Here is a 126,528-nt window from a genome sequence, read left to right on the forward strand (position 1 = left end):
CTTACTCTCGCTTCCTTTATGCAAATCGAAAGATACATGAGACAAAAAGATTCCCTGTGTGAGTAATTCAAACCTAGTTTACGGTAAGGGACGCTGAAAGCAACTTGTCCCATGTAGGCAGAAAACTAGTCTTTGCAAGAACTGTTTGATCTCGCTTGGGAATTGGGAGTGTGGCAGGTGGGAGGATGGAGAGGGGGAGAGATTTCCGTCATTTCCTCCACTGCTTGTGTAAGCTCACCCCCAAACTCTGGTTTGTTTCTTAAAGAGATAAAGGCATTCAAAGGATGGACCCCACAGTGAAGTGGGGCGTTTGTAAGTGGCAACCTGGGGAAAGGGAGGAGGAAGTCCCATCGTCCTAAACTTTACCAGCCAGCAGTTTTAAGATCTGCCATGCTTGGTGGAAATCCGAGCTTTTGCAAACTACAAAACACTTCCAAGGTTGCAAAAAACTAAATGTGCGCCTCCATCAAACAGGCCAATAAGGACTGGGAATCCTCAGGGAACAGGAAATGTTGAGTGCCTGATGGAAAAGAACAGAAAGGGAAGAGGGGGTGGAATAAACTGCCTGGTTGGCTGGCAGGGCCCAAATGTCAGCTTGTAACATGGCACCGCTCCCTATTTATTTTATTTATTGAAGTTATATACCGCCCTATGGACTATATGGAGCTCGCAGAACTGACCGGGAAGCTCCGAGACCAGAGGGACGACGCGGTGGAGAGAGACTGGAAGAAATTTAAAGAATATTTAAAAATTCATGTTAAGATCAGCATTTAAGAAGAGAGCAGGCAGACTAGATAGGCTACAGATTTGAAATTAATACAGTGGTGCCCCGCTAGACGAATGCCTCGCTAGACGAAAAACTCGCTAGACGAAGGCATTCGTCTAGCGGAAGGCTGCCCCGCTAGACGAAAAAGTCTATGGGGCTGCCTTGCAAGACGAAAAATTTTCGTCTTTTTTTTCTTTTTCGTTTTGCGGAGCACGGCTGTCATTGCAGCTCCGCAAGACGAAAAACCCGCTAGACGAAAATTTTCGCAGAACGAATTATTTTCGTCTAGCGGGGCACCACTGTATAAGGTATAGAAGCAGACAGAAGTTGTGATAAGGAAAATAGAGTTAGATATAGATTAGTTAGTGAAGATGAGTTTAAAATGTTAAGAACTTACTAAGGATGATATTCAGTGAACGCAGAAGGTGAGGATGTGAGGAAGTCAACAAATGATGTTAAGGAAATTTGATGTTTAATATCATCTTTGCATTTTTTCTCTCTGTTTTTTTCGTATTGTGTTTTTGTATTTTTTGTTATTGTTTGTAGTGTTTAAAGGTTGGTGTTTGTCTTGTTTTTAAAACTAAATAAAAATTCGTGGTGCAGAGGTAAAAAAAAAAGAAAAAAGAATTTATATACCGCCCTATACCCGGTGGTCTCAGGGCGGTTCACAGAACAAGTTCAACGCATGCATCCCATGATTCCATCCTACAATACCATCTCACGAATCATGAGAGAAAACTTTCCGTTTCGATAATGCAATCATATTTTACACATTTCTGAAATCACACCGTGGTCCTCCATATTGGGCTTTTCTACGATGCCCCAAATACCTCCCCACTCTGGTTTGGCTGAAGAAGAAGCCTAGTTTCATACAAACAAGCAAAAGTAGGAACTGCTGAAGAGAGAGCGGTCACTTTGCGATTCTTCCGGCTGTGCTGAGCACTCCTGACATTTTTCGTTGCAAAATCACCCCCCCCCCATGTCTATTTCTCTGTCGAGGTCAACAGAAAAACAAACAAACAGGTAGACCGCTTAACTGTTCTTTGAAAAACCGGAGACCTGTTTAATATCTCTTAGTTCCTGTTGCATAACCTCGTTGAGTTTCTGGCGGACTGATTTGTACTGATAGCTGGACATGGCAGTGCTTGTGTGTGTGTGCAGCCACCAAAAAGCAGCACTGGCATTCAGTGTCCCTGGGATCAGGGCCCTTTTAGGGTGCTTTGTACCCCGCCTCTCTCCTCATGCCTTTGCACAAGTTTCTCCAGTACTAGTAGTTCTCGAGAGAACATGTCACCTAGGGAATCACACCTCTCTGTCTCTGAAGCAACAAATCCTAGATTATCTGCACAAGCACACACTGTACGTTCCAGGAAAGGACCTGGGCCGTCAACTCACTGTTCAGAAGTCAGAGCACGTTCTGCTCTAACACTAGCTTCCGACTCCAGCAAACCTCACAAGGTCTTTGCAATACAAATATAAATGCAGGGAAGTTTTCACGGATATCTTAAAGTATGAGCTACATTACAACCAGCTCGTTCCCCAGCCCAATGGTTTTACTCTTATTCCACATCCGTCTCCCAACAATCACTCTTGGTGACTTGCAGATTGCACCCCCAGAATGACATAAATAATAGTGGGGGAGCAGTGCAAGCTCCAGGATTTGGGGTGCCCTCGGTCATGGTACCCTTGTCCTCCCTAACCAGGAGAGGTTAGACCAGTGGTTCCCAACCTTTTTTGACCATGCCCCACCTAAGCATCTCTAAAATCCTGATGCTTCCTACCATGACATAGAATTCTGATTATTCAAAAAGCGAACTATTCACATGGGGGAAACCTAAAAGGCCATTCACTGTTAATAATCATCATCATCTTTATTGTGGTCCAACGACCCATAACATGGGTCCATAACATGGTTTCAGAATGCAGATCCATACAGAACGCCGCCCCCAGGGAAGGGAGACCGAAGCGTTATTTGTTACCGTATATACGCGAGTATAAGCCGACGCAAATATAAGCCGAGGCACCTAATTTGACCACAAAAAACTGGGAAAACTTATTGACTTGCGCATAAGCCGAGGGTGGGAAATGCAGCAACTACTGGTAAATTTCAAAACTAAAAATAAATAAAATTACATTAATTGAGACATCAGTAGATTAAATGTTTTTGAATATTTATTTCAAAGAAAAACAGGGGCAAGGAGTTCCATAGGCTTGACTCTGCACCACAGGAATAAGCGCTTTCTTTTATTTGCCCCCTCCCCTCTTCCAACAGTTAGGCTTTCCTTTTTATTTCTTTGGTGTATTTTATGTCCAATATTTCCATCCCCCTACAACCTCTATCAATAAATGGGACTGATTCCTGAGTGTGAGGGGGTTTATTTTCAGGCCCTTTTCTTCCCTCCCCAAAGAACCCTCCCTTCCCAAACAGCCAAGCTGTGAATGGATCCAAAGGAAGATAAGAGTTGCAGAGCCCCTGTGACCTTGCCTCCTCCTGGGCTTTGCAGAGAGGAGGGGGGCAAGAGCCTCTGTTCCTTGACTTGGGGGTCCTCCCTGCACCCTCCCCTTCATCCCAGGGACCCCCTCTTCTCCCCAATGGACCCTTTGCAAGATGAGCAGAGACTCACTGGATTCAGGAGGCGCCAGGGATGCAGCACATGCAGAAGAGAGAGACAAAGGCCCCCTCCTCCTTTTGTAGGTGGGCTTGGTATTTCCTGACCTCTCTAGGAATCCCACTCAATCCTTTTTAACCCTTGGCAAGCCAATGCCCCCAGCTTCTCTGATCCTGTCCTGTGCCTTTTGCAGGAAAGAGCTTCTCTCCGCTTCTCTCCCCCCCCCAACTGACAGAGGGGGAAGCATTGTGCAGTGCTTCTCCGATCCTCCATTCTGTGCCTTTCTGCTGGTGAGTGGAGGCAGAGGCGTCTTTACCCTTCTAGCTTGTGTCTGGAGGCGCTAGGACCTCGCAGACAGCTGCAAACGCACGGGATGGGATCCTGCCATCCCTGCGGGATCGGAGAAGACGCTCTCAGATCTCCATCCTGCGCATTTCCTGGTGGGGTGGGGGGGGAGGGAAGCGGAGAGAAACTCTTTCTCTCTGCTTTTCCTACCCAAGGAAAGCGGAGAGAAGCTCTTTCTCTCTGCTTTTCCTTCCCCACCGCCCGCCTCACTTGCGCATAAGCCGAGGGCGACTTTTTCAGCCCAAAAAATGGGCTGAAAAAGTCGGCTTATGCGCAAGTATATACGGTAAGTCATGGGTATGTTGATCTTTGATTCCTATGACTACTGAAAGAAACTAACTTTGCCATGGCCACTGTGATATCATTGGACTTGTCATCCAGAAGATATTTGGTATAGTAGGCTTCAGATTGACCCGGCCGATTTGCCAATACTGGTTTAATCAACAGTTCACTAGCATGATCATATTGTCCGTAATGCAATAAATGCAATGCACTCACTGCTAATAACTCATTCTTGAATTGCCCCCCCCCTTAAAAATCAAATTGTCGCCCCCGTGGGACATGTGCCCCACATTCGGGACCACGGGGTTAGACATACAAACCGACAATTCTATTTAGCTGCACACTGCTCTTCTTGGGGTTTTCTGCAGAATGTGGCAACGGTAGCGCCGTTACGTTAGGGCAGGGGGGCTTCTGCTGGTTTGCAGACACTGGCAAATGCCCACACATGCCATCCTCTGGAGCTGGAGGAGAGCAAACGTTCCTGCCTCCCATGGGGACATGGTTGGCAGCTGGATGAATTTTGTTGGAACTGTATGACATGGGCTATGAAAGAACCTGGTGCCAAGCATGAAGTTCAATACCTATTATTATTATTATTATTATTATTATTATTATTATTATTATTTAATTAATATACTGCCCTATACCCGGGGGTCTCAGGGCAGTTTTACTAGAATGCTGGACCTAGAAAGGCAAGAGGTGGACGTTGTCTGCATAATGGCAGTATCCTTCCCTTTCAAAAATTGCAAATCAAAAGCAGAGTTGTTTATAGTAATCAGGCCTGCTTTAAATGCATCAACACTTAAAAATAGAGAAGCCAGCAGTAAGAGTTTGCACGTCCCTTCCCCCATCTGCTGATTTTGTTTTTATTTAGTAGGATTATTTGACATCATACTGCTTGCTGCCAGATGGTACAGTATGCTTTTCGAAGTGACCAAGCGAATATTTGTTAGGATGTTCCAGCATGCCTTTTTTTCTCCATTCAAACCCACCAACCCAACACGGTTCCAAAAATAGAGGCAACACTTTTTCCACTTGGACAAATAAAAAATGTTATTTGTGGCAACTTGTTTGGTTCTAATTTTTGCTTTTTTTAAAAAAAGGATATTGTGAGAAAATAATTTCTGTTCTTATTTAGAGCTGCACTAAGGAAGCTTAATGACTTGGTCATGCCCCACGGGATTTAAAAAAAAATCTCTCTCCCCTCTTAAACAACAGGTCCCTGTACATTTTTGATCATCACCTTTATTTTATTTTTTTTAAAAAATGCGGTTGACATATGGAACAGGGAGCCATTAAGCGTTCCACCTACAAAGCCCTCTTGGGTTTTGATTCAGCTGTAGGAGTGCAGATATTTAAGTCTGTGGCTGCTGGTTAACCTCTGCTCTGGTTCCGTTTAAAGATAGTTTGGCCAACAAACAATGCATATATTTCTCTATCAAAAGTCTGTTCAACAATTAAGGGTTATGTTCCCAGACTTCTACTTTTCCTGCAATATCATGGATGTCATTTAGGTATTTTAATTCTAGACTAAACAAAATAAAATAAAAAATTCCTTCCAGTAGCACCTTAGAGACCAACTAAGTTTATTCTTGGTATGAGCTTTCGTGTGCATGCACACTTCTTCAGATACACTGAAACAGAAGTCACCAGACCCTTAAATATAGTGAGGGAGTGGGGAGGGGTATTAATTAATTAATATTAATTAATTCTAGACTTTACAACTGCAGCCTTCAACTAGTGAATCGTGTTTTCGAAATCTAGGTTTCGGGTATGGTGATAATTATCTGAGGAAATTAACATAATATATGGGATTACTACTTCAGATGCCATCTTCAACCATACAGCATTACTGAATTCAAAATGGCTAATTTAAAAGCCTATAAGGAACACACACACACACACACACAAAAAAAATTTATTCTTAATTTCTAGTAAGGAAACCATCCGTATTGGCCTCCAAAGAAATTGATAACAGCAGCAACCAGAAGAGATGTCATTTTATTGACAAAATATAGCCATCAAACATAAACAACATCAGGAAAAGCTAGATGTTTGCATCATGAATTAGGCCTGAAAAGAGATTTGGAGCCGTGTACAAAACTCCAGCTCCACTTGCTCAACATAACTCCATGCCCTTGACGGAAATTCCTTTCTCTCCTGTTCCCTGCAGCCCACCATGTGTGGGACCCTCCAGAGCAGATTGGGAGGGGTGCACACAGAAGGGGGAGGAGAGGAAGTGGAGGTCCTATTGCGCCCGTTAAATTATGCATAGTTGGATACCGCCTTTTGCGTCTTTCGACAATTTTAGCAGAATCGAAGCATCCCCTTACTAATATTGGCTTTATAGATTCACCCGATGTTTCGAGGTGCCTTGCGATACAGGAATTCTACAGCTGACATTGCATGCGACATACGGTTCATTTCGTAACCTGCTTTTAATACATGACTAACCCATCGGATGTTTTTAAGCTGTTATTTTATCAGCCAAGTAAGGTAACCAACCTCCATTAACTGCCACCGTTGCAACGCTGCATTCTGGCCCATCAGTCTGTAATACTTCCCAGAGAAAGGTTTTATTACAATGTATTTATTAAATAAGGATTTATTTATTTTTTCAAAAGGAAAAAATACGTGTTTTGATTTGTTCCAATTTTTGCAGCCGTCTGTTCCCATTTTTTAAAGCAACCACCCCAAGCATGGAGGCAGGGATCCAAAGGAGATCTTGCGCATGTGCAAAGAGCCTTCAGGTGTGCGGGAGGAGCTGATGTGCTTTTCCTACTGCAGCTCCTTGTGCAAAGTCGACTGCTTCCTCCAGACAGGTTTTTCGGTGGGTGCAAGGAGATGGGATGGGATGGGGGGGCACTTAATGCCAGCACACATATGGAACACAGAAACGCTCGCAAACGAAACCTAATTACGATCTTCCACGATATAGGACAGATCTAAAAGCAGACTGGCCATCTCGACGGCGACTTGTAGGCCATTCCTTTTCGCCGCAAAGCAGTCCAGAACGGGATTGTCGGTGGAGGTTACGGAAGACTCGCCAACACAACTTTGCGGGGGGAAAGGACAAGAGCGGCACTGCAGAATCTTCCAATCGAGGCCTTGCTGAGGGTCACAAAGGCCACAGCCGCACCTCTGAACTACGTCACACCAATCGGACCCACTAGGAACATCAGGTGGGACACTCCAAAAATGTCCCCATTTCGTATCGGTGAGAACGCCGCCGCCGTCATGCTCTAGGCAGCGAGACACAGATTCTAGCGAGCCGCAAAAGGAATCGGCCACCAACTGGAACTCTGCCCAGGAGCAGCACAAATTTTCCAAGGTGCTGCATGTCACAGCGCAACTCTAAAAATAGGAAGGGGGTGGGGTTAAGAATACTATTGTTACTCCATGGTCTAGCATGCTATGATTAAGATATAAAACAAAGATATTCAACGTGCAGAGCAATCCTATGCGTTGTTTCCTTAAGAGGCAAGTCTCGCTGTATTATTCCCAGGAAACTGAGCAGAGGATTACAGCCTCTGCATAGGGTTAGAGCCAGAGAAAGCAAAGCAACAATAGCATTATTTTTAGAATGCAAGTGTCTTAAATTAATATTTTGCCTGGAAAACAATGTTAATTACAATTCCACTCACTTTTATTTATTAGTAAATGTCACTGGGGTGGTTCCAGACTTAGTCATATTCAAAGTAAATCAATGGGAACGAAGTCCGTCATGAATGAGTTTAATGATTATTTATTCTTCCTCTTTCTGTACTATTTTAAATTCACAATAAAAAAATAGTCACAAGGACTGACAAAAGTACTCTTATTTTAATAGGTTTACTCAAGAGTATGATTAAGTCTGGATCCAAACTATTAAGGACTGTGTACTCAGCAGCAGGAGACTCAGGTGATTTGCAATCTAACAGAACTACCTTCACCATTGGGAATGGCCACCGGGACCATATAACCCTGGTCCTAAAGGACCTTCATTGGCTCCCAGTGCATTTCCAAGCAAAATTCAAAGTGTTAGTGCTGACCTTTAAAGCTCTAAGCGGCCTCGGCCCAGTATACCTGAAGGAGCGTCTCCACCCCCATCATTCAGCCCAGACACTGAGGTCCTCCTCTGAGGGTCTTCTGGTGGTTCCCTCACTGCGAGAAGCGAAGTTACAGGGAACCAGGCAGATGGCCTTCTCGGTAGTGACGCCCTCCCTGTGGAATGCCCTCCCATCAGATCTCAAGGAAATAAAGAACTATCTGACTTTTAGAAGACATCTGAAGGCAGCCCTGTATCGGGAAGTTTTGAATGTTTGATGGTATGTTTCAATATATGCTGTGAGCTGCCCAGAGTGGTTGGGGAAACCCAGCCAGATGGGCAGGATAATAATAATAATAATAATAATAATAATAATAATAATAATAATAATAATAACAACAACAACAACAACAACAACAACAACAACAACTCAGGGTTCATTCTGCAATATTATTATTAATGATGATAATAATACAAGTAATTGATTAATTTTATTATTCAGACACTACACTACACATCAGATAAGTGATGAAGAAACATCTCGTCTTTATGAAGGCAAAATCATTCCACACAGTTTCAATTTACAGCAGGAAAAGAATTTTTCAAACAGCCATTTACGTAATACCGAAGAATGAACAAAACAGATAGGACAGTAAATGAGGCTGAGGCCTTTCACTAGACTGCGCTGATCGGATAAGATTTTAAGAAGTGCTTGTGCGTTTACTTTTTTTTTTTTAAAGAGCAATACAGGCAGGAGGAAGATATGGCTCAGACTACTCAGTAACACACGGATATCTGTGTTGCTTTGTAGTCCAGTCATGCTCATCGGAGAAGATATCTGCAAGGTGGGGGAGACCCTGCTTTTTTCTCTTGTCATTTTCCAGACCAAAAATTACCTTCCCAAGCAGGGCAGAGGTGGAAGATAGGGGGAAGTTGTATACCTTCCTCTCCCCTGCCTCTGAACGGGGGTGAAAAGAACATGGGAAGGTTTTTGTGCTGGAGTTTTCTCTGTGTGGGAGGCAATTTTGAACTGACAAGGGAATAAAGAAGGAAGGAGCGAGCATCTTCCTTCGCTTTACCCTTCCTGGCAGCCCGCCCATGCTGTTTTGGATTTAAACAACATCATCAGCAGCAACAAAATCCCCAAACCGTACAGGGTTTTAAGAATCGCAGACGTTTAGAGCCTCGGTAAGGTGTTTCACCTCCGCCAATAAACCAATAACCCTCAATGCTCTGAGCGGATTTAAGTGCATTAAACAGCTTTAAAAAGCCACGCGGATCTCAGCATACCTTGTGCCTTATGTAGGAGGACAAATGAGTTTCTGTACAGCCGCCACCTAACAGTACCCAGGGGTTGGAGACAGTTAATTGCAAAACATGCTCCGCCGTTTGACAAGCCAGCTAGGAAAGAAGCAAAGGACCTGTTGTTATTTACTTTATAAGCCGAGGGAGAAAAATCCAGGTGAAATAAATGAAATGGTTTTAAAGTGGAGATCTCCTTATGCAACCCATCTCAAACAAAAAGCCATGCGCTCATTGTGTTTGCATCCACCACATTCCCTCAAGGAGCTCTGTGTAGCAGGCATAAGGCATATCCCATTCTGTCCACAACAACCTTCCATATTTTATATTTTTATGGGCTTATAGCCGCAATAAATTTGAATTTGAATTTGAACCTTGTGAGCTGATTGAGCCTGCGAAGTCCTGACTCGCTCGCGTCACCCGGATACCTTCACAGCTAAGCAGAGACTTGAACCCAAGACCAACCACAACCGGGAGGCAACACATTACGGAAGGCTGATTTAGGCGAAAAGTCTTGCTCAGCTGCAGCTGATTTTGCTACCTATGCAAATTTGCTCAAGAGACCCCAATCGTAAACGCAATGTTGTGACTCCCGAGAGCATAAGGCCATTACTGCTCGAAAACGGCCTCCTTTGTTATCGTAAGCACTGGTGGACTGGAAGATTCCCCCAAACTTTTAATGATGCGCCCCCTCGAATGCTTCTCCAAGAATAGGCATTGCAGCCGATATTTAAAGAGGTCACACCTACCCTCAGCTCCTCCCATGCAGTTTCGTTCCTGCTACAGAGCACCAAGCTGCAGACAACCGGGTCGTCAGGGATCAGATGCAAGAACCGCTTTGACGCAAACGACTCGGCCCGCAAGTCCTTCAGGCGGCCGTAGCAAGCAGGGGCCAGAAATTGCAAAGACGGCATTGGCTGAGCACCTGTTCAAACGAGAGGAAGTGACGGCATGGGCATTATCTCACAAATATTGCGCGTAGCACTGCATGGAACCCAAGTGAATTGAGCAAGTTTCATAGGCAAAAGTATGAACGGGCCTTTTCTGCAGTGGCACCCTGTTTGGAGAATGCTCTCCCCGGGTAGGTTTGGCTGGCGCCTTCATTAGACACCTTGAGGCGCCGGGCAAAAACTTATTTCAAAATGTAAGGGTTGGCTCATATCATATTGTATATGGTTCTCTTAATTCTTATTCTTCTTCCCCTGGGTTCCAGCCCAGGGATGAGGAACTTCAGGCCGGGGGAATGTGGCCCCCCGCCTCTCTTATCTGGCCCTCAGGAATTTACCATAGAGGTCATGCCCCCTTCCGCCTCACTCTCCCCAGGCCACCCCCCTCATTTGTCCTGCTTGGAGCCCTCCTTCAGTGTTTTTGCCTAGCTGGGATACGTTTCTCTTCCCTCTTGGTTTTAATGCATCTAAGTGGGGTTTATTGTCTGGGGTGTTTTTTTTTGTCTGGTTGTAAGTTGCTTTGAGTCGCCCTGGGCTAAAGCGACTTAAAAAGTGAAGAGTTAGAGGAGAAATGAAGCAGAAAACTTTAGGCGAATGGAAAATATTTAAAGAATACATAAGAATATACTGTAATAATAAGGCCATATTAGCAGAACTAGAGTGATACTTGTAATTAAATAAATATTGGATACTACTGAAGATAAATGAATGAGAAATAAAGATCAAAACTGTGCAGATAAATAATGATGTACAGTGGTGCCTCGCTAGACGAAAATAATTCGTTCTGCGAGTATTTTCGCCTAGCGATTTTTTCGTCTAGCGAAGCACCAATGCAAACAGCGGTTTTCGCTAGACGGAAAAAAAAATCGTCTTGCGAGGCAGCCCCATTGACTTTTTCGTCTTGCGGGGCAGCTTCCGCTAGACGAATGCCATTCGTCTAGCGAGTTTTTCGTCTAGCGAGGCATTCGTCTAGCGGGGCACCACTGTAATGAAAGTACATTAAGAAAGATTGGAAGACTTGTATGTGAGAAGTTTGGTTACGTAAACCAATTTTAACCTTTTTTTTCTTTTTCTTTGTATTGTTGAGACTGTAAATATTTTTTAATATGTGTAACTAAAATCAATAAAGATTAATTTAAAAATTTATCATAATAAAAAATAATAAATCCTTGAATTCCAGTAAGGGCTCTTGCTTGCCTGCATGGAAAAGGAGTTTTTAGAAACTAGCCTGCTGTACGAAAGGTAACATACACATTAGTTCCTCTGCCCACAAGTTTGCCCAGAGAGGGCTGGGCCGAAAAATGTTGCCGTCAGTTATATGCACCACCACGTGCCCTCTTAAGGGGCTAGTGTCTAGACCAGTGGTTCCCAACTTTTTTTTGGCCAGGCCCTAGCTAAGCATCTCTAAAATCCTGATGCCCGCCCGTGATATATAATTCTTATTCAAAAAGTGAACTCCTTTTCATGTGGAGGAAGCCTAAAAGGCCCTTACCTTGGCCTAAACAAGCTTCCGGTCTAGACCTAGGTTTGCTACGTCTGTGAAAACTACCCCGCTGCCGAGTTCAGGTACAAAAGGGAAATGGGAGCATGCAAGCAAGTTCTCTCAGAGGCTGAACGCCTGCTCACCTTTGATAGCCTAGCCAAATTCTACAAAAACTGGGTTGCATCATCACTGTTTATTCTTATTGCCGTCTACTAAATTTACAGGTGAAACTCGAAAAATTAGAGTATCGCGGAAAGGTTCATTTCTTTCAGTAATTCAACTTAAAAGGTGAAACTAATACATGAGGTAGACTCATGACATGCAAAGCGAGATATGTCAAGCCTTAATTTGTTATAATTGTGATTATTATGGCGTACAGCTGATGAGAGCCCCAAATTAACAATTTAAACTTTGGGGTTTTCATCAGCTGTATGCCATAATCATCACAATTATGACAAATAAAGGCTTGACATATCTTGCTTTGCATGTCATGAGTCTCTCTCATATATTAAACTCCAGTAGCTAATGAAAACATAAATGGACTTTTCCATGATATTCTAATTTTTTGAGTTTTGAGTATACACCGTTGTAGTTGGGCTGCATCAGCAGAGCCAATGAAGAGCCATGTGCACCATTAGCTACATGCCATATAATTGAATGGTGCACCCTCATTAACAAACCAACACATGGGGATGGAATGCAATGCATCGGAGGAATTGTCACGAGCAAGAATTCTGCTTATAGCATTACTCTTCCCCGAGATGCACATCATGAACCTCTCAAGATCGAAAACTCCTTTTAAAAAGTCTTTATTTTGGCATTTTCACATGCTTAGAAAAGAACAAAAACCTGCTTGTTACCTGTCATTTGCTTCAGCGGCTCCATCACTGCCACCCCAACTCTTTCTACAGCCAGAACACGTTTCTCCCTCAGGTACTGCTTCAAGGCTGGGTGGATAACTTTTTGGCACACCACAAGGCTCACACCATCGTCTACCATTTGCCTGCCTAAATTAAGCAACTGGCCTAAGACTTCTTCTTCCAGAAACACTCTTCGGTGAACAAAGATGGTTCCTTCTCCCGTGTCGGACAAGTCTCCTGACAGGGACAGAGAGAAAAGCGCCATCTTGATTGCGCACGAAGGAGCTGTTCTGATGGGAAGCTCTGTGGTCAGATTCAAGTCGGGTGTTTCAATCAGAAGTCCAGGGTAGACCGCAGAATCCATAGCTCTCCTATCTTTCACAGGTATATAAAGACATTTCCCGAACGCAACGCTGGTCTCCGTGTTTTGTGGGCTGATGGTCAGCACAAAGGCCTTCAGCACCAGAGTGCTGATATGATCCGCCTCGCTCCTGCTAAGCATGCAGGCACGTTTGCTGGTCAGCACACTGCGCACCAAACCGAGAGGGATCTTGGAGCTGCCGAAATCCACCGGCACTCTACAGCCGCATGCTTCGGATGAGAGGTAGTCGATGCACAGGCTCAAAAGGTGCTGGCAGATTTTAATGGAAGTGAACGGAGCAACATCCAAGGCTCGGATTTTTTCAAGCAGGCTGCAGCAGAGAATGGCCGTGAATAAGCCGCAGTCGCCGAAACGCGAGAGGTGGCTCTGCACGGAGGCTGTCAGAAGTTTGAGCACCGGGTGGGTGATGCAGAGGCCAGCGAGCAACGCAGATGACTGCGATGTGGTGCGGACATATCCTCCCGTACCATTGTGGAGCTGTTTAAACCTACCTGTGGGGCCATAGCAAGACTTGACAATTTCACTGAACACAGACAGAATGCAGCTAATGGCTTCCTTAGTCAAAGGTTCGCTGGTGCACAACGAGGGCTTTTTAGCATCGAGGCGAGACATTTTTCTCCTCCCCCCCCCCCCAGGTAAGATTCCAGTCAGGACTTACTACACCCTGTATAGTTGTCTCTTCTTCTCGGTACTTATGGAAATGTTAAAAAGGAAAAGAAGAAAAAGAAAAAAGGATATGCTTCCGTTTCCACAAAGCACATTTAATCAACTATGGAGTCAATGACAAAACAAATGCACACTTGCTATGCTAGCTACCAATGTGATGGTGCAGAGATTGCTTCATTAGTCAAGACCCTTTGATTTAATTTCCAAGCCTGATTTAGCAGAGGACTTTGCGGCTCGTTGAATGAAATAGGTCCCAAGATGGACACCGACAAATGACAGTCCAGCCACAAGGAGCCAGTTTTTCCGAATCCAGCTGATCTTCTTCATCTCTTTTGTTCACGGCCCAAAACTCAAATGAACAAAGTGAAGTGTACCTACAGTTTTAGAAAAAGAGACGGGTGGTGAATGAGGCTGTCATTAGAGGCACAGTTACATATTTGTTGTAGATACAATATATTTCAATGAGACTTGTGGGCAAACAGCAGGCCAGCTCAGCAGAATATGTGATTATAGCATAATGTGCATTCAAACTGGTTAAAAGGCCCTCACAAGTCCTTCCCTGTATAATCAGTTACGCAAGCACAATGCAAAAATCCCGTGTTCTTTTAAAATGCTGGGAGGGAGAAACAGTAACCAAAGTAACCAGCCAAGGAAACACCCTAATTTGTATGGCTTCATTTCACCTATATTTTGGTGTACGAAGCAGAAATGTGACTGAAATAATCACACATTTTCTCAGCTCACATTTTAGCAAGACAATTCACGCCAAACACATCACTCCGCTTATCTTTTTAACACTGCTTGGGCTCATTTAAAGTCCTATCATAAATTTGACAGGAGGCACATCATGTGATCTGGTATCCAATAACTCTGGCTGCACGAGCAAGGTGTGTGAAATATTGGAAACATCCTGTTTATGCTAGGGAACTGCTAAAAAAAACCCCAAAAACTAGTGTGAATCCTTAGACACAACATATCCCAGCGACAAGATGTTAGGGGGCACAGCTGAATGGTACTGTATAGACTTTAACTGTCTTTTCAGGAGCCTGATAGGTCATTTTCATTTTCTTTTAAATGAAACAGAAAGCCTCTTGACCTCTTGAATTTGAGGGGAATTATCAGTTAAATACAGAGCTCGAAGAGGAAACTAGGAAAAGCGGAATTCTTCACTGTGTTGCATCCCTTCTTGGCCAACCAATTCTTTGTCTGCTCCCATATCCTACCCACATTGCTCTCCAACAGGTGCCCCATGAGTCCTTGGCAATAAAATTCTAAATTGGGGGGGGGGGGGAGAGCCAGAAGAAAGGAAGCCACAATCCACAACTTCCCACTATAGCCGAAACCCACACAGCCAACCTTCAGACCAAGAACCAACATCAGAATGCAACAGTAGACTGTGCAATGCAGCAGATGGTTCCAGAAATCAACCCATGCGCCCAAGTAGTACTGCCAGCATGGCCACAAAGTTCGGACAATGCAACCCCTGCCTATGTTAAATGTATGTTTATGAGCCCATTCTTCATCACAACCAATCTCGGAGCATGACACAATTATGGGAGTCCACAGGAGGAGAGGAAGAGGGCAATGGGATCTTATAAGCCTCAGCTTTCAGCTTTCTTGTTGGAAAAAGTTTTTTTTTATTGCATTTGCAGAGATATGAGGCAAAACACACATGCAATATTCTCATATTGCCAGCTCCCCCTTTTAGTGTTCGACTCTCTATTCCAGGCATAGGCAAATTTGGCCGTCCAGATGTTTTGGGACTACGACTCCCATCATCCCTAGCTAACAGGACCAGTGGTCAGGGATGATGGAAGTTGTATTCCCAAAACATCTGGAGGGCCAAGTTTGCCTATGCCTGCTCTATTCTCATCCCCATCCCAATTCCTGCAGATATTATTACAATGCAATTAAAAGAAATACAATTGAAGAGCCTAATGAAGATCTACAGATTTAAAACCAAGCCCTAAGACAATGTTTTAAGACACACTTGTGCATAAAGGCTGCATTTACGTTGATGTGCTATAATGTGCCGGTATAAATTAGCCGAAACAGCTGGAAGGACTGCACTTATATTTGAAAATATTGATGGCAAACCTCTTTCCCCCCCTATGTTTAAAGAAACAACTTTTTTATTTTTATTTTTATTAAAAAACAACCTTCAGTAATAATTATTGAAGCTTGCAGACAGGCGGGTTCAGAAAAATTAGGTTAGGCATGTGCTTCTATGCATTATGCATGGAGAACAGTCTTTGCAGCAGCTCTGCAAAGGCAGCTGATGAACCGCAGCTGGGATGCTTCACATTCATTACAGATCTGATCAGTGCCCGCATCACGTTTTGCCACCCTGTATGAAAATGTAAACTGATGAAAAATGTCACAGCGGATGAATTCAAGCAACCAGGAAAGCACATGTAAAAAAAGATAAACAGGCGGTGGTGGTGTTGGGGGAATGGCTGCACCTTAAGTTTAAAGCAGGAAATCCCGTATTCAGACATACCCCCTACAACCAAGATGAAATAAAAGCAAAAATGAAAGCTGGGATTCTTAAAGAACCCAGTTGCCCACCGCTGATTTAAGTGTCGCTAATCCCGGTGCATTTTCCTGGGTCACGCAGCTGCCTGGTTTTCAGTTAGCAGGAAGAAAAATCAAACCAGGTTTTTATTGGGTATTTTCCGTGAAAACGATTTTAGTCACGGAGCTGTACACAACGACGACGTGACTTAGCATTTATAGACGGCTGTCGGGTTTTCAAAGCGCGTCACATTTCTGCTCTTTACAACAACCCTGCAAGGTAGGGCCTGTGTAATTCTCTCAAGCCCCGGGGAGAACGCCTTTCCTAGGAAAACTTAGTGAGCTCAGGGCAGAGGTTAAATCTCAACCAAGGACTTCCCGGTTTGTAACTCAGCCTCGTAGTAACTACAGGGTATGCTATTACGGGAAGTGGAGCAGATTTGCTTCCAAATATGCTTTCTAAACCCACCTCTCTTATTGACTGACTTTCAGAGATTGCTAGCGTAAAATCTGTGCCTGTCCTTGACAGGCAGAGGCAAGGACTGGGTATTATGGACCACTGCTGTTCTGGGCACGGGAAGAGGCTCTGGATTGTAGAGCTGCAGGAAAAGGGAACAATTTCTACAATTCTGATGCAATACAATATTCTCTTTTATTTGCATTCCCTTAATGGTTTTGTTCTTGCTGCAGCAGGAACTTACCTTTCGATTTTTCTGCAGCACCGTAATTGGCTATTTTCCTTTAATTTTGCTGTCCTGTTGCAGTACGTATGTCACAAGGCCGGGGTCAGGGACAGTGTCCTCACTCTTTGGCTGGAACACAGGATTGGATTTGATGTTATACCAGCCCCAGTGTATCAACACAAGGCTAGGTACCATAACAATCAAAACTCTGTAGTTCTTCCAAATGCTTTTAATGCCCATAGCGTGTCTGGCTGCTACCTACGTAAAGAATAGGAAAATTTGAATAACGTTCTACTAAACACAACTTAAACACACATGCACCCTCATACCCCAACAGTAATAATTGTGCAATCAAGCAAAGACTGACTGAACATTTGCATTTGAGTAGCATGATCCTGATGATATTTTCTCAAAAATAAGCCCCACAAATTTAAGGAATACAGCCGTACTTTGGTTGTCGAACGGAATCCGTTCCGGAAGTCCGTTCGACTTCCGAAAACATTCGACAACCAAGACGTGGCTTCCGATTGGCTGCAGGAGCTTCCTGCACGCAATCGGAAGCCGCGTTGGACGTTCGGCTTCCAGGTTTGCAGCATTCAGGAGCCAAAAGGTTAGACTCTGAAGGCGTTCAGCTTCCAAGGTACGACTGTACTTGCTTCCAAGGACATGCCATCTAGCTGTTTTCTTATAGCAATTTTATTTCCAATTCATGTTTGGATAAAACCTGTGCTCTTTCGCCCACAATTCCCTCCCTATTTCCACAGGGATGTCTCCCCCTATGTTCTGTGCTCATTAAATAATGAAATCCATAACTACAGTGGTGCCCCGCAAGACGAAAATAATTCGTTCTATGAATTTTTTCGTATTGCGGTTTTTTCGTCTAGCGAAGCGGCAATGACAGCCGCGCTCCGCTAAACGGGGGGGGGGGGACGAAAATTTTCCGTCTTGCGAAGCAGCCCCATAGACTTTTTCGTCTTGCGGGGCATTCGTCTAGTGGGGCACCACTGTACTTACAGTACAAGATCAGAGTCTGCACTCTGAAATCAGTCAGCCTGGATAGCTGGGTTGGTTAGATCATGGTGCTGATAATTCCAAGGTTGCAGGTTTGATCCCCGTATGGGAGAGCTGCAGATTCCTGAATTCTAGGGGGTTGGACTAGATGATGCTCAGGGTCCCTTCCAACTCCACAATTATATGATTCTATGTGGGGATGCACTCTTAAAAATCCTGCACTTACCAACTGTGTGATATTCAGCAATATGTGAGAAGCTTTCTCAACAAGAGAACTGTGATTATGGAATCTAGCTGGCCTTGGCCCTGGTAGGTTTTGGAGGTGTGTTTGGAACAGGGCTGGATTAAGCATTAAGCAAAATAATCACATGCTTACGGCATAAAGGGAAGGGGGGCATCACAAAAAAAAATCCATTGCTGGATTTACCATGGACCATATGATGCAGCTGAACAAAAATAAACATTATTTATATGGAAAAATAAACATCATTTTCCATCTTACTGTAGGTTGTTACATTTCGAAAAACAAATTTTTATTTTATGGTTTATATTTCGAATTAGATATATATGGCGGGGGGGGGGAACCCAAATCTTTTAAGTGCTTAGGGCCTCTAAAGGTCTTAACCCAACCATGCATATGAAGGCATTTTCGCATTTAGCCGATTTAAAGTCAATTTGTTTTGTGACTTGATTTGTATTTTTTGTTTGTTTCAAAATGGTACAATGACATTTTGGTTAGGTTTATTAAATGTATATATTGCTTTCCACAACAACAACAAAAAATAAAAAATAATGCTGTGAAGTGTTTTGAAAACAAATTAAATATACAAAAAAGAAACCACATAAGCATGTTAAAAACAGAGTCGGAATAGAATAAAATGCTTCGTCCCCACCAATCCAAAGCTGAACACCAAAACATTGCAAACACGCATATGCTCTGGCATGTTTTGTAAGTGCCCCAGATAAATAATCTCTTCTGAAGACCTAGCTATATCAATTTTCCTTTTTATTGGAGGAATTGGGTTCATATGCTGCTCTTTCTTTAAACTGATACGCAGGTAACTGATACGCAGCTTATTCCCACATTCATTTTATTTTATTTTCCTTGCTGAAATTAAGAGTCTGTGTTTCTAAAAGTTCCAAGTTCATTTGTTCGCAGATACTTAATTTATTAAGAACTGTTTTAAGAGGCTCTTTTTCTTGGTTATTCACCTCCAGTACAAATTCGTTTTTCTGTTTTGCCTGTTCTTTTTCACGATAAGCACTGAGTGGGTTCAGAATACCTCTTAGAAATGCTCTGCTAGCATCCCACACTTGATGTCTCTTGGAGCATTAGTAACGGGGGGGGGGGGGGGAATGCAATTCTTCACATTTCCTGATTATTTCTGGGTTTGAGAGCAAGAGCACATTTGACTTCTGGGGGCAGGCAGTTCTTGCTCTAGTTGCAATAATTGCATGGAACTATGACTGTGCTCTACATAGGGTGATGTTTCATGAAACCTCCAGAGCAAATTACAGGGTGGGTGGGGGGCAGAGTGGTGGAGGAGGAAGGGGGGGTGACCAGGATCCCCATAGCGCAAATGGAGTTTTGATGCACAAGCAGGCAGACGTCATTGGATTCTGCCTACAACCTCTGTTACAAGAATTCCAAGGTCTCAAATATGGAATAAATGTTCATAAATGTACAAAGGCAAACACAAACCTAAGTACAGTATATAAACCAGGATCCTCAACCTCGGCTCGCCTCCAGATGTTTTGAGACTACAATTCCCATTATCCCTGACCACTGGTCCTGCTAGCTAGGGATCATGGGAGTTGTAGGCCAAAAAACATCCGGAGGGTTGAGGAAGCCTGATATATACCATGTGTCTGAAATAGTACAGGAGAACAATCCTGAAGCCATTTTGACTCTCCCAAATATTTCTCTGCAAGGAGGAAGGAAATGGGAAAAGCTTTCCAATTGTCTGTTGACTGTAGGGGCTTATATACCTCCCTTATCTGTTAAAGTGAGCAAACTATTTATTTTTATTGTTTGGCCTTCCAGAGTGTGTATTTTCGCCCTTAGAACTATCCTTGGCAGGACTCAATGCCCCATTCATATCTACTGCTATCAGTATTTCCTAGTCTGAAAAATTAGATAGTCATAAAATTTAGGTTGGCCATCATTTGAGCACGTTTCCCTAGTGATCTGTTTACATTTAATAAAATAAACTGCCTTTCAGGGTCTACCATTTGATTTTCCGCAGTCTGTTCCCGATTCTACAAGTAAATTTCTGCAGGGCTGATTGTTCTGCAGGCTGCATATTCTCCTAGGCGTTAATTTTTAACAATTCTTCATTTCCTTATACAGGTGTGTGCGTGCTTCTTGAAAGCTTTCATATTAGCTTTCACAATGTATTTCTCTTTCTTCAGATTCGAAAACATTCCTCCCTTTTAATTAAAATGGTAATGCCAGGTGTCAGGGAATTGTCCCTGATGCAGCGCAAGGTGGTGGAAGGTCTCTCCGGATGCTACAGAGAGCCCCAGTCCCACCTTGCCAGCAGCTCCTCCTCTGGTAGCTAAAGGAGCGGTGAGACGTCCAGCGAGGAGGGGGAAAGTTCACAGGGGAAAGGGAGTAGAGGCTCTGGGGATGCAAGAGAGACCCAGCACTCCCACAGTCCCGAGGGCGATAAAGGGGGAACGCAATTTCCGTCGCCCCAAAGATGTCGTGGGGTGAAAAGAAAGGATGGAAGGCGGGGTTTTCGTATACCGAAACTCTTTTGTTGGGGTCAGAACCGGAAGGGGCCATTCCCGGATTCTGACACCGCTTGATACAGACATGAACTTTTTAGCTCTGCACTGTACATAGTTTGCACAATAAAATCTTTAAAGGAAACAGCGGAGTCCTGGCTGCTTACTCATGAGCAACTAACTGAGAACCTTATACCAGGGTTACACAATGTGCTAAGAGGAAGGCACGCTAGGCAAACCCTCACCGCGATCAACTCCCGCCCGGAAACCTATGTCCCCGCTGTGGAAGGACGCGTGGATCCAGAATTGGCCTCCACAGTCACTTACGGACTCACTGTTAAAACCGTGTTTATTGAAGGTAATCTTCCTTGGCTACGAGTGATCGCCGAAGAAGCAGCCAACTTTTGAATTCCACTGGAGGCTTCCACGATCACAGAGCTGCAGAGTTGGAAGCGACCCCAAGGGTAATCTAGAAACTAATTTCTTAAAAAACAACTAATAGATCTCTACACATAGAAAAGCAGTGCACCAGGGGAAAGATGAGGCTAGAATCTTTCCCTCGATGTCTAGTCTTCTATGCTAAGGGAATATTTTTTGTAGGAGCCTCATACATATGAGTATGCTAAATTGGTAAAGCTCAGGCACATCGTTATAATCTGCAGACCCACCTCCCACATGTTAAAGAGCATATATAGATTCAGTTTTTAACTGGACTAGTCATTTGCTCCCAATAAATGACCAGTCAGAGACATCTGTCCCAATTCAGTTCGAGCTGCAGGCAGGGTGAACAAAAAACCATAAATGATTTTTACAATTTCACATCTTTTTTTTTCTTTTAAAATAAGCAAAATCTTCTTTTTTAAAAAAACAAAACAAAACAAAACCCCACATTATTTTGGTTTAAAATTAAGCCGGCTTTTAATACAAGCCAACACGTTTTAAATGACACTGAAAATAAATCCGCACTCCTCTGCCAAACACACTTTTGCTTTTCTACGTAGAAGAACAAACTGGAGGTGGGAGGGAGAATCTGAATTTAGGTCATATGACTGTCAAACAAATGGCACGGACATTTAGGGCACAATCCACCTAGAGTTAAGACATTTTAAAGCCATTTGACTTCAAATGAAGGTTTAGGTTTGTGCTCCTGTCCTAGATTGCGTAAATGCTCTGCTTCGCAGCAAACAAACATCATCATCGTTACAGCAAAGAGTAACATGTGTTATCTTGTTCAGAAAATATATGAATTAAATAGTTGAATTAAAGTCAGTATTCTGGATTGGATGGGTTATATAATCCATCCTAGTGACATAAAAAGGAACAACGACATTTACTGCTTGCACAGTCATGTAGATGGGGTAAAGGTTCAGTTCTGCCCTACTGAAAGCAATGCAGTACAGATAGTACAGCTCTGCATCTGAAGCTACGGCCGATTTATGACGGTGGTTCCTGTCCCAGCAAGTGACGTGCATGTGGAAGCCTTGCTCCCGAGGGTGGACCCCATTACCTGCACTGGGGTGACAGTGTTTTGCACATGGCAAACTTTCCTGCCCAAGCAAAATGGCAAGCTGTTAGTCAAAATGGGCATGTGCAGCTGCTCTTGGTCAAAATAATCCCCTTTATGGCCAAAATCAATTGGCAAGTGCTGACAGGGTTGTATCTGGGGTCAGAATGGAGTACCTTGGAAAACAACATGGCTGTCTGGTTGGCTGGCTGGGTGGAACCCTGATCAGAAGCATTTTATATTGCAAGCTTAAGAACACCGAACGCAGAAAAACAGTGCTTGCAATACAGGTGCCTGCATGATCATTAACTGCACCCAAGTCTACATGAATTTAAAGACAAAACAAGAGCCTTCTGGATCAGGCCAAAGGACCATTTAGTTCAACTTATTATTCTCAGAGTGATCAACCAGATGTTTGCAGGAAGCCCCAAAGCCTAATGCCTAATGGAAATGCAAAACAAATCAATTCTGGGTTTTGTTGTGACTGGTCATAGGTTATGAATTGTAAGGGGCAGAGAGACAATGACAGGTTTTTAAATTTAAGTCACACTAGCAAACTTCCAGTTCGATAAATTAGTTCATTTCCTAGACTTGTAGAATTAGAAGGGACCATGATCTAGTCATCTAGTCCAACCCATTGCAAAGCAGGAATCTATCTGCCCAACGTGGGGCTTGAACCCATGACCCTCAGCTTAAGAGTCTCATGCTCTACCAACTGAGCATATTTGGATAGTTAAAATTCAGTATTTGGGGTCCAATATTCAAGATCACAATGACGATGACCCAACTTTTTACACTATGCAACAAGCTTCCCAGTTCTAAATGAGACGTTAAACTGGTTTCTGGGCTACACAACACTCCAGATGGCATGTGGATGGACTTATTTCTGCAGACAAAATAACTTCTTGTTTAGAAACTAGTTTCTTACACAAGAAAGCTCCTCTCTGGCACGATCCTTTTCTTACATTTGTGAAACAATAGCACTATAGCCAACAGGTGGTGGTAGTATGTCCTTTCCTCTGGTCTTGCAACACCACGAAACCCCAAAATAAAGAAGACTTTCGTTACTCTCTCAATGCACACATGGATAAATGGGGATTCTGCTGTGTAAGTCTAAGGACTTGAAGGCCGTTGTGTTATGGTGGTTGAAGTGCTGAACAGAAACTGTCAAGACATGGGTTCGAATCCCTACTTGGTCATGAGGGTCGCTGGATGACCTTGGGCCAATCACATCCTTACCTATTTTTAAATCAGAGCCAGTGAAGGTGGTGAATGTCTTGTGTGAATGTCTGGAGGCGGTTGGAGGATGGATGTCGGGTAACAGATTAGGGTTGAATCCTGACAAGGCAGAAGTACTATTTTTGTGGGACAGGGGGCGGGCGGGGGTGGGGGACTTCCTGGTCCTGAATGGGGTAGCTGTGCACCTGAAGGACCAGGTGTGCAGCCTGGGAGTCATTTTGGACTCTCAGCTGTCCATGGAGGTGCAGGTCAATTCTGTGTCCAGGGCAGCCGTCTCCCAGCTCCATCTGGTACGCTGGCTGAGACCCTACCTGCCCGCAGATTGTCTCACCAAACTGGTGCATGCTCTAGTTGTCTTTGGCTTGGACTACTGCAATATGCTCTACGTGGGGCTACCTTTGAAGGTGACCCAGAAACTACAACTAATCCAGAATGCGGCAACTAGACTGGTGACTGGGAGTGGCCGCCGAAACCATATAACACTGGTCCTGAAAGACCTACATTGGCTCCCAGTAGGTTTCCGAGCACAATTCAAAGTGTTGGTGCTGAGGCCCAGTATACCCAAAGGAGCGTCTCCACCCCCTACGTTCAGCCCAGACACTGAGATCCAGCTCCAAGGGCCTTCTGCGAGAAGTGAGGTTACAGGGAACCAGGCAGAGGGCCTTCTCGGTGGTGGCGCCCTCCCATCAGATGTCAAGGAAACAAACAACTATCAATTTTGGGGTCTTCCAAAAAAAATCTCAACAACTTTGCAGGTGTCAGGAATTTGAAATTAATTTTACTTGCTTTCCAATTGCCCTTCTCCTTCTAATTTTTTAAAAAGGGGAGGTAGGGAAGAGTAAAAGTAGCCAAGTCTCTTATCTTCCTCTGCTGCTGAGATAAGGTTAAATCTCCACAATTCAATGTCCCCCCAGCGTGCAAGTAGTAGTAGTAGCAGCAGTAAAAATAAAATAAAATAAAATAACAGAGGGTTTCCTTCCCCTGCTGCTCCAATACCTTTCTCTCTCTTGGACGGGCCAGCAAATACTCCGCAAACCTCTCAGGCTCCGCAGCTCTCCTGAAATGCACTTCAAGGAGAAATGAGACTACATATCCCAGGATGCACCACGAACGCGAAGAGTTAGGCCGTCCACGGTACGGGGCCCTCTGTGCATTCTGGGAGCTGTAGTGCGCTTATTGGAAGCCGACTAGGCCTCTCTCAGGCCAATTGCCGGAGCATGGGCTGTGACGAGCTATTGGCTGCCGCCCGTCACGTGGCGCCGTACGCGCCCCTACGTAGAAAAGCCCGTACGCGGGTGGGAGGGGGGAAGCGGAAGTAATTGGTGGACATCTTTGAATGGGCCGGAAGACGTCGAGCCGAGAGCAACCTTCCTCGTTTCCTATTCGCGAATCGGCCCTTTTGAACCGGGCGGAGGATCCCAAGGGCCGAGCTCTTCTGCTCGCGCGCCAGATTTCCGAGTCGTTTTCGAAGCGAGAGAGTGGCAAGGCTGACAAACGGCGCGTTACAGAGAAGCAACAGAAAAGCCGATTGCAAATGTTTTGGGGCTGGAAGCAAAGGGCGAGGCACGAGTGGAGCTGAGAAAGAGCGCTTTGCAGTGTAGTCCGTCCCATTCCTACCCACCCACTCCGAACACAGCCGGAAGTCTCGTGAGCTAGCCTCGCCTCCCTTTCCCTCTAAGTAAAAAAAAAAGGCGCCGGGGGAGAAGAATTCAAGGTTGCCGCGGTGAGTTACTGCGGGAAAAAAGCAGAGAGGGTTGCTGCTGCCCGGAATCAGGGGCTCAGCTGCGGGTTTGGACCTGTCATAGTGGAATTTCTTCTTGTTTCCCCATGGTGCCTCTTATTTTGGAGACTTTTGCACCAAGGTATGCCGCTTTATGCCCCTTTCCCACTCCTGGGTTAGATTCCTAGAATTGCAGAGTTGGGAACCCGAGGGTCATCTAGTCCAACCCCCTCTGCCAGGCCGGATTTTTTTTTTTTTGCTCGAACCCATTACAATACCCTGAAATGAAGAGTCTCCCAGGCTTTGATCGACCGAGCCACCCTGCTGCCTTCATTTCTACACCACACGAACTTTAAGCATTTGTGTGCGTTTATAAATTTTATTATCAGATTAAAAGTTTTACAATCACATATCCAACATACATCATAAAAGCAAGATTCCGAGGAATCTCTTGGACTTTCCTCCTCCCCCTTGTGGGTCCTATTGTTAATCATTTCCTCCTGCATCTTTTGTAGTAATCCAAATCTTTTACCTCTCCATTGTATCCAAAATTCACCATTAAACTACAAGTGCTATTCCAATCCTACTAACGATTTTAACTGTTTACAATGGTTTTTAAGATAAGTTATAATTTTCCCCCATTTGGTGAATTGCAACTCATTACCAAACTCAAAACCATGGATAGACCTGGACTGAACAAAGACATTGGATTCTTATCTCATTATACATGACAAAGCTATCTTTAGCCATCTCACCCCTTGCTTTTTCCTTTAGGACTAATTGCAGCCGTTAACAGTCATCAACAGGTTTCCCACACCTATCAGCCAATCACCCATTCCCACCACCCTTCTGAGTTATACCCCTCCTCACTTGTGGACTTGTAAAAGTGGACTTGTAAAAGAGTATTGGGAAATGATTCATAATGAATTGAAAAAAAATGTTTAAAAGTGCTCCCACCCCCCCCCCCACCCCCAAAAAAACCCCAGAGTCCTTTCTGCTGGGGATAATTCATACAGAAATTCCCAGGTGTCAGAAAAGGTTATTTATGTATGCAACAACTGCGGCCCGTTTTTTGTTAGCCCCAAAATGGAAAACGAGCGAGGTCCCAACTAAAGAAAGAGTGGCACCTTAAACTGTTGGTATATGTGCAGCTTGCAAACCTAACATACAGAATAAGAGAACAAGAAGAACATACGTTTAAAGAAGATTGGAAAAGGTTGATTGAATATATGAGAAATAATTGTGTACAGCTGAAAACACTGGCGGCATTAAGATAAATTGAACAGTGTAAATAAGTTTTGATGGATGCAATAATGGAATACTGAATGGTTTAGTTTATGTAGAATATGCAGGGATTTATGTTACGCAAAATGAACCATGGAAAGAGAAGAAGGGAAGTCATTGATATTTTAAGGATATAAAATGAGTATTTTAAATTGTAAAACAGAAAATTTAATAAAAGTTATATATATTAAAAAAAACAGATGTGTTTGGAATTAGCATTTTGCACCAGCCTATCAGCCACTTGCGACCAAGTTGAAGATGCCTGGGTGACAGGATGGTTCCTGACATCTCCACCATCAGGAGGTGCATGCCTGGGGGTCCTCGGATCTTGACTGTTTTCACACACTAATACCCCATCCTGTAGAATTCTATCCGTTATATTTTATCTGCACAATTGGAATGAATTTCAGGAACCAAAATGCTTCTTCTGTGGAGCCTGGGGAGGAGCAGCAAACAATGTTATAGCTAAATGTCGCTTGTCTTCACTTATCCCTCACCCCACTGCTCTGCTCACAGCTGTGAAGAATATTCCTCTGTTACGAATTGTCTGTGTCACCATTTAAAAAAAGGGGGGGGGGAATAAGCCAATATATACAGCTGAAACTCAAAAAATTAGAATATCATGGAAAGGTTCATTTCTTTCAGTAATTCAACTTAAAAGGTGAAACTAAAATATGAGATAGACTCATGACATGCAAAGCGAGATATGTCAAGCCTTTATTTGTTACAATTGTGATGATTATGGTGTGCAGCTGATGAAAGCCCCAAATTAATTTCAACTTTGGGGTTTTCATCAGCTGAACACCAAAATCATCACAATTATAACAAGCAAAGGCTTGACATATCTCGCTTTGCATGTCATGAGTCTATCTCGTATATTAAACTCCCGTAGCTAATGAAAAGAGTTGCTTACATAAATGGACTTTTCCACAATATTCTAATTTTTCGAGTTTCACCTGTACGTGGGGCTACCTTTGAAGGTGGCCCGGCAACTACAACTAATCCAGAATACGGCAGCTAGACTGGTGACTGGGACTTTTCCACGATATTCTAATTTTTCGAGTTTCACCTGTATGTGGACTTGTCCCTGGATAAAGTGACTTTTCTTTATCCTTTGCTGTCTCTGCAAAAATAATTCCTTTGGACACTAGATGTCGCTGTTGTATTATAAGCTTGAGGTGGATGAAGAATTTTGAGATTTTTTTGTTGTTAATGTGTTGCGTTGTATTTTTTTTCTATTTGAGTGTTGCTGCTGTTAGATATATTGGCCGTAGCTGTCAACTTTCCCCTTTTCTTGCGAGGAATCCTATTCGGAATTTCCCTTAAAAAATGGGGGGAAAGTTGACAGCTATGATATTGGCTATTGCATCAGCTTGTGTTATTTGTTCTTCATATTTTCAGTGCTGCGCCATTTTCGTTGTACTATAAAATAATCATTAATGGCCTTTGGCTGAGCAAAACAGAAGTTCATGATAAGGACAGCACAGGCAATCAGGTTTTCTTCTTCCAGCTTGATATGAAACTGTGCAGAATTGAAAAGCAGAAGGGTATATAGAGGGATTTAATGTTGACCCAACAGGATACCTGTATTCCCATCCGCTTAGAAGCAGGGTAAGGGACGCGGGTGGCGCTGTGGGTTAAACCACAGAGCCTAGGGCTTGCTGATCAGAAGGTCGCCGGTTCGAATCCCTGCGATGGATTGAGCTCCCGTTGCTCGGTCCTAGCTCTTGCCCACCTAGCAGTTCGAAAGCACGTCAAAAAGTGCAAGTAGATAAATAGGTACCGCTCCGGCAGGAAGGTAAATGGCGTTCCCGTGCGCTGCTCTGGTTCGCCAGAAGCGGCTTAGTCATGCTGGCCACATGACCCGGAAGCTGTACGCCGACTCCCTCGGCCAGTAACGCGAGATGAGCGCCGCAACCCCAGAGTCGGACAAGACTGGACCTAAGGGTCAGGGGTCCCTTTACGTTTTAAGGTCATTGCACCATCATAAGTCTTTGGTCTATCATTGCTGAGTTACTTCAAGCGGCTAAGCACATTGCAGTTAAATGTGGCTTGCCTGCAGGCCTGCAATCAGAAAGAAACATTGCATTACAGTATAGGGAAGAGGAAAGATTGCAAAGAAGTAATTTACAAATAAAGAATCACACGCAACTGGCCTCTTGGAATGATGGAACCTGTTTGCGGTGCTGGTGGGATTGCACCAAATTTGTCCGGGGGGGGGGGGAATGAAAAGTTCTTTGAGAGTCTCGTGGCTGTGGGACACTCACCGCTAGCGGTGGCAGTAGAACAACTTCCTTTCTTCCCCTTCTTCTCATTTTTCGTTCATTTATTTTACCTTTATTTTTACCTCCCACCCCCTTTTCTGGCCACTTCCATGTACCATGATGTGCGTGGTTGCGCATCAGTTACCGGTAGATGTTGTCCGTGCATACACAAAATGAATGTGCACACGAACACAGTGGCTTGTCTTAAAACTGTGCTTAGCTAAAGGATTCTTAGTAGCTGTTTGGATGCTTCAGAATAGAATCCAGTGCTTTCATGGTCCTAATTTGCTTTGCTTTTATTGGGTGGGTTTTTCCATTATTATTTTTTTTTTTTAAAAAAGCTTAAATTCTGTCTGAATAGCTTGTTCCCTCTCTTCCCCTTTGCTCCGCTGCCCTGCTTTATTTTGAATCCAGGAAACATTTGCTTTTAATTACACAGCATTAGCCCTTCTGTCAGACCGTTAAGTGTTGAAGTGCAAAGATTAGTAAGGAAAGAATCTAGCCTATTTTTCCCAGGACTTGAGGAATGCAGAAAGCATTTTGGTCGGTCTGATGAATGGCCTGTGTTGCGTTTCCACCCCTCCCTCCTCTTGGCCTGAAGCACGATTCAGGACAGTGTCTGGAAAGGCAAAAGGGGAAGCTAAGCATTTATGGCAGCAGATGATACAGGACGGAACATTGGGAAGCCTTTTTTTCAATCTAAGGATTGTCTCCCCGGCCAGAAAAATAAAAAAGTAGGCCACTTCCTTCATTAGGGTCTATGCCAGGAGTCAGCAAACTTTTTCAGCAGGGGGCCGGTCCACTGTCCCTCAGACTTTGTGGGGGGCCAGACTATATTTTTTTGGGGGGGAATATATGAATGAATTCCTGTTGTGTCGTTAATAACTGGAGGCGAGAATCAGGTACAACATCTCTTTATTTCAGAAACAGGAAAGAGCTAGCAGGAATGGAGAAAACTGGGGTTTATATATTAACAGGCATCTAGTAGGGAGAAGATACATTTTGTCGGGAACCAATGGCACGTCTTCCCTCCCGTGGAAACCAATCCAGCAGAGGATCCAAATCCTGCTCCCTGAATCAGCAAATGATTGCTGTTCCCGCTGTAACTTGTACATTCAAATAAGGTCTGTAATACAACACAATACACTATATTAAACATCTTGACTGTGTTATTGCTTAATACACAACAATTCCTATGCCCCACAAATAACCCAGAGATGCATTTTAAATAAAAGCACACACTCTACTCACGTAAAAACACCAGGCAGGCCCCACAAATAACCCAGAGATGCATTTTAAATCAAAGGACACATTCTACTCATGTAAAAACATGCTGATTCCCAGACCGTCCGCAGGCCGGATTGAGAAGGCGATTGGGCCGCATCCGGCCCCCGTGCCTTAGTTTGGGTACCCCTGGTCTATGCGGACATGAATTCAATTTTTGGAACTGTGGCAAATTGAGCTGAGCTCTTCCCCACTTTGTGACCCATTTGATTGACCTACTGCCAGGCAAATAGAAGGCTAATTCACTATCCTTGTCTTGCCCTTCTCCCAATAGTCTTAGCCAACAGAGTAGTGAAGCAGAATGCAAAAGTTTCTGGGAAAGTGGATCAGGTTGCAATCCTGCTCTCACCCTCTTACACCAAGCACTGAATTGACTTTATCTGGAAGCTGTTAACCATAGCTAACCAGGCTGTGCAAACTGTCAACCATGGTTAACAGCTTCCCAATAAGCCTACTGTAAACCATGGTTTGTTCTGAAGCTGTTAGCCATTGTTTCTGGGTTTGCACGTAATGGGAAGCTCTGATTGACACTATGATTGCTTGCTTATTTTTTATTTTATTTTTTGGTAATTGGGGGACTGGGATTTTTCTGAGCACTCCCATCAGCGTGGCGGAATTTAGGCTCAGTTGAATCAGGCTTACGTTTAATAAAATCTGGGAACTAGGAGAGAAATGGAGTTGTCCAAAGCCCATAATTTTTCATTTCCTGTTTGTTTATTTCTGTTGGAGCTAGGCAATAAATTCACTTCAGCAACTTGCATCCTTTCGCAAAAATATTCCAGTTCATCAAAGCAACAAATGGGCAAATATCATTTAGCAAGTAGCATTCTTCTTTTATTTGAAGTGGGGTGTGTGTGTGTGTGTGTTTAAAAAAAAAAAACCCTAATGTAAAAGGATAGAAAATGTTTGTTTATTTATTTTAAAGTCTTTATCACCTCCATTAAAAAGGAAGATAGATGCCGGCATGATGTTTGATATTAATCAGCTATTGGAATAAATTCAGCAGTGATAGCAGGAGAAGTCAATCTTCTGTGGTTCAGAAATGCATATTCATCTCATAGTCTGCAGCAAGCAAAACAGATTCAGCTGGGAGGCCAGATCCTTACCTCCTCCATCAAAGACAACTTTTGGCAGGCCTACCCAGCTATCAATTGCCTGCTGCCACAGTGACACCCTGTGTGGCCTGATTTCCTATGCCTGTGTGGTTTGAAATTAAACCAACATACGGTGGTACCTCGGGTTACGTACTTAATTGGTTCTAGGGTCCCGTACGTAACCCGAACGGCGATATCGCGCATGCGTGAAAGCGCGATATTGTGTTTTGCATATGCGCAGACCGCACAGAACACTTCTGCGCATGTGCGACGACAAACACTTCCGGGGTAGCGGAGCTTGTAACCCGAAAAAATGTAACCCGAAGCGGACGTAACCCGAGGTACGACAGTAGAAGAGAAGAAGAAGAAGAGTTTGGATTTGATATCCCGCTTTTCACTACCCAAAGGAGTCTCAAAGCGGCTCACATTCTCCTTTCCCTTCCTCCCCCACAACAAACACTCTGTGAGGTGAGTGGGGCTGAGAGACTTCAGAGAAGTGTGACTAGCCCAAGGTCACCCAGCAGCTGCATGTGGAGGAGCGGAGACGCGAACCCGGGTCCCCAGATTACGAGTCTGCCGCTCTTAACCACTACACCACACTGGCTCTGTATAGAGGCTTGGCACTTTTTGAGCATTGCTGATCATCAGTACATGCAAAACCCTGTGTCTTTGCAAGTACCAATAATTCCCAGTCCATTTCTTTATTTTGTCTCGTGTCTTCCATTGTATATGATCAGGGATTAGGGATTTGATCAGAAGCACAATCCACAGACAGAGATAGAAATATAAATATTTTTAGGCAAAGGCCTTCCAATGCAACCTTACGTAAAGCATATAATTGCTTCATTTGTTTTACTGTGGTACCTTGGGTTACATACGCTTCAGGTTATGGACTCCGCTAACCCAGAAATAATGCTTCAGGTTAAGAATTTTGCTTCAGGATAAGAATAGAAATTGTGCTCTGGCGGGGCATCGGCAGCGGGAGGCCCCATTAGCTAAAGCGGTGCTTCAGGTTAAGAACGGTTTCCGGAACGAATTAAGTTCGTAACCAGAGGTCCCACTGTATTGTAATCTAAAAACAGCAGTTGAAGCATCTCACAGCCTAGCCGAAAACTCTCATAGAAATGAAGACATTTGGAAACAATGTAATGCTTGATGGAGCCGACCCTGTGTTCCTCAGGAGTTCTACAGATAGGGGGCTACCACAAATATGTCCCTTTTTCTGGTTCCCAATGGTCCAGTCAAATTCACTGGTTCCCAATGCTCCAATCCAATCCTGTGGCCGCAGGATTCATTCATTCATTCAATTTGTCAAGTACAACATTCCTTGTTTGCCTTGAGCGGACATGCAAAGGGGATATTTGTTCCAGCCAGACGAAAACTTTCTGTTTCCTTCTGGCCTGGAGCATCCTTCCTCTTGCATGTGACTAGAGGTGGCCGTGACCTTACCTGTGCAGGTAACAAAAGCACAAAGCACGCAGCCACTCTTTTTGACTTTGTCGTTGGAGCAACAGCTTTTAGCTAGAGATGCCCTATGCAAAGAGACTATCTCTATATGGGATAGGCTCACATGTATATACCGTGTTTCTCCTAAAATAAGACACTGTCATAAGACACTGTCTTATATTTTTTTCGCACAACAAAACACAGTATGGCTTATTTTCAGGGGATGTCTTATTTTAACCGTGTTGCATCGGTACGCTGCATAGCCACACCTCTCCAGGCTGTTTTAATGGGAGGTACCACGTCACTATGGCTTATTTTCGGGGTATGGCTTATTTTTGGGGAACAGCTTATATTTCGCAAATGCATAGAAATCCTGCTATGGCTTATTTTATGGCTATGTCTTATTTTAGGAGAAACAGGGTATCTGTAAATAAGTCTGCCTTCAGGGATCCATCTGTGAACTGATGATGTTGTGAGTAAACTACTTTTATATATCTTAAATAAGATTGTGGTGTATTTATTTTTTAATAGGGAAATAAGGGAATCTATATTGAAAAGCTTAAGCAAGCTTGCAACCAGCTACCTGCTGTGCACTTAAAAAGGGGGTGTTAAAACTCTGCTAAATTATAGAACTTGCTAGCGCAAGTTAGGAAGGATATTAATAAACAGTATATCCTCTCCTGCCTCCCTGAGCATTCCCATACAAAGGAATCATGCTCAGAGCTGCCTGCAACAAGGAAATGAGGATGCATTTCGAGCAAACGCTACAAAAAGAAATTCCTAGTAACATAGCAAAGCAATAACACAGCAACGATTTCGTAACAGCAAATTGATAGCAAATATAATAACATACCCGAAACCCACAGCAAATTGATAGCAAATATAATAACATACCTGAAACAATACTGTGAATATAACAAGATCACTTAAACAACATGCAGCGTCCCGTAGCAAAAATAACAAGTTTCATCTTAGTTTAGTCCTGGGAACAGCAACTCTCCCATGATGTCACACATGTGGGGAAACCTAGTTCGAACCTCGGCTGTGAGTTGCTAAGTAAAGAGATACATGTTGTTGTTGTTGTTCAGTCGTTCAGTCGTGTCCGACTCTTCGTGACCCCATGGACAAGAGCACGCCAGGCACGCCTATCTTTCACTACCTCTCACAGTTTGGCCAAACTCATGTTAGTAGCTTCGAGAACACTGCCCAACCATCTCATACTAAGAGATACATACCTAATGATATATGAGAGCCAGTGTGGTGTAGTGGTTAAGAGCGGTAGACTCTTAATCCGGGGAACTGGGTTCGCGTCTCCCCTCCTCCACATGCAGCTGCTGGGTGACCATGGGCTAATCACACTTCTCTAAAGTCTCTCAGCCCCACTCACCTCACAGAGTGTTTGTTGTGGGGGAGGAAGGGAAAGGAGAATGTTAGCCGCTTTGAGACTCCTTCAGGTAGTGATAAAGTGGGATATCAAATCCAAACCCATATACATACATGTACATACCATTTCTCCCTCTAAGTGTCGTGTATAAGACGCCCCCTACTTTTAGGGACCCAAAATTCAGAAAAATGGGCATATGCACTATCTGTGCATAAGACGCTCCCAGATTTTCAACCTTATTTTAAAGTAAACAAAAACAAAAAGCTAGTCTTGTACACGGAAAAGTACGGTGCTCCTTCAACTGTGTGCTTTTTGGAACGTTGACTTCAGTTGCCAGCGTTTCTTGTCTTTTTTGCTAAAACGACTCCCCTTCCATTTTGCTTGCAGGCTCCACCTGAAATCGAAGAGACGGCCGCAATGTTGCACAAATTGGTTATAAAGGTAAGCTGCTTTTCGGAACCTAAATAGCAGCAGATTACTGACTTGGTGAACTTTTCTTGCTTTGAAGGGCACACAGCCTTAGGATCCTAACTCATTCCTGTACAGCGGCAGATTAGCACGGCAATTTGTGGTCTTGGTCCAGCCAGCTATTCTTGTGCACAGACAGCAGCAAAGCTTGCGGCTTTCTGAACCATGTGTTAAGTGCACCTAAAATGCTGATACTTATCACCATGAAAAATAAGCCATATAGGTGATCAAATAATAATGAAAAACGAATGAAAGCAACATACCAGCTGTGTTATTGGTTGCTGGCAAAAGATGTTGCTAAGTTTGATCCCAGGAGGCATGAATGGAAATCAGATAGCCAGTACAGCTGCTCAGCAAATAGTATTCAGAAGAGTTTTCTCCAAATATTTTTTATTGGTATTCAGAAGAGTTTGTGCAGTATCATAACTGATACGTTCCATGACAAATCTCATCAGTCTGCAAGGATGATGCTTGTTGCGTGGAAAAACACATCTAGATTCAAGTTCATTTTTCTGTGCAATAGCATATGGTATAACAGTGTTCTCAAGGACTGAAGATGCCCTCTGCATGCAAAAGGACATCTTTGGATTCAACCAGAATAGATAAAAAGCAATTATTTTTTTAAAAAAATAATAATATTTTTTTAAAAAAAATTAAATAAGTTTTTTTTATAATTTAAATTGGATTTTTAAAATAAAATGCTTTTGGAGGAAAAAGATAGGTTTTTAAAATTTAAGTTACATTATAGTCCAAAGGCCGTCCATCAGGAAATAAGAATTTGTTTTAAGTTTTTCATGTGTGCTAAAACTCAGTCTAAGTGTTTGTTTTTTTAAAAAAATTGTTTAACCACATCAGTTAACAAACATAGATACATGTGCTGTAATGTTACTGCTTTAGTTAAATAAATGGTTTAAATTGTTATTAAGGAAATGATTATTTTTCTCCTTCCAATAAAGTACAGCAGAAACGTTGTCCAAATATAAACAGTTAACTTATTAAACCGCACAATCATTTCATAATTATCTGTCTGTGTAATAGTATTCTAATAGTACAACCAAATCAGTAATTTTTGATACAACTGTAAAAACTACTCTGAAAATTTATTATTCCAAAAATGAAACCTTCATCTGGTTGAAAAATATTAAGATTATACCAGCAAGAACAAGTCTTTCTGTAAAAAAAAAAGAGGATTTAAATAAATAAATAAATAAATAAAACACACACCAAAAAAAAAACCTTGAGTGGATATCCATTAGTTATTAAAATTAGTCTGCTCTCCGTACAAGATTTTCCCATGTCGGCTGTGCGGAAAAACACATGAATTTTGTGTGTGTTTCTTGGAAGTAATCGCACACTTGGGTGGTCAGCCTACCACACTGGTAATGCCTGCATGAAATCTTTCATTTTTTCCTATAGCAGCTTATCTAAACCCACCTGCTGGACTTTCCGAGTTTAAAAGTTAAGGGGAACATTTATGGGCTTCGTGCACAGTGCATCTCCGCTATGTTGAGATGCACTTTCACAGTTTCCCCCATTGCATGGCTTTGCAGAATGTCAAGTCGTACTGAGCAGGCAGACCTGGGTAGGGTCGAGAAGCTGGAGGGCATTTAAAATCCCTGCTGCATTCGGTGTAATACGGAGGGCAGAGGAAGTGCTTTGGGAGCACATTTAGGGTTATATGGCTATTTTTGAGTTGCAGATAATGTAGTTCTGAAACTATTCAATTTACAGCAACCCCACTAAGTTCGGTTGGGCCGCTTTAGCTAGTGACTTGAGTGGATGTGCTTAAATATTAAATGCCACTAAGCCGTAGGGTGTAGGAAAGCCAGTGTGGTGTAGTGGTTAAGAGTGGTAGACTCGTAATCTGGGGAACCGGGTTCGTGCCTCCGCTCCTCCACATGCAGCTGCTGGGTGACCTTGGGCTAGTCACACTTCTTTGAAGTCTCTCAGCCCCACTCACCTCACAGAGTGTTTGTTGTGGGGGAAGAAGGGAAAGGAGAATGTTAGCCGCTTTGAGACTCCTTTGGGTAGTGATAAAGCGGGATATCAAATCCAAACTCTTCTTCTTCTTCTCTTCTTCAATCCAGCTGAAATGTATGTTTCCTAGCCCATGTGCAATTAAATATTTTCTAAATAGGAATCAAAGAAATCCTAGGAAACGGATCTTTTGAGTTTCTGCACCTCATATTGCTGGGGAAATATGCTGTGACAATTTACATACAAATAATACTTAATTGTGGCATGAGTTTTGTGGGTAGCAGCCGAGTTTGCCAGATGCATAGAGGTGTACAGTTGATTTCTCTTGCAGAAAGAAACCTGATGTTCTCTCCCCTCCAAAAAGGGAGAGCTACCCATGGGGTATTACACCCTTAGTTTGTGGCACTTCCTACACCTCTCCTCCATCCAGCCAAGGAGGCAACACAAATTAATATCTCTCCACTTCTCTCATCAAAAGCTTTGGAAGAGGCTGGCTTTTTAGCATGCTTTAGCTGTCTAGGATATTCAAAAGCTATTAAGCAGCGAGCCAGCCCACAATTGAGTTACAGTGATGGCGTTTCATGTTGCCTTTGTGCAACGCAAGGGCGAGGAACCTGTGGTCTCATATCTTGGATTTCATAATCCCTGGCCATCGGGAATGTTGGCTGGGACTGGTGGGGAGTCCAGCAACATTTCGAAGGCCGTGGGTTTCTCACACGGATGTCTCTTCCAAGAGACTTCCTTGCACAGTCGAGTCTCTGGACAATCTTGGGGAATGGTCCTGAGCAGTCGTTCGATAGGTCGAGATTCCTCTATTCCCTTGCCTCGTGCGGCAGTGGCTGAAGCCCACCCACCCGCAATTTAGTAATGGGTTTAACAGCTTGACGAGCACGAGAGCGACACATTATCTCATTGTGCAAGAATAGCCAGCCTTGGTTAACGCTGTGCGCCGTTACGTCACAGATTGTTGTTGTTGTTCAGTCGTTCAGTCATGTCCGACTCTTCGTGACCCCATGGACCAGAGCACGCCAGGCACGCCTATCCTTCACTGCCTCTCGCAGTTTGGCCAAACTCATGCCAGTCGCTTCGAGAACACTGTCCAACCATCTCATCCTCTGTCGTCCCCTTCTCCTTGTGCCCTCCATCTTTCCCAACATCAGGGTCTTTTCTAGGGAGTCTTCTCTTCTCATGAGGTGGCCAAAGTACTGGAGCCTCAACTTCAGGATCTGTCCTTCTAGTGAGCACTCAGGGCTGATTTCTTTGAGAATGGATAGGTTTGATCTTCTTGCAGTCCATGGGACTCTCAAGAGTCTCCTCCAGCACCATAATTCAAAAGCATAAATTCTTCGGCGATCAGCCTTCTTGATGGTCCAGCTCTCACTTCTGTCACTTACGTCACAGATTAGGCTGACTAATGTTCTGCACGCATAATACCATCAACTCAGTATGGAAGGAATGACAGTCCGGCGATCTCCTGTTAACGTTTGGTATTGTTCAATGCGCTACTGTGTTTAACTTCCACCAAGGAATGCGTCAGGGGATACAGGCTGCTGTTGGTATTTTTTCGGTCCCCAGCAGAGCCCAGCTAATTTTACCGTGAATGTCCAAACCATGCTGTGGTCTGGAGACCAGTGACTCATAAACAGCAAACCCTCATCATGTGATGAGAGGAACGGTTATAAGAAGGGCTATTAGTCTTGATTATTCGAGTCCTCCTGGTTTCCTTAGGAGACACGCGGCTGCCAAAGTAAATAAGTGGGTTAAGTTTCCATGCCGTATCGGGAGTCCAGAAATTGTTATGGTTGCTGATCAGCAATCTTGTGTAGACTCCTGGTACAAATGCAGAAATTCAGACATTCGCAGTCTACCTCTCCATTTATTTTGGCAATCAGCTTTAGGCTGTGACATCAGGATAGTTAAGCAAAACAGAACAGCTTCCTCTGGAGGGCTTATTACTGCCACACAAGTAAATATACTCTCAGCGTAGCTTCCGCAGAATGAGAGAGACTCATTTAACAATACAGACATATTTGTATTTCTACTCGTGAAATGATAATAAATCTGAATATTTTCATAAAAAAGAAAACAGCGTGAAGGAGGATCTGAACTGTCTTCTTCATGATGGTATCTGCAAATACATTGGGATCATTCCTGCCCACCTCATTCTTTGCAATCTTATACACATACCAGTCATACCTTGGAAGTCGAACGGAATCCGTTCCGGAAGTCCGTTCGACTTCCAAAACGTTCACAAACCAAACTGCGGCTTCTGATTGGCTGCAGAAAAAACCAGAACAGTTCCAAAAAACCAGAACAGTTCACTTCCAGGTTTGTGACGTTTGGGAACCAAAACATTCGAGAACTAAGCTGTTCGAAAACCAAGGTATGACTGTACTCACCCGAGAGTAAGTGCCACTGAACATAGAGGGAATTACATCTGAGTAAACAGTGCTTTGTCAATGTTTTGCTAAATCATGAAGGCCAGAAGACTTCCTTCTGCTCACTGGTGGAGAATGCTGTTGTTTTCTAGGTATGGATGCTTACAGCTCTGTTTCTCCCTCCCCGGAATAAGTGTTTCCTCTGTTCTCTTCCTTTTGAACTTGGGCACATTTCGCTTTCTAAGCTGTTTACCCGGAATGTCTCTCCCTGAATGCTTTACAGTTGAGGGAACATGGGAGTATAAAAATAATTCCTTGCAATCGGTTTCAAATGATAAATCGGTAGCAGTTTGCAGGATAATGCATTTGGTATCAAACTGATTTTGTTTTCTGTGCTGAATAGATTTTGTTTTCTGTTCTATAATTTGTTGTTGTTGTTCAGTCGTTCAGTCGTGTCCGACTCTTCGTGACCCCATGGACCAGAGCATGCCAGGCAAGCCTATCCTTCACTGCCTCCCACAGTTTGGCCAAACTCATGTTAGTGGCTTCAAGAACACTGTCCAACCATCTCATCCTTTGTCGTCCCCTTCTCCTTGTGCCCTCCATCTTTCCCAACATCAGGTTCTTTTCTAGGGAGTCTTCTATAATATATTACCCACAATGTTTTCACTAAGAAGACTCTGGAAAATTCGCCTGCTCATCTGTTTGTGTCTTGGTGGTTTCAAATGCAATTTAGGAGGAGGAGAACACCTATAGTGGCTTTGCTTCACAGGAGCACAAGTTTCATATTTGAAGGATCCCAGAGGATTTCAGTGCCGTTTTCCTGATGCAGTTACACAGCATTTTCTGAAGAGGGGGCACTTGATCTACATTTGAACTGCAAATCTGCAAATCTTTGGTTGAAAAATTAACACCACATTAAACGGAGATTGTTTGACTAATCTCACGGTATATTATGGAGGTTGTTAACATTCCAAATGCATGCATTTTGGTTGTTTCCTTGGTTGGAATGGCAAAATGTGCTGCAATAATATATATTTCAAACAGACATGTGCTGCAAAGCAGCCCTCAGGTTGCATTCACACATCGGTCCATTCCCCTTCTCCTGGCATATTTCTATCTGCTAATTTCCACAATACATTTCAGCATCCACACAGATTTTTTCTTTCTTTCTTTCTGGAAGCAAATGACATGGAAATGAACTTAACGCTCTAGCCCACCGTATTTCCAGAAGTGGTGTTGACATCATGTGGAAGGTCAGATGCAATGTGGAATTTAACATGTTAAAGTGACGTGTGAATGCAGTTGAACATAAGCCCTGTTGACAAGCACAAAGCCACATAACGGCATGTAAAATCAAATTCAATGTTGATGGTAGCACTGCTTTTTCATTTCTTTACATTGCCTTTTTATAAAAGCGTGCTAAAATAGCAAGTAAGTATGCAGAGTCATTGGCTGTTCTTAAAGCAATGCCACCCGCGTCTTACTTCTCGGTAAATGTGGTAGGGTTTCTCTCTGACTCTGCTATCCTAGATAAGGAGTGTAAAATAATCTCTAAATCCATAAGAGATGGAGCAGTTTAATCGTGGCAACAATACTGCCAGTCCCACCCATTTCAGTGGTAACCAGATTTTATTTTAGAACAGCATAAACAAACAAATCATTTGCTGCACAAAACTAAACTTGTGGCTGATAAGGAGTGGGCATTAAAGTAAGATGTTGCCAGATTAATGGCAGCATCTCACCCAGAGTAAAAGTCAATCATCCGCAGCTTTAGGTTTGTTATCATTTGCAAAGGTGACAGAATACTACCCCCTGGACCAAGTTTTCAGAAGGGCTCAGCACTCTGAAGCATAGCTGTCAACTTTTTCCAAGGGAAATTCCCTTATTCTGAATAGGATTCCTCGCAAGAAAAGGGAAAAGTTGACAGCTGTGCTCTGAAGTGGCGTCGAATTATCAAAATAATCTAGTTTCTCCTTTTCCTGCTCGTATTTCTCTTAGCTCTTAGGTGTGCCAGCCTCCTTCGCCTTCAATGTTGTTTTTCAAGAGCTTTTTATCTTTCTGTGCTCCATACCTCCTCGCGGGGATGCAGCCTACATATCCTCCCCCTGCCTCCAGAAAATAAATAAGATGTTGCCTAACGAATGAATGCGCTCTTGCCATCGCTGATGGAAATGACAGCTGTGATTAAAAGATGAAATGCTCTCCCACAAAAAAAAAACAAAAAAAAAAACAAGTTGGAGTTCTTCGCACTTCCTTAGGGCACCCTCTGGAAGACTTTAAAGTAGACTCCTAATAAAACTGGGATTATCTGCTCATTCCCTAACTTCCCATCTGGTTCCCCTGAGAAATTGTTTGCTTGCCAGGCAGCGTGCACCTTTTTGGATTCGTATCAGTGAACTGCAAGAATTTGGCCAAAAGCAAGACCTGGATGCACTGTCTCGAGGAGCTTTTGAGAGCAGAATGCAAGTCTGAGCACATCCTTTGGCCTAAACCCAGTTACTTCGCCTCTCTCTCCCCCCCCCCCTTTCTTTACAAATGAAATAAAATTGTTTATTTGGTTTTTCAGATTCCAAAATTCAAGTGTTATTCCAGTCCTATTAACGGTTTTTAACTGTCTAATCTTGCCCCTTTCTAAAATTTATTTATTGGTGTGTGTTTTCCATTGTGCACATCTGCCAAAGAATGAAATGAAATGAAATCAGGGATAAGGGGTTTTCTCAGGACAACGCAGGTTGTGTGTGCTATGTCCTGTTGGTGTTTTGGCAGTGGAAATGATCTGTGGGGGGGTCAGTCAACAAAAAATGGGGGGCCAAGAAGGGTCAGGTTTTTTGGGTGGGGGGAGTGAGAAATGGCCCCATTGTAGTTCAGCGGTAGATTATCTGCTTTTAATGCAGAAGATCATCCCAGGTTGCCTCCCTAGGTAAGGCCGTGGATGCTTGGAAATTGTTCAGGTCCTGCTGCAGATCAACACCCCGGCTTTTAAGGACCATAGTGAATCCACAGGCAGGGGCATAGCTAGGTAAATTGGTACCCAGGGGCAAAAAAATGTTTGTCACCCCCCCCCAAGGCATGAGACGGTCAGGTGGTACCCGGTGCGGAAAATTTCTTGTCAACCCCCCCCATCGACACCCCCCCTGCAAAAATGGTTTTGCGTTATTTCATATTTTCTTACAAAGGAATAATAACAAGCAATAATAATAAAAACCCTTTTATTTATATCCCACCCTCCCCGGCCAAAGTCGGGCTCAAGGTGGTTAACACCAGATACATAACTTTGGTATAAAATCAAACAATAATTACATTACCTCCTAAAAACCTCTCAAAGTCTAATTAGATGGCTTTCCACAGGGTTAGGGTTGAGAACAGTAAGTGTTCTCTGAACTGAAATTTCAGCCTTCATGACATAGGAAAACAGCCAAGTGAACAGCTATCTTGGTGGAGGAGGGTCAAGATATTAACCAATATGCATGAAATTTCATATATAGCTATATAATCCCTAGTATAGTAAGATAAGACCTTCGGAGCAGGCATTTTCAAAAAAAAATTCAAAAGAATATTTCTTGCTAATTTGTCACCCCCTCCATTACGGAACCCGGGGCGGCCCGCCCCCCTTGCCCCGCCCCTGTCTGCAGGAATGGCTTGTTTTATTGGCTGCTGCCAATGCAGTTGCCTATTGTACTACCAACCTTACTGTATGCTTGTGAAACATGGACCACTTACAAACCATCTTATAATCCATCTCCAACTCATGGCTCATGTAGCTGATGTTGACGTCATCGTTGTTGCAGTCGACTGCGGGGTCTTTCTGTGAAGTTCCCGTGAAGCCAGTTTGTGGAGGGGTTTGCTGTTGTGGCTGCTCCTCTGCAAGACCGCTCAGTCTCAAAAGCCAGGCTTGTGCTGGGCGAACTATTGCATTCAGAAATCTGCTCCACCTCTTCGTGGGGAGGAGTTGCGGTGGACCGCGGAGCCGCTCTCCCCACTTCCTGTGGGCGGGGGACTTTGTCCCACGCCGCTGGGAGGAGTCCCCGGCCGCGTCAGCAGGCAACCGGCCAATCAGCCGGCTGGGGGCGTGGCCTGGGGCTCCCTTTCAAAGGTGAGGCGCGAGCCGAGGGAACTCCTTTCGGCTCGCTTCCTTGGATCTCCCACCCTCCCTCCCTTCCCTGTAGGCAGGTTTCACCCTATGGCCTTGCTTTGGACTTCGGTTGGTCGCCTGCCCTTGTCGGGGGCCTGGTAGGAATTTTTCCACTTGGCAGATTGGCTGGGCCATTTGGTTTTCGCCTACCACTTAGCAATCGTCACAACTTTGTAAGGTGGCGGTTAGGCATTGAGTGACCTAATGTTGGGGGAGGGGAGGCCTGGCCATCGCCTGCCCCTCCAAGCTTAAGGGTAGTCCGTTAAAGGAATCCGGGGGTGTGGGATCTTGTCCGAAGCCCGGGGCGGGGCTAGGGCCATGCCACGACCCCATTGGAACCCAAGGGGATCTCGAGTTGGTCTGAATCGACGGGGCTCCCCTTATCGGTGGTTTACCCTTACTGGACTTCCTGCTCTGCGGGCAGGAGTCAGATATAGTCAGGTCTACTCAATGCCTAAGCCAATACCGCTCACATGCTGTAACCAATAAAGTTGTGGCCAAATTTTTCCCCAAACACATTAACCTTATATTCTGTGTCCTGGTGTTTTATTTCATTCCCGGGAGGGCGGCTTTGGGGTCTCGACACGCAACATCAAAACCACCCAACCTAATTTCTGAAGATAAGCAGAGAAAGCTGGAGGGGATCAAAGCAGGGAAGCTGGAACCACCTCTCTCTAGAAGCTGTTATCACCACTTATCTTCCATTTCCTTTAGTGTCTAATTGTCCCTCCTCCCTGTTCCAATCCCCAAGGCAAATTAGTAAGAAGAGATGGGATAAGCACCGTTAAACAGGTGGCAAATGGCCAATGCTTCCTGCTTCCCTTTTCCTTGGCCTAACCTCAATCCTCTGAAGCTTTCTCTGGCTGTCTTTGGGGGAGTTCTCAATAGTCATCGGGAAATTGTTTCAACCTTCATCCTGATCTACGCTGGACTATTTTTGATCATGATGACTATAACATGTCGCCAGATCATGATGACTATAACATGTCACCAGACCCTTGACTACATTCGCAGTTGGCGACGCTACCTAATCTAAGGTTGTTCCAAGCAATGCACTGTTGATATTTCTTCTGTTCTGGAATGCAAACTGATTCGTTTAACTTGGTACAGTAAGAAACAGTATAATGCCCATAGCACAGGAGCAAGAGAGAAAAGCAGATTTCTGGAACTAGCCTTTGATGAAGGTTATCCGCTGTGTTTTAACTTCTGCTTCAAACGGTGCTGGGTTCAGTGCTGTCAAGTATCCCGTTTCCCCCGGGATTCTCCCTTATTTTAAGCAGTTTCCCGCTGCTCTCCCTTATTTTTTATTTCCCTTCAATTTCCCGTTTTTAATGGAAGCAGCTCCTCCCCTGCTGGCCAGGGACTGGGTAGGAAGACCTCACCTACTTGGAGAGAAAAGCCTTGGCCCTCAAAGCAAGTGGGAGCCGTTTCCCGTGCTTACGGGGGGGTGTATTCCTCCCCCTGCACCAGCCCCTATCCGTTGCCGCCGAGCCCCTCAGCTGGCCAATAGGGTTAGCTGGTGGGCGGAGCCTGGCTGCCTTTGAGCAGCTGCTTCTTCCTGTCCTGTTTTGATGGGATCAGACAAGAAGACGATGGGGCTCCATTGCGCGGAGCACATGGCTGCCCTCCTCTTTGCTCCGCTCCGAGCCCGAGCCCGCTTGGAGTTGACATTGCTGCTCCGCCCACTTTTGCTTCTGGCTCCGCCCACCACTGACATGTGACTGTCCCCGGGATAGGTGAGAATGCCGATCCCTTATTTTCAAATCCAAAACTTGACAGCTATGGCTGGGTTAGACCTCCTGCTGAAAGTAGGAAGGTGAGGATTGAGAGCGTGGTACAGATGCTGGAGAGGGTGGACCTCCACATGCACATACCTCCACATGTGGTGGGAATGCCCCCAAATCCAACTATTCTGGACAACAACCATACGAGAAATATGTAAAATAACTAAGCAAGTATTAGAAATCACCCCAGAATTGGCCCTACTAAACATCTTCCAAGACAATAACTCCAATTTACATCACAAAGAACTCATAACCCACCTGCTTTCAGCAGCCAGAAACATCATAACCAGACGCTGGAGAGACCTGTCAGGAGTAAGCATGGACCAATGGTACCAAGTAGTATGGGAAACAGCCCTACTAGAAAAATTAACCAATAAACTGAAACTGACACGGGGACAAATAGAAGAAGACGCCTTCATCCCAGTATGGCTCCCCTTTATCACATACACAGCCCAACAAGATGACAAAAATCCACCAACAGCATACGAATCAATATGGCTAACCTGATCCAAAACACCCACCCACCCCACTCACACATGAAAACAAAGCTCACCACAGCCAATCACAAACAAACAACCACACCTTAGGCCAACCCCAACCTCTCTCACCACCAAAGGAACACAAACGAATAGCAGAGAACCTGCACAAGCGACGCGGACACAAAACCCCACACATATATTAAGTAAAATAGAAACATCTCCACCCCACCCCACCCCTACTCGCCTTTCCTCCCTCCACCTCTTTCCCCCTTTTCTTCCTAATGTAACACTAATGTCTCAACAAATGAAACTGACCTGTAAAAATGTAACTTGGAAAAGAAGAAAAGACAGACACTGCTCATACTTTTGTAAACCAATAATTTTAAAAAAATAAAAATACATTTACAAGGAAAGTGTGTGTGGGGGGGGAGAAACGGGGTTTAAGAGTCTTTACGAATTATGAGTCATGGAATGATCGTACTTTAAGAATGTGGAAGAATTGGATTTATTCTTTGGCGTACTGTAGACTGCATGGCAAATCTTGTTCAGCCTCTTTCAGTAAGTGGTGTTTAAAAAAATATTTATATCCAAAGTAAACTATGTGCTGATTATGAGAAGGGAGTTACATTGGCCTGGTTCACACATAACACTAAACCATAGTTTAGTGTTGCATACATGAGCTGTAGGTTTTGTGTGCTCCCCTCGCTTCTCCCACCGTGTGGAGGAGATCAGAAATATTTGCTTCCATTCTCAACGAACTGTTATGTCTGAATTGGGAGAAACCGGTTAGTGTTAACTATGATTCACTGAAAAAAGTGAGCCGCGCCTTGTTTGCCCTGTTATTTTACCCAGGTATGGACATAATGCCGTACTGTTTAGTTGAAAATGGCAATCTCTTTCTTGTGGCCACAATGGAGTAGGACCAGCCAAAGGTGTGTGCAGTTGACACTAAACCATGGCTCAGCATTATGTCTGGACCAGCCCAACAATGCTCTGTCAGATAATTTTTCAGCATTTTGAGATAAGCTGTGGTGATATAAGCTGGAATGAAACAGATAAACGAAAAACTTGCAGCTTCTGCACAGGGACTTCCCCTTTTCTGTTGACGTTTTTACTTGGTTATTTCCTCCACACACAACTCAAACCCAGTCAAACACAAATAAGCTAGTTTTGTTCATTGTGTAGTGAGGATGTGGGTTTAGTTTCACTTCTCTAATAACCAGGGTGCTAGTTGAGCATCACACACAAACTGTTATTCTTAGCACTCTACCATGACTCTGCAAAAAGTTACTGCATTTCGACAGCTTTATGTCGATTTTTTTTTTTTTAAATGCCTCTGTCATTGCGACTAGTAAACATCTGACTCATGGCTTTTGGAGAAACCCCTTTCCAATGCTGACTGATGGTCAGCTGGTTGCAATGGATGTGCATTCACGCTGACGGTCTAGCCAAAGTACTCATGTACTTAATCCGTAAAATGCAACCACAATTGTGAAAGAAGCAAGTATAAACTCCCCTTGGCTAAAAATAAATCCGGGAACTGAAAATCTGTCTGGAAGGTGAAGAAATCGCAGTTGTTCCATGAAACATCTATGGAAGTATGTCTTGCTTGGTGTTTCTGACATGAGTGGAGCTAGTAAAATATTATATTGCCTACCTCATTGTCAGTTAAATCAACTGAGGCCAAGGAATATGGTTCGTGGTTACTTTTGAAGCCTATTCTGCACATTTATCTTCTTTATATTGTTTGTTAGAATGCCATGGTGTGTAACTGAGAGAGTAACTTTTCATTTATCCAACAGCATTCTAGATTTCTTTTTAAGTTCCCAGGCACCAGTATCTTGCTGTCAGTTAGAACCCAAGAATTATGAGGTGATTTAGACTTTTAGTGGAAGTCGCTATGGCAGAATAAAGTTTTATTCTGATTTATATTTGGGGGGGGGCACATATTAAAGAGAACACCGTCACGTTCTCTGTTTTTTCCTTGATCAGCAGCACCCTTGCAAATACATCCACACAAGTTTTTGAGCAAATGTATTCCCCTCCACTCACACAAACTGCCTGCCTATGTTAAGTTTGATCAAAGCAGTAATAATATGGGACTTCCCTTGTCTTAGCCATCTTTCTTGCCAATCCCCCTTTCTCCTACACTTAATTTTCATGATTCTCACCCATTCCTTTTTTTAAAAAAATACTCAGCTCAATGGCTGCCTGATTATTATTAGAATCATAGAATCATAGAGTTGGAAGAGACCACAAGGGCCATCCAGTCCAACTCCCTGCCAATCAGGAAACGCCATCAAAGCATTCCTGGCAGATGGCTGTCAAGCCTCTGCTTAAAGACCTCCAAAGAAGGAGACTCCACCACACTCCTTGGCAGCAAATTCCACTGTCGAACAGCTCTTACTGTCAGGAAGTTCTTCCTAATGTTTAGGTGGAATCTTCTTTCTTGTAGTTTGAATCCATTGCCCCGTGTCCGCTTCTCTGGAGCAGCAGAAAACAACCTTTCACCCTCCTCTATATGACATCCTTTTATATATTTGAACATGGCTATCATATCACCCCTTAACCTTCTCTTCTCCAGGCTAAACATACCCAGCTCCCTAAGCCGTTCCTCATAAGGCATCGTTTCCAGGCCTTTGACCATTTTGGTTGCCCTCCTCTGGACACGTTCCAGCTTGTCAGTATCCTTCTGGAACTGTGGTGCCCAGAACTGGACACAGTATTCCAGGTGAGGTCTGACCAGAGCGGAATACAGTGGTACTATTACTTTTAATTCAAAGCAGAAGTAGGAGACAAACTTTTCTGAGTTATTGAAAAGGCACATAGCAAAACCCCAGCTGAAGAATGATGCAGAAATAAAATGTGATCCAACATAATAATAGCCCTGCTGGCCAAGCCAAAATTCCTTCTAATCCAGAGACGGGGGAAACCCATCAGTCTCAAGCAGCATAGCCAAGGGTCAGGGGTGATGATAGAAGCTGGAATCCAGCAACATCTAGGGAGCCACCAGTTCCTCTAGGCCATCATCCTGTTCCCCATACTGCCTGGCTAGGTAACTGCTTATGGAAAACGAGACGCTTTTGAAAACAATATACCTTCCCTGTGCCTAGTTACTTGGAAAGTCCCATTTAAGTTCAGCAGGATTTATTCCCAAGTAAATATGCACAGATGGGACACGGGTGGCGCTGTGGGTTAAACCACAGAGCCTAGGGCTTGCAGATCAGAAGGTCGGCAGTTCGAATCCCCGCGACGGGGTGAGCTCCTGTTGCTCGGTCCCAGCTCCTGCCCACCTAGCAGTTCGAAAGCACGTCAAAGTGCAAGTAGATAAATAGGTACTGCTCCGGCAGGAAGGTAAACGGTGTTTCTGTGCACTGCTCTGGTTCACCAGAAGCGACTTTGTCATGCTGGCCACAGCTGTACGCCGGCTCCCTCAGCCAGTAACGCAAGATGAGCGCCGCAACCCCAGAGTTGGACACGACTGGACCTAATGGTCAGGGGTCCCTTTACGTTTACCTAAATATGCACAGAACTGTAGTGAAAGCCTTCCTTATTTCAAGGGAACCCACCAGTGAACATTCCCTCTTCCTAGGAGTCCTACCTAGCACCCTAGCCCTCTGGCCACTCCCCCTACCTCTTGTCATATTCTGAGCAAGAGATAACCGACGGGTGGTGTTGCAGTGCCTGTTCGTCGATCCACCGGATCTTGTCGGTTGACCTACGTGTCATTTGCCCGTGGTCAGATATTCCATGTGATCTGGAATGGCTTTCTGCGAGTTAGGACCCACCTTTTATATTGCAGTGAGAGCCAGTGTGGCGTAGTGGTTAGGAGCAGTGGACTTGTAATCTGGTGAATCGGGTTCGCGTCTCCGCTCCTCCACATTCTCTGCTGGGTGACCTTGGGCTAGTCACACTTCTCTGAAGTCTCTCAGCCCCACTCACCTCACAGAGTGTTTGTTGTGGGGGAGGAAGGGAAAGGAGATTGTTAGAGACTCCTTATGGTAGTGATAAAGCGGGATATCAAATCCAAACTCCTCTTCTTCTATCTTCTTAACTCCCTCCAGCGGATATTGCTAGCAGAGGAACTCAGGGGCGGGGGCGGTTTCACCAGCGATACACCGCTGAGTGAAGCCGACATCATGGCCTGCTCCTCATACCGGTCCTGGGCAATTGAGTACCCTCTTTCCCGTTAAAAAGTGTGACACTTACTGTAACAACTCCATGGCGAGTACCGGCACCTATTTTTTTTCTAGGGAGTGGGGCGTAGTAAGTAGAGTACTTGCCTCACTGAGTCTTATAAAGGTGGTGGGGAGGAGAGACCCAGGCAGAGTGGGATGAAAACAACGGAAGCATTTTGCTTGGCCAGCTCCGGCAGCAGCCGTAATCTGTGTGAGTCAAGCTTTTCGTTCGATAACATTAGCTGAATCATTTGGCAAATTTTGGTTCTGTGCTAAGAAGCCCCGCTTGAAATAATGGAACTTCTTGGAGTTTCCCTGCAGTACGTTTCTGAGCCAGTGTAATGCAATGACATTTGCAACAGGGTGACACTGGACAAACAGAGATGCAAAAGTGAAAACTTGAAAAGGAGGGGAGGGGTGTGCAGTTTACGTGTTTTGCTCCTGCCTTTTTTCTTACACGGCACCCCCTGAGCATTTATTTGCTCATTTTTAATTCTGCTCTTCATCAGCCGTGCTCCACAATAACCCTTGTACTGCTAAAAATATCTGGCAGCCCTATTCTGCCCATAGGGCAGCTTTCAAATTCTTTTCAGTATAGCATTATTTGGTTTTGAACGTCGCTTTCCTGTCCATATTATTTCAATTCCTCCGACCAGCATTCGTTTTGAGAATATCTGTAAAGCTCATCAACCAAGAAGACAAAAACTTTTGAAGAAAGAATGGGGGGAAATTTTACAATTTATTTAGGAGACCACTGTAAGCAGATAAAAACATTAACAGGGTTTTAATAACACTTGTAATGTAACAAACATTATGGTGCTGGAGGAGACTCTTGAGAGTCCCATGGACTGCAAAAAGCTCAAACTTATCCATTCTTAAAGAAATCAGCCCTGAGTGCTCACTGGAAGGACAGATCCTGAAGTTGAGGCTCCAGTACTTTGGCCACCTCATGAGAAGAAAAGACTCCCTGGAAAAGACCCTGATGTTGGGAAAGATGGAGGGCACAAGGAGAAGGGGACGGCAGAGGATGAGATGGTTGGACAGCGTTCTCGAAGCGACTGGCATGAGTTTGGCCAAACTGCGGGAGGCAGTGGAAGACAGGCGTGCCTGTCGTGCTCTGGTCCATGGGGTCACGAAGAGTTGGACACGACTGAACAACAACAGCCTCAAATGTAACAAACACTGTGGATAAACATGGAGAGATATAATATATGGATTGTGAAACAATATGTAGCTGAAGGTAATTGGACCCACAGAGGGGAGGCGGGGGAAGTCGGAAGATTCAGGGAAATATCAATATATGGTTATCCATTTGGTATTTGTGTTTGTAAAATCAAATAAAAATCATTTCAGAAAAGAAAAGAAAAAAGGGAGTGTCTCTCACTGTCCTAAAACGCATTTGCTGCAATTTCAAAATCGTTTCGCCCTTCGTTTTCATTATTATTATTATTATTATTAAAGATTTTCTTGATTTACTAAAGTGTGTGCAATGTCTCTCTCGTATTTTTTTCCATGTAACATTTTTACAAATCAGTTTGGGTTGTTGAGACGTTAGGGAGAGAAGGGGGAAAGTAGTTTTCTCTCTGTAGTGGCAAAGCGTGGGTTTTCTTCCTTGGTCATTCGGCGTCTCATGATCTTAACGTTTCCATGCATTTGGAAGCAGTTCGACGGAAGAGCACTGCTTTCGTTCTGCAAGCAAGGGCTTGCATTCCCCCCTCTTAAACACACATCTAGAAAACTACCCTCCTTATAGCCCACAGAATGGCTGGCTCTGTAGCAAGCTTGGGGAACTCCAGTTTCTGTTGCCATAGCAATTGAAACATTATCCTGGTTCACATGGATACTCTCTTACAGCAGAGCTGGGCAAGGTTTGCACGGCCGGGGGGGCGGGGGGCGGGAGAGCCATTCTTCATTCTTCCATATATTGAATCATTTGAAGATTATATTACCATTTGTCTTTGCTTCTGACATGGGAAATACGGTCTCAGGCTGCAGTGCAACATGAAACTTTAATATTTAAGGGCTTCTAATGGAATTCCTCAGGACAAAAGGTTAGTCTCCAAACTAAACCTGGAGAAGTTAGCTAAGTGCAGTAATATAAATGATTTGGGGGGAGGACAACCACTCTCAAGCTAAGATAAGATCCTGCAGCTCACCACTTCTATACTAAACGTAACCGGCTGATTATCACAATTCTAGTATCTCATTGTTCTATTATAACCATACATGAAATATGCAGTGTTAAACAAGAGGTTAGAAGAACCACCAAATCAATTACTTAATGTGCATTGCAATCTAGAAATGAAATATAAAAGTCTTTCAAAGCCTTATATATTGGGCCATATAAATTCAATTTATATGTGGAATGGACTTTGAAAGACTTTTGTATTTCATTTCTAGATTGCAATACACATTAAGCCATCAAGCATCGTCATTACAGACACACACACGTACACAGAAACAAAAAGGGACGTGGGTGGCGCTGCGGTCTAAACCAGGCTTCCTCAACCTCGGCCCTCCAGATGTTTTGAGACTACAATTCCCACTACCCCTGACCACTGGTCCTGCTAGCTAGGGATCATTGGAGTTGTAGGCCGAAAACATCTGGAGGGCCAAGGTTGAGGAAGCCTGGTCTAAACCACTGAACTTCTTGGGCTTTCCGATCAGAAGGTTGGCGGCTCGAATCCCCACCATGGGGTGAGCTCCTGTTGCTCTGTCCCAGCTCCTGCCAACCTAGCAGTTCGAAAGCACACCAGTGCAAGTAGATAAATAGGTACCACTGCGGCGGGAAGGTAAATGGCATTTCCATGCGCTCTGGTTTTTGCCACGGTGTTGCGTTGCGCCAGAAGCAGTTTAGTCATGCTGGCGACATGACCTGGAAAAGCTTTCTGCGGATAAACGCCGGCTCCCTCGGCCTGAAAGCGAGATGAGCGCCGCACCCCATAGTCGCCTTTGACTGGACTTAACCATCCAGGGTATCCTTTACCTTTTACCTTTACACATAAGACATAAGTTTTCTGATATGAGACAAGCTGCAGGAGCTCTTCAGAAGTTCTCTGACATGTACCAACGTTTGGTTGCGTAAGGGCGCACAGCAGTGATGCCACCCTGCGACCTGCCAGATATTGTTGTAATCCACTCCCGGACAGTTTGAGAGTTGCGGTTCAGTAATATTCGGAGCACCACAAGTTCTTCGTCCCTGGTGCACAGCGTACGAAGGAATCTTGCATTCTGCAATATATCCCTGCTAGGTTCGTGCGCGTCGATTGCATGCGCTTATCCGAATGCTTATTCCTCTGCTTGCCTTTTCTCCATCTCTCTGGGTGGGCAGGGAATCTGAGAAAGCAATTGGGATGAAGGCCCAAGAGGTAATAGAGCTAAGGGATAGGGCTGGGCAGGAAATGGGGGGTGGGGGTGGGACTAAAGTCCAGGCAACTGAGGGAAAGAGACGGATTAGTCTGTGTGCATGTGAGAGAGACGGAGCTGATTTTCACATACCAATTGAGATAACCATCCACGTCTTTTTGCAGGTCCCTGGTGACTCTCACACTCTCTCGGCTTGTATGCCACCGGCATGATCCGTCCTTTGAAACTGCAGGCAGGTGTTAACCACAATTAGTACAGAGGTTTGGTTATCCTTCCCTTCTGGCAGATTGAATTGCTTCCCTTTAATAATAAAACAACCCAGCAAAGCAAAAGGGAGAGACAAAATGGCCCAGGAAACCTGATCTAATTCCAGGATAATACATCACTTTTCTCTGTCAAGTGGTTTTTTTGGTTTTTGGTTTTTTTTTAAAGATAGTGTGTTTCTCTGCTGCGGTGGTTTTCCTTGAGAAGCATGCAGCGAGTAAGCGATACTCCAGACACATGTTTGCTTTCTGAAATGCGCCCAAAATGTTTACAAATGCTCTTGGACTTATGGCGGGATCTTCGGTATTCTCTGGTAATTGCTCTTTATTTATTTTTTTTAAAAAAACCCATTTTTTTGGTTTTCAAACAAATACAAATACAGTAACCGTTAAACACTTAGCCAGCAGTTACAGCTAATGGTGTTTGTTTTATCCATTGTTTCTAGACATACGCTTGCACATTCAGCATTCAAACATGCTACTTAATGCAATCTCTGCGGATGCCGGTTTTGAGCATAAAATGTGGCATTAGTGTGGTGTAGTGGTTAAGAGCAGTAGATTCGTAATCTGGTGAACCGGGTTTGCGTCTCCGCTCCTCCACATGCAGCTGCTGAGCGACCCTGGGCTAGTCACACTTCTTTGAAGTCTCTCAGCCCCACACACCTCACAGAGTGTTTGTTGTGGGGGAGGAAGGGAAAGGAGAATGTTAGCCGCTTTGAGACTCCTTTGGGTAGTGAAAAGTGGGATATCAAATCCAAACTCCTCCTCCTCCTCCTCCTCCTCCTCCTCCTCCTCCTCCTCCTCCTCCTCTTCTTCTTCTTCTTCTTCTTCTTCATTTGTCTTAAATTCTTCATGCAGATATTAAGCCCTGAGGATGGAGACTTCATGGGCCAAAATGGAGCATCTAGCCTCTCTCTCAAGCTATTTGCCAACCTTTTTGAAAGTTATATAGGTTTTGAGAATAAGTTGAATGGACTCCCACGGTAGGTGCTGGGCATTCCTTCATTGTTTTCATGCAGTGGTTGGATGACCATCTGTCTTGGATGATTCAATTGAGATTCCTGAATTGCAGGGGGTTGGAAGAGATGGTGCTCAGGGTTCCTTCTATCTACAATTCTACGATTCTGTGAATTTATTCGAATGATATACAATGGAATTGCACGTGCCGATTGTGCCTAATTTGCAGAACTCTGAGTAGAGTGCATAGCATCTTAGTTTATACGAGCATTTAAAAAACAGGTTCTCTGTTGGGGGACGGGACCTAAACCATCATCAAAAGTCAAAACAAAATAAAAAATAAAAAAAATCCTTCCAGTAGCACCGTAGAGACCAACTAAGTTTGTTCTTGGTATGAGCTTTCGTATGCATGCACACTTATCTGAAGAAGTGTGCATGCATACGAAAGCTCATACCAAGAACAAACTTAATTGGTCTCTAAGGTGCTACTGGAAGGAATTTTTTTTATTTTTTATTTTGTTTTGACTATGGCAGACCAACACGGCTACCTACCTGTAACAGCATCAAAAGTGGTATCAGGATGGAAATGTATGATTTTTGTTTTTGTTCTCAACTAAGGGACGCGGGTGGCGCTGTGGGTTAAACCACTGTGCTGCTTGGGCTTGCCGATCGGAAGGTCGGCAGTTTGAATCCCCGTGGCGGAATGAGCTCCTGTTGCTCTATCCCAGCTCCTGCCAACCTAGCAGTTCGAAAGCACGCCAGTGCAAGTAGATAAATAGGTACCACTCCGGCAGGCAGGTAAACGGCGTTTCCGTGCGCTGCTCTGGTTTCGCCAGAAGCGGCTTAGTCATGCTGGCCACATGACCCAGAAAAACTGTCTGTGGAAGCGGACAAATGCTGGCCCCCTCGGCCTGTAAAGCGAGATGAGTGCCACAACTCCAGAGTCGATCGCGACTGGACTTAATGGTCAGGGGTCCCTTTACCTAAGTTTTCAAACATAGCTCGGACAGCAGAATTCCCATCACCTGATTTTTGCCCTAGAAATAAGTTGCCATTTCTGCACACCATCCACCACCTGAGATTTTTTTTGTATGCTACTTAAACACAACTATTTTCATACTACTCTCAAGCAGCAAGGAGATCCAGTCAGACTGAATTCTTGAGCAGGATTTATTATCTGAGCAACCGCAGCTATAATGGCAAATAATTGTTTCGTGTAGGTAAAACTTAAGATGGAAAGCTCTGCCTCCTGTCTCCCCTTTTGTGGATTGCTAAGAGCATCTCAGTTTGACTTGTGTCTTCAGTAAATCCCGAAATTGCTCGTTAGATTTCCTGTCTCCTCTGCTGCTGTTTATCTTCTGCTGAATCATTTTTTATTCAGTGTGTGTGTGTGTTTAGAGCACGCTTTAAGTTGTATCTTGAGAATTTCAGTAACCAAATTGTGGCCTCCCTTGCAACTAAAATGATTTCCATGCTGCTGCTCTTTATATTTGAGGTTATAATACTGAAAGATAGACCACACACAGACAGCCAAGTCTCTAGCCACTTAAGCATGTAAACAGTCTGGATTCTTACGAAGTGGAAACATTTATTGTGCCCTGTTCTTAATATGATCAGCATGTTAAGAGTTCTGTGTGCAACTATGTCAGCCCTGTTTGGCGAACTCTTCCATTCTGCAGCCTCCCATTAATGTGGAACTAAACTGTTTACTTATGCAGATTTTATGCAGGAATTAGTGTCTGGTCCGAGTTAAGTATTATCCATAGTTTTGTGTCAGCTGCCTTTAAAGCAAAGGGAAACTCCATGTTCTTGGAGGTGACCAAAATAAAGAACCCATTTATGAGCAGTAATAGCTCTGCATTGATTATCTCTCTATCACCAAGGTCCTCAAGTATCCCTTTTCCAATGGATGAGGTAGTTTGGTAGGGAAGAGGGAGCTGTGACTGACAAGTACCCAAGAGAAGGTGGACATCCTTATCAGTGAATAATCATCCATGGAAGCACAGAGAGATACAGGGGCTATGTGGTCCTCAGCACAAATATGGGTCATGACATCAGAAATACATCTTCTTCTTTGGCGATCACTTGTGGCCGAGTAAGATTGTCTTCCATGAAAGCGGTTTTAACAGCGAGTCCGTAAGTGACTGTGGAGGCCAATTCTGGATCCACACGTCCTTCCACAGTGGGGACATAGGTTTCCGGGCAGGAGTTGATCACGGTGAGGATTTGCCAGATGTGCCTTCCTCTTAGCTCGTTTCTCCTTTCCATCCCGAGTTAGTGCTTCCTCAAAGCTCATGACACCTTTGGTAAAGGCTGTTTTCCAACTGGAGCGCTTGCAGGCCAGTGCTTCCCAATTTTCTGTGCTTATACAGGTGAAACTCAAAAAATTAGAATATCGTGGAAAGGTTCATTTCTTTCAATAATTCAACTTAAAAGGTGAAACAAATATATGAGATAGAATCATGACATGCAAAGCGAGATATGTCAAGCCTTTATTTGTTATAATTGTGATGATTATGGCGTGCAGCTGATGAGAACCCCAAATTAACAATTTCAACTTTGGGGTTTTCATCAGCTGGACGCCATAATCATCACAATTATAACAAGCAAAGGCTTGACATACCTCGCTTTGCATGTCATGAGTCTATCTCATATATTAAACCCCAGTAGCTAATAAAAACAATTGCTTACATAAATGGACTTTTCCACAATATTCCAATTTTTTGAGTTTCACCTGTACTGCATTTTTAAAAATTTGTCTTGAGAGCATCTTTAAACTTTTGTTGTCCACTGGTATTTCACTTTCCATTCTTAAGTTGGGAGTAGAGTACTGCAGTTGCTTTGGAAGACGATAATCAGACATCTGCACAACATGACCAGTCCAACGAAGTTGATGTTGAAGAATCATTGCTTTGACACTAGTGATCTTTGCTTCTTCCAGTACACTGGCATTAGTTCGCCTGTCTTCTCAAGTGATGTGTAAACATTTCTGGAGACACCGTTGAGGGAATCTTTTGAGGAGTTGGAGATGATGTTTAAAAGTGGTCCATGTTTCACAAGCGTACAGGAAAATTGGTAGTACAATAGCTTTGGGTTTTTTTGTTGTTTCCCTGCGAATGTCCTGGTCCTCAAACATTCTGCACTTCAATCGGGAGAAAGCTGCACTCGCAGAGCTCAGGTGACGTTGGGTTTCAGCATCGATGTTGACACCTGTGGAAAGTTAACTTCCCAGGTGGGAAATGTGATCAACATTTCCCAATGTTACTCCATTAAGTTGTATTTGTGGCACTGTGGAGGGGTTGATTGGTTCTTGTTGGTGCAGCACTTTGGTTTTATGGTTATTGAGCAATAGCCCAAGCTTTCTGTAAGCTTCTGCGAATATATTTAAGATGGGTTGGAGGTCATCCTCTGAGTGTGCACACACTATGTTGTCGTTTGCATATTGAAGCTCTATGACGGAAGTTATGGTAACCTTAATTTTTGCTTTCAGCCTACTCAGTTTAAAGAGCTTTCCATCTGTTTGATACAATACATAATTTCTACCCTGTTATAATGATCAAGTGATTGACAAGTTTCAGTTGATACTGAAGTTTCCTTCCATTTCTGAGTTTTTATTTACTTGTAGTTTGGGTTGGGAATCCCTGAACAGAAGTCAAGGCCGAGACCAGGGCCAGCTCACCCATGAGGCAAGGTGAGGTGACGACCTCAGGCTGCAGGTTCCACAGGGGCAGAAACTCATGATATATAAGCTATGCACTAAAATGGCTCCTTAAACCAACGTTTCAGTCACCAAAACTGAATGTATAGTTGAAATTTTGGAGCAAGTAAGCTCTAAATTCAGGATGCCAAATGTCTTCAGTCAGTATTAAAGGGGGGGTCATTCCTTTTTGCCTGATATCTCTACTACACAAGCATCTGATAGCAAGGTTAAAGGGCAACAGCACTGAGGAATATCCCCGATCTTTACTGCAGCTTTGCTTGCTTGCAAGAGCAAGTTTTCGACAGTGGGAACCTCTGAAAGAGATTAGTGGAAGTTGAAGGGCACTTGGGAACCCAGACTGATGAAGACCAGAGCTGCATTTCAGCAAGTAGGAGGGAGAAAGGCAATCTTTAAAATGTTAATGTGCCAGCAATTATTCACGGGTTGTATAAACCAGAATTTCTTTCTTTTTATTATCATTTCTAATCTTGCTGTGATGATAGATAAAAAGAAATGGAGAGCTAAAACATTATTGCTTTTGTTGGCGCATAAGACACACGGGAAGGGGGGGAGAAGATTCTCCCCCTGTTTAAAATCTCATAATTTACATTTTCTAAAACCCCGTTTAAGTGTAGAATGCCTTACTTTCTGCAGAAGTGTTATTTATGATCCAGCTACTCCTAAAGAGTTTGAAAGTCTCCCTTTGGAGATTTACTTTCCATTACACTTCTGCTCGTTAGTAAGCCTGGTTGCGTTCAATGGGCCTTACTCCCAGGAAGGTGCGCATAAGATGCAGGCCTATTGTGGTCTGTCTTCTTTGGGGTGTATTTGCGGATCATTTATGAAAGGTGACGATATGCATTACCCAGTTATTTCTTGGTACAACTGCTAGAACAGCGATGACATCTGGAAGGATTTAGCCTTGATTAACTTGAATTGATGGCTTTATTATATATATTTTTCATTTAAAAATGTTGCAGTAACTGTGGCATGGACATGACAGTAAATCATGTAATAGATTATAATCCTTTTAATCAAGTGCATGCAAGGCAGAGGGATATCCATGGGTCCATTGCAGTTGCAGGGAACCTTTGGCATTGCCCATGCATGCTAATGGGAGTTCTGGTTCCCCAACATCCAGAAGAGCGACAGTTCCCCACTCTTGGTGACTGGGAGCAGCTGCCGAGACCATATAACACCAGTTCTGAAAGACCTACATTGGCTCCCAGTACGTTTCCGAGCACAATTCAAAGTGTTGGTGCTGACCTTTAAAGCCCTAGACAACCTTGGCCCAGTATACCTGAAGGAGCGTCTCCACCCCCATTGTTCAGCCCGGACACGGAGGTCCAGCTCCGAGGGCCTTCTGGTGGTTCCCTCCCTGCGAGAAGTGAGGTTACAAGGAACCAGGCAGAGGGCCTTCTCGGTGGTGGTGCCTGCCCTGTGGAATGCCCTCCCATCAGATGTCCTTGTTGTTTTCTGCAAATGGGAAATTCTTTGCAAATCTCTCTCTCTCTCACTGACACACACACAACACAAAAACCCCACAGTTTTTATTAAATATTCTGTTTTACAATTTAGAATACCCATTTAAACATCCTTAAAATGTCAATGACTTCCCTTCTTCTCTTTCCATGGTTCATTTTGCATAACGTAAATCCCTGCATATTTTACATAAACTAAACCATTCAGTATTCCATTATTACATCCATCAAAACTTATTTACACTGCTGAATTTCTCGTAATGCTGCCAACGTTTTCAAGTGTGCACATCCCCCCCCTCATATCTATATCTATATATATCTATCTATATATATATATATATATATATATATATATATGTAAAAGGTGGATTACTAACATGAGTTTGGCCAAACTGCGAGAGGCAGTGAAGGATAGGCGTGCCTGACGTGCTCTGGTCCATGGGGTCACGAAGAGTCGGACACGACTGAACAACAACAAAAAGGTGGATGTTTGTGACCAATCGCCTTTCTCCATAACCGCTTGACCGATTCCATTGAAATTTGGACACAACGTTCCATGGCCATATGGGAGTGTTTCTGCGTGCTTACATTGTACAGATAGCACACCTTTCACAGGTAAAAACGTGATTTTTTTGCAAAAAATATAGCACCCTCCAGTGGACAACAAAGACCACAGACCGATAGAAAAGCTATATATCTTCACAAACAATGGGACAACAAAAAATATAGTCTATCCTCAAGTATTATGATACTGTACAACTTGAAAATGTCACCTTCTCTTTCCTTTTTTTCCAATTTAACACACTAAGCCACAGCAACGCGTGGCCGGGTCAGCTATATTCAATAAACATTTTCCAATCTTCTCTAAATGTATGATGTTCTTTTTGTTCTCTTATTCTATATGTTAAGTCTGCAAGCTGCACATATTCTGTCAGCTTAAGTTGCCATTCTTCTTTAGTTGGGACCTCACTCATTTTCCATTTTGGAGCTAACGAAACAAGGGCCGCAGTAGTGGCATACATAATAACCTGTTTCTGACACCTGAGAATTGTTTTCTCAACGAAAAGGACTCTGGTTTTTTGGGAAAGTACTTTAAAACATTTTTTTCCAATTCATTATGGATCATTTCCCAATACTCTTTTACAGGTTCACCACATGTGAAAGAACGTTCCCTCCATCTCTTTTGCATCTCCAGCACTTATCTGATTCAGTCTTATACATCATAGCAAGCCTAGCTGGAGTTAAGTACCATCTGTAAATCATTTTCAAGTAGTTCTCCTTCAAAGACTAAGAAGAAGAAGAAGAAGAAGAAGAAGAAGATGAAGAGTTTGGATTTGATATCCCGCTTTTCACTACCCAAAGGAGTCTCAAAGCGGCTAACATTCTCCTTCCCCCCCCCCCACAACAAACACTCTGTGAGGTGAGTGAGGCTGAGAGACTTCAGAGAAGTGCGACTAGCCCAAGGTCACCCAGCAGCTGCATGTGGAGGAGCGGAGACACGAACCCGGTTCACCAGATTATGAGTCTGCCGCTCTTAACCACTACACCACACTAAGATGCTGTAAACTTCCAATCGCTTTTCCAAAGTCTTCCCCAGAAGTTAAAATCTATATTATGTCCTATATCTATTGCCCAGTGTGTCATAGAGGCTTTGACAAGCTCGTCTTTTGTTTCCCAATCTAATCCTTTGCAAATCTTCCAGCATCAGGTAGCCAATATGGTTCTGTTTTAGTATGATTCGATAGGGCAGCATTTATTGAGGAGGCATTTAAAAAAGGCTAGTCTGTTTCTGTTTAGTTGCAATCCATCCAAGGCATAGACTAAGAAGATAGAGAATGGGTAGGCAAACTAAGGCCTGGGGGCTGGATCCAGCCCAATCGCCTTCTCAATCTGGCCTGTGGATGGTCCAGGAATGAGCCTGTTTTTACATGAGTAGAATGTGTCCTTTTATTTAAAACGCATCTCTGGGTTATTTGTGGGGCCTGCCTGGTGTTTTTACATGAGTAGAATGTGTGCTTTTATTTAAAATGCATCTCTGGGTTGTCTGTGGGGCATAGGAATTCGTTCATTCCCCCCCCCCAAAAAAAATAGTCCGGCCCCCCATAAGGTCTGAGGGATAGTGGACCGGCCCCCTGCTGAAAAAGTTTGCTGACCCCTGAGGTAGAGCATCTGTGTGGCGAAATAACATTAACCGAGAAATCAAATTTGAACTGGGGTGGGTGGAGGGAATGCCATTTTAATTTATTTCTGAATCAGAAGCAGCTCTCCGATCTACGAATCTGGCAAAGATGTCCTGCTTTTCACAGCTTTGGTTTTGGTTGGTTATATTAATGGCACTGCAAAATCTGCCAAGCTTTTATGATGAAGTCAATTCATAAGGCGAAAGGATGTTCCATGTAGTTTTGTTTTGTTTTGTTTTGTTTTGTTTTTAGATTTTGAAAAGCAGCATTCGTAATTTGATTCAATGTCGTATTTCCCAGGTGGGTGGGTGTCTTAGTTTTCCTAATTACTGCCCATTACCACAGCCGCTTGACATGATAATCGTTAACTGTGGGAAATATTTTCCGCGTAGTAACACAATCCAATGGAAATTAAAAAAGAAGGCTTTGATGTATTAAAACCTGTAAGGGCAGGTTGGGAAATGCACTTCTCAGGACTTGCATCTTTGCTTTGGGAAGTATATTTGGAAATAGTCGCCTTTGGTCAGTAATGTTTCTATAAATGGAACATGTGGATTCTTGAATGCTTTATCTGGAAATCGGAAGCCTGTGAAGATTCGGGCAAGTGCTGTCTTCTCCCTCGCAGACAGGAGAGCCGTGGCTGAGCTCCCGTTTGCAGGATCCTCAGCAAGCTCCCCTCTTCTGGCTGCATGGCACACCCTTTCCACCTTGGCTGGACCAATTCCTGATTCTTGTAAAGCAAATTCTACTTGGTTTTCGGTGTGAAATGCTCACGTCTTACATCTATTATGAAGCATGACATTTCGTATATAAACATAAGAAGCTAACTAATTTAGAGCCAGTGCGGTGTAGTGGTTAAGAGTGGTAGACTCGTAATCTGGGGAACCGGGTTCGCGTCTCCGCTCCTCCACATGCAGCTGCTGGGTGACCTTGGGCTAGTTGCACTTCTTTGAAGTCTCTCAGCCCCACTCACCTCACAGAGTGTTTGTTGTGGGGGAGGAAGGGAAAGGAGAATGTTAGCCGCTTTGAGACTCCTTCATGTAGTGAAAAGCGGGATATCAAATCCAAACTCTTCTTCTTCTTCATATCCTCCAGCATTCCTCAGAAAACAGGGACATTCTGTTAATGCCAAGTGAAAACATTTGTTCAACCAACTCAAGATTGTCTGCACTGGGCGCTAGGGTGGATTGCGCCCTGCGCCTTGCAGGGTCAGGCCCAGGCTGCCACCAGTAAGGCTCAAGGTGGGTTTTTAAAAAAAATTTAAATCGAATTTTTTAAAAAATTAAATCCACCCTGAGCCTTATTGACTAGTGATTTAAATCAAATCCACCCTGGTCTCTATGGTGCTACTGGAAGGATTTTTTTATTTTATTATTTGTTTTGTTTTGACTATGGCAGACCAACACGGCTACCTACCTGTAGCTAAAAGCAACACACACAAAATAGCAGCAGATGAAATTAAAAACAATACAAACTGGACACCTGTGGCAGAAGTCTTTTCATCCAGCTGGGAAAACTTGTCAGAACAAAAAAAAATCATTTTCAATTGTTTCAGGAAGTTGTGCATGTTGCATCTTGACAGGAATGCTATTCCAAGCCTAATGATTCTTATTAGGCTTACATTCCAGAAAATCTAAAAAATGAAAAAAATCTTCCGACAGCCTAGAGACAAGGAGATTGCCATAAACCACCGTAGAGGACAACCTTGAGAGATGCAATGGTTTTGATGTTGTCAACAATTATGTTCAGTGGTATAGTAGCCCTTTCCCCTGATCCCAGTTATGCAGAGGTCCAATATTATTCCACAACAGCCACGACAATGAATCTGACCATCTGAGTTAAGAGCAGAAGTTCTGGCCCTTAGCAGTAGTAATGTATGGAAGTGAGAGCTGGACCATCAAGAAGGCTGATCGCCGAAGAATTGATGCTTTTGAATTATGGTGCTGGAGGAGACTCTTGAGAGTCCCATGGACTGCAAGAAGATCAAACCTATCCATTCTCAAAGAAATCAGCCCTGAGTGCTCACTAGAAGGACAGATCCTGAAGTTGAGGCTCCAGTACTTTGGCCACCTCATGAGAAGAGAAGACTCCCTGGAAAAGACCCTGATGTTGGGAAAGATGGAGGGCACAAGAAGAAGGGGACGACAGAGGATGAGATGGTTGGACAGTGTTCTCGAAGCTACTAGCATGAATTTGGCCAAACTGCGGGAGGCAGTGAAGGATAGGCGTGCCTGGCGTGCTCTGGTCCATGGGGTCACGAAGAGTCGGACACGACTGAACGACCGAACAACAACAACAAAGTGCTGATCTTCAGTACATGTGGATTAAATGTTGAGTAGCAATACAATCCTAAACACAGTGTTAGAAACTGCGATAAAAAAATCTAGGAGCCAAATGGCTCCTGGGACCTGAGTTGTGGCTGCCAAAACAGAATGTCTAGTCACCACTGGTAGGGGGTCAGCAACACTTCTTATTTATTATTTTGATAAGCACGAATTATTACGCTATTCCCATAAGTGACACATTGTTAACATCATATTTTTAGCAGGGATTGTCAATGCATGTTTAATTTGGTGCTTGCAATTAGAATATTGGTACCCACCTTCAGTTTTCAAAACACTCTTTCTTGTTAAACATATTGTCTGTGCTTAACGTATACTTTGAGGCTTCAAAGTGCATACATTTTGGTAATCCTTGAGCGTCAGCCAGGAGCCAAAAAATGGCACCCAGACTTTTTGAGCTGCTCGCAAATGGAGAATCTTTAGGCGCAAAATGCGCGTGGCGCCCTGTTAATTTTGAACCCTGCCCGGAACGTGTTTTGTTTTTGAGCCTTTTTGCCTACGCTTGTGGAAATAATAATAATAATAATAATAATAATAATAATAATAATAATAATAATGGCATAGGGTAATTTATCTGATGACCGGTACTTTAAGAAAGTTGAAGTTCGTTTTGCAGAAGTCTGGTGGGCTTCAGAAAAAGCAGGCACATATGCCTCTTCAGTTCAACCCACCCACACTCAACAGCCCCTAGTCTTTCCACCAGAATCTTCTCTCTCTCATGCCCACCCCTTGAAGGCCCTCTCTGCTTCTCTTTCCCAGAGCTGCTCTGCCAAGGAAAGGGTTGGAGGGGATGTAAGGCGTGGCTGTTTGGAGAAGTTATAATTCCTCTCCAGTTGGGCGGGAGGGAGTGGGAGTAAGCGAGACCCTGCTGGCATTCAGTCTTGGCAGAGTGTCAAGAAAATCTGCAACGTGGGGTGTGCTCTGGAGGGTAGGACTCAGGTCAATAGCTTCAAATTACAAGAAAGGAGATTCCGACGAAACATCAGGAAGAACTTTCTGACAGAAAGAGCCGTTTGATTCCCACAAGTGGTGGTGGACTCTCCTTCCTTGGAGGTTTTTAAGCAGAGCTTGGACGGTCATCTGTTATGGATGCTTTAGTTGAGATTCCTGCCTTACCTGAGGTTGGGCTAGGTGACTCTCAGGTTGCTTCCCATGCTATGATTCTAAGATTCTCGGCTGCAAATTTCTTAGAAGGGCTGGGTGGAATGGAAACCGTTCAAGGAGAGGAGCTGCCGGTCTCTCAGAAGTGCAAATAGTCTGTTTCTGCTTGCCTTTTCTCCCTCTGGGGCAACTCTCAGTGGAAGGGTGGGATACAAAACGGCAAGGCACCGGGGGGGGCCTTGGTCTAGTCTAGGGATGCGGGTGGCGCTGTGGTCTAAACCACTGAGCCTCTTGGGCTTGCAGCTTGGAAGGTCGGCGGTTCAAATTCCCACGACGAAGTGAGCTGCCATTGCTCTGTCCCAGCTCCTGCCAACCTAGCAGTTCGAAAGCACGCCAGTGCAAGTAGATAAATAGGTACTGCTTAAGCGGGAGGGTAAACGGTATTTCCATGCGCTCCGGCTTCCGTCATGGTTTCCCGTTGCTCCAGAAGTGGTTTAGTCATGCTGGCCACATGACCTGGAAAGCTGTCTGCAGACAAACGCCGGCTCCCTCGGCCTGAAAGCAAGATGAGCACTGCACCCCATAGTCGCCTTTGACTGGACTGAATCATCCAGGGGTCCTTTACCTTTACCTTGTCAAGTCTGTTCTTCAAGGAGGAATACGAACCGAGTCAAATGCATGAGCTGAAGCTTTACCGTGTTACAAGTTCATGCCTGCGTAATCAACACATCTTTTAATGCACTGCAGTATTTTGGCATAGGAATGTAACATCTGCAGATGTTGTTTTTTTTGTGCCGGAATATGGTGCGCACATGATGACTTAATGAGTTTATTGCTGCGGTAGGTAACATAAAATAATGGGAAAATGAAGAGAACAGAGGCACATGGGACCCAACCCTCCCTTCTGTCAGTGGAGCTGGGAAGCTGACTTTTTATGGAATTAATTGCAAATTTGGAGGAATCTATTCCCTGCTTGACAATCCTTTAGTGGCATGGCTGAAAAGTAAACTTCTTCCACTTCCCAGCTTTCTGCCAGACAGTGTGTGCAGGATGTTAATTCTTTCCAAACTCGCCTGAAGGGGTGCGGGTGTCTTTCAATGTTCCTCCATCCAGCATTACCTTACCCGAACTTTCATGGCTTTGAAAGCCTTTCTCAGGCTCTGTCAGACTCAGGTGAGCTTCTTAGTAGAGTAATAATGCACATCAAAAGCTGCAAAGATGATAATCTCCTTCCTAGATATTTCTCTATTTTATTGTAATTGAATGTGTACTTGTGCTTCATTAAATCAAAAGAGCTCACAGCAGAGCCCTTCATTCCTGTTGCTTCGCAGTGTTATATATATATATAATTTCATATATATATATATATATATATATATATATATATATATATATAATTTTGAGAAAATTTCATTTTGCTTTGCACTCACAACAGCCCCCTGATGGAGATTGCATATAGTAGTACATTTAAAAATCCTTTTAAAAAAATGAAAGTGTTTACACTTTCACATCAACTGATCTCTGAAAATCCAGCCAGAACAGCTTTACCTTTGGACTATGAAGTTTCGCTTAGGTGACTTTTTTTTTTTGCATTTGTCAGGAAGATTTGCAACACGTGAAAACGTTGCCTCTCTGGCATCCGAAAATCATGAGCAGGCAGAAGCTACTGCTGGTGGTATCCCTGGAAGCAATAGCCAGTGTAAACGCCTGAAATGGGGTGTGTCGAGCATGGGGAGGAGGTGGAGCTAAGCCAAGGATCTGCCAGATCCTAAAATAATCCAGCTACCAGCACGTTGTGCAAAGAAATCCAAGCCAGGCTTGTTTACTGTGCCAGCCTAGAGCTGGCATGGGAAAGATACAAACATATCCTGCCCACCCCATTCGGACAACTCAAATGGCAAGGCATCTGCTGCTGGCCGCCAAAGAGAATTCTTTCTTTTTTCCCAAGCCACTTTTGTTTTTGGTTCCACGGACTCAGCGACATTAGCCAAAAAATAACGATTTGAATATGTTATGAACATGCAACACCAGATGGTGGCGGAGAGCAAAACAAACAAAAAAACCAAAAAACTGTGATTTTTTACATAGCGCCCCCCCCCTTTTGTTATAACGATTTAATTCTGATTTAAATAGTTTTTTTATGAGATGGACCCACTCCATCTCATACAGGCAATTCAAGCAGCTCCTCTTTGCCCCTCTGCAGCTCTTTAGATGAAATAGTTTGCCGCTTTGAATTTCACCAGCATTTTCTGATGCTTTCGCATGAAATTGTCATACGTTTATGAGTGCCTGTGAGTACGGTGTTTTGGGCTGCGATTCTGTGCCACTGAACTATATAGACAGGTGTACTGGATTCACACCGACAGAGATGCTCCCAGCGAAATGATGGGGCGATATTTTAAAAAGTCCTCACTTCAGAGAAGTACAGTGGTACCTCGGGTTAAGAACTTAATACGTTCTGGAGGTCCGTTCTTAACCTGAAACCGTTCTTAACCTGAGGTACCACTTTAGCTAATGGGGCCTCCCACTGCCGGCGCGCGATTTCTGTTCTCATCCTGAAGCAAAGTTCTTAACCCGAGGTACTATTTCTGGGTTCGCGGAGTCAGTAACCTGAAGCGTCTGTAACCTGAAGCGTCTGTAACCCAAGGTACCACTGTACTGTTGTTACTTAAGTAGACTTGCAGCAAATATATGAGTGACGTTAGTGTTGGAAGGCTCCATTTAAACCCGTAAACTGAGTACCGACAGCAGCATCCTAGGCATGTTTACTCAGGAGCAAGTACCACTGTTCAGCCAGTGTTTTCCTTCTGCTTCGTGATTAACTTTTCACTACCTCACCAGACCATTTTATTCAGGGGGCAGGGAATAGACTGTTTTTTTTGTGACTGAGCAGATCTGATGAGTCACCCACACGAAGCAACAGTCAGCTAGGAAAAGAAAAGCCTTTCCTGCAGTTATTATTATTATTTTTTTTCTTGTTGTGGGCAACCGGCCTTTAGATTTCCATTTGCCTCTGCATCTAGGAAGCTGTCAGATGATGTGTAATGAGGTTGCAGTTTCAAGATGCTATCTCCAGTAGTTCCTTACTCATGCTCGGGGAGAGCTTGTGTTTCATCATCTGTTGGCTTTCAGAAGAAGGGAAAGTGCCCCGGCAGCATCAGGGAGACTCAAAATTCCCAACAATTAAAATAGCGAGGTGACTCTTCGGTTACGAAATATGGCAATACCAATTTTGGAGAAGTTGCTGCCCCACTCGTGAGCCACAATGAGCTTGAAGAAGGTGACTTTTGTGGCATCCTGTTTTGGAAGGGAGAGTGCTGTTGGGGGGTGGAAAGGAATTCAGCCCCCTTTCTGGGTCGACTAGGCCGTCCCTCCCTTCCAGTGGAATGTACATCCAATTTTCACCCCGGTGAAAGAAATGCACCAAGAGGAAACAACACACTCGGGTGCCATTCCACTGTGCTACGTTATACTTTCGCTGGGATTCATCCAGCTCTTCGTCAACATGCAGAAGTTCTCATCCGCCATCCCTGCCAAGCAATAGAGTGGGGAGGAGAATGCATGGAAAAAAACAACCTGAAAGTACGGGTTTTTGTTGTTGGTTTTTTTTAAAAGTATTTTCCACACCCCCAAACGGGAACTTTTGCAGTGAAAACCAAACCTTGCCAAAATTCAGCATGGCGCCACTTGAAACGCTCCCAGATCCGTTGGACATCACTCTCTGCAGTTGTGAAGCTTTAGCATGTTGCAATGTGTTCTTTCGTTAACGCTTAACAATTAAGACAATTCTTAACAAAGGAACTCCACCCGTGGCAGTGTCTCACCAGTTCCATGCTCCCTTCATTTTCTTAAATCATGAGCAACTGTTGTTATTATTTTTTGCAAAAAGGGGGGGAGGGGCGGGACACGGGTGGCGCTGTGGTCTAAACCACTGAGCCTCTTGGGTTTGCCGATTGGAAGGTTGGCGGTTCAAATCCCCGCAACCGGGTGAGCTCCCATTGCTCTGTCCCAGCTCCTGCCAACCTAGCAGTTGGAAAGCACGCCAGTGCAAGTAGATAAATAGGTACCGCTGCGACGGGAAGTTAAATGGCATTTCCTTGCACTCTGGTTTCCGCCACGGTGTCCTGTCGCGCCAGAAGTGGTTTAGTCCTGCTGGCCACATGACCCGGAAAGCTGTCTGTGGACAAACGCCGGCTTCCTTGATCTGTAAGCTAGATGAGCACCGCATACCCATAGTCGCCTTTGACTGGACTTAACTGTCCGGGGTCTTTTACCCTTTACCTTTTACCTTTGTTTACCCACAACATATTCTTCATTTGTTTTAAATAAAGTCCAAGGAAGAGTTCTGCGAGAGCCAAAAGCAGGAGTGGGGAATCTGCAGCCCCCACAGATGTTGTTGGGACTACAAATTCCACCATCTCCGACCATTGGCTGGGGCTGTTGAAAGCCCAACAACATCTGGAGAGGCATCTCCATCCCCGGTCTGAAGCAACCGCACTTCATTTTTTTGGTTGGCCCCAAGAAAGGTATTGTTCTGTTACTATCCCTTAGATCTCCTTCAAAACAGATCAGCTTTTCTGTGTGCCTGCTTTGAAGAGTTTCCAATAAGCAATCAATAAGCTACATTCGGGTTTTTTTTCCTTCTCAGGTTCTGCTCTGATGAACTGTGAACCTACTGGCGACTGGCCACAAATGAAAAGCATGAGTGAAAAACCCCAGTTTCCTTAGCAACCAGCTGTTTCCCCCCCTCCTCAATCCAGTTAGCTATTTATTAACAAAGAACATGGGGTGGGGAGCAGTGAGTGCAGGGATGGAAGTCTGTCCGTCAGTTCCCAGCGCTGCATACGAAACTGGAGGAGCTGCAATGATTTATCATGGAACTGTTGGTTCTCTTAGACAATTAAGGGAATCTTAAAGTTGATGATTTCTAACCTTTGGATGCAGGGGAAGGGCGTTTCGCATGGAAAAGTAGGAGGTAGTCTGGAGCAAAGTCGAATCAGACAGTTTTGATATGGATGCGTTTCCATTTTTTCTCAGTAGGGAGATTCATACAAGTTGTTGTTGTTGTTGTTCAGTCGTTCAGTCGTGTCCAACTCTTCGTGACCCCATGGACCAGAGCACGCCAGGCACGCCTATCCTTCACCGCCTCTCGCAGTTTGGCTAAACTCATGCCAGTCGCCTCGAGAACACTGTCCAACCATCTCATCCTCTGTCCCCTTCTCCTTGTGCCCTCCATCTTTCCCAACATCAGGGTCTTTTCCAGGGAGTCCTCTCTTCTCATGAGGTGGCCAAAATACTGGAGCCTCAACTTCAGGATCTGTCCTTCTAGTGAGCACTCAGGGCTGATTTCCTTGAGAATGGATAGGTTTGATCTTCTTGCAGTCCATGGGACTCTCAAGAGTCTCCTCCAGCACCATAATTCAAAAGCATCAATTCTTCGGCGATCAGCCTTCTTTATGGCCCAGCTCTCACTTCCGTACATTACTACTGTACATTCTCACTTCCGTACATTACTACGGTACATTCATACCAAGTACCTCCTCCCATGATTCACTGTTCATTGTGGCTGGGCTATAGACTCATCTTTAGAACTTGGTTACATGTCACTGGACATCTGGAATATGTTTTTGTTTTTATACTGAATATGCACCATATATGCTTCTACAGTGGTATCTCGGGTTAAGAACTTAATTCGTTCTGGAGGTCCATTCTTAACCTGAAAATGTTCTTAACCTGAAGCACCACTTTAGCTAATGGCCGCTGCGCCGCCAGAGCACAATTTCTGTTCTTATCCTGAAGCAAAGTTCTTAACCTGAAGCGTTATTTCTGGGTTAGCAAAGTATGTAACCTGAAGCGTATGTAACCTGAAGCGTATGTAACCTGAAGCGTATGTAACCTGAGGTACCACTGTATTATTGTTTATAAGGTTGTGTGTTAGAGTGTTCGTATGTATATGCTCCTTAAAACCAAGGTTACAGTTACCCAAATGGAAAATGATGGACTGGCTGTGATTTATTCTCAGTTGACCATCTGGCTAGTTCAGATGGCAACCTGGAGCTAGGTTGAGAGCTTTGAGAAAGAAGAAAAGTCACGATCCAGGGACAGTCCACACACACACACACACACACACACTCCTGTTCCAACCTCTTTTTCTTAATGGTGACTTCTCTGGCTGCATAGAGAAAGCATTCCAATTGTGCAGATAAAATATAACTGGCAGAATTCTACAGGATGGGGTATTAGTGTGGGGGGGGGAAAAAGTCCAGATCCAATGATCCCCAGGCATGCATCTCCAGGTGGTGGAGTTGACAGGTGCCATCCTGGCACCCAGGCACCTTCACTTGGTCGCAAGTGGTTGGTAGCTGGATGCAAAATGTGCCTGGCGCCTGGCAATTTCGAAGACTCCGGAGGTGCTTAGTCACACACCTTCATCGTTGTCTTTTGGCTTCCACAACTCTTCCCCCAAAGTTGGCCAAGGTTGCACTCCTGAAGAGCTTAGTTTGCATTTGCCTGGGTCTAGCTACCGCATCACGCTGCAGACGTAGAATTACTCGAGGCAGTTTTAAAGTATTTAAGCTTATTCGAGTTCTAGAAATATCATATCAATAGCAGGAAGGCCCCTTTACAACTGGGCCATTGTTAAATCGGTTTTGCTAGGCTTCTGTGCTACAGGTATCACTCACCGAAAGAACAGAATGCTTTGATCTTCTTTTATCAAAAGCCTGACCTCTGTTTTCTTCCAAAGAATGAAGAATTAACAGATGGCGGCTGTACCGAAACTTTTTCATGTTTTTAATCTGATGAGATAAAGAGCTCCTGAAAAAATATCTAGCCAGTCAATAGTTAACACTGAACGGATCTGGGAACATTCAGTGGCCATTTTAAAATGTACTCCCAGTATATCATATAAAAAAAAACCTCGCATGTTACATTCAACCAGTGAGACGTGAGTCCAGTTGTCACAGGGTGGAGTGTTGCTGCTCAGGATGCCCATTCAAGTTCCACTCCACCCACCCCAGTTTTCCAGCCGACCCTGACAAGAGTCATTCAGTATTTTGTACCGCCTGAGCATCCTCACTGACATGTTTGGGGGTTCCCCACCTTGGGATCTTCCCACCGATAAGTTGTTTGTACTTCTGCAAACCTCAGGGATCCCCTGAGCCTCTGTTACTTCCACCTTGTGTGTGGATGGTGCCATTCTGGCTACGTAAGGATGGTCAATATGAGTAATGACGAATACCCAGTACGTTTCTGAGCACAATTGAAAGTTTTGGTGCTGAACTTTAAAGCCCTAAATGTTACAAGTGTTACTCAAATCTTGCCAATTTTTTTAGTTGTTTACAGTGTTCTCTTAGATCAGGCATGTCCAACTCCCAAAAGAGTGTGATCTACTCCCAGTATATATATATATATATATATATATATATATATATATATATATATATATATATAACCTAGTAGTGATCTACTCATTGTCATTGGAGGGAGGAGGAGCGTGTGTGGGTGGTGGGTGGATTGCCCAGAGTTGTTGAGCTTTTTGGGGGAGGATTGCACAAAGTTTTTTAGCCTTCCCCCCGTAACGTTTTGTACACGATAAGGATCCTGTGATCTACCAGGATCAGACAGGGATCTACCAGTAGATCATGATCTACTGGTTGGACATTCCTGTCTTAGATAATTTGTAAATTTCTCCCATTCCCTATTAAAGTTTCTCTCTTTCTGGTTTCTGACTTTCCCCGTCATTTTCGCCATTTCAGCGTAGTCCATCATCTTCATCAGCCATTCGTCTCTGGTCGGGACTTTATATTCTTTCCATCTCTGGGCCAGTAGTATCCGCACTGCTGTTGTCGCATACAGAAATAGTCGTTTCTGCTCCTTTGGTATCTCTGCACCTAAAATTCCTAGTTAAAGAGCTTCTGGTTTTCTCACAACGTTATTTTAAACATTTTTTTCAACTCATTATAAATCATTTCCCAGAATGCTTTTGTTATCTTGCACGTCCACCACGAAATGGGAAACAAAATTCTTACATTAATTTAAATAATAATAATGATCCTGGTGGCTTCTGGCAGGGCGTGTGAAGAATCTCAGCGTGATAATTTCTCTTTCTCCGTTCATCCTTGGCAAATCAAGAGTTCTGGCAGCAGCTTCAGAAACCTGAGTCCTGTAATGGCACACAGAAAGACATCATTTGGTTATGATTTTATTTCCTAAATAAGGATGGATGTCAGGGAACAGGCAGTGCCCAGTGGGGGGGGGGTGCTGGCGTGGTCGGAATACAGAGAGCCCCAGCGTCTCAGAGACAGCAGCACCACCTCCAGCGGGGAAAGCGGAACATCCTCCAGTGGGGAGGAGAGGCAAGCAGGAAGCTTGGCAGAGAGAGGGCTTGGAGATGCTACAGAGAACCAGCGCTCATCCAGCCAGCCTGGTGAGGAGAGAAGCAGGGAACGACCATCTCCCCAATTGCGTAGGGGGAGGTGAAACGCAAGGAGGGAAGGAGGAGACTTGGGGTGCCAAAGTTCGTTCGTTGGGGGCGCTCGTGAAAATTGCCACTTCTGTAATCTGAGACTGATTGAGACGGTCACGGACTCTGAGCTCTGCACTGTACATATTTTGCACCATTAAAAACTGAGAAAAGAAGGAACGGAGTCCTGCCTCGTGAGAACCCACACAGCACCCTTGCAGCCAACTTGAGGTTATCTTATGAGCTCCTTGATAAGGGCCACCCATTACACCTGTCAGCATTAATATCTCCATTTTTAGACCTCCCCAGATTTCGTCCCAATTTACACAGCTTGGAGAAGGACTTGATAGATGAGAGAGGAAATGTTCTCACTGCCTTCCCTTCAGAGGTTTCTTACTAAAGAAACTGGCTTGAGAGCAGTACATGTGAAAAGGATCTAGGAGTCTTGGTAGACCACAAACTTGACATGAGTCAACAGTGTGATGCAGCAGCTAAAAAATCCAATGCAATTCTGGGCTGCATCAATAGGAGTATAGCGTCTAGATCAAGGGAAGTAATAGTACCACTGTATTCCGCTCTGGTCAGACCTCACCTGGAATACGGTGTCCAGTTCTGGGCACCACAGTTCAAGAAGGATACTGACAAGCTGGAACGTGTCCAGAGGAGGGTAACCAAAATGGTCAAAGGCCTGGAAACAATGCCTTATGAGGAACGGCTTAGGGAGCTGGGTATGTTTAGCCTGGAGAAGAGAAGGTTAAGGGGTGATAGGATAGCCATGTTCAAATATATAAAAGGATGTCATATAGAGCAGGGTGAAAGGTTGTTTTCTGCTGCTCCAGGGAAGCGGATTCAAACTACAAGAAAGAAGATTCCACCTAAACATTAGGAAGAACTTCCTGACAGTAAGAGCTGTTCGGCAGTGGAATTTGCTGCCAAGGAGTGTGGTGGAGTCTCCTTCTTTGGAGGTCTTTAAGCGGAGGCTTGACAGCCATCTGTCAGGAATGCTTTGATGGTGTTTCCTGCTTGGCAGGGGGTTGGACTGGATGACCCTTGTGGTCTTTTCCAACTCTATGATTCTAAAGGGTTAAGACAGGAGGCAAGTCAGCTGTGCTGTACCTGTTAATGTTTTCAGATACAGCCAAGTTCTATGGGTGGGGAAATCTTGCTCTGCCTCATCGCCTGCTGGTTCCTGTATGTCTTAAAGTAATAGAGCTTGTGTTAGCGAAAAGCGGTTTTGGAGGAAAGAATTGATGAAAGGCTGCTGACTCCACCTCATTTACTGCTGGAATGGAGGAGTCAAACCTGGCTTACTTATCTTTGCATTACCGTGGTGCACCGCGGTTACTTGAATTGTGTGTGACCAGCTGTCTATAAATAGCACTTACATTAAGTACTTAAATGCCACACAAATTCTTTCTCCCTTCACAAATAAATTTATAGGACACACATAAATCTTCACCGAGAAGTCATACATTGCAAAATAACATTTTTTTTAAAAAAAGAAAGAAAGAAGATCCCATAGCATTTAGAAATCAACTGAACATGTTTTGACACCTGTCTGCAGATGATTTCCCACTTGTGTCATATTTTGGCTATCGTCGCTCTCCGCGAACATGAGCAACTCCTTGTGAACTTTTGAACCTCTGTAGCCTCGTTCACTCATCGGGGTAAGAATATGCATTCTTCCAGCAGGTAGCTCTCTTTCTCTCTGAATTAGCGTCTTGATCCTAGTCCCAAACGGTAGGAAATGGAAACGGCGGTCTGCCCATTTAGACAGAAAAGAACGGCATGTCGATGCCTCCATGCACCTCATTTTTCGCTCCATAGGACGCACCAGACCATAGGGCGCACCTCATTTTTAGAGGAGGAAACAAGAAATTTTTTTCTGGTTTTCCTCCTCTAAAAGCCCTGTTTTTTTTTAGGATCAGCTAAAAGTTTTGCAGCTTTTTTTGCAAAGGGAAAAGCCCTGGGGTTTTCTGAGGATCAACTAAAAGGTTTGCAGCTTTTTTTGCAAAGGGAGAAAAGCAAAGCTCCTTTTGCAAAGGGGGAAAAGCAAAGAGGAAAAGCCCCATTTTTATGGGGTTCAACTCACATTTCTGCAGCTTCTGAAGGAAAGAGAGCCATTTCTACAGTTTCCAGACAGATAATCTAATCAGCCAGTCACATGTCGCTGGGGAAACAAACAACCTCCCTCTGCAGCACATTCAACAATGGAGGGCGGGGCTGAAAGGGAGCCGGGGACTCTTATCTCTCTCCCGATCTCTTGCTGATCAGCTGCTGAGCGGGGTCCTTTCAACACCCCTTTTTCTCTTTGTAAAATAAAAAGCACTATCTGCTTTTGGCCCCTGGGCAATTCGGCTCCAGGGACCACCACTCGCTCCATAAGACGCACAGATATTTCCCCTTAATTTCTAGGAGGGAAAAAGTGTGTCTTATGGGGCGAAAAATACGGTAGATAAGATTTATGGCTCTCGGAGAGAACTTGAGGCTTCCTTGCATGGCGAGTTGCACCAAACAATTCACTCACTGTGCACAGGTAGTTCAGACAGATGAGTTACTGACACCTGCGGTTTATGCTTCTTTGACGGCAGCATTTTGTGGATGGTGGCAGTTGGTATACATGAGGCTACTGCCTTTGAAAGACAACTAAGGACTAGAGGGGCCAGCACCCTTGCTTGCAAGTGCTGCTATGCAGTGAAGGCATGAGTGCTGCGGTCAGTATGTCTACAAAGTAATAGTTTACAAAGCTATTGTACTACTAACCTTACTGAACGCTTGTGAAACACTTATAAACACCATCTCCAACTGCTTGAAGGATTCCATCAATGGTGTCTCTGGAAATTTTTACACATCACTTGGGAAGACAGGCAAACTAATGCCAGTGTACTGGAAGAAGCAAAGATCACCAGTGTCGAAGCAATGATTCTTCAACATCAACATTGTTGGACCGGTCATGTTGTGCGGATGCCTGATTATCGTCTTCCAAAGTGACTATAGTGGTACCTCGGGTTAAGAACTTAATTTGTTCCAGAGGTCCGTTCTTAACCTGAAACTGTTCTTAACCTGAGGTACCACTTTAGCTAATGGGACCTGCTGCGCCGCTGCTGCGCAATTTCTGTTCTCATCCTGAAGCAAAGTTCTTAACCCGAGGTACTATTTCTGGGTTAGCAGAGTCTGTAACCTGAAACGTCTGTAACCTGGAGCGTCTGTAACCCGAGGTACCACTGTACTCTATTCCGAATTTAAAAATGGAAAGCTTAATGGTGATGGTCAACAAAAGAGGTTTAAAGACTCTCAAGGCAAATCTAAAATAAAATAAAAATGTAGCATAAACACCGACAACTGGGAAACACTGCGAGCACTCCAATTGGAGAACAGCCTTTACCAAAGGTGTCATGGGCTTTGAAGACACTCAAACTCAGGATGAAAGGGAGACACGTGCTAAGAGGAAGGCAAGCTTGGCAAACCCTCACTGTGATCAACATCCTGCCCGGAAACCTATGTCCCCACTGTGGAAGGACGTGTGGATCCAGAATTGGCCTCCACGGTCACTTACAGACTCACTGTTAAGACTGTGTTCATGGAAGACCATCCTACTCGGCTACAAGTTATCGCCAAAGAAGAAGATGTATTTCTGATGTCATGACCCATATTTGTGCTGGGCAGCTGAGGACCACATAGCCCCTGTATCTCTCTGTGCTTCCATGGATGATTATTCACTGATAAGGATGTCCACCTTCTCTTGGGTACTTGTCAGTCACAGCTCCCTCTTCCCTACCAAACTACCTAATCCATTGGAAAAGGGATACTTGAGGTCCTTGGTGATAGAGGTGACCCCCAGACCCTCACCTGGTTTTGCCCCAGGTGAGACCTTAGAACACCACAGAATGCTCCTCACTCGTTCATTTCTGTTTAGGCCAGCATAACTTGCCTCCGCTGGGAAAAGGTGGTTCTTTTTTTTCTTTTCTTTTTAAATAACGTGAACAGTTTGATAGGCTAACATGAAATGTCACACACACTATTTAAAGAAGAATTTCTCAATCCATTAAAAAAAAATTAAGCTGGCGTGAGTTGGCTAATTTTTATGTTAAAGTTTATACATGCTAGTTGATGGATTGATATTGAATTGATTAGGTTTTAATAACAAAATATTAAGGTTCCTATGATAAACGGCATGTTCATAGGGCAGTTATGATGCTATTTTATATCCAGTAATATTCAGTCATATAAGACCTAGCTCTGAGCTCCGAGAACCACACTAATCTTGCAGCAGTAAAATGGCTAGCATGTTTGAAAAGCTAAGCAGGGTCCGGTATGGTTTCAAATTGGATGAGGAACAGCTTGCTGAGAAGCCTGCATTGCATGGGGTTGGACTAGCTGACCCCTGTTGTCCCATTCAACTCTATGATTCTATGACGATGTGTATAATAACACAGTATAAAAAAGATTTTCTGTTATCTCCCTTTTCTGCTTTCTACCACAAATATCCGAAGTGTGGAAACTTTGCTGTTCTGGTGGATTTCCATGTTACGTCGCGTGACTCCAGTAAGGACACTGTGTGGTTTTCTGATCGTAAGAGAGAGGTAAGGCTCAATCATTTGTGCTTTAAAAGCACACAATTTAAGCGGGGGGAGAGGAGATTGCATTGGCTTATTCACGTTTGGTTATTGCATGTTCCTAATATCTTGGGAATTTCTATTTGTGCTGCTGGAGGCTCCCCTTTTTTGGAATTGATATGATATTGGAAGATACTGCAGGGAAAAACTCTGGAAAAGTGACTTGAGGGTTACAGCATGTCATTCTTTGGAGGAGAACTACCTGAAAATGATTCACAGAAGTTATTTAACTCCAAGTAGGCTTGCTAAGGATGTATAAGACTAAATCAGATAAGTGCTGGAGATGCAAGGATGTGGATGGAACGTTCTTTCATATGTGGTGGACTTGTAAAAGGGTAAAAGAGTATTGAGAAACGATCTATAATGAATTGGGGGGAAAATGTTTAAAAGTACTTGCCCAAAAAACCCAGAGTCCTTTCTGTTGGAGATAATTCAGATTGAAATTGTCAGGTGTCAGAACAGGTTATTTATGTATTGCAACAACTGTGGACCATGTTTTGTTAGCCCAAAAATGGAAAACAAGCGAGGTCCCAACCAAAGGAGATTGACAACTTAAAGAAGACTGGAAAACGTTTAATGAATATATGAGAAATAATTGTGTACAGCTGTAAACGCTGGCAGCATTAATAAATTCGGCAGTGTAAACAAGTTTTGATGGATGCAATGATGGAATACTGAATGGTATAGTTTTTGTAAAATATGCAGGGATCTATGATATGTAAAGGGACCCAGGCGGCGCTGTGGGTTAAACCACAGAGTCTAGGGCTTGCTGATCAGAAGGTCGGCGGTTCAAATCCCTGCCACGGGGTGAGCTCCCGTTGCTCAGTCCCAGCTCCTGCCCACCTAGCAGTTCGAAAGCACGTCAAAGTGCAATTAGATAAATAGGGACCACTCCAGCGGGAAGGTAAACGGCGTTTCCATGCGCTGCTCTGGTTTGCCAGAAGCGGCTTTGTCATGCTGGCCACATGACCCGGAAGCTGTCTGCGGACAAATGCCGGTTCCCTCAGCCAGTAATGCGAGATGAGCACCGCAACCCCAGAGTCGGACACGACTGGACCTGATGGTCAGGGGTCCCTTTACCTTTATGATATGTAAAATGGACCATGGAAAGAGAAGAAGGAAAGTCACTGATATTTTAAGGATGTTTAAATGAGTATTTTAAATTGTAAAACAGAAAATTTAATAAAAATAGATGATACGTAGATAGATAGATAGATAGATAGATAGATAGACAGACAGACAGACAGACAGACAAATAATAGATAGATTTGAAGATACTGCCTGCATGTATGAGCTGAAGTTCTAGAACAGGCATGTTGATCACGGGGTGTCCTTGATCAAGAACCTTGGCTCATCCTCCCCCCAAAAAGCTCAACAACTTTGGTCAATCCAATGGATAGATCACTGCCAGTTGTTTTTTTTATAGTGGGAGTAGATCACAGTCTCTTGGAAGTTGGACATGCCTGTTCTAGAACTGCTGAAGCAGCCGGTATATGTGCTACTGCAGCAAAGGAACATCTCTCTTTCTTGCTTCTTGCTTCTCTTCACTCCCAACTGGAGGGGTGTGCCTGTTTCGCTGATTCCTGTATGTCACAGCAGCCCATAGAGCAGCATGTGTAGAAAAGAAAACATTTAGATTTGCCTAAGGAAGAATAAGGGCACTGAGGTGTTGCATTTATATCCTGCCTTTCCATTTAAAAGACAACAACTAAGCAGCGTCAATCTTGATGCTTGATTGCCTTCCCCACTTTGCTTGCCTTCTCCTGTTTGCCTGCAAGCTTGAGGGACGTCTCTTTATTTTGACTGATGTGTACAAAGTACAGTACAAAAGCAAAGAGCAGCCACTTTGCTGCCCCTGCCCTCAGCTGTAAGATTTCTCTGGGATTTGTCACTAATCTGTTTTCTATTATTTCTCTCCTCTCCGATATCCAAAATGCTCACTTAATATACGTGGATCTAGGAATGACCATGATGTACTTAACAATATATGCAGTTGATTTCGAATCGAGTTTAGAACTGCAGCCTGCATTGCTTTTCAGCTTGTTTGCAAGGACACTGCACGATAAACAAATCTGAGAATTCATAAGTGCTTTCTCAGACCTCGTAGAAGAAGCTCCAACCTATGTGAAAACAAATATTTCCTCTAGGGTGTCTGCTTGCTGCTGAAAGATGTGGTTGATTCAAGGGTGACGCAGTACCTGAAAGGTCGCAAACGGCACGGACAGTCGAAGGAAACGGAACATGCAAAAGTTAATCCTTTGTCTCTGAAAGGTAGGAGCTGCTTTATAACAACAAACACAGTGCGGTTTCCCCACAGTTGTTTTTTTGCTTAACCTTTTGAGTGTTGAATTGTCTCATTGCCTAGTCTTCCATCAAATAGTCAGGCTGAACACTTTGGAAATAGCTAAGCACCATGAGAAATTATTTTGCGTGTGATAATGTTGGCTTGGAGGGGGATCCAGTCATTGGGTCAAGCCAGCACAAGACAGCCTGTCCATTGGGGTACAGTGGTCCAGAATTCAGTATATAGACCCATAAGACAGACAGTCTACCACCTGAAAAAAACAACAAACCACTGTTGGGGTGAATAGAAAGAAGAATTTCACTGGATGGCAGTGAATTGGCTAGTGATTGATAGGGCAGACTAGCAAAACTACATGGCTCAGGCTGGTTCCTTGGTTTGCTTATAACTGCCTGAGGATGAAAACTGTCTCATACAGAACGAACACAGCTTCGTGGAACTAGAAGGGCATTTGTTCATTTTTGCTGGCTTGCTTCTTGAAAATAGCCACTAGGTTACCGGTATATCATGAGTGAATAGCAGGGCATCTGGTGAACTGGATTTGCCCCAAAAGCCACCAATTTCCTACTGCTATTCCAAAGCTTTTTTTTTTTAACTAGAAAAGCAAGAAATTGCATCTCTCTGCTCTCCATCTCCTGTTCTGAGGCTCATCTTGCCTAGTCTTATTTCTTAAAGCAGCATGGATATCCTTTCCCCATTTTCAGAAGACTTTGTGCATCCCAAGTTTTTCTCCCCACGGCTACTGTGTCTGGAAGGGATAGTGTGAAAAGGGTGTCCTGCAAAGGAAAGGGTAAAATGAGTTCGGGGAATGTTTTGGTTTGATCATTTGGATAAGCTCTTAGGAGGTGGGACAGAAAAGCCCCCATCCCCACCCCTCCGGATTTCTTGTAGTATAGATAGCGAGAGAAAATCTGCCTAGTTTTCGCAACATTTTTACTTGCACTTGCAAATGCATTTGTGCATATCTATCCCATTCTCCGTTGCTCTGCCTTTCCCTCCCTCCGTTGCCTCTCCCGCTGTTGAAATTTAAATTGTAAGTTCCTCGGGACGGAGGACTGCCTTTCTTGTTTGTTGCTTTGTAAAATGCCACAGACACTGATGGTTTTACGGAAATAAGCAGTAATGAATGTATTTGCTGGGAGGAGTTGCCCGTGTGCCTGTTTTGACTGGATTATTACAGGCCTAGCTTCTTGGAAAGTGGGGCAACTAGTCTGTTTGCTTTCTCTTCCACACTTTGTAGTCCTAATTCACACTAATAGCAGACGAGATGGTAAACCTGTGTCTGGTCTAATCGGCTTCAGACCGTGGTTGGGAACTCATATGAATGGATCTGGCAAAATGAAAACCTCTACACACAGAAATTAGAAAACTAGATATTGGGGAAAAGAATTCTTGACTCATGTTCTCTGTGACATACTAGTTTCCTGCTTGGATGCTTTTGAAATAAGTTTTATGGAAGTGTTTTCTCTTCGGCCTTGTAAAGTCCCACCTGCGAGCCTGAGGAAGTGCACCCTGGTTCAGAGATTGCCAGCCTTTTTGGACCAGAAGGCAAATTTTCTTTTGACAAAGTAATAATCATAAATAAATAAGAATAAAAATGTGCACCCCACCACCGAGACCATTCCAGCATAACTATCCAACCTCCCAAAATTTCAACACCTCTTGCGGTGGTTTGACCCCTTTCTGTCCCGCTTCCCAGCTGGTTAGGTTCACCCACCCACCCTCCCTTAGATTTAGCTTCGACCTTGCTATGGATTTCGGTTAGTCGCCTTGGTTGCCGCGGGGGGGCTGGTAGGACTTTTCCCCCAACTGGACTAGCCAAATGCGTTTTTTCACCTACCTCGTAGCAATCGTCACAACTCTTGGTTTGGCGGTTAGGCATTGGAAAATCTCCATATGAAGCGAGGAAGGGAGGTAGTGTCATCAACTGCCCCTCAATTGAAGGGTATTCCGTGAAAGGATTCCGGGGGCATGGCCCTGTCAGAAGCCCGGGGAGCTGAGGGCCTAAGGCACGCCCCTAACGGTGATCACAGGGGGGATTCTGGGCGATGTTCATCACTAGGGTTCCTTACTGGTGGTTAACCCTTCACTGACTTCCAACACACGGGTTGGGGTCGGATATAGCTGATAGGGTCCAATGCCTAAGCCGATACCGCTCAACATCCGTAACCAATAAAGTTGTGGCCTTCACACCCATTAAAATTTACATAATGTGTCTGTGTCATTATTTCCACGGGGAGGGGAGGGGAGGAGAGGGACAATGTTGCCACGCAACATTGATTGTGATTTTATATTTATATGAACGAATGTAATGAAGCATCCCCTTTCTCTGTTTCCCTTGCAGCTTCCCACCACCACCCAAAAATTGCTCCGAAAGCTCTTTGAACCCCACAGGAAAGATTTGAAACAGGGTGCTATTGATGGTCATTGACCGTTCTCATTACATCCCCTGCCCCCCGGTATATATACACCACAAGTCTCAATGGGATTTCTCAAGCGTTTGACCTGCTCTGGAATTTTTTACTGGAAGCAGCAGGCAAACTTTAAATGAAAGCTCTTTTCTGTAGCTTCGAGCTTCCCTGTTGAAATATTGAGCGGAGAAAGATAATTAAGGGATTAGATGTCATTAAACGCCCCGAAAATGCAGAGAGCTGGGTATGCTATTAGGGATGCTAAATATTTATGTGCCTACATAGGCTAACAAATGTTACGCTCTTAAAAGAAATTAGCCAGATTAGACAATCAAACCTTTTAGCGCTCTTGCGAACTTCTGGTTCAACCAATTATCTCGTCTACTGTGTGTCACATTTTTTTTAAAATATATAAATACTTTTGATTTCAATGTATTTTTTTCCGAATGTGTGAGGTTTTCAGTCCCTGCAGCAAAGGAAAATGGCCTGTCTCAAAATATAACTGAGAAGCAAAGAACAGAGTATTTCTAATCCAAAATTATTGGGCGGTAAAGGGGGGGGGATACAGAGGTTTTGGAACAGAGCATGAAAAGGCACCTCAAACAATGGGAGCGACACGTACAGAAATGTTTTGGATCACTGTAGGCCTCCTTAAGGCCTGTCTTGTGGTTTTGAGGAAGGCTTTGCTGAATTCAGTCGCAGAGCTCTTCAGGTGCCAGTTTTTGCTGGGAAGGGCACACATGCCAATCTCTTCCGGATAACTCAGCAGCAAAAAAGGGCATTTTCCCAGGCTCCCCAGGTGAACGGTCTTTAATAGCCGTGGGAGACAGCTTTATGCTGCTCTACCCTGTGCTGCCGATTCTTGCTGGCAGCCTCGTCGAGGAGGCTGCAGGTGACCTAGCAAGTTCAGGGACTTGCAAAGCAAACCAAGGAGGCTGAAATATCACTTCCTTCAAAATGCTATAATTAGGGCAAAACAACACTACTTGCGTCACCAAGCTTAGTCCAGCATGCTGTGGTTTCTACGGTTAACTCGAAAATCTCCACCCCCACCCCCCTAATTTTTATTAAATTTTCAGCCCTGGAGAAAACCATGGGGCTGTCCGGGCTCCATGCAATTGGAGAGGGCGCTTCAGAGCCAGACAGTCGATAGCCTTGGTTAACTCCGCATTCCAGCGGGCCACCAGGGAATCAGCTAAAACGCCATCAACATGGAATAAAACTGTTGGAGATTAATTCCCCGTGTCTGCAGTCAAGGGGTTCTTATCTGTCACATGACGGTATGTGTTTTCATTCCACAAAGTGGGAAGTGACGAAGACAGGATGTTTGTGTTACTGTGTTCCGTGAAATAGGACTATTGTCCTTTGTTCTTTCTCTTTGCTATCTGATGCTGGAGAGAGAGGGAGCCATGTTGCAGTGCTCGCGTGTGTTTATATGTAAATAAAGTAGATTAGCCAAAATGCTGAGTTGCTGAGTTCTGTTATGCAACTGTGCACACACTGCGGATCCGTAAGTGTGCTAATGCTTTTTGGCATTAGTCTCTGTGATGTTCGGGCTGAAGAAAGCTTTTGAAGCTCCCAAACGATCACTCAGGAGGGAGGGAACATGCCAGTCGGGCATGTGTCTCTGCCAGGGTCCTACTCATGTGTAGGAAATCCTAACAAAAACATCCCCTACTACTCTCTGGAAACCATTTGGATCCATTAAGTGGCGGGGGTGGACCATCCAAATTGGTCCCACTTCCCTGCAGGGGGGAAGCATAGCTTGTTAGGGATGGCCTGTCGGGCCAAACTGGGACTTATTTCCAACTGCTAATATAAGCATTTGTGGTAGGCCAGAGCCCTCACGGGCAGCTGCCTGAGATGATCAGCTGACTGGGTAGAGGGCCATTTCCTGCATCCAGTGGCCCCTAAAAGGTTATTCCACAATAAGTGATTCGTCTTCGAGGAGCCACAAGAATTTTGGTTGTGGCGGCTGCCGCGGGCTAACCTGGCTAGCCCTCAGGAATTTCTTCTTTTTTCCGAAATGAAAATGTTGCTGCCACCTAAATAGAAACAGCTATTTAAAAAAAAAATGTTGGCGCTGTCAGTTTGCATTTAGGGCCTTTTGCATTCAACACACTGAAGACACAGGATGCTGCTGTCGATCAGCTCCTCTAATTTTTCTAATCTCTAACCACAGGGGTGTGAACAGAGTGACGAAGGTCTTTGTCTGTAGTTGTCATATCAAAGGCACTTTTCCAAGTGAAATTGGTATCATTTGAATGAGTTCCAACTCCCAGCGGAAACAATTTTTTCCTCCTCGTAGATCATACCACGCTTTTTCTCTCATGCCTACATGCCGCGATGAAGAACTAGGCTTTAGGGGAAACTTTGAATTTTTGTGGAGGTGTTTAAGCCTCCTAAAATAATGTCAGGATCCAGTCTTGGCTTATTGGCTCTCATCCATTACGTTGCTGCTTCCAGGCACAGATTCATGACATGCGCACTGCCTCCCCTGACTCAAATGTTACAGAGAAATAGAGCTGGGTGTCATCCACATACTGATGACATTTTGCTCCAACTCTCCTTATAGCCGTTCTCAGCAGTTGCATATAAATGTTAAATTGCATTGGCAACAGGATAGGGCCCTTCAGCGGTCCAGTTGCCAGGGAGCCAGCCCATGCTATTTTCTGGAATCATCTCTGCATGTAAATTCCACCCCCCTTAAGTTTCAATGCCATTTTTCCTTAATATTTTGACTTCCCATCTTTACTCCCATGATGTTTCTGTTCAAATCTTTTATCTACTGCCTTAAATGTTATGCGGTAGTCTATTCAAAAAGGGCCTTGCCTCCGATCTGGCTAGTTATAGACCAGTTAGTTTGCTACCTGTAATTAGCAAATTATATGCAAAGCATCTTTACAGTAAGCTTGTTGATTGGATAACTGATGAAGCTGTTTTTGCCGAAGAGCAAACCAGGTTTAGACAAGGCAGATCCACTAGAGACCATTGATTTGTACCAGCCCATTTTATAGATAATTATGTTAAGAAACGGGGTGGTGTGCTGTACGCAGCTTTCATTGATTTGAAAGCTGCATTTGATTCCATCTCTCAAGTAAGACTGTGGGATAAGTTGGACTCTTCAAGTATAGATAAAAGATTATTGTTCTTGATTAAAATGTCTGTATAAAAACACTGGAGGAGTCTCTTGAGAGTCCCATGGACTGCAAGAAGCTCAAACTTATCCATCCTTAAGGAAATCAGCCCTGAATGCTCACTGGAAGGACAGATCCTGAAGCTGAGGCTCCAATACCTTGGCCACCTCGTGAGAAGAGAAGACTCCCTGGAAAAGACCCTTATTTTGGGAAAGATGGAGGGCACAAGGAGAAGGGGATGACAGAGGGCGAGATGGTTAGACAGTGTCCTCGAAGCTACCAACATGAGTTTGACCAAACTGCGGGAGGCAGTGGAAGACAGGAGTGCCTGGCATGCTCTGGTCCATGAGGTCATGAAGAGTCGGACACGACTAAACGACTAAACAACAACTACAGCATAAAAACACTGTGCTGAAAGTGTGTTGCTCTACAAATGGGCAGCTCACAGAATCCGTACCAGCCACAAAGGGAGTTAATCAAGGTTGTATCCTAGCTCCTGCATCGTTTAATTTATATATGACATTCATCCTACATTGCATTTCTTTATCATTCTCATTCCTTTGCTTATATTTCAAGTCCCTGCCTGGAATTTCATCTGATCATAGTATTTTCTCAGATAGCCTGAAAAACGTTTCAGTCATTCTCCCCGCCCCCACTTCAACAAGCATTTCGTCTTTGATTTCTGTTGGAAGCCGCCCAGAGTGGCTGGGGAAATCCAGCCAGATGGGCGGGGTACAAATAATAAATATTATTATTATTATTATTATTGGGGTCTCTTTAATTTTTGCTGCTGAGTTTCGCCATGTCCACATAGTCCAATAGTTTTAAAGTACGCTCCTGTTTGGTTGGAACTTTCTCTTTCCATTTCTTCACATGTAAAACTGAACTACTACAATACAAAACATCTGATCCCTAATCCTTTGAAATGGTGCAGGGGGGTACTGTGAGCAATGGTATCCAAAGCTGCTGAGACATCCGGCCAGATTAACACATAGCTGTCAACTTTTCCCTTTTCTTGCGAGGAATCCTATTCAGAATAAGGGAATTTCCCTTTAAAAAAAAGGAAAAGTTGACAGCTGTGGATTAACAGGCTCTCACCCGCCCATCTCTCTCCTGGACCAGGTCATCAGCACAACAAATGGCTGATTTGTCCCCCAAACCTGACCTCCCCAGACAAAGGTGACTTTTGGAGCCAATGTATTTGTGAGGTCACACACAGGGCGGCAGTAAAACACCGCTCCGCAGCAACAGGTAAATATGAGTCAGTGTGTCATGGAGCTAAACACTAGAGATCCATGGGATATCTTTAATTACTACTTGTCCCTAATAGCAGGTAAATCATGAATTAAGATGGCTCCATGCAGGTAAACTGCTAATTATTGCATTTTAAAGAGTAGTGTGGAAAGACATAAAGTGCCTTCTCTCATCCATGTGGTTTGGGCAAGTCTTTAAATAAATGCAACGGTTTGCATGTAAGGTAAAGGACCGCTGGACAGTTAAGTCCAGTCATAGATGACTGGGGCTCCGGCGCTCATCTCGCTTTCAGGCCGAGGGAGCTGGTGTTTGTCCGCAAAGACAGCTTTCCAGGTCATGTGGCCAGCATGACTGAACTGCTTCTGGCTCAACAAAACACTGTGACGGAAACCGGAGCGCATGGGAATGCCGTTTACCTTCCCACCACAGTGGTACCTATTTATCTACTTGCACTGGCGTGCTTTTGAACTGCTAGGTTGGCAGGAGCTGGGACAGAGCAACGGGAGCTCACCCCGTCGCGGGGATTCGAACCGCCGACCTTCTGATCAGCAAGCCCAAGAGGCTCAGTGGTTTAGGCCACAGCGCCACCCGCATCCAACAACTGGCATTTAGATGCAATGCTGCTTCCTACTGCGGATGCCGAGCCGAGCCATCATGGCTAGTAGCCACCAGTCCTGTCCCTTGTGAAGTTGTCTGTTCCTCTTTTAAATCCATCAAAGTCACTGGCCATTGCAGCCTCCTGTCGAAGGGATTTCCCTAGTTTAACTATGCGCTGCATGAAGAAGTACTGCTGCACAGTGAGAAAACCACTAGCACATTGCTCCTTCCCCTGTTCCTGCTGGGCTTCCAGGAGCTAAGCCATAGTTTACACACACACACACACACACCCCAAAAAAGCCATGAGGGATAAGCCGCAAACAAACTTTAGTTACAGCTTGTAGTTTGTTTAGAGAAGCATTTCTCAATTTAGGTTCCCAGCTGTTGTTGACTACAACTCCCATCATCCCTAGTAAGGAGGACCCGTGGTCAGGGATTATGGGAGTTGTAGTCCAACAACAGCCAGGGCCCCAAGTTTGAGGAACACTATTTTAGAGGATGACAAGCCACAAGACCAGGTTCAGATATAATGCCAAGGCTTGACTCCTAGTATATAGCACAGGAAGGGAAGGAGCAAAGCAACCACTATTTTCAGCGGTTATTTTCTTATTGCATTTACTGGAGATAAACTAGGAGATTTGGAATGACCTTGTAAGGAAGGTAGATTTAGAGGTGTGGGGAGATGAAACAACAGGGCAGATAGATAGTCAAAGCCTGGGGAAAATATGAGAGAAACATAAGTTGAAAATGTTGTCCATAAGAATAAAAGAAAATTACTATAAATTAATGGTATTTAACACTAGTCAGATTAAATCAAATAAACAATGGATATTTGGTGTTATGTTGGAGGGGATGCCAGGAAACCGGGAATTATGTTCACATGTGGTGGGGGTGTAAATACAGTATATACATTTTTTCTGGCAAAGGGTGTTTAAGGAGATAACAGAAATTACTGGGTTAAAGCTGACTGAAAGTCCAGAGGTAGCATTATTGTCAATTTATGATGGGGTGGAAGGTACACAGCTTTGAAGGACTGGCTCACAAATTTATTGACAGCTGCACAAATTATTATAGCTAAGGAAGTGGAAGGGGCAAGCAGAATATAAAATGGAAGAGTGGTATAAAGAGGTGTGGGATATAGCTATTGGTGGTAAATTAACATGTGCCATTAAGGTAAGACGGGGGATATGCAGGAGAAACGATGTGGAGGAGATATGGAGGGTGTTTGTAGAATTTGTGCTGTTAAAACGGAAAGGGGTCAAACCATCGCAAGAGGTGTTGAAATTTTGGGACGTTGGATAGTTGCAATGGAATGGTCTCAGTGGCAGGATGTACATTTTATTGTTATTTGTGTATGATTATTACTTTGTCAAAATAAATATTTTTTGGGGGGAATAAGGAAGGTAGATTTATAGTAAGTATCATACTGTACTTATTTTTCAATAGTTGAAAAATATGAATAGTGTAATACTATAAAGCCCATTCATGCAGCATTTACTATGTATCATTCACCTTGTTCAGATTAAACTGTTTGCAAAAGGGAATGCAACTTATAGCTGGTTCTTGAGCATTTGCTGCAACAATTGCATCTACAGTCAAACCTCGTTTTCCGTCTGCCTCCGCTTCGGCAAACATCTGCGTCAAACCCGGAAGAGGTTACTTCTGGGTTCGCTGCTCGCACATGCGCAGAAGCACTAAATCGCGCCGCGCGCAGACGTGGTACTTTGATGTGCATAATTTTCAGCTTGCGGATGGGCCTCCGGAACGGATCCCGTCCACAAAACGAGGTTTGACTGTACTTTGCAAACAAACATTTGAGCCTCCCCATTCATCTGAGACCAGAGAGAAAAAATTCTCAATGGGGGAAATATAATAGTATTGAGAAGTGCCTATCCCTTTGTCCAAGCCATCCTTAGATGCCGCAAGGGACATTGCAGTTTGAGGAAAGAAGCAGATGGATTCACTGCTTTTTGGCCTACTGTAAAGCCATACAGCAAAACATACATTTTCTTTTTGTTTTCAATTCAGGCTTGTTTGGTAGCTAGGATTAAGTTGCAGTTTCACCACCCTTGGTCTACTTTGTGGATTCCTGTTCTCTTGAATTTTGTAGAGGCATATTCTGATAACTTGTGCTACTTCTGTGAAAGCAGCATGGATCAGTAAGCCTGTCCTGGTGATTTGTGCTTATATTGTGATGGCCATTGGCTATAAACAAATAAACAAAATCTATTGATGGCTGTTCTCATTTTTGTTTTTTATGTTGCAGCTGGCGACTTTCACATTTCAGCCTACTTTGTCAAAAGATGGACGAATCTTCGATGCATTACGGGTCGGCAGCATAGCGGTAAGCTGTTTGTTTAACACTTTGGAGAAAGCGAGTGATGGCAAGAGAGGTTTATTTCCAGAATGGCCAGACTAGCAAATGTATTATGAGGCAGCTGTTTGTGTTGGTTAAAAGAATGGATTACACTGGAGAATGCAGGCATCCTGAACTTAGAAGGCCATGTTTTCAAATTCGGCTGGCATGCATGTCTTTGGTATGGGAAGGCAATTAAAGTTTTATGAACCATATTCCTAGGAAAAATCTGTATAGAGTTTGGGAGAAATATAAAAAATCTGCTGGAAAGGAAAACACCTTTATGGCTATCTCCTATCAAGGCTATTACTATTAAGAGAGTTAATATGCATAGACAGTGGGCGACGTACAGGGAATTGCTTTACTTTATTGGGGGGGGGGACCCAAACTGAAATCAATGGAAAATGTAAGGAGCCATATTACGGATTGGTTACAATATCAGTTACATGAAATGTTTAAATTAGTTAGAAAAAAAATGGTTTTTTTGGAGCAAAGCTCACAATTTGAAAAAGAACTTCTACGAAAGAGAATGTCCCCAGTCTCAGTGGTGTTCTGGAACAGGGGGGAAAATGTGGGATGGAATTATTCCTTCCACTGCCCTCTCCCTTTCGCCTGCTTGAACTAGTGATGCTTTCTCTGGTTGTGTTGACCATGTCAGGGTGTATACATGCGGCACACACATACATACCCCCACACACAATTGAGTTTCACACAATCCCATGTTTATGTGTGGGGTGGAAGGAAGATGCTACCAAACCGCAGCAGCAAGTGCATAAGCCATTTTTTCGTGTGAAAAGAATGGAGACAACACATCGCAGCTGCCGGAAGCACAACAGCAAGCACTGATGTGCCGATGATCCATTTCAGCCGCACCCTGAAACACAGTCTTTCTTTCAGCCGTTAGGGAAGCCCGTCTGCTGAATCAGGGCCAATATTTGTGTTAGGATCTGGCTGTCGTTCTGTCGTTCTTTGCTGCTAACTAACTTATTAATCTTTTTAAAGTTTGCTTTTAACTTGGGCCACACACCACATTTCTGTGAGGACAAGACTCAGCGTTTTCTTCCCCGAGTCTCCGGATTGTGAATCAGTGGAGTTTGCTCTGTGAGTCAGGCCTATTGTCAAAGGGTGGTACAAGTCCATGCAAGGAAGGGCTGTTGCCCAGCCTGCTCCTAGAAAAGCGATTCTAGGTGATGTCATTGGACCTGGTCTCTCTTCATGTTTCCCCAAGCCAAGGAGCAATAGGAGGATATGACATCAAATCTTACGCTGCCAGAAATAACATCACTCTCGGAACTTTTAAGAGTTAGGCTGAAATCCCTTCTTGAATCATGTTCATCTTTAAATTAATGCTACATTTTTTAAAACACTAGATGTTTACTCTCATAGCAGAGCTTAGGATTTTTTTTAAATAAATGCATCAGTCTAGTTCTTCACTTTGGGGGCATGGGGAGGGGTAAGAATTCAATTAAGTTTCAGCACCATCTTTCCTTAACATTTTGACTTCCCATCCTTACTTCCATGATGTTTCTGTTCAAATCCTTTATCTACTGCCTTAAATGTAATCCTGTTTTTTCCTATAACATACATCCTACATGACGTTCCTTTATGATTCTCATCCTTTTGCTTTTATCTCAAGTCCTGCCTGCAATTTCATTTGACTATAGCATTTTCTCAGATAGTACGAAAAGATAGTAGTTCCACTCTTCCACAGGCATTTCGTCTTTTGGGTCCCTTATTTTTGCAATCAATTTCACCATCCCCACATAGCTTACCATATTTTTCGCTCCATAGGGCGCACCAGACCATAGGGCGCACCTCGTTTTTAGAGGAGGAAACAAGGGGAAAAATATATTTTTTTTTTCCTCCTCTAAAAGGCCTGTTTTTTGAGGATCAGCTAAAAGTTTTGCAGCTTTTTTGCAAAGGGAGAAAAGCAAAACTCCTTTTGCAAAGGGGAAAAAGCAAAGAGGAAAAGCCCCATTTTTATGGGGTTCAACTCACATTTCTGCAGCTTCTGAAGGAAAGGGAGCCTTTTTCTACAGTTTCCAGACAGATAATCTAATCAGCCAGTCACATGTAGCTGGGGAAACAAACAACCTCCCTCTGCAGCACATTCAACAATGGAGGGCGGGGCTGAAAGGGAGCCGGGACTCTTATCTCTCTCCCAATCTCTTGCTGATCAGCTGCTGAGCGGGGTCCTTTCAACACCCCTTTTTCTCTTTGTAAAATAAAAAGCACTATCTGCTTTTGGCCCCTGGGCAATTCGGCTCCAGGGACCACCATTCGTTCCATAAGACGCACAGATATTTCCCCTTAATTTTTAGGAGGAAAAAAGTGTGTCTTATGGAGCGAAAAATATGGTAATTGTTTTAAAGTCCACTCCCCTATTGATGAAACTCTTCTTTCTATTTCTGTGCATACAAAATTCTGTGCATACAAAAGTTATATTTTTTAGCAAAAAGAAAAGAAAACCTAATTCGGAGTTTTCCCCCTCCTTTCTTTTTTGCTTCTGTGCTGCATGATGATTAGATCTTTAAATCCCAATAAAACATATTCCCAAAAAGAAAAAGAAAAAAGAAATGATTGGGCAAGATGCAAAGAAATAGAAGTGTAATATTTTATTTTCTGTCCTCTGTGTGTGGCAAAACCTTGTGGTTTGGGGGTTTTTTGTTGTTGTTTTTTTCCCAATTCTAGCGATCGACTTCAGCATAATTTCCACGACGCTTACGCAGTTTGGGTGCTCTTGTCTGTCAAGAGGAGTAAGCAATGCCATTAGCATAGATGCCAGTTGAAAAAAAGTGCTGCGTGTTTAAAAACTTAACAGATGAAGCGGCTTAGAGAGGGGCTTCTAAGCTTGTTGGTATGTGTGTGTTTGAGGGGGTGTGTGTGCAAAGATACACACAACATCCCTGTGCTTCCTTCTTTTGCAGAGTTGCGAGTGTTTCCTGACCGATTTGTGGTTTGTGTCACAAGACTTGACTCCAATCCACCTCCTCAGGTCAGTAAGAGTGTGGCACCGGGACGTACTGAAGAGCATTAAGAAATAGCACATTTTGCCATGTGCTGGTTAGAAACGTGGGTGGCTTTTTTATATTGGCCTTTGCCATTCACAGATTCTTGGCACGTGCTCGAGAACGGAAAATGTTACAAAAAATACTTAGGCCGAGTAGTTTAGAACTTGGAGTCAAGAAAATGTTCTCTGGGATCACAAGCTACACACCCAACCAAGCAGGGGAAAGGATGAGAACTTCTGGGAAGCGGACCATTTCTGCAAAGCGGGGTCGTTCCTTAGGGTGCAGAATAAAGCAACTTTACAAGCTTATTTTTTAATTATAACCTTGTTTTTTATATTTAAAAAATTAAAATTAAATGCTTTAATTTTGAGGGCTTCTGCAATCCATACCAAGCAGCTAGGGATGCTTGCAGAATTAATTATTTGCCATGTTCCAATATAACGTCCAGAGCAAAATAGAGTCGTCCATTGGATTTCACACTTCTTCAAATTTTGTAACGCTCAAAAAAATGTGGATAAGAATGCATGGTTTACAGGGGGCAGGGTTAGACGTTCATACATTGTGAAAAATACGTATTTAAATGCTATTTTTGCGTTAAAAAACAACAGCCCGCTGATGAATGGGGGAATGGATGATCACAGGTGAAACTGGTAGTGACTTTTTGACCCATCCATCCCCAACTTTAGCTGGAGTTAACATCCGTTTAGTAATTAGAAGTACGTTTTGTGATTCTGAAAAAAACAACCCTCAAAGTTATATGTTCAGGTTTTGGTTTTTTGTCGGGATGCCGACTGTCACACTGTTGAAGACAGATAACAGCAACCAGTCAATTTTTTAATGAATTGGGCAATGAACTTTGTAACTTGGCTTTTCGCTTGGTTCTTGGCACTACTGGCAGGCAGCAAAGCCTGGCAAGAGAGAAATTAAAAGTGCTTCTGGGACTAGTTTTGTTTTGTTGTAACGCTCAACATCATAAGGCGTTTCAGAATGGAATTATTATTTTTTCTGGGTGTGTTTAAAAAAATAACCATTCTTTGTGAGCCATGTCCAAATCAAACAGAGGGGGAGTTGATTTAACACTATTTTTTTAGGTTGGCTGACCCAAAATGAGTGTGTGCAGGTTTCACCACTTCTGACCACTGTAGGAAGCATCAGTAGGAAGCCTTGGATTCAGAGGGCAATTTCACACTTGGACCTTTCCAACACATCTTTCATGGGAGCACAGCGGAAAGGAATTTGTCATATGGGATGCATGTATGCTCAACCATTTTGCAGTTGCCTCCTTATTTCAACTTCCAACTTCCATTCATTCATTCATTCATTCAGTGATTCTAAAGCCGGTGAGAATCTGCCTTAGTTTTGCACATTTCATTGTTGGACGGTCTGCAAATGAAACGATTTTTGCACGTAACATCATTGGACAGTCTGCTGATGAAATACCGGTAAATTTTGTGCCGTGATTTGGAGCAGCCGGACACTGATGTCTTCTTGGCTGTGATTGAACAAATATATAGACAGCTGTTGGAGGTTCTTTCAGAAGTCATTTTTGTCTGTTGTCATTTAGGATGCTTTTTAAGAGAAAGACACACACACACACACACACACACACGGAAAGAGCATAGTACAGCTTTCATTAAAAAAGTATGGGTCAGTTGGAAGGTCTTTTGAACTACCAACTATGGTGGATAGACCTCTTCCTGCCCCACCAGATTTTTTGGATACCGCTGCTCCCAGCTTCTTAGGTGGTCTTTTATACATTGTTTAGACTGCTTTAGAATGTCTTGTGTAGGAGAAAGGTTTGATTATACGTTTGTGTACATCTGAACCACGTCTGCTCTTCTATTCTTAAATACATGGCTTTAAAAAATAATATTTCTCCGTTGATAGCGCATTATGCAGCTGATGGTGGCAAGATTCATATTAAACTGTCATCTTGCAGAATATAGATGGTGCCTCCTGTTCTTGAATATATTTTTTGCTAGGGTGGCTGGGGCAACCCAGCCAGATGGGCAGGCTATAAATAATAAAATTGCTATTATTTAAAAACCAGGTGAAGCTAGCTTGATCTTGGGGGGGGAAAGTGAAAGCCTAAAGACATCTTTATGCCAGTACAAAATAAAATAAAAAATTCCTTCCAGTAGCACCTTTGTTGTTCAGTCGTGTCTGACTCTTCGTGACGCCATGGACCAGGGCACGCCAGGCACGCCTATCCTTCACTGCCTCCCGCAGTTTGGCCAAACTCATGTTAGTAGCTTCGAGAACACTGTCCAACCATCTCATTCTCTGTCGTCCCCTTCTCCTTGTGCCCTCCATCTTTCCCAACATCAGGGTCTTTTCCACGGAGTCTTCTCTTCTCATGAGGTGGCCAAAGTACTGGAGCCTCAACTTCAGGATCTGTCCTTCTAGTGAGCACTCAGGGGCAATTTCCTTGAGAATGGATAGGTTTGATCTTCTTGCAGTCCATGGGACTCTCAAGAGTCTCCTCCAGCACCATAATTCAAAAGCATCAATTCTTCGGCGATCAGCCTTCTTGATGGTCCAGCTCTCACTTCCATACATTACTACTGGGAAAACCATAGCTTTAACTATACGGACCTTTATCGGCAAGGCGATGTCTTTGCTTTTTAAAATGCTGTCTAGGTTTGTCATTGCTTTTCTCCCACCTTAGAGACCAACACCTTAGAGACCAACTAAGTTTGTTCTTGGTATGAGCTTTCATGTGCATGCACAGGTATCTGAAGAAGTGTGCATGCTCACGAAAGCTCATACCAAGAACAAACTTAGTTGGTCTCTAAGGTGCTACTGGAAGGAATTTTTTATTTTATTTTGTTTTGACTATGGCAGACCAACACGGCTACCTACCTGTAACTTTATGCCAGTGTTTCCCATCTGATGCGAACATCAAACACTGACTGAAAGCATGGCAGATGAATGGCGATGTGTTATCAGAAACAAGCATCGCCTTTTTAAAGGATACGGTTCCTTACTGCAACACCTTTAATGCAGCTTTTACATTTTCCCAGTATGGAGGCATATTTGTTTTTGATTGTCGCTTGGCAGATGCTGAGCATCTGCTTGAAACAGAGAGCTGTTGGTTCTTAGTGATCCTGAGCTTGCGCCTGCATGTATTCTGAGCTGACTCCTCTATTCAGGGCAGATTTGGGACCAGTATATCCATTCAGCTACCATACATCAAAGGACAAAGCTTTTTCTTGGACTGCACCACTTCAGGCTGCAGGGAAGAAGGACATTGACAAGCTGGAACGTGTGCAGATGAGGGAGACCATGGGTCTGCAAACTAAACATTTTGAGGAATGGTTGAAGGAGCTGGTTATGTTTAGCCTGGGAAAGAGACTGAGAAGAGATGTGAGAGCCATCTTCAAGTATCTCAAGGGCTGTCACATGGAAGAGGGAACAAGCTCTTGAGAGCCAGTGTGGTGTAGTGGTTAAGAGCGGTGGACTCGTAATCTGGGGAACCGGGTTCGCGTCTCCGCTCCTCCACATGCAGCTGCTGGGTGACCTTGGGCTAGTCACACTTCTTTGAAGTCTCTCAGCCCCACTCACCTCACCGAGTGTTTGTTGAGGGGGAGGAAGGGAAAGGAGAATGTTAGCTGCTTTGAGACTCCTTCGGGTAGTGATAAAGCAGGATATCAAATCCAAACTACTACTACTACTACTACTACTACTACTCTTCTTCTTCTTCTTCTTCTTCTTCTTCTTTGGTGGAAAGGGCTCAAACCAATGGCTTCAAATGAACAAGAAAATACATTCTGACTAAACATCAAGGAATAAATTTCTGACAGTAAGAGTTGTTCAAAGGTGGAACAGGCTTCCTTCGGGGGGTTGTGGGCTCTCCTTTCTTGGAGGATCTTAAGCCAAGTTTGGATGACCATCTGTCATGGATGCTTTAACTGAGATTCCTGCATTAAGTGACCTCCGGGGTCCCTTCCAACTGTACAATTCTATGATTCTGTGATTCTAGGGCTACTCCCCCACCCCTTTTCAAGAACCTAAGCAAAGACCTACACATTCAAAAGTAGTTGGATAGGAGAAAGTTTTGAGATGACTTTCAGACATTCCGCCCCCTGCCATTGTTCAGGAAGCTTTATCATAAGCAATTGTTCAAACAAGGTATAAAGGTAAAGGACCGCTGGATGGTAAAGTCCGTTCAAAGGCGATTATGGGGTTGCAGCGCTCATCTCGCTTTCAGGTCAAGGGAGCTGGCGTTTGTCCACAGACAGCTTTCTGGGTCATGTCACCAGCATGACTAAACCGCTTCTGGCGCAACGGGACACCGTGACGGAAGCCAGAGCGCATGGAAACGCCGTTTACCTTCCCACCGCAGCGGTACCTATTTGTCTACTTGCACTGGTGTGCTTTCAAACTGCTAGGTTGGCAGGAGCTGGGACAGAGCAATGGGATCTCAGTCTGTTGTGGGGATTTGAACAGCCAACCTTCTGATCAGCAAGGCCAAGAGGCTCAGTGGTTTAGACCACAGCGCCACTTGCATCCCAATTGTTCAAACCAGCACCTTCCTCACTTGTAGCCTAAAATGGTATGGTCTGGGGAAAGCTTTATTCCTCCATCCAGCTGAATGAATAAACTGGCTCTCGAGAAAGCTAAAAAGTGGAAATGGGGCATGCCTATAAAAGGAGTTGGTATAAAGTTGTGAAAGATGGCAAATATTTTGAAATAGCTGTGCACAGAACATAGCTGAGAGGCCCCTAGGGCTAAGCAGTAAATATTTCCAGCTTTTCTGAGAGATCTGTATTTGTACAGTGTTGAAATAATGGAGATATTTGGGAAGACGGGGAAGTCTGAATGAAACAAAGCTACTTTGAGGGCACACCCAGACTTAGGTTAGGAAAGAACTTCTAAGAGAGCAATGATACATTTTCACTGTCCATAACCATGATTAATGGTTGTCAAGTACCTTAAACAGGAAGAATTATCCAACAGATACATTCTGATGTCGCTTTTTACGGGTGGGACACCAGAAAGGGAAGTGTCTTTTAGCGTAGACCGATTTACAAAGATAAGCCGTAGATTTTGCAATATATATAATATATATATATATATCACCAAGTCCCTTGGTTGTTTTTCAAAGATGCCAAGGTAGTACAGAGTGAAAAGCAATCCTCACAAAATCAGAATTCTGCCTTAGTTTTCCACATTTCATTGTTGGGTGGTCTGCAGATGAAACGATTTTTGCACGTAACAGACGTAACAGTCTGCTGATGAAATAATTGATTTGGAGCGGCCAGACACTGATGTGTGGGGATAGCCAACTGCTGGGACGACCAGTAATTCCTGGAGTTCCTGCTCCCACTGGCCGTGAAAGGGTCCGCTGGTTATGAACCTGAAGGTCGTGAGATTGTTGTTGGAGTTCTGAAGGTTTCTGAAGGTTCCGGAGGTTTCCGGATAGGAAAGATAGGCAAAGCTAAAGAAGCGGCCAAAACTAAGAAGGCCAAATAAACTTTTGAAATAAAATGAAATAAAGACTAAGAGACTCCAGTCAATGGTGAAGAAGTGCTCCACTGCTCTGTGCGGCTTGGTTTCTCTTTCGGTTTCTCTCTGGCTTGTCTCGCACTGAGGTTCTTTCTTAGCTTGTCTCGCGCACTCTCCACACCACTACAAAGAGCAGGGGCTATTTATTAGGAAGTTAAACATCGTCATAACATTGACAATAACCAATCACAACGTTGTCTCTATGTGAGTTTCTGGGCGGGAAACTCTTAACTGACCGTTAACAAGGCTTGTCTTGGCGTGCTTTGCCCCAAGCGCGGAGGGATCCTGGAAGCAAACCTTCTGCCGGATCCTCTGCCCTCCATGCGATGCGCGGAGGGTTACCTTAAAGCAAACAGGTGCAGGAGCACCTTAAAAACGTATTCCCACACTGATGTCTTCTTGGCTGTGAACGAATAAATATATAGACAGCTGTTTGAGGTTCTTTCAGAAGTCATTTTTGTCTGTTGTCATTTAAGATGCTTTTTAAGAGAAAGACACACACACACACACACACACACACACACACGGAAAGAGCATATGACCACCCAACAATGAAATGTGCAAAACTAAGGCAGATACTCACCGGCTGTAGAATCACTGAATTCTGTCACTTCAAGCTAAGAGCTTGTAAGTTTACGTCAGCCGTCATGCTTTTATTTCCTAAAGTCTTTTCGTTGTCCCTCTTCTACCCCGTGTCTTGGAAAATTTGATGCCTATTTTGCTTTCTAAATATTTGATTACATTTTATTGCCTATTGAAAATAATGTTTTATACCTTGCTGAATTGCTAACTGTCCAGAAGGACATTCCTTCCTTCTGTTTGCAACTGCGCAAAATGTACATAAGCTTACTTGGAGTGATTTTATACAATGAGATAGAAGCGGGGGGGGGGGGGTGAGCTGGTGAGGAGCTTGTTGTACTAGAACAAAAATAAAATCATGAAAATTTGCCTTACGCCTATTGGCTTCTAACTTTTTGGAAATTGGTGCCATGATTTTTGAAGCTTTGCTGGGAGAACACATCTTAGCAGACCTGCTTCCTTTCCAACAGTGGGTAGCTGAATCTAAGCCAGAAGAAAAATAAACAAAGGGGAAGGACATTGAAGTAGGGGCAAGGTTCATTTTCTTCAATTAAATATGCATTTATACCAAAGTACTGATAAAAACCCTATTCACCTTTGCATTCTAGTTATGCATTAATACAGTGTGCTGATTTGTTTTTGATTTCCCTGTCAATAAAAACTGAGCTCGCCTCTTGAACAACAATTTCTTTTTCCTTTTTAAATTTATTTGTGGGTTTTTTTTCCCAATTACAGTTTTATAATCACATATCCAACATACAACATAAAGACAAGATTACATAAACTCTCCTGGACTCCCCTCCTCCCCTTTGTGGGTCTTATTATTAATCATTTCCTCTTGCATATTTTATAATAATCCACATCTTTTACATCTCCATTATATCCAAAATTCACCATTAAACTATAAGTGTTATTCCCACCCTGCTAACAATTTTAACTATTTACTGTGGTTTTTAAGATAAATTATATTTTTAAAAATCCCCATTCTTTATTAAATTTTTGGTCTTTCTTCCCGATTTCTGATTCTTCCGGTCATTTTTGCCATTTCGGCATAATCCATCAACTTAATCTGCCATTCTTCTCTGGTCAGGACTTTATATTCTTTCCATCTCTGGGCAGACAAACAATTTTCAACCTGGCATCTGTTGCAATCTTCTTCTGAAAGGAAGCAGCCAGGATGATGACCACATGATTATTGGCTGGGATGAAAGTGTGAGAGAGGGCGAGTTGATACTGTCAGATGAGCCTCCCTAATCCAACTATAAATGGCAAGACCAAGGTCAAAATGACCTTAACAGATTAGACAACTGGGCCAAAGCAAACAAGATGAATTTTAACAAGGAGAAATGTAAAGTACTACACTTGGGCAAAAAAAAAATGAAAGGCACAGATACAGGATGGGTGACACCTGGCTTGAGAGCAGTACATGTGAAAAGGATCTAGGAGTCTTGGTAGACCACAAACTTGACATGAGTCAACAGTGTGATGCAGCAGCTAAAAAAGCCAATGCAATTCTGGGCTGCATCAATAGGAGAATAGTGTCTAGATCAAGGGAAGTAATAGTACCACTATATTCTGCTCTGGTCAGACCTCACCTGGAATACTGTGTCCAGTTCTGGGCACCACAGTTCAAGAAGGATACTGACAAGCTGGAACGTGTCCAGAAGAGGGCAATCAAAATGGTCAAAGGCCTGGAAACAATGCCTTATGAGGAATGGCTTAGGGAGCTGGGTATGTTTAGCCTGGAGAAGAGAAGGTTAAGGGGTGATCTGATAGCCATGTTCAAGTATATAAAAGGATGTCATATAGAGGAGGGAGAAAGGTTGTTTTCTGCTGCTCCAGAGAAGCGGACATGGAGCAATGGATTCAAACTACAAGAAAGAAGATTCCACCTAAACATTAGGAAGAACTTCCTGACAGTGAGAGCTGTTCGACAGTGGAATTTGCTACCAAGGAGTGTGGTGGAGTTTCCTCCTTTGGAGGTCTTTAAGCAGAGGCTTGACAGCCATCTGTCAGGAATGCTTTGATGGTGTTTCCTGCTTGGCAGGGGGTTGGACTGGATGGCCCTTGTGGTTTCTTCCAACTCTATGATTCTATGATTCTAAGGATAAGTGCTATTGGCCTTTGAAGTCATCAACAGTTATTGTCCATGCTGCCATAATTAGATCAGCAAACAGCCACTTCTATTGCTCTTTTGGAATTTACCCTTTGTAAAAATAAGGATATTTATTTCCAGCAACCGTTTGGGATATTAGGGATATTTGCAAAGGTGAGTTGGCAGAAAGTGTGCTCCGTGGAAGGGAGAATGAGCCAGAGGGATGCTTAATGCAGCCTTCGGCAACCAGGTGCCCTCCACCTGTTTTGCACTGGGGCTCCCAAGGCTGGCTGGAGCTGATGGGAATTGCAGCCCAAAACATCTGGAGGGCACCATGTTGGCAAAGCCTGCCTTAGTCCCCCACCAGTTCTCCCTCTTCCTTCCCAAATGGGCACATTCTACTTTTGCAGCTCACTCAAGGGAATAAGGGGTGGGGGAAGGTTGGGACTTGCAAGTGGGGGGGGGGGAATCGGAAAGAAGAGGAATAAATTGTTTTCATTGTTGTGTGTGTGTATGTTGTTCAGTCATTCAGTTGTGTCCGACTCTTCGTGACCCCATGGACCAGAGCATGCCAGGCATGCCTATCCTTCACTGCCTCCCGCAGTTTGGCCAAACTCATGCTAGTCGCTTCGAGAACACTGTCCAACCATCTCGTCCTCTGTCATCCCCTTCTCCTTGTGCCCTCCATCTTTCCCAACATCAGGGTCTTTTCCAGGGAGTCTTCGCTTCTCATGAGGTGGCCAAAGTACTGGAGCCTCAACTTCAGGATCTGTCCTTCTAGTGAGCACTCAGGGCTGATTTCTTTAAGGATGGATAAGTTTGATCTCTTTGCAGTCCATGGGACTCTCAAGAGTCTCCTCCAGCACCATAATTCAAAAGCATCAATTCTTCGGCGATCAGCCTTCTTAATAATATATATTAACACATTTCTCTCCCTCTGTCAGCTCTCCCCTACTAATGCCCTGCTGCTGTGTATAGTTCATCTGGGTGTTCCTTTATTTTGATATCCAACAAAACTTTGATACAGTCGTACCTTGGTTAACGAACGACTTGCGAGTCGAATGTTTTGGGTCCCGAACGCCACATACCCGGAAATGAGTGTTCTGGTTTGCAAACATTCTTTTTTTGATTGCCTGCAAGAGCTTCAATTTGGCTTCCAAGGTACTTCTGTATTTGGAAACCCATGATCGTTTTCCCCTGTAGTATTATTTTTTTTTTACATTTCCACTTTCTTTCTTCTTCTTGAAATATTTTATTGATTTGCTATTGATTTCCTCCTGTGTTTCTTTCAGCCAAATGATAAAATAGGCTTTCAAGATTCCCGAGTCAGAAATGCAAAAGCTTCGTCTTCACTCCTCCATAACCGTAGTCTTCGCACGCTTGCTTTAAAGTAGGAAAATAGAGATGGTAACAGCATTGTTATAGCGTTAAAACAACCAGAAAGAAGTGAAACTCCAAAGACCGTCTTGGCTTCAGTTTCCTTTGCATGTTATTAAGCGAATGTTGTCTTGACTATAAAACCACTGACCTTTCCACGCCTTTGTGTTATCGCTGAACAATAGATCCATTCTCTGCAAATATTCTCTGAATCCACCGTCTATAGTCACGTGACACGGTGTGCAATCGGAAGCAATGCATGCCTCAATTAACATCTTAGCCTTGGAGTAACAGTATTGAGAAGAGAAGACTCCCTAGAAAAGACCCTGATGTTGGGAAAGATGGAGGGCACAAGGAGAAGCGGACGACAGAGGATGAGATGGTTGGACAGTGTTCTCGAATCTACTAACATGAGTTTGGCCAAACTGCGGGAGGCAGTGAAGGATAGGCGTGCCTGGCGTGCTCTGGTCCATGGGGTCACGAAGAGTCGGACACGACTGAACGACTGAACAACAACAACAACAACAGTATTAAGCATTTGTCTTTAAGCATATAAATGCACTACAGTGGTACCTTGGGTTAAGAACTTAATTCGTTCTGGAGGTCCGTTCTTAAGCTGAAACTGTTCTTAACCTGAGGTACCACTTTAGCTAATGGGGCCTCCTGCTGCCGCCGTGCGATTTCTGTTCTCATCCTGAATCAAAGTTCTTAACCTGAGGTACTATTAGCGGAGTCTGTAACCTGAAGCGTCTGTAACCTGAAGCATCTGTAACCCAAGGTACCACTGTAGCTATTTGCATGTGGCCACCAATTCTCTTTTGTAAGGCAGTGCAAGAAATGCTCTGTATTCCACAGTAAAAAATCCAGTCAGGTAAACTAGTACCTAGCTGTCGAACCAGCTTGTTTTTGGCAAACAGTGGGAACTTTCTTTTGTTTTTTAGTACCCCTGCACATTTTTTAAAAAAAAAATAATGCACCTGAGGGAGTTTAAGAGAACCATGCCATTGTACTCCTCACCTCCTCTCCTCCTCTCCCTTTCCTTTAAAATATGGCTGATGTACATTCCAGTACCCAGAGGTGAAGAGTTTAGTTCCAAAGGAAGTCAGCCGAAACTGAGAAGTCCTCAGAGAAGCAATGTGCAAAGTAGTCAGGGAGCCAGCCCCTTCCTTTCCCCTCAAGCGTTATAAAGAGGGCACCACCTTGGCTATCCCTCAGGTGAGTGCAAGGCACGAGAATTGACAAGGGCCTTTCCCAGGTCTTGAGAATAATAATTTTCAGTTTCCTTGTGAATTCCTTCTTGGAAGGTGGAGTATTTGTGCTAGAACTCAAAATGGTGCAATCTTGGGGAAGCAGGAGTCAGCAGTAGGGGGGAAGAACAACAAAATGAGTCTTGGCATCTTGAAGGCACCTTGACTATGGCGTAAGCTTTTGACAGAGAGAATTCTCCACTTCCTCAAGATGCATTAGCAGGAAACTAGGAGGGATCCATTTAGTTGATGTAGATTACAAATGGTTGGTTGCTCTCATTTCTATGATTCCCACCCCCCAAACACATTATTTTATTTATGTTTTTCAGTTTTATACATTTCAGTAATTTTACAATCATCTTAACATTTCAAAACTCTACTTCCTTCCCCCTCTTTCTGGGTTGTTGTTGTTGTTGTTAGTATTATTATTATTTTCTGCATATCCCAAATAACTCAATTTACTCATTTATTCATCTACTTTAAATATATACTCATATAAAACGGCAGGTTATTACAACAGCCCTGCCAATTTTCTTATCTGTTTACAGTTTATTTGTAAATATTCAATAAACCGTTCTTTTATTTAAAAGTTTGTGATCTTGCTTTCTTATTTTTTCTGGCAAGTTTCGCCATTTCTGCATATTCCATAAGTTTTTGTATCCATTCTTCTTTCGCTGGGACTTCTGCTTCTTTCCATTTTGGGGCAAGTAACGTTCTTGCCGCTGAAGTCCCATACATACATACATGAATAAATTTCTATACAGTTTGGGTAGTTCTGTCCCTATGATTTTTTCTGTGAATTTCTCAAAGCCTTCGAAGCTGGTGGCCACCCCCACATCTTGTGGCAGTGAATTCCATAAGTTAATTCTGTCCTGTGTGGAGAGGTCCTTCCTTTTGTCTGTCTTGAATATTCTGCCAGTCAGTTTTAGCAGGTTTCCCCAAACTCTAGTAGTATGGGTGGTGATTTCAGACCTGCCAAGTGTCCCTGTTTTCCAGGTACCATCTTGGATTTACAGAAGCCATCCGGGAATGTCCTGCATTTCCTTAGGATGTCCATATTTTCATTGGATAAATGTTGAAGCCAAGTAGATAACTATACAACCTTTAGAAGACATCTGAAGACAGCCTTGTATAGGGACGTTTTTAATGTTTTATTATGTTTTTGTATATACCCAGAGTGGCTGGGGCAACGCAGTTAGATGGGCGGGGTATAATAATAATAATAATAATAATAATAATAATAATAATAATAATAATGGAATAGGATGTCCTTATTTTCATTGGGGAAATGACTTTTCTGTGAAAAATGTGCCTGAGTTCCGTTGAATATTTGGCCATCCTTTTCTGCATCCCCTTTTCGCTCTCATGGCAACACTTTATTATTATTATTATTATTATTATTATTATTATTATTATTATTAAATTTTCTGTTTTACAATTTAAAATACCCATTTAGTGTCTAACCTCTGCAGTCATTCTTTCTGCCTGTGATGTTTTTCTTTATTTTACTGACTTAAAAGAATTTGGGATTCCCGGACAGGATGAGAACAGATTTAATCTTCCCTTTTTCATTCACAAGCTTTGGCATTCCTACAGGAAATAAACAACAGCATTCTCAAAACAGGCTCCTCATCCCTCCTTGCCTGGCAGTCCCCCTTCCTGCAACTCATTAACTAATTATTAAAGCAGGTATCACCATTAATATTTAAGATATATGAAGTGTCCACTTTTTGTTCCTTAAAAAAAAAAGGAAAGAAAAATCTGGTGCTATTCCAGCCTCAGGCAACTTAACATTCCTCCTAAAAGCAAGAGGCTCTCTGGTTCCCACACAGTCGTTCAAAGAATGACTCATATTCCTTATGTTAATTGTTCAGTTCTCAAAATATAGCACTTACAGGGTGTGGCTCTGAGGGGAAAATCTACTATACTTATTGGGCATGTTGAGAAGTGTTTCACATATACATCATTTTTCCCTTGTTATTTTTCAAACTTTAACCCTTTTCGGCCCTCTACACGGACAAATACTGTAAAGCAAATCAAATGTCAAAGAGTTCAATCTATTCCACTCGGCAACACTTTCCCCGCAGCTAAACTGCAAAGCAGGTTTAGGCCACAAGTTAAATGGCATGTATGAATCTGGCCTTGCGAGACACTTCCTCGCGTCACCAAGGGACAACGTTATGTGACATGGGAGAAGCGTGGCACGTTTCGCTTCAATGATCCTCAGAGGATCGAGACCTCCAATTTTTGATTGGATAGGTGCCTCGGCTAGATGGTCTACTTTTCGCCTCGGCTAGATGGTCTACTTTCAAGTATTCAGAAGCGTTGCAGTGGGGAGGGTGACTTTTACAGGAGCAGTGTGGGGGGGATACATAAATAAAATTTCTCATCCTGTTCATATTTAGGTTTTAATAATGAAGAGAACAATCACGGTTCTTTGTGCATGTACGAACATATGTATTTATTAAAGTCATATTGTTGTTGTTGTTGTTGTTGTTGTTGTTTAGTCATTTAGTCATGTCCGACTCTTCGTGATCCCATGGACCAGAGCACGCCAGGCACTCCTGTCTTCCACTGCCTCCCGCAGTTTGGTCAGACTCATGTTGGTAGCTTCGAGAACACTGTCCAACCATCTCATCCTCTGTCATCCCCTTCTCCTTGTGCCCTCCATCTTTCCCAACATCAGGGTCTTTTCCATGGAGTCTTCTCTTCTCATGAGGTGGCCAAAGTATTGGAGCCTCAGCTTCAGGTTCTGTCCTTCCAGTGAGGGCTGATTTCTTTCAGAATGGATAGATTTTATCTTCTTGCAGTCCATGGGACTCTCAAGAGTCTCCTCCAGCACCATAATTCAAAAACATAATTCAAAATTAAAGTCACTAGCAAAGCTGACTATGATCGAAGGATAGACAAGAGTTTTGCAAGTCTCTTTATCCCATGCAGTTAATATGTGAAATCATAGGAATCCTTCAGAGTATAATGGAATAGACACGGTTCCATTAACTCTTCAATAACAAGTGACAAAGCAAGCTGCTGTTGTCTGCTACACAGACTCCTGGCATCTGTCACAGTTCGGATCACAGAGACATCAAATATTTGCCAGCAATTTCTTCAGATGGCTTGGGATCCAGCTCATTGGCTTTGTTTGTTTGTGGGTCAGTCCAGTGGTAAAAAGGTAAAAAATGTGTAAAAAGGTAAAGGGACCCCTGACCATTAGGTCCAGTCTTGTCCGACTCTGGGGTTGCGCGCTCATCTCGCGTTACTGGCTGAGGGAGTACAGCTTCCGGGTCATGTGGCCAGCATGACTAAGCCGCTTCTGGCGAACCAGAGCAGCGCCATTTACCTTCCTGCCGGAGCGGTACCTATTTATCTACTTGCACTTTGACATGCTTTCGAACTGCTAGGTGGCAGGAGCAGGGACTGAGCAACAGGAGCTCACCCTGTCGCGGGGATTCGAACCGCCGACCTTCTGATCAGCAAGCCCTAGGCTCTGTGATTTAACCCACAGCGCCACCCGCGTCCCTAGTATGTGTAGCAGGAGATAATTGCAAGAAAGACTGCCCTTGGTTTAGTGCAATCTGGTGTCCCTTTTCTTCTGGAGAGGTGGAAGAGATAATAAAGAATACATGTATAAACTGGGGGGGGGGGGGGATGAGTGAAACAAGTAAACCGGCAAAAATGTATAAATCTAAATTAAGGTTACCAGATTTTTTTCAATGAATCCGGGGACACTTTTCAACTTCCTACTAAATAGATGGATTTTGTCAGGGGACTGATTTATAAATCCAGGGACTGTCCCCGGGAAACGGGGACGCCTGGTAACCTTAATCTAAATCAGGCACCCCCCAACTCGGCCCTCCAGATGTTTTGGGACTACAATTCCCATCATCCCTGACCACTGGTACTGTTAGCTAGGGATGATGGGAGTTGTAGTCCTAAAAACATCTGGAGAGCCGAGTTTGGGGATGCCTGATCTAAATCAAATAAGTGTTGGAAATGTAAAGGGAAAGAAGGTTCTTTTTATCATATGTGGTGGTCTTGTAGTAAGGTTAAGGCTTACTGGGAAATGATATACAGTGGTACCTCGCAAGACGAATGCCTCGCACAACGAAAAACTCTCTAGACGAAAGGGTTTTGCAATTTTTTTAGGTGACTCGCAAGACAAATTTTTCTATGGTCGTGCTTCGCAAGACGAAAATTTCAATGCATTCCTATGGGAATTAAATTTCAATGCATTCCTATGGGAAACCGTGCTTCGCAAGACGAATTTTTCGCAATACGAAACGACTCACGGAACAAATTAATTTCGTCTTGCGAGGCACCACTGTATAATGAAATGAAAAGGATGTTTAAAATAACCTTTGTTTTTTTTTAAAAAAAAAAAACAACAGAAGCTTTTCTTTGGGGAATTATAGGGGCAGATCTACCGAAACTGTACAGAAACTTATTAAAGTATGCTGCTACAGCGGCAACAATGTTACTTGCCCCAAAATGGAAAGAAGCAGAAGTTCCAGCAAAGGAAGAGTGGATACAAAAACTTATGGAATATGCAGCAATGGCAAAACGTACCGGAAAATATAGAAATCAAGATAACAAACTTTTTATAAAAGAATGGAAATGGTTTATTGAATATTTACAGATAAATTGTAAACAGATAAGAACATTGGCAGGATTATTGCAATAACCTGCAGTTTCATAAGAGTATATATTTAAAGAAGATGAATAAATGAGCAAATTAAGTTAATTTGGATATGGAGAAGATATTAAAAATAAATTTAAGGAACCGCAGAAAGAAGGGGAAGGAAGTCAAGTTCTGAAATATCAAAATGATTGTAAAATTAGTGAAATGTATAAAGAATACATGTATATTGTAATGTTTTTATAACTGTGGTGCTGATGGTTCACCATTTGAAAGTTTGCATTACCTTTTGGATTAGGAAGAGACTCTTCCTCCTGGGACATCTGAATATTTCGGAGAACCTGCGGCAACTTCCCTGACTCAGCAGGAAAAGCAAGACGCCCTGAAAAAGATGTGAGTGCGCTCCCCTGCTCTCACACACACACCACATACATGTTTAAGATGGGAATAGGAAACCTGATAATGCCAAGGCTGCAGCACAGCCCCCAAATTCCCCACGTCATTCATGCATACGCATGAATTTTAATAAAAGCAACTTCCTACAAATAAACAGCAAAGACGAACAACTGGAACCCACACAGGGTGGGTGAGAAGGGACTGTTTTTCATTCCTACCCTTCCAACTTTCTCTCGCAGTTAATTGATCATGGGGAGAGTTGAGTCTTAGGTGGTCAGGGTGGCGGTCCAGACACCAGTCTAGCTGCCACATTCTGGATTAGTTGCAGTTTCTGGGTCACCTTCAAAGGTAGCCCCACGTTGCAGTCGTCCAAGCAGGAGATAACTAGAGTATGCACCTGGGGCTGTCTTAAGCGTATGCGGCTCCGGAGTGCAAAGATCCGCCCAGCACCCACTCCTCCCGGTTGCCCAGCCCCAGGCGCGCAGGAGGGTGGATCCAGCTGGCTGCCTCAGCATCTCTCTGGCTCGGCCGCCCCCGAACTCGTGGCGTAGAGCCACCTGCAGCAGAAGAGCCCACTGCGGCGCTCCGACCGACAGGCGGGCTCTTCCCCGGACTCGACTCTCAGGCCCCGGACTCTCGGCCTGGTGCCCCTGAGAGCCCAGCATCTGGGTGTCCCCGCACCCCTAGCGCCTATGGGTAAGATGGCCCTGCATGCACCACTCTGGCGAGACAGTCTATGGGCAGGTAGGTTCTCAGCCTTCATACCGGATGAGCTATATTGGAATGATGGGAGTCTGAGTCACTTTGAATAGCTTAGCTATGTTTAATATCCTAGTTCTGATTTGATGATAAATTCCAGATCTTGACGAAACTGCTGGTGAAACGGGAAGATTTGAAGCTGGCCACCCATCCCCACACGTCTGAATGACTTTGTATAACCTTCTCCAATATTGGGAAGTTAGACCCATATGTCTTATAGACTTTTGCATAACCATCTTTAACATTATATTGCACATGGTGTATTGCACTTTGAATCAGCACTTTGGTGTTTTAAAGCATATATAGGCTTTGCCTCTTGAGGAAATATCTATGTATACTTTTTGTATGATGATATTGTTAGTTTAGTTCTATAATTAATACAGTAATATCCAGAGATATACACGGTTTTGTATTTTATCTGCATACCAGATGGAGCTGGTACACAGCTGCCCGGGACACAGAATTGACCTATAGCTTCTTTTTGCTGCCAGGTATATGGGAGCAGCCCTTAGCCCACTTCAGGTTTTGGGGTGCAATGAGAGGTATTCTACCCCCTTGCTGTTTTTTCTTTCTTTCTTTCTGGAAATGTATATGCTTCCTAAGCCATCTGAGAGTTCCCTCTGTCTAACATGTAGCAATACATATGATGCATTTATTCAGAACTAAAAGTAGAAATTCATTTTGCAACAGGCCAAAATGAAACCCTGTGCCCAAATGAATTGGGTGGGCAGGGAAAAGGTGCTTGTTCCCCTTCGTAAGTTACCAGTTGGCGGGTCAATGTTCCTTTGATCCTTCCCTTGCATTCCCAGAGCTTGCACTGCTTGGGAATTGAATCAGTTCCCAAGGTATAGAATAAAATTTGGGTGCTTTCTCTGCTCGTTTCGAAAGCAGCTGAGGGTCCTTTATGCTTAAGCAAGCACTGGGCCAAGGAACATTCCTTTTCTCCTCCGTGCTCTTTACGCCAACCGCAAATATTAGCGTTAGTCGAACTTCAGCCTTCATTATGCTGTGGCCTTTGCACAGAGGACTTACCCCCCACTTTAACTTAGCCTTAAAGCTGAGATTTCCTGGCAAAATCCAAGACACTGCCCTCTTCGTTCCGCCTGCGGTTAACAGCCTAGCCTGTTTAAAGTTCATCTGTGCCAGTGGCGTGCGCTAGGGAAAGGCATTTGATATCATATCAAATCATATTTTCATCTTCCTCCTTTTGCCTCCTGGAAGATCAGCCAGCTCCTTAACTATGTATTTCCCCAGATAGCCGGGGAACGACTATAGCCATGGGCACATCAGTCTGGAGAGGCGAGGACACGGTTGGGCTGCAGGAAGCCGCGTGCTTAGTAAGTCACTTGGAGGCAGTGGTGTGGCGGTGTTTGTTGGCACCCGGGGCGTGCGTGGAGCACGGAGGGCGAATGGAGCCTGCCGTACCAGCCCAGCCCTTGCCACCACAGCCAGGTGGGGCCGCTCTGGACTGCCTGCCCGCCCAAACAGGGAGAAGCCTGGTCAGCCGACACAGCTCTTGGGGGAGGCGAATCCCCCCCCCAAAACGCCTGCAGAGAGGAGGGCCAGGCTGGGATTGCCCCATGCCTGCCTCCCTCTGTTTGCTTACCAGTAATGAGTGAGTGAGCACTGGCCAGGTGGTCATTCAGCAAGTGGGCTAAGGATGCGGTGGGCAATGCCAGGCTAGGCTCCAGGGCCCAAAGACCCCGGTGTCAGGCAGGGTGGGACTTTTTCAAAAGGTTTTGCTCCACACAACAATAGGGACGCATCTGACAGTGAAGAGAATATGGCCAGCGGAGAAGTAGGATGGAAATCCAGTTGATTCTCAGTTCTTTTGCTTCAAGTTTGTCTGTTTCCAGAGGGCTGACTAAGTAGTTTATGGGCTGCCCAGCCTCATCTGTTCAATTGGAGGCTGCAGGTCCCTGGATGTAAAGGAAAGCATATGTGAATATACCTCCATTGAAATGAATGAACCAACCCATAGGGGCACAGGAATTCAGTGTTGGCATCACAGCACTTCCATACCTCTGCTAAATGTTTTTTCTGAAAGATTTTCACCCTGCTCCGAAAATCAACAAGTCGATTTACGATCACCTAAAACTCATATCAATACAAAACCGAGGCAGAGAAAACAAGAAACATGCATGGTATTTAAATTAAGGGTGTACACCAGCGTAACAGAAAATCTAAAATGGGTAAGCATTGGCACGAACCCCAAGTAATGTGGCAAATTGTGAAAATATGGATGTTTGGCCATCAAATTTTATGGGTCTGTCGCCTTCCATGCCCCAATTTTTCAGGCTCTCCCTCTCTGGAATCCATAAATGAAATGGACCAGTCCCTAGGACTCCCAGAACCACCCCTCTCACCTGTTCTTGGCCCCAATCTTACCTGGATATAGTAGCTCATAGAAGGGCTTCCATAGTCCAGGAAAGTGCCACAAAGATATACAACAGCCAGTATCAAGTCTGCAAGGAAACATGGGAAATGTATTTCCCAAACAACATTCCTTGATCCAGTATTACCAACGTCCTGCCCTCTAGATGTTGTGGACTACATCTCCCTTTGGTCATACTGGCACTGAAGGGAGTTGTTGTCTAAAACATCTGGAAGATGTTTTGGCTACCCATGCTCTGCTGCCGTCAGCATCCAGAAGATGTTCTTCACCGTCATTCCCCCAGAATCGTTTCCAGTGTGGACTTGGGAGGTGGGTGGGTTTCTCTCTAATATTAAATCACAGGACTGATAATGGTGCGCTATGTTCATCTGCTATAGTTTGGCGTCCGCTGCATTAATGAAAATGGCGTACAATTTGTGCAAGCCGAAAAGTCTAGAATCCCTCTCTGGGCACATATGTATTTATCTTGTTATTTTTTTAAAAATTTATTTTCTTGAAAACATTGTCTTTCAGTTGGGAAGGATGTGAAGACAACGTGCGTTGTGGGTTGTAACATCTGGATAAAATTCCACCCTGTCCTTTGGATTTGGATCTAAAGCCCTGCACAAGTCATTCTTTCGTAAAATCCAATTCCCCCAGTGCAGACGGCGGCTGCTTGATCCTACCCATACTGGGCAAGCCGTAGGTGTTTGCCAAGACAATAAGCAGGCTTGCCATTTACAAAGGCAGATCCTCCCGTAGCCTTCCTGAATTCGTAGAAAGAGCAAAGCTGTACTAACGGTTTCTTTTTGGCAAAGTTTTTATTATGATTTGCAGTTGGAACACTTATTGTATATCTGTATATTGGATATTGCATATTGTATATCTGTGTTAAACAATGTATAAATAAACTAATTTTTTTAAAAAAAGAAAGAAAGAGCAAAGCTGTTGCGAGCTACGCATTATTAAGGAAAAATACCTCTTTTTTAAATTGTTATTCTTATTAGAGTGAAGAGGACAAAAACAAAGAAAGCTGACGAGAGCAAGCAGCCCAGCAAGGACACCGTGAAAGTGTATCTTGGCTCTCTGCACTCAGACAGGGAGTAGGAAGAATGCATCTCGAGCTCCTTCCGATGCTCAGCCCGAAGCAAAAAACGTAGGCGTGGAGTTCGACCAAAGGATTGCATAAATACAGCTGAGAGCGGCTTGGGGCTTCCTGTTTCAGAATGGGGACAAGCGATGTGAATTGGAGACAGCCGAGCTGTGCAGGCAGCCAGAAAAAACTTCATTTTGCGGCGTGGTTAGACAGGACTTCGACGCAGGAACCCTCGGCGGTGCTGTGAGTCAGCAGCCCTGCCACATCCAAACCAAAGTCAAAGGGTGACTGGAACGACTGCTGTCCCGTCCTGCAGGAGCAATAAGGTTGTCTCCGAGGCAGGATCACTCTGTTCCCAGACTTGCAGTCGTGCTGGTTGTCCGGGGACATCTTTCAGAGAAGTTCCTCCCATCCCTACCCCCAAATCCCACATTGTTTTTTTTCTACACGAGGCTTGGGCAGGAACCAAGTCTGATGGAGAGTTGCTTACTCAAAGAAAAAGCCTTCCCCGAGAGACTTGTTTTTGTGAGAAATACGACGGCCCCGTCATGCAGACAAACCAAAGCCGACTGCAGTCACCAAAGAATAACCCTTAACACTTAAACACCCCCCCCCATATGCTAAGCTTGCAGAGAGACTCATTCAAAGTGTGTGTGCGTGTATTTGGCTGGGAATTGCGAGGGTTGGGGTTTGGGGGAAAGGCAATCCTAAAAGCAAGCCACAGAAAAAAAGTTCTCCAAATTTAAAGCTATCACGATTCTGTCTTCTGCCAGGGCCATAGTTAATATATATTGGCTTCTTGTGGGGCTTGCTAAGTACCTGCAAGTATCATCTAAATGGGCATTTCCCCTGAACTTTCTTAAGGTTTCAGATCCTTGAAGCCACTGAAATTTAACAAGACACAAGTTCCCTATAGCACTGTATTCTATACCTGGTAGCGATCTACAACAGGTAATTGGAGAAGTGAGTTTTGATCTGGTTTTGGCTTCCCTCAAAGACCCTTCTTCATTTTGTCATGAATCCATTATGGGCCTTTATCTGCTGCAGTTGTTTCCAGCCTAATTGTCATTGTTTACCTTCCGTGGGAATCGAACTGGGATTTATATGTTCTTTTGCCCCTATTTCTCTTGGTCTTATTCCTGTTTTGTTTTGTTTTGTATAGCTTTTAATATGCAAAAGCCATTTAGAAGAAACAGAGTGTGCTGAATGGAATATATATTTTCCCAACCAGCAGGCTGGGAAGAGAGAGAGAGAGAGGAAGAAAGGATAAGATTAAGCCCACCTCTGTACCTCGAATCCGCTTAAATTTGTTTGGAGCTAAACCTCTATTATTGGATTATTATGAGATTTACTATTCACTTGACTCACTTTTCTTTCTCCGTTGCAATAAATGTTTACGAGGACATTAAAACTGCATCAGAATTGCTTTAAGGAGGGCTTGGGATCCAAGAGCTCGCAAAACTGGGCAGTGCAATTGATCAGGGAGATAATACACCCATTTTGTTTACTCCTCTCATGCACTGATGAGCGTTTGCCCCCATTTTTATGCTTGCGAAAACTGCTGGAAGGATCCGATTGCTCCCAAGATCATCTAGTAAGTTTCCTGGAAAGTGGAGATTCAAACCGCCGTGATATTCCGCCCTTGCCGCTACCTTTGTGCAGTAATTGGTGTACTCGGCTGTTTCCAGTGTCGGTTGCCTATGGGCTGCAAGAAAGGGGGCAGGCAGTTGCTTGTATGTGAGCTAGACAGTCACCTCATTCCACAATTTGTTTTCAATTCTCTCTTTTTAATAAATAATTTTTATTAAATTTTCTGTTTTACAATTTAGAATGCTGTACTCATTTAACCAACCTTACACTACCGATGCTCCTTCGTGGATTGTCGTGGCGAAGGGGCTTGAATAACTCGGGGAAGCTATGAGCTATGCCAGGCATGTCCAACAGGTAGATCGTGATCTACCGGTAGATCACTGGACGTCTGTGGTAGATCACTGGTAGATCAGTGGCTCCCCCCAAAGAAGCTAAAAAACTTTGGCTGCCCTAAAAAAAACTCAACTTCTTTGCCCTGCACCCCTAAAATGACCTGAACCACCAAAAAAAGGGCTTTCCTTCCTTAAAAAAAGCTCAATGTCACTTTCCTCCTCCCTAAAGAAGCTCAACAACTTTTACATGAACCCCAAAAAACAGGGCTTTCCTTCCTAAAAAAAGCTGAACAACTTTGACCTGAACCTCCCAAAAGGGGGTAGATCAATGCCCATTTTTAACTCTGTGAGTAGATCACAGTCTCTTGGATGTTGGCCACCCCTGAGCTATGCCATGCAGGGCCACCCAAGATGGACAGGTCATAGTGGAGAGTTTAGACTAAATGTGATCCACCTAGAGGAGGAACCGGCAAGCCACTCCAGTATCCCTGCCAAGAAAACTCCATGGACAAAGACAACAGGCATATAATAGGCATGCCTGGCATGCTCTGGTCCATGGGGTCATGAAGAGTCGGACACGACTGAACAACGACAACAACAACGCTACCAATGACTTCCCTTCTTCTCCTTCCATGGTTCATTTTGCATAACATAAATCCCTGCACGTTTTATATAAACCAAACCATTCAGTATTCCATCCATCAAAAGTTATTTACACGTTTAAATTTATCTTAATGCTGCCAACATTTTCAAGTGTACACAATTCCCCTCCCCATACATTGAATAAACGTTTTCCAGTCTTCTTGAAATGTATTTTCTTCTTGTTCTCTTATTCTATATGTTAGGTCCGCAAGTTGTGCATATTCCATCAGTTTAAGTTGCCACTCTTCTTTAGTTGGGACCTCGCTCGTTTCCATTTGGGGGCTAATGAAACAGGGGCCACAGTAGTGGCATACATAAATAACCTTTTTTGACACCTGGGGATTTCCATCTGAATTATCCCCAACAGAAAGGAGTCCGTTGTGGTGGTTGTTTTGGAAAAGTGCTTTTAAACATTTTTTTCAATTCATTATAAATTATTTCCCAATACTCTTTTACCCTTTTACAGGTCCAGCACATATGAAAGAACACACCCTCAACCTCATGGCATCTCCAATACTTATCTGATTCAGTCTTATACATCTTAGAAAGCCTGCTTGGAGTTAGGTACCATCTGTAAATCATTTTCAGGTACTTCTCCTTCAAGGAATAACATGCTGCCTTTTGTGTCTTGCCCCATGGTCAAAGAGCTGTTTCAGAAAGTGATTTAAGCTGAGAAAAACAGTGCAGAGGACAGGATAGAAACCCCGCTCCCCTTTTGCCTGTTCTGTTTAAGAAACCTCATGGGATCTCTCAATGGCTAGCTAGGCTTGTTTGTCTCTAAATTACAAGAGTAATCTTATTTTATTTTTCAAAAAGTTAAGTAGGCATGCAGTGACTTGTGCATAGGAAATCGCCCCATTCTTTTTTGTTTTCTTTATAAAAAAAAAACATTTTTTGTCCATTAAGAGATTCTCTCCCTGCTTTGTCAAGACTCATTTGCTAGATTTATTCTATGAGCCTTAGCATGTTTGAGCAAGCAGGGCCCAAACAGCACAGCTTTAGTTTCTTAAATACTTCAAATCCTTTCCTTGTATAAGGAGGAGGGGGAAACTCAGTACTCAGTTTAAACAATTACAGAAAGAAAGTGTCTGATCTCATGTAGTGTGTATAGTATATTACTAGACTGAATGGGTCTGTGGGTATATCTGAATTTTCTTTCTTGGGGGAATACCCCTTTAATCAAATTTCCCCTTAATTGAATAGTGAATAGAATGAAATGCACCTGTTTTTCATCATGAAGTTTAAGAAAGGGGCATGCATCAGTAAAATATATCATGGATGTTGTGTAGAACCACTTGGTACAACACCATTCCTGGTATATTTTATCAGACTTACCCAGTGCACATGGCAGATGTTTATTGTGAATGTCCTGATCTGGGCTTGCTGGCTCCTCTTTACTAGCATGCGGAAGAAACAAACCACAGTCCCTGTTTTAGCATTACATCTGAATCGGAGATTGCAGGGTTTTTATTGTTCAAAAAGCCACAATCAGATTGCCTGAATGAAACTTTGGCTGTAGAGGAGGGTTCAAGGCCTATGCAGAGTGGGGGTCATCAGCCAGATTAGCACTCTGAGGTCCCCACCCCATCCTTTGTGGCATTGGCCTGTGATTGTTTGTCTGAAGTGAAACAAACCATTGCCTGCCCCCACCACCAAGTCAACCTAAGCCTATATAAAATAAAATAAAAAATTCCTTCCAGTAGCACCTTAGAGACCAACTAAGTTTGTTCTTGGTATGAGCTTTCGTGTGCATGCACACTTCTCGAAAGCTCATACCAAGAACAAACTTAGTTGGTCTCTAAGGTGCTACTGGAAGGAATTTTTTATTTTATTTTGTTTTGACTATAGCAGACCAACACGGCTACCTATCTGTACCTAGATAAAATGTTTTTGTGGAGAGGAACAAAGTGGCCCAAACTAGCCCATTCGTGGTAAGCTGATTAACCATGGCGTGCAAATTAGGCTAATGTCTAAACATATATAAAAAAAGAAAATACATTACCAGATCAGGTGACAAAGCAAACATCCCAGAAACATATAATCTGTTGCTGAAAAGCCACCTAAGGAAAGCTTTTCCAAGTCTCTGAAAGGTTCTTAAGTTCAGACACAGTTTTCATGGGAAGGGCTACAAAAACCCAGCAATATAGTTTTGGGAGCCCTTCTGTCGAGAGATGGTGCATAGATCGAACAATCTCGGGGGAGTTGTGTATTTTATCCATTGTGGCATGTTTCCTATCCCTGTGCGATTGAATGAGTTGTGGGCTTTTGGGGAGCTCACTTTCTTGGTGGCAGGTTTCTCAGCCCCACTGTTGACCAACCTCTGTATAATCTTACATGCTGGCAGTGCAATGTGGTTACAGAATGCTTCCTATCACATATTTTTTTTTTAGAATTACATGGAAGCACATCTGCTTCCGCTGGGGCAATATTAAGGGCCAACACTGTTTGCTGGGGCTCCTCATTCTGTTCCCACAGTGGCTGGCTAGATGCAAGCAGAACAGGAGTGCAAAAAACCTCTCCCCTTTTGCAATTTCTGTCAAATGGTTTTCAGCGGTGTACTTCCTCCAACACTGTTGGCAGGCCACACCCATTGTGGGCAATCACAATATGGCAGCCTTATCCTCCGCAAATTTCTCAGCTGTCAAATTTCTCCTGGCTTGCTGGGTCGCCATTTTCAGAAGTGGTCCGTGGGCCAAGGGTGGGACGTCTGCATGCCCTCCAAGTCTCCCTATCTTCCCGGGACAGTACCAGAATTATGATAGCCATCCCGGTTTCTGATTTGATCCTGTAATGCCCCTATTTTCCTCGTGCATCTGATCTTGTCCCTTTCTAAAATTTATTTATTGGTGTGTGTTCTTTTTGTCAATCTAAAATCAAGATTAAGATTATGGGGTTTTCTTAGGATCGCAGAAGGTGTGCATTCTGTGTCCCTTTGCTATAGTCGTGGTGGAAATGCTTGGTGGTGTGTGTGTGCAAAAATGGGGGGGGGTCGGGGGGGTCAGTTGCGTGGGGAGTGAGAAATGCCCCTATTTTCATCTGAGGTATGTTTGGATTTGGATTTGATATCCCGCTTTTCACTACCCGAAGGAGTCTCAAAGTGGCTAACATTCTCCTTTCCCTTCCTCCCCCACAACTAACACTGTGTGAGGTGAGTGGGGCTGAGAGGCTTCAAAGAAGTGTGACTAGCCCAAGGTCACCCAGCAGCTGCATGTGGAAGAGCAGAGACGCGAACCCGGTTCCCCAGATTATGAGTATACCACTCTTAACCACTACACCACATTGCCCTCTCATGTTGGAGGGCATGCCTCTGTGACCCCCCAGATCTTTTCAGACTCCAATTCCCATCAGCCCCTGCCAACATGGCCAATGGTCAACAACAATAAGCGCTGTAGTCTAAGGTAAAAAAAAAGAGTAAAGGACCCCTGGACGGTTAAGTCCAGTCAAAGGTGGCTATGGGGTCGTGGTGCTTATCTCGCTTTCAGGCCGAGGGAGCCGGCGGTTTTTCCACAGACAGCTTTCCATCTCATGTGGCCAGCAGGACTGAACCTCTTCTGGCGCAACGGAACACCGTGACGGAAACCAGAGCGCACGGAAACGCAGTTTACCTTCCCACTGCAGCGATACCTATTTATCTACTTTGCACCGATATGCTTTCAAACTACTAGGCTGGCGGGAGCTGCGACAGAGCAACAGGAGCTCACCCTGTCGCAGGGATTCGAAACGCTGACCTTCTGATCGGCAAGCCCGAGGGGCTCCGTGGTTTAGACTACAGCGCCACCCGCCCCCTTAGCAGTAGTCTAACCACATCTAGAGGGCTGCATTCTGATCTAGATGGACGAAGGCCATTTCTTAGGGCCAGAGACTGCCGTGACTTGGAAATCTCGCTTGAGGGAAGTGTGGCGTTGATTACGGTACTGGCGGAGGAACAGAGGGGCGGGGGGGGAGCGCACCGCCCCCGGCACCATCGGGGAGGGGGATACCATCGCTGCCGCCCCCGGACATGCACCCCCCACCGCTCCGGGCACCACGCCCCCAGGATGCACACCACGCCCCTGCACCAGCCATGCCCCTGCCTGCTTTCCACCCCCGGTGCCAGAGCATGCAGCTTCGCCACTGGGTGATGGTTTTCTCCAGGGAAAGGGGATGAAGGTTTGTTTTAGTGAGATCATGTGCAAAGGGGCTCTATGGCAGGTGTGTTTGCAGAGCTGAGTGCACTGGGAGCGCAAATGAGTTGAGCGGATGAGTGCAGTTTTGGGTTGCAAGGGGAAGGGCTGTGGCTGTAACAGCGAACGTAGCCTGGAAACTTGGATATAACTGTGGGTGTCTTGCACAAATTAGCAGGGAGTGTCACTTCATGGCTGTTGGCCCTGATATTTCCACACCGGGAGTGTTTGAGAATGAAGATTTTATTACACTGGGGGTCAGTGCGTTGTGAACTTTGATTTAGTCTTCCAGTGCAAACATTCAATTGGGATATCAGTATATGCTTATAGGCAGTAGTGTAATTGTCCTCTAAGGCATCTGTGTTGCTCTTAAAACACAGATTAGCAACATATATCAAGGGGGGAGGAATTGTGAAGAAGAAGGAGAGTTTTCTGCAGATGCCGGGCAGTAGGTTTAGATGACCTTTTAAAAAAAAATAGTACCATCCAGATAAACGCTGCAAATAACTGAACAATGGAAGATAGTAATTAATTATCCCAGCTCACCAGGTCTGAAACAACAACGTTTATGAAGGACTACATGTGTAAAACTTGTAAGATGTAACAGAGGCACTGTTTGTAAGCGATAAAATGTGGTCAGCTGCAAGAACGATGTAACGAAGATTGACGGATGACAACTGAAAACTAAATAACAAATGATGCAGCTATGGGAGGAAATGATAGACATAGAATCAAAGAATCACAAGAGTCGTTCCAGCTTGTCAGTATCCTTCTTGAACTGTGGTGCCCAGAACTGGACACAGTATTCCAGGTGAGGTCTGACCAGAGCGGAATACAGTGGTACTATTACTTCCCTTGATCTAGATGCTATACTCCTATTGATGCAGCCCAGAATTGCATTGGCTTTTTTAGCTGCTGCATCACACTGTTGACTCATTTCAAGTTTATGATCTACCAAGACTCCTAGATCCTTTTCACATGTACTGCTCTCAAGCCAGGTGTCACCCATCCTGTATTTGTGCCTTTCATTATTATTTTTTTGCCCAAGTGTAGTACTTTACATTTCTCCCTGTTAAAATTCATCTTGATTGCTTTGGCCCAGTTCTCTGGCACTGGAAACCTGATTTTAAGAAATTATATTAAAGGAATTAGATTGGATTTGTAATAATCTGGAAAATTAATAAAAATAATTGGGGGGGGGACAAGTATGAGTCAAAGTTCGCCCCCTGTGAACCTATTTCCTTAGACTGGTAGTCCTGTCAAACAGTTCATGTCTATCTTTAGAATGCTTTTAAATTATTTTTAGAATATATATAATGGTACTTGTTTGAATGCTGTGTTTCCTGCCCTGGGCTCTTTTGTGAAGAAGGGTAGGCTATAAATACTAGCTGCCGCTGTTGTTTGTTTGTTTTCATTGGGGCTTATTGAAAGGACCATTCTGGCTTATTCTGCCCCCAACCTGTGAAGCATATTTTTTTTTGTGCTAGTAACTTTTGCTACACTTTGTGTTGGCTAGCAATATTACCACAGACTCCTCCTCCTCTTTTTTTTGGCCAAGGGGATTTGCATATATGACATGAATTGTTGTTTTTTAATAGATAAGACCCATTTAATTTTGTCTTATTAGCAGATATGGAAAGTTCTAGTGATATAGCTGATCAGAGGCACTCCCCAAAAATAATCTTATGTGGCCTGAAATTGTGTCTGTGTGTTGGGAGACACACCCCTCTATGAACAAATCAGAGTGCCCTATCTGGTCCATTTCAGAAAGGTTTATATGGTTATGTGCCATTTCAGTTTATGGGTTCCGTTTTGCTGGGCTCTGCACCCTCCTTTTCCTAATCTGGTCTGGTTTGTTCCTACCTGCATGATTTAGTTCAGGAGATTAATTTTGAGTCGTGCCAGCGGCCTATTGGGCCTAATTTTAAATGTACACGCAGTGCCTGGATAATTAAAGGTGATTTCCTGAAGTTAATGTGGGGTTTTTGAAAAGCGTGGGAAGGAGACCCAGTTCTTAGTATTGCCTTGTCACCACCGGAGACGTGGCACGGGGAGCCCACCGCCCCCATGTCGCTACGCCCCTGTGCTTTATGCAACTTGGTCCCTATAAGCCTGAAAATCTTTCTGCGTCCTTAAACGTTTGCATCGCACTGTTTCAGATCCACGCAGAAGACAACCCTCCCTGCAGTGCAGCATCCTATCTGGTTCTACGGGGAGAGTTTTCTGCCAGCGACTGCCCTGTGAAAGTTGCAAGGCTGAGGAATGGCTAGCGCGTTGGGTGATCTGCTCTGTTTCATTTTGTCACTTTCTATTTGTTCTACCATTTATGCCCGCACAGAGCCCTCCGCTTTGGCCAGGAGCCTTCATTGAGCATGGAAAGAAGGCAGATCTGAGATTGCCGTATTTGGCTCTAGTATAAATATTGCCCGCTCGGGTAGGTGAGTTTTGGTCGGGAAGGAACGGACTGGATTTCACATGAACAAAGTTGACAGAAAACAAATTTGTTTATGAAGTAACTCTAGAAGCAAACTTTTTCCAACCTCCAGCTGACTCATTATCCGAAGCACAAACATTCATTATTCTGTGTGAGGCCTCTCTCTGACAGACAAAAAAGAAAATCTGTGGGTTCCTCTTCCAAACTAGTATACTGTGAAACAGTAAGATGCAATTTCCACTCAGATAAACACAGTCAAGACTTGTTTCTTAAGCTGAAACATTCTTTGCTTTGCTTTCTGTTTCTGCAGCAGAGGAAACAACGAACCGCAATAGTAGTTTCATATTCCAGAATCCTTTATTTTGAGCTCTCTCCTGGAGCGGTCGAGTAGCTATGTGAATACGGTATTCTATCTATCAGTGGCCCCTCCATTATGAATTTGAATTTAAGGCTGCTCTTTGTCTTACGTTCCTTATCTTGTTTATCTTCCAAATGGAGCCCCAACTGTCTTGCAGATGGGGAACTGAAGCTAATTTACTCGGCCCAATAACCACATCTGTAGTTGCGATGCTGGCAAAGTTCACCAAGCTCAGAAAGAGGCTTTTACAAGCCCATCTCAAAGCAAAGAGAAGCTCTGCCATCCCCACATTTCTCCAATAGCTCAGGATTTAATCTGAGCCAGAGAAGAACACCCAGCTTCCTCTGTAAAAGGACCAGCCAAAGTTGTGCCTTCCAGATGTTGTTGGATTACAACTTTCACTGTTCTTATGCTTGGCAATGCTGGCTGGGGCTGATAAAAGCTGTGTAGTCTAACACCTAGAGCAGGGGTCAGCAGAGCACACATGCGCAAACGCTATTTCCGGCGCTCCATATGGCGTGGAGGAGGCATGCGCAGCTTCCTGCAGCCAATGGGAAGCTGGCCAGTGTCATGGAAGACAGTCCCCGCTCTGCTCCTTGCCGGTTTAGCACGGCGCACAGGAGCCGACTGAGCGGTCGGCGGGGGTCCCCAAGCAGGCGGCAGTGGGCCATGGGCCGGTTAAACGACCCCCATGGGCACTTAGGTTGCCAACCCCTGGACTAGAGGGCCACAGCTTGGATACTCCTGCCACCTTCACCAGGCCTCCTAGTTCCTTAACTACTTCTTTTTGATAATAATTTTTTTATTAGTTTTCAATTAAAGTCCAAGAATAGCCTCATGATAACAATGCCAAATTATAATACAATTACTAATACCAATCATTCAGATAACAAATTATATAATTTAGGTGCTAGAGTTGATGTTTTGATGATTTTCTTTATTTTTGCGTTCCAAAATCTTATTAATTTCAGTTACACTCCAGTCAAGATAACAATCCCTTCTACGACAACTGCAATATTAACAACTTCCATTCGTGTCGACACGTTAAATGATTTACGAAACTACAAGTGAGGCACTCAATCCTTATATTCTTCCTGTGTGTGGCAGCTATTCTGTCCGTGATGTTTCTTCCACCTAGTCCCTTAACTTCAAAGCTTTCTTCCAGCCACAAAACATCACTTTCAGTGGCTTTTCCAACTGGCATGCTTCTAGTGGGCTTGGGGGGGGGATGCTTCAAGAAGGGGGTTTTGAAGGCATGGGTGGGCATTTCCCCCATCCCATTGTAGGATGGTTTTATAAACCCCTTGCCTTTTCCTGCAAGACCAATTGCAGTCGTTAACAGTCGTCAACAGGTTTACCACACCCATCAGCCGATCACCTATTCCCACCCCCCTTCTGAGTAATACCCTTTCCCACTCCCTCACTATATTTAAGGGTCTGGCGACTTCTGGTTCAGTGTATCTGAAGAAGTGTGCATGCACACGAAAGCTCATACCAAGAACAAACTTAGTTGGTCTCTAAGGTGCTACTGGAAGGAATTTTTTATTTTATTTTGTTTCGACTTCTAGCTGTTGGTACACATGGAGAATAGTAGAAACTCCGACTCTTCAAGCTTGGTCACTTCAGTGCAGTAATTCTCCTTACCCACTTATATCGCATTGCTCTCACAGAGGTGATCATTTGCCACAATATGTTAGAAGGTTGGATCTTCTAGACCAGCATTTCCCAAACTTGGGTCTCCAGCTTCTTTTGGACTACATTTCCCATCTCCCCCCTGACCACTGGTCTTGCTAGCTAGGGATGATGGGAGTTGTAGTCCTAAAGCAGCCGAAGACCCAAGGTTGGGAAACGCTGTTCTAGACAAAATTTCTGTGAAACCAAAGTTCAACTAACTCAGTCTGCATCTAACTCGGCCTTCCTCAACCTTGGGTCCCTAGGTGTTGCGGGACTACAGTTCCCATCATGCTAAGGGGTTGTAGTTCAAGAACATATGTGAACCCAGGTTGAGAAAGGCCGAACTCAATGACTAGCTGCAGCACAGGGACATATTCTCTCTCTCTCTCTTTCTCTCCTCCCTCCCAGCAATTCACATTTCCAAGTCAGTATCAAATTGCTGTCTGCCCCCATGCCCAATTTCAAGTGTGCCTGCCACAGCTGGCCTTCCCTAAAACATGGAAGGATGAAGCTACTAAGAGCGGCATTTTCCCTGCGGTGTGTTTTGCTCAAAGATACTGGAAGGGCAGGTCCTGAAGTTGAGGCTCCAATACTTTGGCCACCTCATGAGAAGAGAAGACTTCCTGGAAAAGACACTGATGTTGGGAAAGATGGAGGGCACAAGGAGAAGGGGACGACAGAGGATGAGATGGCTGGACAGTGTTCTTGAAGCGACTGGCATGAGTTTGGCCAAACTGCGGGAGGCAGTGGAGGATAGGCGTGCCTGGCGTGCTCTGGTCCATGGGGTCACGAAGAGTCGGACACGACTGAACGACTGAACAACAACAAACCCAATTAATCCAGAGCTTCCGAGTGAGGGTACGGATTTCAGAAGGGCAAGTTCCTGCTCACTTCCTACCACGGTAATAAGCACTTTGCCGGTGAAAAGGATTCTGGGTTCAAGGCTTTGTTGAAGAAGCCTTACAGAATAGACTCGAGAGATGATCCAAGGGCATGATAAGGCGGCATGGGATACCCCAACGCCACTGAAACTTGAGCACCTCTGCTCAGTGCCTGGGCCACCTTGGGACCGCCATCTTGAGCTCCACGAGGCAAGAAAGGTGAGACAGAGCCGTTGAAGCATAATGACCGTTCCCCACATTAAATGGGGAGCGACTTCTGCATGGTCACGCGCAGCCCCCTTGGATCCCAGAACGGCTCCTGCCAGTTTGAGCTGGCGTCGCCTTCCCCAGGCTGGATACCTGTGGTCTCCGCCTACCTCAGCCAGCGCCCAATCCCACCTGGGGGAGGCGTTGCCAGGGGGATTGGCCAGGTAAGGGGAGGGACCACCCAGCCCACACAATAGTAGGCGTAGCTTACCTGGGAAACGGCAGTCGGGCTCCAGAACTTCTCCCACCCTCCACTCCCTCAATTAACTCTTAATTTTGCAGGTTAACCTCTTCTCCGCAGGTGCGCAGACGCTGCTATGTCAAGGCCACTGCTGAAGGGCCGGAAAGGAATTTCCCTGCATTGGCAGGTTTCACCTTTCCCGTAGCAAAAAGTCACAACTTTGGCGGTTTCAGGCCTTGGGCGGAATGTTCCTAAATTGGGGTGGTGGTGGCGTGAAGCGGTGCCCCCATGCCCCCAGTGCAGCGGCGATACCAGGGTTCCCCGTTAAAGGGGTCTAGGGGGGAGGCATTGACCATACGCCGAGAAGTTGTCATTGCTCTCCCCTCCGACGGTGGCATAACAGGGGGAGGGTTCTCTGCTTGAACCTATGTTCTCCAGAGCCAGCCCAATCCCCACATATCCTGGATAACCCCAAAGTTTCCCAGATCCCCGGCTGGGGCTGGGAAGGATAAACGCCCGATGCCTGAGCCAAAGTCTCCCTCCATCTGAATCTTAATAAAGTTGTGGCCAATTTTAATCCCATAGGACGTTGTTTTGTGTCATTATTCCGCTCGGGGGTCGCCTGGGGGGGGGGTTGGGGGAATCCGCTTGTCCACGCAAAAGAAACCAGGCCAAAGATAAGGCCGTTCCACCTGCCACCATCACCAACACAAGCTTGTTGGAGGCAGGACTTGGAGAGCACACAAAACCAGATATGGAAAGGGGTCTTAGCCACTAGTGCTTTCAAAAGCTGATCTTTAATACACTTCCATTGAACCATCCTCTCGATCTCAGTGAGAACAATCCAAAAACAGACCAAGTTTACAGCCCTAACAGTTCTCCTTTTGGACCCAGGGTAGGCAGTGGGAATCCTAACATCCACATAATGTGATCCACCGAGTTTACCCCAAGGAAACCACTGGGTTGCCCCATGGTAGGAGCTGGAGGTGAACAGCTTTATATTGCTTTACTCCTATAGCGTAGTTATTGGGGTTTTTTAGGGGGGGGGGAGCATTTGGAAGACATTCATGTTGGAAGCATCTCAATGAAGCTCAATCTTCACGCTGTTTTTATACAAAAAAAATTTAATAAATATTTTTCAAGATTTATTGCCAGGAATAAACACATCAGAGATGT

General features: G+C 44.0%; 2 protein-coding genes across 3 annotated transcripts; one reads left to right on the top strand and one right to left on the bottom strand.

Annotated features, from left to right (window-relative positions):
• Positions 1-5,988: 5,988 nt before the first annotated feature.
• Positions 5,989-13,622, bottom strand: MKKS (McKusick-Kaufman syndrome). Its single transcript, XM_033142860.1, has 4 exons — positions 12,622-13,622; positions 10,081-10,256; positions 9,320-9,430; positions 5,989-7,356 (listed from the first exon to the last, which is right to left on the bottom strand). Exons 1-4 carry the CDS (start codon positions 13,613-13,615, stop codon positions 6,916-6,918), a joined length of 1,722 nt encoding a protein of 573 aa, XP_032998751.1. The 5' UTR covers positions 13,616-13,622; the 3' UTR covers positions 5,989-6,915.
• A 20,598-nt stretch (positions 13,623-34,220) lies between these two features.
• Positions 34,221-113,079, top strand: SLX4IP (SLX4 interacting protein). Of its 2 annotated transcripts, XM_033142861.1 has the most exons (7): positions 34,221-34,267; positions 77,573-77,662; positions 79,843-79,966; positions 89,663-89,740; positions 92,680-92,747; positions 108,504-108,598; positions 112,742-113,079. In XM_033142861.1, the coding sequence occupies exons 1-7, from the start codon at positions 34,244-34,246 to the stop codon at positions 112,839-112,841; spliced, it is 579 nt and encodes a 192-aa protein (XP_032998752.1). In that variant the 5' UTR covers positions 34,221-34,243; the 3' UTR covers positions 112,842-113,079. The 2 variants fall into 2 exon arrangements, with proteins under 2 accessions (XP_032998752.1, XP_032998753.1); XM_033142862.1 differs by lacking the exon at positions 89,663-89,740.
• The last annotated feature ends 13,449 nt before the right edge of the window (positions 113,080-126,528 follow it).

This window comes from Lacerta agilis, chromosome 3 (assembly GCF_009819535.1).
Source record: "Lacerta agilis isolate rLacAgi1 chromosome 3, rLacAgi1.pri, whole genome shotgun sequence".
Lineage (NCBI taxonomy): Eukaryota > Metazoa > Chordata > Lepidosauria > Squamata > Lacertidae > Lacerta > Lacerta agilis.

Bases quoted from the DNA above. Each gene is read 5' to 3' on its own strand.
- MKKS (XM_033142860.1), bottom strand. From the start codon at position 13,615: ATGTCTCGCCTCGATGCTAAAAAGCCCTCGTTGTGCACCAGCGAACCT. The intron at 9,431-10,080 runs GTAGGTGTGACC...CTTCTTTCCTAG, and splicing joins CTGCATGGGAGGAGCTGAGG to CTGGCTTGTCAAACGGCGGA. The intron at 7,357-9,319 runs GTATGCTGAGAT...TCCTATTTTTAG, and splicing joins CCTCCTACATAAGGCACAAG to AGTTGCGCTGTGACATGCAG.
- SLX4IP (XM_033142861.1), top strand. From the start codon at position 34,244: ATGTTGCACAAATTGGTTATAAAG. The intron at 92,748-108,503 runs GTCAGTAAGAGT...CTTTTGGATTAG, and splicing joins ACTCCAATCCACCTCCTCAG to GAAGAGACTCTTCCTCCTGG. The intron at 108,599-112,741 runs GTGAGTGCGCTC...TATTCTTATTAG, and splicing joins CAAGACGCCCTGAAAAAGAT to AGTGAAGAGGACAAAAACAA.